The sequence below is a fragment of the Ostrea edulis genome, chromosome 1 (genome assembly GCF_947568905.1).
Source record: "Ostrea edulis chromosome 1, xbOstEdul1.1, whole genome shotgun sequence".
Classification (NCBI taxonomy): domain Eukaryota; kingdom Metazoa; phylum Mollusca; class Bivalvia; order Ostreida; family Ostreidae; genus Ostrea; species Ostrea edulis.
The window spans coordinates 6,020,572-6,145,571 of NC_079164.1; the positions used below are offsets into that span (position 1 = coordinate 6,020,572).

The window sequence follows — 125,000 nt, forward strand, 5'->3', positions numbered from 1 at the left end:
ACCTGAAATTTTAATGGGTAGTGTAAAAGTAGATCACAACCACAAAATTGATGAGAGATGGATGGATTTGATAAATTTTATTCAGTAAGCTCTGGTTTTAGGTTCAGGTGAGCATTAGGTTTGAGGCACCCTGAGATGATATATGTCACCATTGTCTCTGAGTGTTCTAATGTAATGCTGCTGTTAGTGATAAACTGCTTTGGTCATTTGCAATGGTAACAACATTATTCAACTTTTGAGACCTGCTGTTATGATAATCGTTTAAATATTAAAAGATACTATATACTTTAAATTTTCAATATTTTTTTTAGTCACAGGTTGATTAAAACCCATAGGTTTTACAATGGAAGATGAAGCACCGGATTTCATTGAAATCCACGAGATTGTCATCCAGAAGTTAGGTCATGTTCCCATCATCAAGGGAGATTTTCATGTCCTCCCAAAGAAAGTCCAGAAATATTTGGCCAAATGGGTAAGAATCTGTTGGGAAGGTAACAAACATTTGAAATAATGATGCAGTTTGTAAACTATTTGGCTGCTTCTTCGTTGTATTCCAGTGTAGTGTGGAGAGATGCTAGCTGTTTAAGGAGCAGCTTCTGCCTCAGCATTGGTGAGGTTGTGCGTGGTAGCAGCAGGCTATGATAAACCTGTATTTTATGTTTCCCCATCCACGGTGTTAAATTCAATTACTGTGACATTGCACAGTGATCTTGAAATACCAATTCATTGTGTTAAATGAGGATAAAAATATGCTTATCCCCTCGCCATTCATTGCGGGAGGAGATGTAGTAACAGGGCTGTTTGTGGGCGAGTGAGAGTGTGTGTGTAACACTGAGCATATAAACGCTCTAAAAGCCACATTTTTTGCTTGATTGATTTGCTACTTCTTATGTGACTTTCTTATTAAAAGAGGAAAACCCTTACTGATTTGGGGTCAAAGGTCAAGGTCAGTAGGTCACTATGGAACTTTTAGAAAATTCTTGTAGACACTCATTGCGAGGGGATATATCCCGCCTTGTGCAGCTCATGTCTAAGTGATGGTGTATTGTTTCTATTTAGGTTTATAAATGTAAACCACGAGCCCTGTATATCTGTGATGGGACGCATGCGGAGGCCGAGGAGATTACGCATAAACTGATAGAGAGAGGCGTCCTGACTCCACTTCCTAAATATGACAACTGGTATGTCACTAAGGATTAGAAATAAGGATGTTCTGTACCCATTCTGTAAGTGCGAAAACTGGTACGTCCCTAAGGATTAGAGATGAGATATGAAAATTGCTACGTCACTAAGGATTAGAGATAGAATGTTCTAACCCATTCTGTAAGTGTAGAAAATACTCAAGCTATATAGTTGAATTCCATCAAAATAGAACCTAACATATTCAGAGGCCTTGTCATGTTACATTTAGTAGTTTTAGAAACTATGTTTCTTCAGGAGCTGTCATGTAGGGATAGACATTAACTTTTGATCTCACTTGCCATTTGGGTAAGTAAACTCAAACTTCCACATGTCCAAATGAAAAATTTTCTCGTCCAAAATTTGTAGAATTTTGATATACCTATAAACCAGTAATTTTAATTGTCCCCTTGTGCGGGGTCAGCCAAAGGTAAATTGGTGAATAGTCTAGTTTTCCTTCTTTACCCTGCCAAATGTAAGAGGTTACTACTATGAATCATAGCTAATTAAATTGCCTAAACATGGGGCATTATTGTGATTGTAAAGAAAAACAAACGTCAAAGTTATAGATAAGAATACTACAGAGGCCAACGTAGGGAAATAGATCTTCTCACCACACAATTGCAAATGAGGGATGTAACACAAATAAGTTTTTATTCAATAACTCAATAAAAGATGTGCATGAGTGCTATCAATTCTGTAAATTTATTACTGATAAGAAAATACAAAGTGTTGGCGATAGTGCTGAGTTTCTGACACAAGGCACCAACCATACTGCTGTTGGTGTCAATTAAACTGTAAATTAGGATTGTCACGTCACCTGAAACTCACGGGTTTATTTATTTTTTTATTCTCTATGTTGCCTTTTCTTTTATTGTCTTCTTGCTTTAAGCATTTTCCTCACTAAAATACTTCGTCGGACACTTGTGATAATGAAATTGTGTTGGTAAATTTCTTGCCATTTATGAATGACCAATGGGATTTTATTTTCCAGCTATTTATGAATGACCCATGGGATTTATTTTCCAGCTATTTATGAATGACCCATGGGATTTATTTTCCAGCTATTTGTGCCGTACCGACCCCGCAGATGTGGCACGAGTGGAATCCAAAACGTGGATTGCAACGGAGGAGAAGTATGAAACTGTTCCTCATGTTCGTCAGGGAGTGAGAGGCATTCTGGGACAGTGGAAACATATTAAAGACCTGGAAAAGGAAGTCAGCGAAGACCTTGAGGGATGTATGGCGGGTCAGTTGTTACTTCCATTGTTTCATTCTCTGAAAATGTTCGACTGACTCTGAAACATTGCCCCGGTCAAATAAAGTCAATTTTTTTTTCAAGTGACATTTTTTTAAGTATGAAATTTCCTTGGGTTAGTTGACACAAATTTAAATGTATTATTATATTGTCATCTATTGTTTGTGAGACTTATGCACAGGGTTCCAACTTCGACTAAATACCTTTGGGGCCAAGTGGGTCCCTAAATAAGAAATCATTTTAGCCCACATAAAATTTTAGTAGCCCACACATGAAATCTGATAGCATGGGTTGTTGTTTTTTAAAAGAAAAGAAACATTAGGTCACACTGCAATTTAATTAAAAATTAAAATATCAATATTCAAATTGTTTCCATTTCTATAATTGTTTCAAACACCTCTCTCTCTCTCTCTCTCTCTCTCTCTCTCTCTCTCTCTCTCTCTCTCTCTCACATTTCCATTCTCATTTCGTCAACCTAGCAAAAATATCACAGTTCATGGACTTCATGATCTTCGTGGCATTTGACTTCAAAACATGCTTCTTCAGATTTTTTATGTGATTTCTAAAGATCTAAGCTTTACAATGATGTCAAGTTTATAACTCAGGACCTTTCGTGTCATGTTTTGTACACACAGTACATGCCATCCCCTTTTTACTGTCATCGAGCCATATTCTCCTTTTTTTTTCCATTTTGAAAAAACAAAACAGACGCTTTCTTTTTGTTTGAAGTACCCCAGGAATGTCTCGCAAAGTGGCAAAATCTCAACTGGAAATTGAACTTCGTTTATATTAGGACTTGGATCGGTCGGGGGGAAAAATGTTGATCGGACAATTACAGTCGACAAGTGGGCAATGAGAACAGAAATTTGGGGTGCCCACAAGCAAAGTATGGTGCCAATGCGAGTGGGCGAGCGGTAATTTGGAACCCTGATGCGTGATTTTTAATTTCAGTGATTATGTCGGGTTTTGATTACTCCTCAAGTGGATTTCATAACTGTTTAAAATCATGTATCCACCCCAAAATTATGTGTAATGCCACCTTGAGTAGTTTTAAGACATTCTTTTTATTTTGAATTCCTTTGTGTTACTGGCAGCCTACCTGGAGAAGCTACCCATTCTTGAAATGTCATTGAAAGTTAAAAGTTATATGTTTTAAATGTAAGTTTTCTGGAAGCAACAGTGCTTGTTGTGTACTGTGGAAATCGCGATAGCGAGGTGACATGAACTAACGGTGATATTTACAGGAAGAACAATGTACGTGATTCCCTTCAGCATGGGTCCCATTGGGGGTACCATGAGTAAGATCGGCATCCAGCTGACGGACTCCAACTACGTGTTGCTGTGTATGAGAATCATGACGAGAGTCTCCTCCACCATCTGGGAAATGCTCGGAGACAACGACTTCGTCAGATGTGTGCACTCGATGGGGTGTCCCCGACCGGTGCAGAGTAAGCAGGTTTTATTGTTAGGAGTGTTGTAGATGAATATTATAGGTACACACTAGATGGGGTGTCCCCGACTGGTGCAGAGTAAGTGGGTTTTATTGTTAGGAGTGTTGTAAATGAATACATTATGTACTGAAGCATGTGTCTTGGCTAAAAAAAACCAAACCCAAAAATGGCATGTCTTTTCTATAAAGCTGGCACAAAATCTTGAATGTATTATTTATATTGTACAGTTAAACCTGTCTAAAATCCAGTGTGATTTAAAAGATGAGATTTATTGGGTTAGACAGTGTGAAAAAGTGAAGAGTTGGGGGCAGAAAATAGGGTCGTAGTGCATAGTGGGATGGAATACACAAGTGTCATTGTCGAGTGTAAGGAGAAGGAGGGATGGTCTTAATCAGACTAGGGAAAGATAAAAATGAAAGAATTGGGTCATTTACTAATTATATTGTGAGTAATTTGGTATGTAAAAGAATCGAGAGTAACAATTTTTCTCCTGTTTATTTCAGGGAAGGTGGTGAACCACTGGCCATGCAATCCCGAGAAGATAATGATCGGACATTTCCCAGCTCGCCGGGAGATTGTGTCCTACGGTAGTGGTTATGGCGGTAATTCGTTGCTGGGGAAGAAGTGCTTTGCTCTGAGAATTGCTAGTGTCATCGCTAGGGACGAAGGCTGGCTGGCTGAACACATGTTGGTAAGGTTCCTTTCTCTCCTTTTACATACAAATCAACCTGCAGAGGGATTTGTTTTGGTTTATGATATCATACTTCATAGATTGTGTTGCATGTTACATACTTTTTTACAACATTATTTCATTTTCTTTCTTTTAAAAACATGCTCAGGTTTATGATTATGGAAAGTATAAAACTTTATTAGATGTATCTTTTTTGTGAAAATGATCTAGAAGTTCATTGAAGAATTACGTACAGTTTTGGTGAATTGTAAGAATTCGTTGATTTCATCAGTCCTGTTTGTGTTTATCTTGTTGTTCCTCTGCGGACAAAATTAACTCCTGCATGAATTTCGATCAAATGTTCACAAAGGATAGGATTCCCAACTGCCAGTCAATCAAATTGTGGGAACGCACTGTACATGAGACCTGCTGTATAATGAGAGAAAATTTAGGAGTCTCGGTAGGGGTTTCCTGTCTCGGGGGTATTAAATGCTGATGGATTTTTTATCTGTTAGATTATGGGACTGACCAATAAGAAGACTGGTGAGGAGAAGTTTGTCTGTGCCGCTTTTCCAAGTGCTTGTGGGAAGACCAATCTTGCTATGATCAGGCCCACCATTCCAGGATATGAAGTTCGAGTTGTAGGTAGGTAAAACAGGATAACAGTGCTCTTTTGGTGCTATTTATCCCCTCACAATTCATTGCAAGAGGGGACATAGTAGTGGGAATGTTAGAGTGGGTGTGTAACAGTGCTCTTTTGGTGCTATTTATCCCCTCACAATTCATTGCAAGAGGGGACATAGTAGTGGGAATGTTAGAGTGGGTGTGTAACTCTGAGCTTGTAGTCATTCTACTGGTGTGTGGGTGTGTGTAACACTGAACTTGTAGACACTCTACTGGTGTGTGTGTGTGGGTGTGTAACACTGAACTTGTAGACACTCTACTGGTGTGTGTGTGTGTGTGTGTGTGTGTGTGTGTGTAACACTGAGCTTGTAGACACTCTACTGGTGTGTGTGTGTGTGTAACACTGAGCTTGTAGACACTCTACAGGTGTGTGTGTGTGTATAACACTGAGCTTGTAGACACTCTACTGGTGTGTGTGTGTGTGTGTGTGTGTAACACTGAGCTTGTAGTCACTCTACAGGTGTGTGTGTGTGTGTGTGTGTGTGTAACACTGAGCTTGTAGACACTCTACTGGTGTGTGTGTGTGTGTAACACTGAGCTTGTAGACACTCTACTGGTGTGTGTGTGTGTGTAACACTGAGCTTGTAGACACTCTACTGGTGTGTGTGTGTGTGTGTGTGTGTGTGTGTGTGTAACACTGAGCTTGTAGACACTCTACTGGTGTGTGTGTGTGTGTAACACTGAGCTTGTAGACACTCTACTGGTGTGTGTGTGTGTGTGTAACACTGAGCTTGTAGACACTCTACTGGTGTGTGTGTGTGTGTGTGTGTGTGTAACACTGAGCTTGTAGACACTCTACTGGTGTGTGTGTGTGTATAACACTGAGCTTGTAGACACTCTACTGGTGTGTGTGTGTATAACACTGAGCTTGTAGACACTCTACTGGTGTGTGTGTGTGTATAACACTGAGCTTGTAGACACTCTACTGGTGTGTGTGTGTGTGTGTGTGTGTGTGTGTGTAACACTGAGCTTGTAGACACTCTACTGGTGTGTGTGTGTGTATAACACTGAGCTTGTAGACACTCTACTGGTGTGTGTGTGTATAACACTGAGCTTGTAGACACTCTACTGGTGTGTGTGTGTGTAACACTGAGCTTGTAGACACTCTACAGGTGTGTGTGTGTGTAACACTGAGCTTGTAGTCACTCTACAGGTGTGTGTGTGTGTGTAACACTGAGCTTGTAGACACTCTACTGGTGTGTGGTATGTGTAACACTGAGCTTGTAGACACTCTACAGGTGTGTGTGTGTGTGTAACACTGAGCTTGTAGACACTACAGGTGTGTGTGTGTGTGTAACACTGAGCTTGTAGACACTCTACTGGCCACATTTGTTTCTCAATATTGGTTTGATACTTAAGATGTGGCTTTGTTATCAATCGAGGGAAAAAAGCCTATTGATTCTGGGGTCAAATGGTCAAGTTAATAGAAACTTTTTAATGTAGAACATTTCCTTTGTGTATTGAGAGGATTTCTTGATTTGCCTAAACACAACCCCCCACCCCCAGTACTTGTAAGAAGATTTCAAAATGTGTTCGTTGTGTAAGTTATGCTCCTTTGATCAACTTGAGACAACTGACAGCTGACTGTTTGTAGGTATATATCTTCCATTAATCGACCTTTGTATCTTTTCTAAGGCAAGTTGATAGCATGTTAAAAGATTGTTGGTTTTTTTTGTTATGGTATGATATCAGTTTAGAGTCCTAACAAACGTTTTAAGTTGAGATATCTCGGATCTTTGAATCTTTGCAGGTGATGAATCGTGAATTGTTCGTAGGTTCAGATCTTCCATTAATAGACCTTCATTTCTTTTCCAAGGCAAGTTGATAACATATAAAAAGATCAAATAAAGTAAGTCGAGATGTTTCAAATCTTTGAATTTTCACAGGTGATGATATTGCTTGGCTGAGATTTGATAAAAAGGGGGTACTGCGAGCCATTAATCCAGAGAGCGGCTTCTTTGGGGTGGCCCCAGGCACCAACATGAAAACCAATCCCAATGCCATGCTGACCTTCCAGAAGAACTCGATCTTCACTAACGTGGCTGAGACTGCAGATGGTGGATTCTATTGGGAGGGCATGGAAGATGAAATTGACAAGGTACAAAACAACAACAGAGTACACATTGTCGGGTTTCTATCAAACTGAATTTTAGAGTTGATCTGAAGAACAAGAGACAAAATGTTCCAATTTTAACTCATATACACACACGATTTATTTGATTTTAGTGCTTTTATGTCTGAAATTTAACCATTGGTTATAAGTATGCACATTACAGTAAAACCCGCTTATAGTGAAGTCCTGGGGACGAACAATTATGATTACAATTTTGATTTCTTATGAATGTATTTCATTATATCCAATAAGTTCATAAGCTAAAAAAAACAACAGGGAATGAAAATCACTTCACTGTAAGCATGAATTCATTATAAGTGAGTTTGCTATAACCGTGTTTTACTGTACTGTATTTGTGTAGTTTGTGATACCACAAATTACATTACTCCACATTAGATTTTCTCAATTTGATACAGGATGCATATTCGGTGAGGTTTTATTTTATTTTTCTTGTTTTCTGCATGACAAGAAGAAATTTTCTTGCTTTGATATGATTTTTTTTATATATATATATATATACATCTGTTACGTTTTTTAGCCACATATGACCACATCTAAATCTGAAGGAAAAATGTCCCTCTTATTTGCTAGATTGTCTTTATTTTGAGTATCGCAGAAAACTGTGAAGTTTGGTTCCACTGTAACAGTGTGTAAACGCTGTGATTCTGGATTACTCATGGGTTTACAAATTACAGTTGACCACGATTTCACAGAAAAAGAGAAAATGCATACCCAAATTGTCAGTTCTATTTCAGATGCTGCTTAACATGTTGATTTTATAAATGGTAATCAGCTACTCGTGTAAATTGGGAATATATTTGTACAGTCACTCCCATTAATTTGGAAGAAGACACACTACATGATTGACATAAATATGAAGAGCAGTGATCATTCTCATAACTCTTATAAAGAATACAAAATTGTTAATATGATGAGCAGTGATCAATCTCGTAACTCTTATAAAGAATACAAAATTGTTAATATGATGAGCAATGATCAATCTCATAAAGAATACAAAATTAAGTGTTAATATGATGAGCAGTGATCAATCTCATAACTCCTATAAAGAATACAAAATTAAGTGTTTATAGGCAAACATGGACCCCTGGACACATCAGAGGTGGGATCTAGTGCCACGGGGGAGTAAGCATCCCCTGTTGACCAGTCACACCTGTTGTGAGCCCGATATGTTTTAATGCAACATTATTGAGGTTTCTCATTGGTGAAATTAGCCTGAAAAATGTGTAACTTATGATTATCCAAGCTTTGTTCATATACTGTGCTTATGACATCACATTTCTTGTGTTAAGAGTGATGAGATGAAATGCATATAGAGATTCATAAAGCTAGCAAATGCAGACATGTTCAATTTTCAATGGCCCTCTCCTAGTGATTGGATGTCTGAAATTTTTCAGAATGGATAATCAGAAATAGTGCAGACTATATTATAAAACAGCAATATAAAATACTATAATATAAAAAATCACTAAAAAAATTATTTTTAGTTTCTCAAGCCAAAATTGTTAGGATTGAAAATAATCAAATTACTATGATTTAGATAATATAAAAAAAATCAATGATAGGCCTATAGTTTATTGGGTATTTTTAACATTGATTGAGGCGGGGAAGATTTTATGCATAATGAAAAGGGGAATAACTCAGTTTTTTCTTTCAAACCTTTAATACAAATCAAAAGTTCACTTTTGGTAGAATAATTATTTCATGCGTGATCTTTTAGGAGCAAACTTGATCAATGTGTTGACTTTCAGTCTAATGCAGCAGTACCCCATAAACAAAAGAATCATTTTTATGTCTAGAATTTTCAGTTAAAAAAATCAATAATTCTCTTGTTTTAAATGCATTCTTCATATAAAAATGAATAATTCTCTTGTTTTAAATGCATTCTTCATATAAAAATGAATAATTCTCTTGTTTTAAATGCATTCTTCATATAAAAATCAATAATTCTCTTGTTTTAAATGCATTCTTCATATAAAAATCAATGATTCTCTTGTTTTAAATGCATTCTTCATATAAAAATCAATGATTCTCTTGTTTTAAATGCATTCTTCATATGAAAATGAATAATTCTCTTGTTTTAAATGCATTCTTCATGCTTTGAAATATCAGTATGTAGTTGTGTGTTGTATGTTGACAACCAGCTTTATCATTATATCATCTACCTCCAAAATGTCTGCATTGCTCTTTATCCGACCCCATTTTTGGTTTTTAGATACTGTAATTAAGATTTGAGTTTTATTTAGTGAATTTGTGCATATTTGTAATGTTGTGTTTACCTGTATGCAGGAAAATAGTTAGTCTGTCTGCATAGATCATAATGTGTGTGTAACTGTGGCAATCACAATTATCTCCCTTTACTCCTGTTTCTCCTTCACTGGCAAATGAAGTGGTTTAAAAGCTTTAGCAAAATTTGTTCAAGTTTCTTGAAAATCGTCACGCATTACAGAAAATGCATGTCAAACAAAGACTTCTCATTTTTGAGTAGATGGCAGAGGATTCTAGTTTCACTTTCATTTTCAGAAAATGGCTATGACTAATTGGTTGAACCAGCCCTGGAAGATTGGAATGCCCGGTAATGCAGCTCACCCAAATTCCCGATTCACTTGCCCCGCTGCACAGTGCCCCATCATTCACCCCAAGTGGGAGGACCCAGAGGGAGTTCCTGTCAGTGCCCTCATCTTCGGTGGACGCCGCCCCACAGGTGGGTCCGACTTCAATGAAAAATCCAAATTAAACTGGAGGGGACTGGGGTTGTTACTTGTACTTTCTATGGTTTTTTTTTTTTTTTAGATAATGTGTGGGTGTGATTTTCTTTGTTTTTATGAACATATCCCCAAATTCAGATTCTCCTTGAGTAGGAAAAAATAAACTACTATGAAATAAAGAATGACAACTCAATAAAACAGGTTTGGATTGATTTAAAAGTAATGAGATAGGAGTCTAGCTCACCTGAGCTATAAGCCCCAGTGAGTCTGTCAGGCAGCAAACACCTGCAGCAGTTCCATCAATTTTTCATGGTTTGTTTTTCAGGTGTACCACTAGTGTTTGAATCAAACAGCTGGCAGCATGGTGTTATGGTTGGTGCTTGTGTCAAGTCAGAGTCCACTGCTGCAGCTGAACATACAGGTGAGTTCAATCTGGATCAGGGCCCAACATACAGGTGAGTTCAATCTGGATCAGAGGCCAACATACAGGCAAGTTAAAACTGGATCAGGGCCCAACATACAGGCAAGTTAAAACTGGATCAGGGCCCAACATACAGGCAAGTTAAATCTGGATTAGGGCCCAACATACAAGTGAGTTAAATCTGGATCAGGGCCCAACATACAGGTGAGTTAAATCTGGATCAGAGCCCAACATACAGGCAAGAGGAATTTGAATTTTTTAGTACTTAATTTACAGACAGATTAAATCAATAGGACCCAATGTATAGGTAAGCTAATAAGCTTATTATTGACATGATGTAAGCTAATAAGCTCACTTATTATTGACATGAGGTAAGCTAATAAGCTCACTTATTATTGACATGATGTAAGGTAATAAGCTCACTTATTATTGACATGATGTAAGGTAATAAGCTCACTTATTATTGACATGAGGTAAGCTAATAAGCTCATTATTATTGACATGAGGTAAGATAATAAGCTCACTTATTATTGACATGATGTAAGGTAATAAGCTCACTTATTATTGACATGAGGTAAGCTAATAAGCTCATTATTATTGACATGAGGTAAGCTAATAAGCTCATTATTGACATGAGATAAGCTAATAAGCTCATTATTATTGACATGAGGTAAGCTAATAAACTCATTATTAACATGAAGATACCACAAGGTGCAATGGACTTGTTTCTTAATAAGGTGAAAGCTTTTCCAACATTCGTGATTTTAAAATCTTAAGACAGTATGTGTAAATATATTTCAGGAAAGAAGATCATGCATGACCCAATGGCAATGAGACCATTCATGGGATACAACTTTGGAAAATACCTGCAGCACTGGCTGGAAATGGAAACACCTGACAGACAGGTGAGATAAATATATACAGTATAATCTGTCTAAACCGGCTGTGTGTGGTTCCAAAGAAATTGACCGGTTTACACAGAGTCCGGAGTGTAGAATGTTGACAATAATGAGAGTTGCTTCCCTTGTATTCACTATCTATGCATACGTGTGTAATGATTGCTAACGTTTTAATATATCACAAAAGAATTCAAAATGTAACAATATAAATGTCAGTGTTTTATTGTCATGCTCATTTGAAAAAGTTTCAAATTTTATTAAACAGTTTAAAATATGGGAATTATTCGCGCAATTTTCTGTTGGTAAATTGTCGATTTCGTCTACATCATCGCCGTTATCAAGTGCTACATTATGTACGTTCGTCAAGTTTGTGTTGTGTTCGTTTAAAATTTGTCTTTCCCAGCTTTCATTGTAAATGTATCGCTTTCAACTGTCTCAATTTGTGAAACGGAAACTAATGCAATGCCGAGTGATCGACCGGACATGGCGAGTTGTGCTAACAAACTGCATATCATCACTGTCTGACTCGCCGTAGAGCTCCGAGAAATCTATGAGGGGAAACCCTGCTTTTGAAAACATAACGGGATTGTTGCCGATTTTGTTTCATTCCAAGAATGTATCAAATTCATCGATTAATTGAACTTTGTCTTTTAATGTCAGTTCTCGTCTTTGTCGTTAGGGGGATCGCCATTACCTCATGCGTGGTGCTATCATAATTGAAAAGTGCACCCCCTAAAAATCAGGTTTTATTTTAAACTGATCGCGACTCCTCGCCAGTTGCACTCTTTTACTTACCTATGGTTTCCCTTGAGACACCCTTTGTGTACACCGCGTGTGATCGACCGAATACCGACAGGTTGGTCATCGTGGGGTGGCTGGTTTAAATGCGATAATTAGAGCTAATTACGAGAGTTGGGACCTTGTGTTCACCGAATACAATTGACCGCAACAATTATAGGGTGATGTATCATCGAGGGGCCGGTTTACACAGGATAATTAAAGTTAATTGATAGCAGTTGGGACTGTGTAAGCCAGCCGATATACAGAATATGCAGTATCCAGAGTACAGGGAATTATTAATAAAGGATTTGTTAAAGAAATGTTAGGGACTATATTTTGTGGCCGGAATTGACAGAGCGCCGGAGAACTCAGAGGCCGGTTTGGACAAATTATACTGTATTCCATACCCTCTTCAAAGGGGTGATAATCACAAAAAATAGGGTGGGGTCATTTAAAAATCTCAAGAACTACTGGGCCAGGAAAGTACACATTTACATGAAAGCTTCCTGATATAGTGCAGATTCAAGTTTATTAAAATCATTGCCCCTGGAGCTAGGATGGGGCCACAATAGGGGATCAACGTTTTACATACAAATATGTAGGGGAAATCTTTACATAAAAGCTTCCTGACATAGTGTAGATTCAAGTGTGTAAAAAAAGGTAGGTTGTGGCCACAATAGGGATCAAATGTTTAGGGAAAATTTTTTAATTTGGGCCAAGGTTACTCAGGTGAATGATGTGGCCCATGGGCCTCATGTTTAGACACAGACTGCAAATACTACTGACTGAATGGGGGCCTGCATGTTACTCAAAGCATAATGTTTTACAAACACACATTGTTTTAGATGCCGAAGATTTTCCATGTGAACTGGTTCCGGGTGGATGAACATGGCAAATTCCTGTGGCCTGGTTTTGGGGACAACATTCGTGTACTTGACTGGATCTTGAGGAGATGTGCTGGTGATGAATCCATTGCTGTGAAATCTCCAATAGGGAGTCTTCCCAAGAAAGGTAAGTTATGAAGTGGTAGTAGATCAAGATTTCTGTCTCCTCGAAATTATGTTTAAAAATAGTGTGAATATTTTTGTGATATCTCACAAATATGGATTGGAATTTGGTTTTAAAAATTTCTTCTTGCAATAAATATAGAATGCGAGGTTGATGTTGGTGTTTTATTTCGTGCCAACAGGATGCATGAACTTGGACGGGATTGATAATTTTGACTGGGATGAGCTCTTCAGTCTTCCTAAACACTACTGGATGGATGACATGCGCGAGAGCAAGAGGTTTCTCGAGGACCAAGTGGGCATCGACGTCCCGCAGGTCATCTGGGATGAACTGAACGCCCAGGAGAAGCGCATCGAGGAGTCCTTATAAGGCCCGATCAGCAATAGAACTTCATGAAATATCGTACTAGAGACAGAACTTCATGAAATATCGTACTAGAGACAATCTACAAAAAATCATCTTGCTACTAAGCTTGTTAATCTTTGCTGCTTTAAAAAAAACGTTGATTGGATATAACGTTTTTATTTCACTATTTGTTTATCATTGTTGTTTTCCAATAATGGAAGTAAAAGGCATGTATAGAAATCGAAGATTTAAGATATATTTTGTGTAGTTACTGATATAAAAAGCGTTATTATATATGACTGGAAACCTGTGGTGAAAATTGGTATGCAGCTCATTTTGCAAATGTTGTGACCTCTTGACCCTTGTTGCAGTTTGATTGGTCACTGGTCTTTTATATGAAATGTCGTGATCCCACGGATCAGAGGAGGAGACCAGACAGTGTCTATAATCAATTGTTATTTGTGGCAGACTCGAATATTGGTGCATTTTATTTTCGTTGAATGTTCATGTGCCATTTGTAGTGCTCTTTAGTTTAGTTTAAAGTAATAATCATTTGGTTTCAATTAAAGTGTAGAATATGAACTGAGTTGATTATTTTTCTTAATTGACAATTGTTAATTTTATTAATGATCCCTGTGTAACTAGATAATCAGAACTGAAGATGATGTTATATGTCGATCAAAACATCACACTGGTTTCTTGTTTCAAATAGCTTTATGAAGAAGATGTTCATCATTACGTTCCACCATTTTGTATTGAAATTTGGGGTGAAGATATATCAAAGAGATTCAAAACACTTGGTAGAGTTATGGCCCTTGGGCAGACATTCTTATTCCTCACAGACCGTCACACCTCTAGTTTTTATGTCTTGCACTTGACTGTGAGCTGGGATTTTTGTAAGATGATAGGAAAAGCTAAATGAATCATAAATTTATTATATAATACATATAAATACTTTGTGTATAAATAAGAAAAACTCTGGCAATCAGAATTGGTGTTTATACACAGATTTTGAGTATGAGTTTAAATTCATGACACGCTTTCCATGATGTTCCTCGGACGGTTCAGATTTTGTTGTATGGATTGAATGGGTAAGTCAGCGTCACTGTTCTGGACATTGGACCTTTCTTGGCAAAGGTTTGCTTTCTGTATTCATCGACCGGAAGTTCCCTGAAAAGAAACATTTGTTTACACAAATGAAAATGTTGAAAATCATTTTTTACTAAATGTTTGTCCGATCTCGGAACCCCTTGTGAAGTGCAATGAGGGCATTAAACCAAAACTGCGTGGACAATGTACAGGTATGGGGGTTCTCCATCAAGTTCCTAGATAACCAATAGTCCTGGTATTCTTGTTTTGGTATGATTCTTTTTTCAGTTTGATACTTTGAATGAATATACGACATTTGTTTTGATGCACATGATAGAGGAACGCCAAGCTGTGTAGACGTGTAAAATAACAGTAACGATTCAGTGAAATTGTTCATACGATACCTGTGTATCCAAATTGACGTAAATAATTGAAGATTTAAGTATTTGAAGATATCATTAATTCAGATACTGTGCGCAATAATTCAGTCGACAGGATCATCGAATCAATTATCAGTTTCATCAATTGAATGGACGTGAGCATCAACGTGGTGGATTTATTTTGAGCTCAGCATAAATGATCTCTTTACTTCAATTGAACTTATCTTTAATTATTTACAATGGTACTGTAAATGGAGTGAATGTTTTGTTGCTCGCTTTAAAGGAATTGATGCGCACATTAATTCGTTTACAAAGTCGTTGTAAATTATTAAAGATATCTTTAGTGAAATTAAAGAGATAATCGATTTAAATCATCTATACCGAGCTCTAAATTAATTTTTGCGAGCAATATTTCCACCACGTTGATGCGCGCATCACTTGAATTGATGAGAGCAATGATCAGTGATTTGATGCGCGCAATAGCTGAGTTGATGAAATCTTTAATTGATAACTTCAGTATTATTTGAGTTGATGCGCGCATTAATATAATTATATCTTCAATTGAATTTGATTTCATTTATTCATTTGAAGAGAATAACCATTCCATTATTCCGCGCATCAATTCCGTCGAATAATTAATGCTATTAACAACTAAATTAATGCGAGCAATATATTTGAAATTGAAGATATTTAAGATTGTTTAAAACTTCAAAGATACAGTGTTGGGCAACACCGAAAGCCGACTCCAAAAAGTGCATACATCATGTTGCGTATCACCATAATTAAGCTGCATATCATCACAGTTAAGTGGCATATTATTATGATTTAAAAGTTGCATGTCAACGTAATTAACAACAACGAACCCTAACTCGATGGCGCGTCTCCATTAACATCGTAGCTCGCACAAAGTAAAACTGTAAATACATTCTGTTCCAAGCAAAAATGCAAAATCTCGAGATACATGTAATTATCCAACCAGTGAAACTAGAGGGAGCTGTAGGTTTCCTGTGTGCCGGTTTGTCCGTCCGTCTCTCCGCCGCACTTCCTGTCAAGCACCCACTTCCTTTCCCGTATAAGACGTGACCATACTCTCAGACTTGTGAGTTAATACCGTCGAAGTCCGGAGGGGGGGGGGGGGTTGGGTTAAATTTACAATACAACAATAATTAATACTGACCGGTAGTTAGCTTTCATGGTGCTGACCATATGGGTGGGTTCTGAGCGCTTCTGGAGATCGCCTGCTGTTGGCTTCCTGGGCACGAAACCGGCATACCCCGGGCACTGTCGTACACTGAAACATACAACTAGTAAATAACCCGGGCACTGTCGTACACTGAAAGACACTTCTAGTTAATAGATATTGATTTTAAAGAGGTGTCTTGTTAGAAAATCGAGAGTATCTATTTTAAGTTAAGTACATCTGTTCTGAGTTAAAATACATCTTTCTAAGTTAAAGAGATACATGTTCCTATTTATTTGATAAATGATAAAACAGCATGCCGTAAGTAATTTGCAACTAACACTTTTGATAACTTAAAATAAACGAAGAAGTTTTAGAACATTACAAGAAATGGAAGACATAGCTTGAACAGGTGCTTGCTTACATAAATTAGGTAGTTCTGAAGCAAATTTTGAGGATTAGTTTACAAGAATTACAAGACTGATAAAGAATTTCACCCAGAAAGCAATATTTACCCAGGCGTGTCGTCCTCCATACCACAGTACATCTCACTACACGGTGCACATTTAATAATTCATAAATCTTATTCAGTTAATACAAGATATATAGGACCTTTAAATGCTGGGCGATTTTTTTTATTGAAGCCAATTTGAAAGACGGACAATGGGTTTATATGTATAATGACATGGTTATCAAAATGCCATCATAATTCCTGTCCGTGCAAATTCTAATCAAATCCATCAGATTGTATTCATTAAGCCTGCACCATGTCTTATTTATGTAAGGTGTGTGGAGAAGCACACTTCATCTCGTACTTACAAAGTGTTAGAAAGCCCATCTTCTCTCACAAGTTGTCGAATTAATGGTGTATTGGTCCGAGGATAGTCTCCCATTGTTTTGGATTGTCTGCAAATTTCAAATCTGCCATTCCATCATAAAACTTGTGTTAAAGTAACTCCTTAGATTAATTATTGATACTGTATTCATTAATGATATTAAAAGACCAACATAACACAGACGTCTTGCCCATGGTGCCATCCATTAAAGACATATTCATCAACCATCGGAAACGCCCTGCCACACGAATTACATCAACTTTATACAGTTTTTGATAAACCAAAGGTCAATGTCAAGGTCGGGTCATCCAAGGTGACATTGTCCTTGAGCACAGTACACTCAGTAGTAGTAACAAATATTAAAACCCTCTCACTCAGAGTTCAAAGGTCATAGGTACTGTTAACGTTTTTGCCACAGACAAACGGACGGACGAACTGGTGAAAAAATACAAGCATTCGGATGTTCGATCTCAGGGCAAATCTATGGGCACACGACACGCGCCATAAATGAATTTCTACCTGCATATTGAGGTTAATTCGGGGGTGGATAGTACGGTCCACATCTCCTCCCTACCTCCCCACCCCTTCTCTTGATCCGCCTCTCTTCCCCCCTCCCCCCCACCCCTTCCGCCATCAGCCTATCTATCCATAGTCAATCAGATCCCAGCAGGTGATACGATGTTAATTTCTTAATCTCTCCGTAAAGAATTAATTCTATATATAAGGTCCTTATCCGTCAAACAAGAAGCCAATGAGTTCATGAATAACAATTAAACATATGTGATTATTGTCATTACGTTACATATCTGTCATAGTTCTAACTTACGCCATCAGATAGAGAAATGTATAGGCTTTCTCGTGATATATGTTACGCCATCAGATAGAGAAATATATAGGCTTTCTCATAGATCTATCTGACGTCATCAGATAGAGAAGTGTATAAGCTTTCTCGTGATATGTGTGTTACGTCATCAGATAGAGAAATGTATCGGTTTTCTCGTGATAAGTGTGTTACGTCATCAGATAGATAAATGTATCGGTTTTCTCGTGATATGTGTGTTACGTCATCAGATAGAGAAATGTGTTGACTTTCTCGTGGTATGTGTTACGTCATCAGATAGAGAAATGTATCGGCTTTCTCGTGATATGTGTGTTACGTCATCAGATAGAGAAATGTATAGGCTTTCTCGTGATATGTGTGTTACGCCATCAGACAGAGAAATGTATCGGCATTCTCATAACTCTATCTGACGTCATCAGATAGAGAAATGTATAGGTTTTCTCGTGATATGTGTTACGTCATCAGATAGAGAAATGTATCGGCTTTCTCATAACTCTGACGTCACCAGATAGAGAAATATATAGGCTTTCTCATAGATCTATCTGACGTCACCAGGTAGAGAAATGTATTGGCTTTCTCATAATTCTATTTTATGTCACCAGATGAGATAGAGAAATGTATAGGTTCTCTCATAATTTTATCTGACGTCATCAAGTAGAGAAATGTATTGGCTTTCTTGAGAAATCAAAAACACCTGCCAGCCCATTGTCTTAATAAAGTATGGACACAACTCTCATCGCTACACTCCACGATCTAAGAATTTCAGGCGCTGATATCTCAAGTTCCAATTGAAGGTGTGACCTTCAGCAGTGTCTATAAATCAGCTACACATCTCAAACGAATTCCACACAATTATAATTCTCAAACTATAATCCCACATAGCTATATATCTCAAACAAATCCCACATAGTTATGTATCTCAAACTAATCCCACACAGCTGTATACCTCAAACTAACCCCACACAGCTATAGATCTCAAACAAATCCCACACAGTTATATATCTCAAACAAACCCCACACAGTTATATATCTCAAACTAACCCCACACAGTTATATATCTCAAACTAACCCCAATAGCTGTATATCTCAAACTAATCCCACACAGCTATATATATCTCAAACAAATCCCACACAGCTATATATCTCAAACAAATCCCACACAGTTATATATCTCAAACAAATTCCACACAGTTATATATGTCAAACAAATCCCACACAGCTATAGATCTCAAACAAATCCCACACAGTTATAGATCTCAAACAAATTCCACACAGTTATAGATCTCAAACTAATCCCATATAGCTATATATCTCAAACTAACCCACACAGTTATATATCTCAAACAAATTCCACACAGTTATATATCTCAAACAAATCCCACACAGTTATATATCTCAAACAAATCCCACACAGCTATAGATCTCAAACAAATCCCACATAGTTATATATCTCAAACAAATTCCACACATTTATATATGTCAAACAAATCCCACACAGTTATATATGTCAAACAAATTCCACACAGTTATATATCTCAAACAAATCCCACACAGTTATATATCTCAAACAAATCCCACACAGTTATATATCTCAAATAAATCCCACACAGTTATATATCTCAAACAAATCCCACATAGCTATAGATCTCAAACTAACCCACACAGTTATATATCTCAAACAAATCCCACACAGTTATATATCTCAAACAAATCCCACACAGTTATAGATCTCAAACAAATTCCACACAGTTATAGATCTCAAACTAATCCCATATAGCTATATATCTCAAACTAACCCACACAGTTATATATCTCAAACAAATTCCACACAGTTATATATCTCAAACAAATCCCACACAGTTATATATCTCAAACAAATCCCACACAGCTATAGATCTCAAACAAATCCCACATAGTTATATATCTCAAACAAATTCCACACATTTATATATGTCAAACAAATCCCACACAGTTATATATGTCAAACAAATTCCACACAGTTATATATCTCAAACAAATCCCACACAGTTATATATCTCAAACAAATCCCACACAGTTATATATCTCAAATAAATCCCACACAGTTATATATCTCAAACAAATCCCACATAGCTATAGATCTCAAACTAACCCACACAGTTATATATCTCAAACAAATCCCACACAGTTATATATCTCAAACAAATCCCACACAGTTATATATCTCAAACAAATCCCACACAGTTATATATCTCAAACAAATCCCATATAGCTATAGATCTCAAACAAATCCCACACAGTTATAGATCTCAAACAAATCCCACACAGTTATAGATCTCAAACAAATCCCACACAGTTATAGATCTCAAAGAAACCCCACACAGCTATAGATCTCAAACTAATCCCACTCAACTATATGTCTCAAACGAATCCCATACAGGTATAGATCTCAAACTAATCCCACACAGCTATAGATCTCCATTTTACACATAAATCCTACACAATCTTTGAACATTCCGCTCTTCTGGAATTTCATACTTGAGTTTATAGTGCACGAATATTCAGCAGCTCACTCAGTTCTTTTTATGATACAAGTCTCTACAATGCACCCCCCCCCCACCCCCACCCCTCCACACTAACGGAGTCGATCAAAAAGATTGTCATTAAATAACACGAAATAAATTTGTTTGGTATACATGGATATTTGTAACACGGGTAACGGGTAAAATTACTATAAAACATTACCTGTCGGCTTCACCCCGTCAGAATTAGTTTTTGTGATAATAGGCTTGATATGCAAATTCTTCTGCATTGAAAGGGGATTTGATCAAGCCGACACTTCATTTACCCACACCGATTACTCTGTGGACATTTGATCAAACTGTTAGCACACGTTCTCCAGATTTCATGTCTTTGTCAAATTTGTCACTTCCACTGCTGGGGCACTCAGAGGAGAAAATAGAGAGGGGGGATATATGCCGGAATCTTAATTTATCTTTTTAATATCACTGATCACTCATCAATAAGACCACGACTATATATATATATATATATATATATATATATATATATATATATATATATACACTCTAAAAACAATGTTTAGGTTTGGAACACTTTTTAAACGTGTTTAGGTCTAAACGTGTTTAGGATTGTGCTTATATCCTAAACGCGAAGTGTAATAAACATGTTCTACCCTAAACATGTTCAGACTGAGAACATGTTTAGCTATGCAAAAATACAGTATCTAAACACAAAATAACATGCTAAACACTTGCTAAACACATTCCTAAACGTCTAAACACAATCCTAAACGTCTATGCGTTTAGGTTTTGAACATGATAAGCTTAGTAACATTGTTGACATTAGTTTTACAGTCTTCATGTAGAATATTCCTGTCTTCTGTAAATGAAATTCGAATTGCAGAAAAAATTGCATGTCAGAATTGCCATACTTCAAACTGCTATAGTGTACCAGGTCCCGATAGTGACCATAGTGTACATCATACGCCGTATTGCAAGTATACACTGTCGAGGTCGATATCCAAAATTGATGGAACCATTAGAAGAGCCGTCTATGGGCTTCAACCCTTTCCTGTTGGAAATGAGCAGAGTTTAGGAGTATCCAGAAAATTTTATCTGGAATTCCATTTCAACTTGAACAGGTCTGGACACATACATATTGAATTTTAAAAAATAGTGTAATTCATTGTCTCTGGTATTAGACGTGCCTTTAGTGTTAATTTAAACCAATGCATCACTCTTACTTTGCATTGGAACAAAATTCATTTAAATCTTGTGAAAGAGAACATCAGTTGCAATTGATGCCCCCCCCCCTTTTTTTTAATTCAACATGTGACAGTGCCTGTTATGCGAAAACTAGCATATCAAAGACAAAAAAATTGTTGAAGTTGTACTTGCCGGGTGATATTTAACCATGTATAGTTTACTTCTTATATGTGCATGAGTGATTTTTAATGGTTTTGTCTTTAACATGTATCGCGGAAATGTCAACCGTGTTGTTTCGGCAATTAGAATATAGAAATAGACTTGCAATGTAATTTGAGAAGAACCGCCCAAACCCGTGTAGTGATTTTTTTTGGGGGGGGGGGGGGGGGGGGGGGGGGGGATTTTTAGTATTTCTGGTCGGGCTCGGAGTCCTCTGAGCCTGCACGTGATTTTCTCTCTCTCTTACCCGCGAACTCTAGGCAATCGGACGTGTTTTAGAAAGTGCAGCAGTGTAGTTATTGTATTTGTTAACCCCTTGCAAGTTGTTCTGTGTATTTGTGAATATATCTGTTTATAAGTGTTTTCCGGTGTTCTTTGTGTGTAGGAAATCACTTTACCCGCATTGTTCGATTTGAAACATCATGGATCCCATAGACACAGTTTGTAATGCAAGGGATATTCTTGCTAGATTTTGCAATGTTATTCTCCTATAATAGAAGAGAAAGCTACTATTTAAGACTCTTTAATGCTGTGGATTGAGTTTTAAATAGAAGGTTAGCAAATCATTTTGTAATTGAGACAAAGTCAAAACCTAAATACAAGAAGAACTAAACATGTTCAAAACCTAAACACAAAAGAGGTAAACGTGTTCAAAACCTAAACACAATAAGGGTAAACATGTTCAAAACCTAAACATAATAAGGGTTAAACATGTTCTACACCTAAACATTAAAAGAATTAAACATGTTCAAAACCTAAACACATTGGATTAAACATGTTTAAAACCTAAACACAGAAAGTGTTAAACATGTTTAGATTTAGAACGCGTTCAAAACTGTACACAAGAAATGTGTTTAACTTTGTGTTTAGGATCTAAACACCATTTTTAGAGTGTACATCTAGCACTATATATATATATATATATATATATATACACAAAGCACTAAATTGACCAACGACACGAACAATGAGATTGTCAAATTTTCGGGACAAACGAAAAGAATTACATAATGTGGTCAATATCAACAGAGCATAATAACAAAAACTACATATAAATACATCTAGCACTACAACTACACTAATTTACAAACGTATTTACAACGCAGACTACATGTTTTTGGTCTTTAGGCTTGCCAATCAATGTTAAAAGTGGAGCGAATTAGGACATGCCTTATTCGTCCAAAGAGCTGATCCAAAATGTCCGAAAAGAAAAATAAACTTAATTAATCTCAAGTGGAACGAGTTAACCCAATTACGTTGACAAATAGTAAAGCTAACTCGTACCCAGAGAGATTCTATTTTAACCATGCATAATTTATAAAAGATAATAATAAGTAACAAATACAAAAAAATAAATAAATAAATGAAAATAAGCTATGTAAACGAAGTAAGAAATGAACAAAGTTTGAGAGAAAGATAATGTAAACAACAAGTTTGAATAAGTTAACAAAATGGACCAACTCCAAACAAAAACAAAGAATAGACAGCCCAATTCTGAGGTTTTTCTTTATACTGGAGGAGGGACTGTCGGTCCTGTAGTGTCATCTCATCAATCGCGGATTGTACCTTGCAAGGATCATATCCTCTGTTAGTGAGATGAGTTTTGAGGATTGTTCCTTGTTCTTGGAAAATAGTAGGAGTGGAGCAGATGCGGCGGATTCGCGTAGCCAAACCCTTAGGTACACCTTTGAAAGTGTGGGGTGGATGACAATTAGATGGCATAAGGTATAAATGAGAGTCAGTGGGTTTGGTGTGGAGATTAAACTCAATTTCCCCGTTTCTAAATGTGCCTGTGGTATCCAGAAACGTGTTATTTGAGATGGAAATTTCCACAGTAAACATGATGGAATTATGGAAAGAGTTTGCCATCTCGATAAAATCGTCCAGGCTTTCACGACCGTTAACCCACTTCATCTCAATGTCATCAATAAAACGTAGCCAACTGAGGAGTTTAACTGGTGAATAATGTAGAAGTCTACGTTCCAGTCTCCCCATAAAGATGTTGGCATACGATGGTGCCATTTTTGTTCCCATAGCTGTGCCACTTATTTGCAGGTAGTGTTCACCATTGAACATGAAGTTATTGAACTTGAGGACATGTTCAAGAAGCTGAATGAGTGATTCAGTTGAAGGGCATTTAATTACCCTATTGTTCCAAACCTCTCTACACGCCTCGATACCCTCGTCATGTGGAATGTTAGTGTAAAGTGAAGTAACATCCATGGTCACAAGGAGGGTATGGTCTGGCAGGCCCGATGAGGGTGTTTTATTGATGACATTGAGATAAGTGGGTTAACGGTCGTGAAAGCCTGGACGATTTTATCGAGATGGCAAACTCTTTCCATAATTCCATCAAGTTTACTGTGGAAATTTCCATTTCAAATAACACGTTTCTGGATACCACAGGCACATTTAGAAACGGGGAAATTGAGTTTAATCTCCACACCAAACCCACTGACTCTCATTTATACCTTATGCCATCTAGTTGTCATCCACCCCACACTTTCAAAGGTGTACCTAAGGGTTTGGCTACGCGAATCCGCCGCATCTGCTCCACTCCTACTATTTTCCAAGAACAAGGAACAATCCTCAAAACTCATCTCACTAACAGGGGATATGATCCTTGCAAGGTACAATCCGCGATTGATGAGATGTCACTACAGGACCGACAGTCCCTCCTCCAGTATAAAGAAAAACCTCAGAATGACAGGGTTCCATTGGTCACTACGTATCACCCCGCCCTCAAGAACATCAACGGTATTCTGAAGAAACACCTACCCATTCTGCATGCCAACAAACGAATGGCTGGTGTTTTTAAGGAACCACCGATGGCATCCTTCAGACGTCCCAGAAACCTGAAGGACATGATAGTAAGGACCAAACTGGATAACCCTTTACCCAATGGAGGTTTCAAAATATGCTCAGACCTCAGATGTCAATTATGCAAATATAGCTCAGACACTGAGGGTTTTAGCAGTCCTGTCACGGGTCGCAGTTATAAAATATTGGGAAACTTTTCCTGCAAAACCAATAACTGCATCTATCTCATCAGTTGCGATGTCTGCCAGAAGCAGTACATAGGAGAAACAACAGACCTTCGCAGACGGGTCAACAACCACCGGTCCTCCATCAGAACCAAAAAAGATTTGCCAGTAGCAACACATTTCAATGGCAATAACCACCGATGGGAGGACATGACAGTACTGGTTATTGATCATGACCCTAGTTGGTCAGATACCGAAAGAAAGCAGAAGGAAAAATTCTGGATGCACAGTACATGCAACATTATTGTACTACAGTAAACCACGCTTATAACGAACACACATATAACGAATTTACACTTATTGCAGTGATATTCATTTCCCTACAAAAGAAAAATAACGAAAATATTGGATATAACAAAGTTTAGTTATTATGAACAGTTTTTAGCTGGCCCCGGAAGTTCGCTATAATCATGATTTGCTGTATAAGGTATTTGTATATAATGAACAGTTTTTCACTGGCCCTGGGGGTTCATTAAAACTGGGTTTTACTGTATATACCACTGGAAAAATTAAACCTGCTACAAATATTGCGTTTTAGGGGTCATTAAGATGCTCTAGCTATAAAATGAGGTTAAATCTGACAGTCTCTGGTTTTGTATTTTACAATCCTGTAAATTTAGTAGCAGTTCTTGGATCTGTTTTACAATCCAGTAAATCTGAGTCTGTATAATCCTGTAAATTTGGTACTTTGTTCTTAGGTTCTACATTTTCCATCCTATAAATCTGTCAGTCCTTGGTTTTGTATTTGACAATCCTGTAAATCTGTCTTCAAAATCCTGTAAATTTAGTAGTTTGTTCTTAGTTCTACATTTTCCATCCTATAAATCTGTCAGTTTTGTATTTTACAATCCTGTAAAAATCTTGTAAATCTGACAGTCCTTGGTTTTATATTTTACAATCCTGTAAATCTGATAGTCCTTGGTTTTTGTATTTTACAATCCTGTAAATCTGACAGTCCTTAGTTCCTGTAAATCTAGTTGTTCTTTGGTTTGGTATTTTACAACAAAACTTGTAATTATGTACATACATCAATGTGAAAAATAAAATGACAAAATTAACAAAAGTATTAATGTCTTGAGTTTTATTGCAATCTAACAAATTTAAACAATGGTGCAGTTTACAGTCAAATAAATCGATACACTTAATTACAGTTGACTTAATACTCGAAGAAATTGAAAATAAAAAAGTATGAGTATACTTACTTAAAAAATGAAAGTAATATGCAACAGGTGTGGTTTGTAATTCAGACAATAAACAAGAAAAGACAAAGGGCAGATACATAAATACAAACATAAAATACACCCCTGTGTGCACTTTGTACACCTTGTTGATTTTCGTACATTCATTTTAATACCTACATTTGTAAGATACATCAATACAAAAGAGGACAAAAATTGACAAAGATCCAACTAAAAATATCATGTTTCTTTTGCATAAATGCTTTAATTTTAAAAGTTGCATATTCAAAAAATAAATTTCATTTTTGAAAATACACGAGGGTATAATCTATGACGCTTTATGCCAGCAGACTTAATGAGGAGGCATTAGCGCTTAAGAATCAAAGTACTGAAAGTATGCTGACGGGAAGTGTGGCTGTATGATGCTTTATGCCAGCAGACTTCATGGGGAGGCATTAGTGTTTCAGAAAAAGTATGCTGGCGTGAAGTGTGGCTGTTCATACCCTCATTTATTTTCAAAATGAAATCCATTTTTTATATTTTATTTTCACTTCTGTCGGAATATTCCCTGCCATTAGAATAGTCGTGCTTTATTTAACAAGATTCATATGCACATTGTTTACATTCATGAGAAAATGGCTTTTATTTTAATTGGTACAGATTTTTAAGATAAAATCATTGAAAATGTACATGTAAATATAATATTATGCCAATGCCACATCCAAACACAATCGACTTGCTTTTTAATAACATTATAAGCCCTGTTCTATTAAAGACAATGAAACAAGAATTAACCAGAGACAATGAAAACTTGTAAATTACCCTGTTACTTCCCATTTCTTGTTGGCGTAATTGATTTTTTAAATCAAAATCCGTCAACACGTGCGTGTCTTTGTGAACAGAATATAACAAAATTTTATGCATACACTATAAGTACTTTATAAACGTATGATTGTTCAGACGGTATCGTTGGAAGTCAGAGACTTTAACAAAAGTCGCAATATTATCCCTGCATTGTACATGATTACAGCTCTATAAATAAATCATTTTCTACAACAATAGGACTAAACAGGTATAAATATCAAAATACAATACAAAGTACATGCACATTGGGTATAACTATTTATACATTGACTACACAGGGTGGGTATAACTATTTATACATTGACTACACAGGGGACATACACAAAACTACAGTAAAACACATTTATAACAAACACAACACGTATAACAAATTCTTGTTTATTGTGAAGTGGTATATATTTCGCTATATGAGGAAAATAATGAAAAATCTTATTGGATAAAACAAAGTGATAACAAACTGTTTTTCATTGACCCTGGAGGTTTGCTATAATCATGTTTTACAGTATAACGAAGTTTGGCTAAACGAACTGTTTTTCACTGCCCGGGAGGTTCACTATAACTGTGTTTTACTGTATTGGTGTAGTCGAGCCTGTTAAATTCCCTGCCAGCTGGGGTTTTCTTACTTGATCCACCATGCCTCTGAAATCATAGACAAAACAACTTTAGTCACGGGAACATATTGGAATTAACTGTACATGTTGTTCTAATTCCCTTTTGAACTCTTTTATGATCTGTTCCATATGTATTTCAAGTCAAAGAAGGGTAATACATGAATATATGTAGGTATTTTGGAGAACAATAGATTATTAGTTATATGGAATCTTGGCAGGGTATATGGACTCACATTCCCTGTCAAAGTTTCTATTCTCATGAGCTGTTAGGCAAGGGAGAATATAAACTTTGACAGGGAATGTGAGTCCATATATCTTGCCAAGAATCCATATATTGAACATGTTCTACTGCAGAGCGATCATTGTAGTAGAAATCGGATTGACACCAAAAAAAAAGGGGGGGGGGGGGGGGGGGGGGGGGGGGGGGGGAGGAGGAGTAGCTTTCAGGGTAAAAAACCTTGTATATGAAATAGCTAAAATTGTACATAGTTCTTTCTATCTCCTCATTTGACAATCAATTTAATTCTGCCAGGAAATAAATCATCTCCTTATTTCATGAAGGCTTTGTGAATTTTATCCTATGTAACGTATTAGCTGCAGATCTGGAGCTCTCTGGTCTGTCCCGATATTTTCCCAGAGAGCTACAGGTTTGCAGCTAGTAACATGGGTAATTATATGAAAATAGTTTTTTCCCCCAAAAATTTAAGTAAATCAGTAGATCACACTTTTTTTAACGAAGCTAGCAAAATGTGGAAATATACTAGTCTGCCTGCAACCATCCATCTTGGCGATTCTGGGATAATCTATTTAGAACTGTATCTACCTTAAACAAGAGGCCCATGGGCCACATCGCTCACCTGAGTCACCTTGGTCCATATCAGAAGATTTTCCATATCTATTTGCATGTAAAACCGTAGTCCCTATTATGGCCCCAAACCTACCCCTGGAGGCCATGGTTTTTGCAAACTTGAATCTACACTATGTCAGAAAGCTTTCATGTAAATGTGAACTTCTTTGGCCTAATGGTTCTTGAGAAGAAGATTTTTAAAGATTTTCCCTATATATTTGTATGTAAAACTTTGATCCCCTATTGTGTCCCCATCCTACTCCAGGGGGGCATGATTTTAACAAACCTGAATCTGCACTATATCAGAAAGCTTTCATATAAATCTCAGCTTTTCTGGCTTAGTGGTTCTAGGAAGTAGATTTTTAAAGATTTTTCCTATATATTTGTATGTAAAACTTTGACCCCCTATTGTGGCCCCATCTGACCCCCGGGGGCCATGATTTTAACAATTTATAATCTGCACTATATCAGGAAGCTTTCATATAAATCTCAGCTTTTCTGGCTCAGTGGTTCTTGAGAAGAAGATTTTTACAGATTTTCCCTATATATTTGTATGTAAAATTTTGATCCCCTATTGTGGCCCCATCCGATCCCCGGGGGCCATGATTTTAACAATTTAGAATCTGCACTATATAAGGAAGCTTTCGTATAAATGTCATCTTTTCTGGCCCAGTGGTTCTTGAGAAGAGGATTTTTAAAGATTTTCCCTATATATTTGTATGTAAAACTTTGATCCCCTATTGTGGCCCCATCCGACCCCCGGGGGCCATGGTTTTAACAATTTAGAATCTGCACTACCTAATAAAGCTTATCTATAAATTTCATCTTTTCTGGCCCAGTGGTTCTTGAGAAGAAGATTTTTTAATGACCCTACCCTATTTTTACCTTTTCTTGATTATCTCCCCTTGGAAGTTGGCCTGGCCCTTTATTTTAACAATTTAGAATTCCCTTTACCTAAGGATGTTTTGTGCCAACTTTGGTTGAAATTGGCCCAGTGGTTGTTGAGAAGAAGTTGAAAATGTGAATAGTTTACAGACGGACGGACGGACGCCGGAATACGGGTGATCAGAAAAGCTCACTTGAGCTTTCAGCTCAGGTGAGCTAAAAAGTTATAAACTTAGTCACTAATCTGGAAATTATAAATAGAAATCTAACTAAAAATGGCAGCATTTTACACCTTATTGTAAATCTTCAGATTAAACACGACCATTCTAGTACAAAGTTAGAATCCTAAAGCCTTAACTGTAGAAGGTGTGCCAAAGACATGCATTCAAATAAATTCCATCCTTTTTTATCGTTGTACAGACTTCTGGATTTAAATTGAAATTCCAAAAAATCTAACTGCACGTCTACAAGATATGTCTAATCATATGCATAAAGAAGTTTTTTTTGCGCTACCTGTTAAAATGTAAGAAGAGTTTAAAAGACAAAAAAGTGTGACAGACTGATGAACAAAGATATTAACAACAGTTTACCTGAACTCTCTTTGGAAAGTAAAGGTATAACAAATATTGTAATTAATTCTGTAATATGCAACACCAAAACAGCTGTAAAATTCAATATCAATACAGTAACATATGCTTATAGCGAACACGTTTATATCAAATTCACGCTTCTTGTGAAGTGATATTTATTCCCCTAAGAGAGGAAAATAATGAAAGTTTGGTTTGCTATAGCCATGTTTTACTGTAGTTGATGCTTACTTGGAAAAGAGATTGAAGACAAAGTAGTTCCTGATGTAAGATTAGTAAACACCGAGTCAAACGCCTTTGTTTCCCGGTACCTACAAACATAAAATTAATAATTATAAGCGGTTACTGCTAAATACATCATGTCTCCTCAATTTTTTAAAATCCACCTCTCTTGTGTGAAATTTTTTTTTGTTTGGAATGAAAATCAATTCAAAATGCTGTTTACTTGTACATTCATATTAGGCTAGACAAAAACAAAATCTTTTGATCTCAGGCATCATGATGTATTAAAATGGGAGATAACTTGAGAATTTCAATTTTAGTATAAAATAATAACAGCTAAAAAATTAAAAGATACTGCAATGGATTTCAGGAGTAAATTATTCATCTGTATAGAGAAAAAAAAATATCATAAGAATTCAGTAAACATACAAAATGAAATCGTGAAACATGCTGCAGCTGAGAAAAAGTGAATAAAAACAAAACCTGCCAGCCTCAAAGAATTTTGAAAATTTTGGTCTGAGAAACAAAAGATTATTTTGTCAAGCCTTAGGAATTATTCAAGAAAAAAAGTTCTGAAATACAACATACTGTTTTTCTTTGTCGTCTGCTTCCCAAACCTCATACAGAGTATAGAGTCCTGAGTCTTTAAAGTACCTCACGCTAATGCTGAAAGAATGAAATTAAAAAAAAATAATTTTTTTATAATAAATTAAAAAGATTGTTCATATCATGTACATAGATATGAGCCCTCCACTAGAGTTTTCTACACAGGATGCTCTTTAGGGATGCACTGGCTAGCAGTAATGCACATATAATGTCTACGAACTTTGCTAACAAGTTTTAATCTATTTTTCAATACTGCTACATTTAATTAATTTCCCTAAATTTCTCATTTTCCATTAACCTAGTTTTCATGTGCGAAAGTGGAATTTGTGCAAAGGAACTAATTTTAGCATTATAGAGAGGATGAGGAGATTTAATTATAGCATTATAGACAGGATTAGAAGATCTAATTATAGCATTATAGACAGGATTAGAGAATCTAATTATAGCATTATAGACAGGATTAGAGGATCTAATTATAGCATTATAGACAGGATTAGAGGATCTAATTATAGAAAGGATTAGAGAATCTAATTATAGCATTATAGACAGGGTTAGAGAATCTAATTATAGAATTATAGAGAGGATTAAAGGATTTAATTATAGCATTATAGACAGGATTAGAGGATCTAATTATAGAATTATAGACAGGATTAGAGAATCTAATTATAGCATTATAGACAGGGTTAGAGAATCTAATTATAGCATTATAGAGAGGATTAAAGGATTTAATTATAGCATTATAGACAGGATTAGAAGATCTCTAAAATGAATCCTGCTAACATTTCGTATAGCTAAATCATTCCTTTGGATACATTTCATAATTGCTAAAATAAGACCTAGCTAAGATTTAACAACTGAATTATCTCTTCACTTTCTGTCTTGCTCTAGTTGTACGGTATATTAGAAACGTTGATCGTACTTGAGTGCCCCTGGTGCGTTGTTGGTGTCCTCAATGTACTGACGTAATGTCGCGCGGAAGTCATCCTCCTTCTCCTTAACTACCTCCATGCTTCTCTGCTGCAGGATGTACTACAAAAGATGATAATTCTCATGTACTACAAAATACGGTAAACTCTCATTAGAAAAATGTGAAATTTCTGTTAATAAGTCAGTACTTAAATATGGCTTGCTGTAAGAAATGAGATCAAATGAATAGTGTTTCAGCTGAACAGGAAGGAATGTAATTGTTAAATTACATGCATGCTGAATCTAGTGTTACAAAAACAAATGTGTATCCCTGTGATATAATATCAGACAAACCTTTCAAAAACTTCGTTATCTTTATTTAAAGCTTTGGCTAAATTAAACATCACAAAAAATTAATCTTGAAATCCGTAAACATGCCACATAATCATTCCCAATCATATATCGACACTTGTACCATAGTTTGGCGTGCTTTCTTTTGTTAAAAGTGTGGGTTATCTGTACATAACCCACACTTTTCTTCAAACCCCGCCCACATTCTCGAGAGAAAAAATCACTGTCCACTGTATGAAGTTCCTCCAGATCAAAATTGCACATATCAAACACGGATAACTGACTCGGACTAAGTTCTCCAAATACATTATAGATATTCGCACTGAATCTCACTTAAACCTTGATACAAGATAATATCATCAATGGTCTCGTCCCAAAGACTTTCTATTTCCATATTCTCCTCAAGTCGAGAACATGTGTACGAAGAAATACGGGTATCATTTATAAAGAGTTTTATAAAAGACCCAGTCACGTGATAAGAACGCGTTTGAGAGATAAACTTGTTTAGCGGACAAAGTGAATCAGACTTGTGTTTCTTTTATGGTTTCGCGTCTTACAATTCTTAATTATTTTTTTTCTCTTATGTTTCACCATTTTTTAAAAAATCTATTGTATATACATGTAAATGTTTTTTTCCTGCCAATTTAGTCAAAATATGTATTAGAATGAAGGATATCAAATAGGATTTTCAAAAGAGTAACCACCATCATCGCTTGAATATATTGCTAAATTTTTAAACAGAAAAATATCGAATATCGAATATCGGTTCTTGGAATTTTATTTGAATTTTATTTTATTTTATTTGAATTTTTAAATTTCAATTCTTTAAAGCCAATACCGGTACTAAAAGTCGGAGAATGTGTAAATGTTAAATAAAAATATCAAAACCAACAGTCCAAACATTTATATGCACTTTAAAAACGGCTTTTTAAAAACAATTATTGAACATACATTTTTCGGTGATAGAAAGTCACTATGATAGAAATATATGGTGTTCAAAGTGTAATGTAAAGACATAACAATTGGCATCATATTGTAAACAGGCGACCGCGCTTCCGAAAGCTATAATAAAATATAACGAATAATAGTAAACTATGGTACAAGTCACTTACCCCATATAATATTGTTTATTATGTTCAGATACCCGATGGGCGTGGTCATAATGACACTCGGGTATCTGCACATAACCAACAATATTATATGGTGTAACTACTACATGTATTGAAATATTTGTGGGTATTCAGTAGGTAGGTAGGCATTTTATTAGGGCAGATAAGATCAAATAGTGACATTTCTATTTACCAAGTCTTTGTATAGAGTAACATATTAATGATCTCATTTATTCATGTCAAATAACTGAAATAATATAATATAATAGCCCGCTCATTTCTAAAAATGCATGTTTTATATCAGAGTTATCTTTCTTTCCCCTTACTTAATTCCCTGTAAACCATTTAGTTAGTCTTGCATGCAAAGAGCAATTTTTTTCATCTTCAGATGTAATTTTTTTTTAAACATAGGCCTTAGATAGGTCGATTTGATATATTAGGCAAGGCTAGTGAGCTAGCAAAAAAATAAAATAAAAAATGTCCTAACCAAAAATTACAGTACATAGAATATTTTTACCTGATCTTCTTCTGTGGCATTCATGTCCTCATCAACAAATCCTTTAAAATTGACCTGAAAAAGGTTCATTCTCTTTACTCTGAACTAAAACTATACCATTATTATGTCACAAATTTAAGCACCATTAACACTGTGTAAGTCTCTGCATGTAGTGTGTACATTTCACATGTAGTATGTACATTTCACATGTAGTATGTACGTTTCATGTGTTGTTTGTACATTTTAGGTGTAGTATGTACGTTTCACGAGTAGTATGTACGTTTCACGTGTAGTATGTGCATTTCACGTGTAGCATGTGCATTTCACGTGTAGCATGTACATTTCACGTGTAGAATGTACATTTCACGTGTAGTATGTACATTTCACGTGTAGCATGTACATTTAATGTGTAGCATGTACATTTCACATGTAGTATGTACATTTAATGTGTAGTATGTACATTTCACGTGTAGAATGTACATTTCATGTGTAGTATGTACATTTAATGTGTAGTTTGTACATTTCACGTGTAGAATGTACATTTAATGTGTAGTTTGTACATTTCACGTGTAGTATGTACATTTCACGTGTAGTATGTACATTTCACGTGTAGTATGTACATTTCACGTGTAGTATGTACATTTAATGTGTAGCATGTACATTTCATGTGTAGTATGTACATTTCACGTGTAGAATGTACATTTAATGTGTAGTATGTACATTTCACGTGTAGTATGTACATTTAATGTGTAGTATGTACATTTCACGTGTAGAATGTACATTTCATGTGTAGTATGTACATTTAACGTGTAGTTTGTACATTTCACGTGTAGAATGTACATTTAATGTGTAGTTTGTACATTTCACGTGTAGTATGTACATTTCACGTGTAGTATGTACATTTAATGTGTAGTATGTACATTTCATGTGTAGTTTGTACATTTAATGTGTAGTTTGTACATTTCACGTGTAGAATGTACATTTAATGTGTAGTTTGTACATTTCACGTGTAGAATGTACATTTAATGTGTAGTATGTACATTTCACGTGTAGAATGTACATTTAATGTGTAGTTTGTACATTTCACGTGTAGAATGTACATTTAATGTGTAGTTTGTACATTTCACGTGTAGAATGTACATTTAATGTGTAGTATGTACATTTCACGTGTAGAATGTACATTTAATGTGTAGTTTGTACATTTCACGTGTAGAATGTACATTTAATGTGTAGTTTGTACATTTCACGTGTAGAATGTACATTTAATGTGTAGTTTGTACATTTCATGTGTAGAATGTACATTTCACGTGTAGTTTGTACATTTCACGTGTAGAATGTACATTTAATGTGTAGTTTGTACATTTCACGTGTAGTATGTACATTTAATGTGTAGTATGTACATTTCACGTGTAGAATGTACATTTAATGTGTAGTATGTACATTTCATGTGTAGTATGTACATTTAATGTGTAGTATGTACATTTCATGTGTAGTATGTACATTTAATGTGTAGTATGTACATTTAAGGTGTAGAATGTACATTTCACGTGTAGTATGTACATTTCACGTGTAGTATGTACATTTAATGTGTAGTATGTACATTTCACGTGTAGTATGTACATTTAATGTGTAGTTTGTACATTTCACGTTGATTTTCTACTCCTCTTACCCCATGTTCCAATCGATCCAGCAACTCCGACAAACGGTCAACTTGAGCAGCCAGTGCCACAGGATTCACAGATCCTAAAATAATCACATAATATCACAGAGCGCTTATTCAGTTATTATGTTGTTACAATGTCAAGACGGATAACTCATTCTGATTGATATAAAATAGAATCGAAAATCTAAGAGAAATACTGGTTCCACATTGAGAAATTCATACCCTCTGTTTGGAGCGAGGTCTGACTACTGATCTGGCGCTTCGTACGTCGTCCAACTCGACCCGGTATCAGATCTGGTTTAGGCAGGACATCGCGAAGTTCGATAGGCTTGACTTCAGAGCTGAAGATCAATTCAAATATTGATGGGATACATTTTACACAGTGCAGCACGACTTAGAATTTACTATTTCTGATTGTAATTAAGTGCCAGTTAAGAAATTCTCATAGAAATTTAGTGTAATTACTAACTTTAATCATTTCATGCTGCAGACAAAAATATAGACATCAGGTGTAAAGGAAAGAAACATATTAATTAATTTCAATCTGTATCTCAATTCTAAGTTGGTTATTTTAACATGCAAAGTTTGACCTAAAGGTTATCCCCGTTTTTATAAAGTAATATTAAATTATATTGGAATTATAAAATTTAAGGAACCTAAGAATTGAATTTCATCAAAAATATGCAAACAGTTTTCTCCCAAACAAAATTTCAATTAAACAGTTAAATCCATTCTTTCCCAAAAGCAATACCACAAGAATTTTTTTAAATTTTAAAATACTGCGAATCTTCACACAAAATAGCTATATACTTTTCCAGCCTAGCTTCGTCATCCATGTGGTCCGATGCTGATTCTAGAGGGCGCTGTAGGGCAGTCAGCTGACCAATACACTCCCGCAGTAGGAAACGATTGATGAACTTGTCATTTCTGCTCTTTTCAGGGTAAGACTGCACAATAAAACTTTGGTCTTAAAGTTAGTTTAAAACTGATTTACAAGAAAACAATTGCACGTTATATGAAGAATGTGAAGTGTTCGAGTTTATTGGGGTGGGGAGAGGGGGGCTGTATAAAAAGGTTCACGGTCATTCTTGTTTTTGTTTTTGGAGTGGACACATTTACTATGGAAACATGATGTAGGTTTCTTTAACCAGTAATGGAATAAATACAGACAATTTTATTTGCTTTGATACACCGGTCGCGGTAGCTCAGTGGTAGAGCGTTCATTTCGTAACCGGGAGGTCGTGAGTTCGAGCCTCGTTCGTGCCAGGACCATGACAAACCTAATACATAAACAGAGGTAGTGATTTCTCCTTCACCAAATGCTCAGCATTTAGAAGTAAGAATCACAGGTCTTTCACAGATATGACCTTAAAAATGTAGGTCCCACGTCGCAGCAGACATTGGCACGATAAAGAACCCTCACTGCTACGACCCTGAGCACTAAGCATAGGTCTAAATTTGTGGTACTTCACCTACAGCTGGTGACATCTCATTACAGGTGAACAATTCTTGACAGGATATACAGGATTGATAATTAACATTACAGAGACAGGATATACAGGATTGATAATTAACATTACAGAGACAGGATATACAGGATTGATAATTAACATTACAGAGACAGGATATACAGGATTGATAATTAACATTACAGAGACAGGATATACAGGATTGATAATTAACATTACAGAGACAGGATATACAGGACTGATAATTAACATTACAGAGACAGGATATACAGGATTGATAATTAACATTACAGAGACAGGATATACAGGACTGATAATTAACATTACAGAGACAGGATATACAGGACTGATAATTAACATTACAGAGACAGGATATACAGGATTGATAATTAACATTACAGAGACAGGATATACAGGATTGATAATTAACATTACAGAGACAGGATATACAGGACTGATAATTAACATTACAGAGACAGGATATACAGGATTGATAATTAACATTACAGAGACAGGATATACAGGATTGATAATTAACATTACAGAGACAGGATATACAGGATTGATAATTAACATTACAGAGACAGGATATACAGGACTGATAATTAACATTACAGAGACAGGATATACAGGACTGATAATTAACATTACAGAGACAGGATATACAGGATTGATAATTAACATTACAGAGACAGGATATACAGGATTGATAATTAACATTACAGAGACAGGATATACAGGACTGATAATTAACATTACAGAGACAGGATATACAGGACTGGTAATTAACATTACAGAGACAGGATATACAGGACTGATAATTAACATTACAGAGACTGATAATTAACATTACAGACAATCAGTACACATACATGGAACATGGAGTATCTGACTTTATATTTTGGACAACAAAAATGTTTAAAAAAGCCAAGCTAAAGAGTACATTTCATTGGATGAGAGTGATATTTACACCTAATCTACCAGTACATTTCATTGGATGAGAGTGATATTTACACCTATTCTACAGTACATTTCATTGGATGAGAGTGATATTTACACCTAATCTACCAGTACATTTCATTGGGTGAGAGTGATATTTACACCTATTCTACCAGTACATTTCATTGGATGAGAGTGATATTTACACCTACTCTACCAGTCTTTTTTGCCATCCTTATGATGAGAGTGATATTTACACCTATTCTACCAGTCTTTTTTGCCATCCTTATCCTTGGGCTGCAATAACTGTCTGCCTTTAATGGCATTTGCGATGTTTCTCAATAATATGTACTTTTTTGTGACATTTTACCTATAATCCACTTGTATTCTTGGATATTACCATGTTTGTTTTAGAGTTATCATATTTTGATATTTCATTATTTTTGCAAGTAAAAACATAAGGTTCAATATTACATGTATCAAGTTATTTCAGCAAAGAAGGGAGAAGATTCCTTTAGAACAATTGAGTATCGAACCTGGGACACTTGCATTACTAGTTCAGTGATCTAACCAATGAGTTACCCAGGTTGATATACAAAATATGGCATAATATTACTACAATATAAAATTTAAACCTATTTCTGAAATCATACAAGAACTCTTCATATCATGAAGATAAAAAAAGAAAAGAAAGAATTTTAAAGAAAATTTCCAAAATGTTGCGCATGTCCGTAAACTTGGCTATTTTTGCTTGCCTTACCTGGACTGGTTGATTCCTTCGCCTTCCTTAAGCTATTTTTGCCCGCATTACTTTACTACTATTTTTAGCCTCCCATACCAAGCTGCCATTTTCCCCGTCATACCCAGACTGCAATATTTTCTGGTCTTACCTTGGCTGTAGACTGCAGGACACTGGTCACTTTGTGATTGAGATCCTCCACCAGAGAATAGATCTTCTTCATCTCCCCCAGGTGATTACTGAAGTACTCACACAGTTCTCCCGTATCTATGTTACTAAAAATACACAGGGACACTGTTACTAAAAATACACAGGAACATGTTACTAAAAATACACAGGGACATTGTTACTAAAAATACACAGGAACATTGTTTCTATAGAAATACATAGAAACATTGTCTCAATTTCAGCCAGTAAAACACCTCAGTTACAGCCAACCTTTAATATGAAATATGACACTGTACATCACTTATACTTTGCAAGATTTATTTCCTGCAACTTGCCTTTGTCTGATTTTTATGTGAAAAAATTATGACATATGTTCAACTTGTGAAAATCTTAATTTTCATATCAAGATAACCTTGTGAAATTACACGAAACTTCAGTTGACCTGAAAATTTATTTACAGTATAGAATATTTAAAATACAACTATGAACTAAAATGTAGTTTAATACTTAAACATTTTATTGATAATCACAAACATTTGTATTTATAAAGTGTTTACTTGGTGTTGTGTGTGTCGATTTCATTGAACAACTTCTCCATTTCTTCTTTTCCCATGACACCGTCCGCAAAAAATTGAACAAACTCCTCCCAGGAAATGGCCCCATCATCTGAAAATTGTGTTAAAGCATCACCAAGAGGTTTTTTTTTAGTGAAGTAGTGATCAGACACCCTAGGCTAGCTAAGATCCATGTGAGACTGTTGACAAGCCATTCCATAGAGCCATATCTATACTTCAGATTGTGATCTGAAATGAGCAGTCTTATAGGTCTTAGATTTTTCTCTCCATCTGTCATAGTGAATAAATATCTTATAGATCTTGTCTTAGATTTCTCTCTCCATCTGTCATAGTGAATAAATATCTTATAGGTCTTGTCTTAGATTTCTCTCTCCATCTGTCATAGTGAATAGATATCTATAGGTCTTGTCTTAGATTTTCTCTCCATCTGTCATAGTGAATAAATATCTTATAGATCTTGTCTTAGATTTCTCTCTCCATCTGTCATAGTGAATAAATATCTTCTAGATCTTGTCTTAGATTTCTCTCTCCATCTGTCATAGTGAATGAATATTGTATAGGTCTTGTATTAGATTTTTCTCTCCATCTGTCATAGTGAATAAATATCTTATAGATCTTGTCTTAGATTTTTCTCTCCATCTGTCATAGTGAATAAATATCTTATAGATCTTGTCTTAGATTTCTCTCTCCATCTGTCATAGTGAATAAATATCTTATAGATCTTGTCTTAGATTTTTCTCTCCATCTGTCATAGTGAATAAATATCTTATAGATCTTGTCTTAAATTTTTCTCTCCATCTGTCATAGCTCAGTTTACTTGTTTACCCTTTGTTTCATTCACCATGTCATCTTTGATGGCTGTCTACAAACTTTTGAAATAACCTTTCTGTTTTCTGCTTTAAAACACACCATTTCATTTGTAATCATTAGTTACAATGTATCACATCAACTCGTTATTAGATAATAAAACAAATTTGACACAAGTACTGTATTGATTGAATGATTGTATATAGTTTAATGTCCCTCTCGAGTCGAGAATCTTTCACTCATATGGAGACGACACCATTGCCGGTGAAGTGCTGCTAAATTTGGGCCTATGCTCGGCGCTTACGGCCTTTGAGCAGGGAGGGATCTTTATTGTGCCACACCTGCTGTTACACGGGACCTCGTTTTTTGTGGTCTCATTCGAAGGACCACCCCATTTAGTTGCCTCTTACGACAAGCAAGAGGTACTGAGGACCTATTCTAACTCGGATTTCCCCAGGATACTGTATTGACTGATGTACACGTACTATACATCATCGGAAATATCCGTGATGGACAGAGGACAAAGCGTAATCAAACGTAGGTTTCCGACGATGACATGCTGTACTGTATCGAGTACTACACAGATACTATACATTTTACTATCATTACACTACCGTCACATACTCACCATTCTTATCTGCTCGCCTGAATATCTGGAAAAAAAATTACATGAAATTAAAATTTCCTTTAAAAATCATTAGTATCCCTGTCCTTCTTCCAAAAGATGCTTTGTGTCAGCTTTGGTTAAAATTTGTTAATGTGAACATTTAACAGTGACAAATACAGAGAAACAAATTTATGTCAAATTTTGATCAGAAATGCTCATTAAAGCCTTTGGCTCAGGTGAGTTAAAACTGAACAATTATGGTGCTGTGTTGTATTGTTTCAGCCTTATTATCTGATCATCATATTCTTACATTGAAAAGAAATTCAGAGTCCAGACTATCATTTCCCCATCAAGTTTGACCCTTGGGCTAGACCTTTGGTAAATAATAAAGCTATTATTTAAAATTATCATTTTAAGGGAAGTCTGTCCGTGAAGTTTCATACTCCCTGATAATAATGTGGAAAGGCCATCAGTTAAATTAATTCAAGTTGGGAAACTACTGGCATACAGAAAATGCATTAAAATAATCCCAGAACAACTTTGTTGCAAGGGGACAACTGTCCACTTCTCTGCAAAAATTGTAGTTCTAAGGGAAAATAAACTGGACATACCATCATAATGATAGAACTACAGATTAAATCTCCAACGGACTGGCAACCTAACATGGCTAAATACATAAGCCAGTACTTACTGAAGCTGTGAATTTAGTTCAGATGAAGCTTTAATAAATGCTTAAAGGTGTTTTATCTAGACACAGGGTATTGGAAAAATATGTTAAGTACAGGATTCTGCAATATAAAATCAGTACATAGAATTACCGAAATACCCGTGCTTTACGGAAATACCCACACTGAAATACCCCCTTAATTCTCGTTAACTATCATAAAGGTCGATAAAATATCACCACATATACTATGACATATGATGCTTGAATAAATCATTTTAACTTATTTAGTCATTCTTCAACGATATTACAATGAGGTTCATTCGTGATTTCCACAATGTAATACTTCAGCATGAGGATGGGGTGAAGAGCTTAAAACTAATTTACTTAATAATCAATATAATTTAAATTCGAAAGATTAATAGCAAAATTTATTGAAATATTAATAATGGTCTTTGTCATTATCTGCTCATTAGTTATATTTTATGATATATGGGAGCTATTTCCGGTGTAAAATATACAAGAAAAATTCCATAAATTATTAAATTCTTAGTTTTATAAAAAAATTATTAGACAAGTATTTAAATTACGATTATATGAGAGGGAAAATTGGTTATTTCAGTAGGTTAGGGGGGTATTTCGGTAATTCTATAGTTACCAATATAAAATATATGATAAAAAACACTTGAATCGTGTGCAGGAAAAGTTGCATCGAAAACACAAGCTTTTAATTAATTAAAAAATGGATGGATATGTAGCTTTCTGGTCTATTCCAACACACACCACATCAGGATTCGAAATCACCTCATGTCCATAAGTCCGAGACTAGTAAAAAACGTGTCGGACTAGTAAACTCTCTATAGTACTAATCCGTACGGACTAGTGAAAATCCAGAAATCAATCTTGAATTGGTTAAGAGTTTAGCAAGATTTGTTTGAGTCACTTAAATGTTTAAACTTATGGTCGATTAACTGCATGGTTAAGTGTTTGCGTGACAATGACTCCTGATCTTTCAAACACATGGAGTGCGTTCGAGACCGCCGTTCTTCGCATGAGCAAAACTTCCTGCCGTTTCTGAATGCTGAGTACACATCACGAGAACGGGTTCGAGGTGCAAGAAATGCAAGTAGTGTGGTCGAAGAACATGCACGTTTGTGTGCACATGATCTTGTCATTCGTGACTCTGACACAGGAGTTTTTAACACTATAGCTCGTTTGGTCAATCGAGTGAATTTTGTTGACTTTATTGATAAAATTTTGAACTCCTGACTCTAAGAACTGAGCACGAAAACAACGGGTATGTCAATCTCGAATGCACTTATGGACGTTCATAAAAAGATTAACTCAAGAGGTTACTGTATGTTTCTGAAGATCTTGGATGCAAAATAAAGTATGGTGGTCTTTTTTCTTCTGTAGGTGTCATAAACTGAATTGTTGGAACTGTGATGTGTCAATTGAGTGAATTTTGTTGACTTTATTGATAAAATTTTGAACTCCTGACTCTAAGAACTGAGCACGAAAACAACGGGTATGTCAATCTCGAATGCACTTATGGACGTTCATAAAAAGATTAACTCAAGAGGTTACTGTATGTTTCTGAAGATCTTGGATGCAAAATAAAGTATGGTGGTCTTTTTTCTTCTGTAGGTGTCATAAACTGAATTGTTGGAACTGTGATGTGTTTGGTTTGATTAAATACTGAAGATCATTTAATATGATATACTGGACGCACTAGTGAAATGCTTTGCGGACTAGTAAACATCAATAGTCACTAGTCCGTACGGACTAGTGCTTGAAAAAGTTAATTTCGAACCCTGCACATTCAATTCAACTTGCACCACATTCAATCCAACACACATCACATTCATTCCAAATGTAACCAATAGGGAGAAAATGAAACAGACCAAACTGGGATTCGAACCTGGGCCCCCTGAATCTCTAGGCAGGTGCTCTACCATCTGAGCTATCTGGCCACCAGCGATCAAACCCAGCTGATTGCTACATTCCTTCCCCTTTCATGTCTTCACACCTGAAGACATCAACCCAAGATCTTCATCCCCTGGCAAACATTTTCACCTGTCATTTCCAGGGGCTGGTCTACAGCACCAAATGTAACAGGAAGGGAGAAAATGCAATGGATGGAATTCCTCTAGTCAGGTGCTCTATCTACTGAGCGATCTTGCCAACGGCGATTGAACCTGGGTGGGTATTTTTACCGCCGGACACCGCCAGACACAGCCGAACACCGCCGACCACCAAAAATATTATGTATATATTAAAATAAATCCCCAAAACAGACCTTATGTGAATAATTCAACGTATTTCATTCATATAATGGACTTATATGTATTAATAATGTGACAGAATACTGTAAAAGTTATGTACAACCACCGCCGAACATCTGTATACTACCGCCGAACACCTAAGATGTGCTTTATAGTATGAAAGGTGGGTATCATGACTCTTGTAACAAATATCACAAATAATTTATGATGTTTTTAGCATTTTATAAAACCTAAAAATAGGAAAATGCAACAAATTTCATGTGTAGCCAGGCCTTTTTTTGGAAATATATCAGACTACAGTTTAGCGTTTGACTCCGATCCCGATCCCGATCAAATTTAAGCACATTGCTGATCACCAAATATAAACGAGTACAATGAAAAAAATGAATAAATAAATAAAATAATTCAATAAATAAAATAAATAAATGTCTATTTCAATAATTCAATGTATCGTTTGTGTTTGTATCAATAACTGTAAAGTTTATGTATATGTAACTACCGCGGAACACTTGCTGCCCACCGCCGAACATCTGAATACTACCACCGAACACTTAAGAATGTTAATAAAATGTTATTTACAGTCTGAGAAGTGTGTATCATGATTCTTGCAATAAATTTCACGAATTATTCACGATGATTTTGTAGCAATTTTGGACTTCGAATAGAAATGAAAACACGGTGTATCCCGGTCTATATCTTTTGAATCAGTGTTTGGTGGTGGTATAATGTGAATCTATTATATAATGTTATCATTTAAAGATTGAAGCAAATAAAGGAATACTTTACACGCTGATAAGAAAATAAGATAATGTTTGCAACATCTCATGTCTATCCGTGAATTGATATCAAAATTGAACTCTTTATGTATCTCAGAAGTAGGCCTAACCTGTTCATAAAACAGTCACTCCACATGTTCCAGGAAAAAATGCACCGAATATGTGAATAATTCAACGTATTTAATTCACATCATGAACTTACATGCATTAATAATGTGATAAGATACTGTAAAGTTATATGTACATGTACAACCACCGCCGAACATCTGTATACTACCGCCGAACACCTAAGATGTGCTTTATAGTATGAAATGTGGGTATCATAATTCTTGTAAGAAATATCACAAATAATTTATGATGTTTTTAGCATTTTTGTTTTCCTAAAAATAGGAAAATGAAACAAAGAAGGTGTTGCGCGTCTCATGTTAATTTCCCTTAAGGTGTTGCATGAAAGATCGACAAATTTAAGTTATTCAATACACTTTATATGATAAAAGAAATTGGAACATATGTCTTGATTCAATAATTTTTGAAAATAAGTTTGAAAGACATGTATTGACAAAATTAGCCAAAATATTTCGAGTTTAAATCAAGCTATAAGCGATTCATATAATGTTTAGCGTTAAAATGGTGGGATATCCCCGAATTTCAGAAAAACTGCATCCGTGAAACAAAATAAATTTAGCATGAACATGTTCTTCGAGTTTTCCTCTAAAAAACTGTCGCTTTGAAATTTGTTTCACGGGGGCATTTTTTGTTGTTGTAAATTTTAAAAAAAATCGAAACGACTTCACTGGTATTATTTTAGAATTAGCCCCTACGTTTTATTAAAACAAATAGAACATAGGGCTAATTTTAATTGGACTGTACAATACACATACAATATACATGTACAAGAAGTATACAAAGTCTCTAAGGCCAGACGTTTGTATATATGTAAAAAGATCAAAGGAAAGATGAGGAACTAATATCAAAAACAAAATAAAAATAAATGAAGAAATTATCCATACAAGTATTGTATTATTTACTACCAAAAGCAGTACTGCTGATAGGTTACAAAGAACATATATTACAATAATAACATCAACATAGGCTCTACCTGTTGCCCAATCCTGTTGAGTTTCTCAATAAAATATGTTTAAATTAAAAATAAGTTATGATAAAAAAAAATTAAGCACGAAATAGAGTATGCGTTTCAAATAATATAAAGAATCTTTTGTCAATCTACCAAGACGAGACAATGACGAAGTTGGACAAAAACTATTGACAAATAACAACTATAATGTCGCACATTATTATTATTATAACTTAAATAAAAGTATAAATCATGTTGTTGAAGTAGCTGTGGATCTACTCCAGACTTGATAAAAAAAAATACATGACTGCGTGACCACCTAGAGGGAGATAGACGGCTAAGAACGTACATTGTAACTTCGTTTTAGAGGAGGGGTCTCTCTCTCTCTCTCTCTCTCATGATGTTGTTTCATTATTTAATGCATCTAAATTAAAAAATGATTTCATATAGAAATGAAAAATTTTGATAATCGATAGCGTATATGATTAGAAGCAACGGCTATTGGTACTTTGCGGAACGGAACGGAACCGATTGTGGGGTACCCTAAGGGGGAATCCACTGTAAAACAAATTTGGTTGTAAAAATAAAATACTGGACTTTAATCTTCTAGTTATATACATAATTGTGTCCATTGATGTTGGCCTAAGAGAAGTAGAGAGTTGTAAAACAGAACACCAGGATTTAAAGTTGTATTTTTTAAATATACAATTGTGTTCAATCATCTGACCTTTACTTCTGCGTTGATATCTGTAGTTAATGTATAAACTATGCTTAATTTTAGATTTGCATTTATTACTGATATAAAATGGATATTTTCTGCGCTGGTTCCGTTCCGTTTCGCTAAATACCAATAGCCGTGTGGATATTAGTATTTAAGGGAACGAAACATCGAAATTCAAGAGTTATTCTACATCTACAATTAGACACTTGCTATTCAATTATGCTCATTCTTTTTAATCGTACAGAATCTTAAGACAACGAATTATCTTTTTTTCCGATGGGGGTGGGGGTGGAAATAACTGCTTTCGCACACATGCATGTGTTCTTCAACATGTTTGAAATTTTTGATTGCAATTTGTTTCGGTTTTGAAGGCGCATTTTCACACGTGTTCAATCGCATCTTAAGACACTGAATTCTCTCTTTTCTTTTTCTTGTTGTGGTTTTTTTGGGGGGGGATGGGATTGTAAATTAATGCCACGTTATTTTCTCCTGTTTTTGTTGAAGCTTTCATTTTCATCGGTTTATTTGATCACTCTGAAAGTCAGAGGAATTGTTAATTTCAAAAATCAATATACATATAGATATATATAGGATTCCGTTCCGTTCCGCTAAATACCAATAGCCGTGTGGATATTAGTACTTAACGGAACGGAACGAAACATCGAAATGGAAGTGTTATTCTACACCTACAATTAGTCTTTTGTTATTCAAATATGCTCATTCTTTTTAATCGTACAGAATCTTAAGACAACGAATTATCTTTTTCCCTATGGGGGTGGGGGTGGAAATAACTGTTTTCACACACATGCATGTGTTTTTGAACATGTCTGAAATTTTTGATTGCAATTTACTTTGGTTTTGAAGATGCATTTAACACGTGTTCAACACTCCCGATGAACATTTTTTTAAAATGAAAATCTCTATCAAAGTACATTGAACATAAGTCTCGGTCAAATGTAATTAACTCGGGATTTTAAAAATAAATCATTCGATGGTTTGTATTTTTACTTCTATTATTTATGTAATAAATCAACTCCAATTTGTTAATCATCGACAATGCTCCAATATACTGGATCAAGTTATATTTGTCAAGATACATATTAACACAATATGATCACAGGTGCTTGGGTTTCATATAACCAAAAGAAAAAACAAAAAAAAAACCCACCAAATATATCATGGTTTTCTCTCTTCTTGGTGATCAGCAATTCTATTAACATTCTTACGTGTTCGGCGGTAGTCTACAGATGTTTGACGGTGGCTGTACAGTTTTCGATACAAATAAATAAGATGCATTGGATTATTTAAATAATATTTTTTTTTGGTACTCAGTTTATATATATATATATATATATATATATATATATATATATATATATATATATATATATATATAACATTATTTGGTGATCAGCAATTTTATTAACAGTCTACAAGTGTTCGACAGTGGATGCATAAGGGTGATTTAAAAAAAAATGACTGCTGTTGGCCGGGTTATTCATTTATTTATTTTTTTCAACTTCGCTGAATCATTATAATTAATAAATGACCATATTGTACCTAGATCTAAGTTTGATTATTCAAAGTTGTATTAATGTAAAACTTATACGGTACCAATTTTGATGCACCAGATGCGCATTTCGACAAATAATGTCTCTTCAGTGATGCTCATCCGAAATGTTTGAAATCCGAAATAACAATGAAGTTTTAGAGCTATTATAGGGAAAAACAGTGTGCCAAAAAGTGGAGTCAAATTCAAATTAAGATAAACGAAGACATATAAAATTTTGAAATATTCTAATAACAGCTAGTATGTCAACCAAAAAATAAAAAAGACAAATAACTATAGTTAATGATATTGATGAAAAAGAAAATATTTTTTCTCTCCAAATTGTTACAAGTGTATCGTGTAAGAGTAGAAGAGACAGTGCATTTTGTAGTTTGCATAAAATGTCACAAAAAAGGGTTACACTCCGCGGGACACTTTTTTTTACATGTTCTTTTATGACATAACTTTTAAACCAGTAAATATATCCTACTGAAATTTATGGGATTACTAAACACATTATAAGAAAGTAAATGGGTAGTCTACTTGTATCAACAGGGCAGTTTAGATAAAGAAAAAGTGTTCGGAGGTGGAGAGCAAGTGTTCGGCGGTAGCTACATATACATAAACTTTACAGTTATTGATACAAACACAAACGATACATTGAATTATTGAAATAGACATTTATTTATTTAATTATTTTATTTATTCATTTTTTTTCATTGTACTCGTTTATATTTGGTGATCAGCAATGTGCTTAAATTTGATCGGGATCGGGATCGGAGTCAAACGCTAAACTGTAGTCTGATATATTTCCAAAAAAAGGCCTGGCTACACATGAAATTTGTTGCATTTTCCTATTTTTAGGTTTTATAAAATGCTAAAAACATCATAAATTATTTGTGATATTTGTTACAAGAGTCATGATACCCACCTTTCATACTATAAAGCATATCTTAGGTGTTCGGCGGTAGTATACAGATGTTCGGCGGTGGTTGTACATAACTTTTACAGTATTCTGTCACATTATTAATACATATAAGTCCATTATATGAATGAAATACGTTGAATTATTCACATAAGGTCTGTTTTGGGGATTTATTTTAATATATACATAATATTTTTGGTGGTCGGCGGTGTTCGGCTGTGTCTGGCGGTGTCCGGCGGTAAAAATACCCACCGATTGAACCTGGCTGACTGTCACACAACACATACCACCTTCATTCCAACACACACGTACAATTCAGCAGCAGTTACAGTACTTAATATAGAGACTCATTCACTATTCAACTACTAGCTGAGGAAATTCTATTTTGTTATAATATTGCTCCAGGAAACATCTCATGCGAACATTGTAGGTGGATACGGAAACTGAGTAAATTCGAACTGTACATGTAGATACCACACCTTCATTAACAAATTTCTGTCCTCTTGCAGGATTTGTTATGCATTCAGACAAAAATAGAGCAAACTGTCGTCGTACATACATCAAATATGTTCTTTTTCATTGCAACTTACATCAAGAAAAATCGTCTTTCCCTTTTCCATCCTTAGTAAAACTCGACCTTTCTCGGTGGGTGCGAGATGAAAAATGCTTCGGATTATCTCTTGATTTATCTATTCAAATTAAACAAAAGTCAAAAGGTATCACGAGAATCGTCGTCAGCATAAACATCATGGAGTTGAAGTTAGTTAGGAGTAATACTTACGCGGGAGAAAAGTTCAGAGATAAACGTAATGGTAAGTCACTGTTATATAGTACTAACAGAGTACCATTCAAAAAAGTATCACCGTGGTTATCTTCAGTGTGAGTATATCTACAGATTCTGTATTTACAGTCAGACACATTTTGGAAATTTACTATGTAGGCCTACAGCTCTGCCGTGCCGGTAGATCTATACAATAATGTTGTAGAGTTAGAATTTGGTACATGGCAGTAAATGTGATATAGAAATTTAAATTCGAGTTTACTTCATGAAGAGGAAGATGATGAGATGAGTGCCGAGATGGCTGGGATTTTTCTGGCATGTTTCTGAATATCGCGGTGTGCAATGAGTTCCCGATGTTCCCACTACAGACTGTGTGACTTAATATTCTTACTCTTACTATCAATGTTATAACTAAAAAGAAGTCTCCTTGGTTATCTGTAATTAATCCCCTGCACGAGACATTGGGCCATATAAAAGGCTAATTCATATATGCTGACTTTAATGTCCTTTATGAGGAAAAACTCACATTGGCATGGAATTTAGATAGCTTTGACTCCCACAATAGTGAGCGTAGGGGCAGATAATCTTGACAAAATTTGCCTTAGCTGTTATATGACACTTACATAGCCATCAGTCAACTTATCACAGCCAAGCTGAACCTCCTCGAGAATAAGGGGTACATGCATTAATCTGATACTTGAGCTGGGGAGATTTACCTCGTATACACGTCAATGTACAAAAGTGAGGGTATGAGTCAGAAAAGCCACAGGTTACAGACGCGTATGATCTATAAAATATGCAATGATATACCCTATTTGTGTATATACCATGGATAAGTTGAACTTCAACATCTCAAACATCGATAACACCATGGATATGTTGAATTGAGCTGAAAGTCCCCACCTACATTTTCTTTATGTATTATAAGTTTAACCTCAATATCTTGAACCCTGTGATATCTTGAAGTTTTTTTTTTGGGACGACCAAGTTCGAGATAACAAGTTTTGACTGTATTAAAGTGTGCGATAGGTTATAAATGGTATATAATAAGCCTGTAGCCTTTGCGGTAATGAGTATATGTGTATACATGTGTCTTTGAGGAAAGAATGTTGCCTTTATGGAGACCAGTAAATATAGACTGATATATAATAATTAGGTCACATATTAAAGATAAATGAAGACTTTACTCCATTTAATAAGATTAGACTCTGAGATGGATGCATTCATGACATTTTCATTGGTTCCTTGATTTTATGTGCATGGTCTCATATTTTTATTGCCGATCATTAATTATTTGGATGTTCTCGGTCAGCTCTCCTAGGTTTAGGACTTCCATCATCTTTGTTTTAATAAGTTGAATCATTTTGAAGTCTTAATTATACTGACAAGTTATAGAGCACATCTGGAACCTATTATAAGGTAAACTATAATACAGTACATTTACTTGTGTAGTATAGGAGAGGAGAAATTTTTTGGGCAGGACCGGGAGTTACTGGACTTAGGACCCCTGCATCACTAATCAGGTGCTCTAACCACTTAGCTACCCAGGCCTAAATCCACAGTCCATATAGCCCTAACTACCACACAACAATAACAGTACATTTTGTACAATACTGATTAATAAACAGTTTCTTAAAATAGTACAGTATACAGTTTAGTATATTAAATAGGCAGTGTATTTTTAATACAATAGACTGTACATTTAGTACAAACTACAAAGCTACTTTTATTTTCGTTTGATGAATATAAACGCCTTCTGAACAGTACGTTGATTGTATCGATTGTTTCCTTTATAATCTTACAAAAAGAGTGTTTTGAACTTCCATTGATTAAAAACAGAGTTTGATTTCAAATTTTAAAGAGGATTTTGAATTACATAATCTATTGATTAATCATTTATCTTTAGAAATCATCATGGAAATAGTCATATAAATGCACAACTATGTGTTCCATGTAACATGCTCAAATTAATCACATGAAAAATGTACAAACTCCAATAATTAATATTGCCTGTGTATAGGTGTGTGCTATTAGATTATATATAATTATATGTCATCACTAAAAAGTTTCTTTGTTCCTTTAATGCAGTTTTCAAAGTAAAATGTTTAAATGCCATCTGTTTATATAGTTTCTGTATTTCAATCTAGCAGATTTGAATGAATGGAAGGTTTTATCTTTAACTCTATTCGCAGTTGATGAACTGTGTCATTATTTCCACACACCAGGTGAATTGTTTTGTCAATCATCACAATGACTCGATAAATTTATACATGGAATGGTTTTAGATCCGAATATTACACGTAAAACAACGAAAATTAATTCTAATTACATGCAACATTTTATTTCGTACGGTATAAATCATGGACCAGAAGACAATTAACAACCAGACGGTCACACATGGCTTTTGAAATTTGAGTTGGTTCTAAGAAGTTATTTTATATAGCATTTAATATAATAACTCGGATAGTCTAGTTGAATTGTCATAGAAGCATTCACAACAACATTGAAGGAAAAGACAACATTGTATAAAATAGATTTTATTTAATTCTAAATACAATTGAAATTAGATATTAGATCTATACACTAACATCTGCCAGAATTATTCACATAGAGTTTATAGTTTTATTTCTTGGGAGGTTTTATTAACAAATGAAAAAGATTTTTTTTTTTTTTTTTTTTTTTTTTTTTTTTTAACATTTTTCAACATGCGAGTCAACATGTCCATATGTTTCCATTCTGTGTTTGGTTTTAATCTGTTAGTTGAATGAATTTCTTATTGTAAGCTTTACTGTGAATGAGTCCACCTGAATAACAGAGCAGTCTGTACAATATTCATTATAAATATGCAAAATAAACAAACATCAATGCTTTTAATTTACTGATATTGTGTATACTGCTGTTTACTCTGATAGCAGTCCAAAAGATCATAATAGGAATGGGCTTGGTTTTTCCCCCTGAATTTAATTAAACAACAACATTTTTATCTCAGTAGATGAATAAGACTGCATGGCTGCGACAGCAGTCAAAATGGTCTGTAACAAGCCTTCCCTTGACAATTGTATGTTGATTACGTAAACATGGGGAAAATAAGAAAAAATTATAGGAAAAATGGGCTTGAACAAAACACAGCATAATGTGGTCAAATAGAAAATCTTTAAATTGCTGCATTTGCATGTTTATAAATAAATTTCTATCATCTTAATTGTGAACATGCTTAAAATACATCTGCATGTGTTCTTTCAATTTGTTTTACAGTGACAAAATAATTACTGTGCAGTACGTCAAATGCTAAATAAAACATAGTGATATTGTCCGATATATTCAATGAATATTGTCTGATATATTTGTCCACATTTGAGCAGCCCAGTTAGAGAGTTGATATTTATGATATTGACCTCAGAGGAATGGTCAATACAGACATGTAATTTCATAGAAAATAAAGAAATAATAGACTATTCAAATGATGAGTACTAAATAAAGAAATAATAGACTATTCAAATGATAAGTACTAAATAAAGAAATAATAGACTATTCAAATGATGAGTACTAAATAAAGAAATAATAGACTATTCAAATGATGAGTATACTAAATAAAGAAATAATAGACTATTCAAATGATGAGTACTAAATAATCATTCAAGAAAGACTCAGTTTGTTTTACTTACGTCAAAGTACCGCCCCCAGAGGTTGAGGAGGAAAAAGGCGCCACATGCATCGTGAAAGTAGGTCAATCACAACCATCAACAATCAATTTAAATCCGTGCCTTATCAAGTAACATTTATTTTACAGTCACTTTTAATTAACTTTAAATTTCATTAAATTCATATATATCATTTTATACCTTATTTGAATCCCTGTCAAACTGGGCTAAATCTAGCTGGTATTATTTACAGAATGGAACAGCACATATATTTATCACTTCTCTAGCACATGTTCATGAAGGCAGGAGTAAAAGTCTACAAATTATTTATTTTTAATCCACTGATTATGGATAATGTTTTATTAGCAGTATCAAGGTTTAATATTCCAGCACAATGTACACATATAGCAATATCTATAATCCATCTGTATTACTCAGTGTCTCCATAGAATAATCAGTGTATTATATGATTTATGAAAATTTTTTAATTTATCCTGGTAATCTGTAGAGAGATTTATGGGTGACGTTATTGATGTTAGAACTGCAATTGATATGTTGTGTGAATCATACAAAGACATGGTATATATTTTATATACAGACAGACATAAATTCACTGATAAAAATCTAACACTGTTAGTAAATTTACATCTCTTTAAATATGACTTACGGTATTGATTTTTGAATTTGCTTTAACGTCAGACTATTTTATGATTTCTTAAATCTTGCCAATGAATGACATTTTTAAAGTGCATAGAGATAGAAGATGTGTCACTGAAATATTTTATTTTTTTTCCTCCTTCAAATTTATATGAACTAGAAAAGTTTAATTTTAAAATTGATTAACCAATTTAGAGCCTGAGGTCAAATCTGTGATTACCGGAGCCGTGGCAGGGGCGAGTAATCTGGGATGATTATAATCATGTACTTTCTTCAGAAGATTAATTCCATGACTTTAAAATATGCAAGTGGTTGAAGAAAAGGCCCATGCAAATAGCACAGAGAATTCTGAAGTGTATTTCAATGTAATATAGTTGTCAGGTTCCAGACTGCGATTTAAACAAGTGTGTGTGTCTAGTGGTGGCGCTTGAATGCTATCATAGTTCAATGAAGAGAGAGGAGTGAAAATCACTGAAAATGAATATGAAAGTTATGTGATATGTGAAGTTTAAACTTTTTTTTTGTTTCTGCTGTATTACGCTTGGGATATATAACCATTGTGGTTTATTAATTCATTCGGAAAACATTGTGTTTTTAAAAGGAGAGTTTCCCCCTCCTGAATAAATATTTTTCAGTAGTTAAATGTCAGAATAGAACAGGACTGACACAGATTTCATCAGTGTCTCTTTCACCACCACAATGCCAACAATTACTGCAACTAGGTATACAGATTATAAAAAGAAATTCAATCGTCAAATAAAAAACCAAAAGGGATCAACTTCATCAACAGACAGTTCTAGCGACCATGGGAAGGTCTTCCTAGCGTTTGATAAAACTGAAAGTTTGGAAAATTTCAAGTTACCCCACCTTAAACCTTCTAGCACTTTTCCAGTAAAGCCACGCCAACAAATTTCCGAGCGCAAGGAATATTGTGTGAATCCATTTCCCAAGCGAGGTTCTGGTGAGTATAGAGAGATCTTGTGCGATGTGTTTTTTTAACACAATTAATAGAACTGAATGATGAGGAATATGGGGGAAGTTCAAGGTGTGCTTTACAACCTAATACACAATTGATAAAATACTGTTAACTTACACTAATGATTAATTAGTACAATGACTGGTTATTAATTGATGAAAATTGTATTTTTCAAAGTTAAATATAAAGAAATTCAAAAATACTACAAGGATATATAATTCTAAGCATGTTGGATTTTAATACAAAATTAGACATTAAACAAAATAATTATAATATTAGGTCTGAGTGGTGTGAAACTAATGTTTTAGGTTTGAAATACTTGAGATTTCACAAACTGATGCGACATTCAGGTATATTTTACCTTTAACGATGTAGAATACTTGAGATTATACAAACTTGGCTCCTCATGTTATTTATAATATGAGAACAAGTAAAATTGTCTTTCTGAGTGCACATTGAAAGCCATTAAAAGACTGTCTACTTGATCACAACCTTTGTCGGAGAGATCATAGATGTCTTTTAATTGAGAGAGACGAGACACTTCAGATGTTTGTGAATCTAAGCTGGAAATGTACATAATTATTGAAATTGCATAAAAAAAATTCCTGAGATTTAAAAATCCCATTAATGATATCAAACAGATTATTTGAACTTTTATAAAGACTGTGCTCTCTCTGTTTGTCTTGACAGAATTTGTCATTGTTCTGAACAATATACTCTCATCTTTTGCGTAAGATTTTAACTGCTCCCTATGAATTCATTCATTTTATCTTTTACGATAAAGAATAGAACATACATGCATGTATTTAAAGTTTGTCGGAATTAAAGTGGATCAGAGCGGTCGCTGTTATTGATAATTGTAAGAGAAATCTCATAACTATTGTTATTTTATTTACTGTATAAATAATTTTTATTGGTGATATTAATGAGGTAAATAAATGGATAGTAGTAAGAAAATATTTGAGGATAAGCGTAATTTGTATGCATGTGTATTTATTTTTGAAATGCTGTAAAAGGTTTACTGTGTGGAGAATTTGTTGTTTGCTAATTATACAAGTTGGAGACTATAGTCTACCATCGAAGTTTAGTTTGATATTTTATCTGATAACTGATACTCACTAGATTTGTGCAGTTGATAATAATTTTTGGAAATCAATCAATTATTGATTTACAACTTTGATTAAGTATGCCATTAGCTGAAGCTTTGTAGGGGAAAATTAAGCTACAGCAGAGATTTAGAGATCCTCTTGTTATGATATACCTTGATTTACAGCGAACTTTTTTTCTGTACACACAATGAGGCCAAATGTACTGCAGCTGTATTCTTACATTAATTGCCACATTGAAATGTCTCTGGTCTATCCCTGTATTTTCTCAGACATCTATTGTTCTCTAGGTAGTCTGCCATACACTAAACTGACGATGCTTGTTTATCATGTTCAAAATTTAGTGCATTTTATTTGTATCATCTGTTTAGATACCTTTACTATATCAAGCACCTGCTTAGTACTTAGGAGAATGTCGCGATGTTATTTAGATAATTACTATATCAAGCACCTGTTTAGTACTTAGGAGAATGTCGCGATGTTATTTAGATAATTACTATATCAAGCACCTGCTTAGTTACTTAAGAGAATGTCGCAATGTTATTTAGATAATTACTATATCAAGCACCTGTTTAGTACTTAGGAGAATGTCGCGATGTTATTTAGATAATTACTATATCAAGCACCTGCTTAGTTACGTAAGAGAATGTCGCAATGTTATTTAGATAATTACTATATCAAGCACCTGCTTATAGTTACTTAGGAGAATGTCGCAATGTTATTTAGATAATTACTATATCAAGCACCTGCTCAGTTCTTAGGAGAATGTCGCAATGTTATTTAGATAATTACTATATCAAGCACCTGCTTAGTACTTAGGAGAATGTCGCGATGTTATTTAGATAATTATTATATCAAGCACCTGCTTAGTACTTAGGAGAATGTCGCGATGTTATTTAGATAACTACTATATCAAGCACCTGCTTAGTACTTAGGAGAATGCCGCGATGTTATTTAGATATCTCTTTTATTTCAAGCACCTGCTCAATATTCAGAAGTCATGTTATTGACATGCTAAATATATCAAATCAAATATTAGTAAGGGTCTAAACCATAGCACTCTCCAATAAGGGATAATGATAATTTTATAAGGAGGTTATATGACCCCCGACTTATAATTATTACTACAAAATTACTGGTGCCTGTGGGCCGAGATGCTAGATGCAGACGACATGCTCCACAGAGTTCATTTACCTAAAAAAAATTATAGTGATTTAGTCTTTTTAGTTGTTTAGATGCAGGGGAGTATAGCTGTTTTTATATTCCTCTTCGTTATCTTGTAAAGGTGCAGTTGTCATTTTTGATTTTCTGCTGTATTGTGTCTATTTCCCTGATATCCACAATCTTATAATAATAATTTACATATATTCATAAATTAGCAATTTAAAAAAAAAAAAATGTTAGCATTAAATTTTTATCATTTGAAGCAGTTTTCATGCATTTGTATTTTGCTGTTTACAAAAATGTGTGATTCTTTTGTATGTTGATGTATAATCTGTTTATGTATGTCTGACATCTTTAAAAAAGTGGCAACATGCACATTTTCTTTGGTTAATGATTTTTAAAATCAAACTATATTAAAGATTTATACAGTTTTTCTAGTTTGATAAGTTTATTGTAAGCCATAAGGCAATAACACATGAGAGTGGAGCTAACCTTGATAAAAATAAATGTACCAATGCCATTAAAGCAGATTTGATTTGTTTTGTAGGCCATGGTATATATCAGTTTGAAAATAGATATTTCCGCTACGAAGGGGAGTGGAGAAACGGAGTAAAACACGGTAAGTCGTGGTCGCGAACACTAAACGAGATTTTATACAAGGGGCCATTACTCTTGTTAAAGTTGATCAAACATGACGAAAGTTGGACTTGATCTGTATGTGCAGCTTACTTGAGCTTTGAATGCGTTCAAAACATACATTGCATTGCGAGGTTGGTTTTGATTTTAACTTTATTGTAATTCATATACTATCACATGACTTTGTTGATTACGTGATGGTCATTTATAATTGTTTGAAGCGTTTTACATAAATCACTTCAGCGCAGCTGATTAAACAATTAATTTTAACATTTTGTTTAATAAATAAATTAACTCACCAAATCCTTGTTTACCCGAAATGTGCTTGGGAAAAGTAGTAGTACATGTATTACTTGGGTACAAAATACATGTATTTCATGAGGAGTTCAATTTACCGACACACTTACTGACACATTTGAGGGTATTCCCCACTCAATATCGTAATCTGTATTCAAACAATGCCATCACACATTTTTACCAAGCAAGATTCAGTTAGATTCGATTCTTTATTTTTCTTAAGCTATACAGCTCATCGGTTATAAATACAAAATATTTACAAATATATACAAATAAGACAGTAGAGGGTGAGTAGACATACAGATACAATTTTGAGGATATAAAATCAATGCATTTCAACATACATATAACAACACACGTGAATAATATGTCGAAGCATGTACAGAATTCATAAGTTACATGAAGATCGAAACTTTGCAGTCTGTTGTAGAAGCTTTCCTAAATTATTGAGTTCTTTTGTATTATTTACACTAAGAAGCTTTACTAATTTGAAGAACAAATTCCTCTTATACGATTTCATTAATTGCCTACGCTAGACTCTTTTATAATCACAATAAATTCTACTTCTAACCACTGGTATAAAACAGAGTACATTTCAAAAGTATATTTTTCAAAAGCAGTTTGAACACACTGTTTTGTCCAGTTAACAAAATGCCTCAAACCAAAGTTCAAAATGTAATCCATTTATTGATCAGCCAAGGGTCTGGGACAGACATCATTGTGAGACATTCTGTGAAAGGTATCAAAAATACAGAGAAATATGTAATTCATGTAACTTTTCAATAAACGAATACAGATTTACATATAAACATTGTGTCAAATTAGTCAACACATTCAAAAATATAATTTAGAGTCCTAACATTGTATATTATACATAGTATCAATTACTGAACAGTAGATAATCAGTTTTGTCTTGTTCATAATGCACAAATAATTTACTAAATTCAAAATTATCTCATTCAAGACAGTCTAAAGATTCATAACATTGCAAAATTAAAAATAGTATTCACTCGAAAATGAAATGAACAGCATTTACACAATTACTTATAGAGGGCGAAGCCCTCTCACGGCCCGAAGGGCCGTGAGAGCGGAGCTCTCCCTATAGGTAACACGTATATACATGTTTAAAAGGAAAATATAGGAAAATAATGAAAAATTAAACCATACCTATGGAACTTGAAAAGTTTGGTACCAATGGCGTCGATTCGAATATTAGCGCGTGGACATGTATTCCTCCATTTTGAATCTCGTCTACCCTAGTTCACGTCGTTCTGAGATGTTATACATAAAATCCGTAAAAGCATGTAAATCTTATTTTCTTAATCATATATAATCACTCCACCATTAACGCCATGTTTTTTGTTGTGGTTCAAACGCTTTGTTTGTAATTTGCTAAATAACGACGCTGCATATGACGTCACAATATACTGTTTACATCAATTGCGTTATATTTCCCGCGTTTAATATATAGGTGGATCAAATGTCCAAAAATTAGGATGCTTTGATACAGCTCCGTCCGCGTGCTAACTTCGGGTTGTTTTTGTCCTGTTTTGGATATAGATACTAATGTCAAAACTTTTTTGCTTCGCCCTCAAACACGGTCACGCCGTAAAACATATTAATTTCCACAATTCAACCTTTGCATAGTGAAATAAACATTACAATATATCATTCTGACAATTTTCAAGAATAAAACTTACATGGTTGCCGCTGTCTATGAAAATAGAATTCTGTTACAATCTCGTGCAAATGATACCGGAAATGAAAATAGATACATAGAAAACAAACCGTACATAACCAGGTATGAAAATTCCGGATTGACATGGCGTAATTACACTACACACACTGAATTTCAATCAAGGGCAATTAATTGAACTATTTTAAAATATTCAGACATATAAGATTTTAAAATACAATTCATACAAGTGAATTTTGTAATAGCATTTTGACATATTTTACCTGCAGTTTGAAATAAGGTCTAAAGTTTATGACACTCTCCCCATCATAGCAGCTCATGTTTGCAGTGACTTGACGTCATTTTCCTTTATGACATCATATATTGATAGTCCGGAGAAGTAAAGGCACAAAGACATTTAAGTGACTGTGATATTCCATGGGAAGCCTTAACCTACCTGACGTGTGTAGTTACACACCATCACAACAATAAAATTATAACTAGTCTATAAGAGATTGTTTTTATGAAAGACAAATGTCTCCCCACCTCCCCAAATTGGAAGTTTTCCAAATGAAACCAGGCTACTCCCCTTAATGTACTGCATGGTATGGAGGAGAAAGCATGAACAGGAACATAGACATTATGGACTCACATAAGCCACATAGGAGAAGTGTTCACAAATAATTTTACACCCTCTACCCCTCAGATCCACTATAACTTTAAGGAAAACAATTGGATCCTCCTGTCCCTACAATATGCACATTTGCAAATGTGTCACATTGAAGCATTGTACAAAATTTCAAGTCTATCAGATAAGACATATAGGAGAAGTGTTCACAAACTATTTTACATCCTCCGCCCTCTTAGATCCACTATAACTTTTAGGAAAATAATTGGATCCTCCTGTCCCTACAATATGCACATTTACAAATGGCAATGAAGCATTGTTACAGTACAAAGTTTCAAGTCTATCCGATAATCCATATAGGAGGCCAAGCGGTCACAAGATTTTGTGACAGACAGATGGACGGAAAGTACAAAACAATATGTCCCCCCTGAAAGAGGGGAAACTTAATTAAGGAAGTTACATACCATGACAAAAGTAAAATTATCATAATAAGGATACACCATGACAATGTGGATTAGCAGCAAAATAATGTCAAACAGAAATCACATCATGAAAGTCAAGGGGTCTGATGTTTACATGCAATGCATCATATTGTAGCTGTTTGTATTTTTTAAAAGTGTTTTTTTTAAAATATTTTTTTATATTTGTAAATTGCTTCTCAACAGATGATGGGGTATTACCCTTTGGCTTTTTGTCAGCCATGCTTAACTTAGAAATTCTTAGATATTCGATGATTTAAAGGTGAACACTCTGGATGTGTGTGTATTAATGGATTTTGATATTTATATCTTGGAGTGCAATAAACCGATCATTAACAGAACTGCATTTACAGGCATCAATCTAGTTCAATATCTCATTCTTATCCAAGATTTATGCTCTTTGCCTGATCAGAGAGTAGTCCTTAAACATCTCATTCTTATCCAAGATTTATACAGACTGCCTGATCAGAGAGTAGTCCTTAAATATCTCATTCTTATCCAAGATTTATACTGACTGCCTGATCAGAGAGTAGTCCTTAAATATCTCATTCTTATCCAAGATTTATACTGACTGCCTGATCAGACAGTGCCTTAAATATCTCATTCTTATCCAAGATTTATACTGACTGCCTGATCAGACAGTGCCTTAAATATCTCATTCTTATCCAAGATTTATACTGACTGCCTGATCAGAGAGTAGTCCTTAAACATCTCATTCTTATCCAAGATTTATACTGACTGCCTGATCAGACAGCAATACTTTAAATATCTCATTCTTATCCAAGATTTATACTGACTGCCTGATCAGAGAGCAAGTACCTTAAATATCTCATTCTTATCCAAGATTTACACTCACTGCCTGATCAGACAGTGCCTTAAATATCTCATTCTTATCCCAGATTTATACTGACTGCCTGATCAGAGAGCAAGTACCTTAAATATCTCATTCTTATCCAAGATTTACACTCACTGCCTGATCAGACAGTACCTTAAATATCTCATTCTTATCCAAGATTTACACTCACTGCATGCCTGATCAAACATTCAGGTGAATCTGCATTAACTAAGAAGTTTTTAGAATTTATACATGACATCATTTAATCTTTTGATATCTTTCTCCAAACTAACAATCAAGTTCTGTACGTTGTCTATGTTTAGAAAATGCTTGATGTTTTTGAAAACTTGTTTTACAAGAATTACAGTATTGAACCAGTTACAGTAGATAGCAGATAATTATCATGTTTCTTTTATTAATTATTACAATAAAGGCCATGGCAAGCTTCAGATGGCAGATGGCAGTTTCTATGAGGGGACGTTTACTAATGGTGAAATCGATGGCAGCGGGACGCGGTTTTTCTCACAGACCGGTAATAAATATATGGGTCAGTTCTCTATGGGGGAGCTCCACGGGCGGGGAATCATGACATATATAGACGGATCCGTGTACGAAGGAGAGTGGTACAAGAACAGGAAGCATGGTAAGTGTCGGCTGTCACAGGAATACAAATACCTGTAATCTGTCACAGAAATACAAATACCTGTAATCTGTCACAGGAATACAAATACCTGTAATCTGTCACAGAAATACAAATACCTGTAATCTGTCACAGGAATACAAATACCTGTAATCTGTCACAGGAATACAAATACCTGTAATCTGTCACAGAAATACAAATACCTGTAATCTGTCACAGAAATACAAATACCTGTAATCTGTCACAGAAATACAAATACTTGTAATCTGTCACAGAAATACAAATACCTGTAATCTGTCACAGAAATACAAATACCTGTAATCTGTCACAGAAATACAAATACCTGTAATCTGTCACAGAAATACAAATACATGTACCTATAATCTGTCACAGAAATACAAATACTTGTAATCTGTCACAGAAATACAAATACCTGTAATCTGTCACAGAAATACAAATACCTGTAATCTGTCACAGAAATACAAATACCTGTAATCTGTCACAGAAATACAAATACTTGTAATCTGTCACACAAATACAAATACCTGTAATCTGTCACAGAAATACAAATACCTATAATCTGGTTTTACAGGCTGTATACAAAGTCCTGCAGGCACAAGTTTTAATTTACTTAACTTCTTATCTTACCAATAAATTCTGACTTAAGAATTTTGTAAATTCTAGCTAACTTAAGATGCAATGATTCAGTTTTACTAAATTAAATGAGTTCATAAGTCGTTAAAAATTTGATGATGACGAGGAGGTTTGTCTTCATTTTCTCTCAAAATGTCCTAACAGCATGGTCGAGTGCAGCCATTTTTATTTAGTAAGATTAAAGAAGAAACTTCAGAAAAATATTTTAACCTAGGATAGCCCCTAGGCTGTTGTGATTGATGATTTTTTAATATGACATAAGTAAAGTATCTTGATAAGATGGATATTCATTGTAAGTTAAGTTTATGATGAAATCTTGAACTTAAGAAGTTTAGTAAATGTTAGGCCAATTCAATTTAATTAGTAGATTATCATCCGGGGTCAGAAAAAAATATGGGGCTGGTGGGGGGATTTTATTTTTTAATTTTTATTTCCCTGAGAAAAAAAATTAATGACAAAAGGCATCACTCAAAGTGTTGATGAAGTTAACATTCAAAGAATCCTTGGTAGAAGATATGAAACCAACATTCTGTGACTTTAATCATTCCCTCATGTCACTGGGAAGCAAGTTTGTTTGAAATCGTAATTCTTGCAAAAATAAAATATCGGGGTGGGCCCTGTTTTGAGGGGCGGGCGGGAATGATAATCTATCAATTAATTTTAATTGACCTTATATTATTACTGGTTATTTCTGCGAGATTACAAGAACTTCAAATTTTGATTCTCTTCTACAGTAACTCGCTATAGAGATAGTGAACATGAATACAGTAAAACACACTTCTAATGAAGTGCTGGGGAAGAACAATTCTGATTCATTATAAACGTACTTCGTTTTATCCATTGAGTTCATGATATGTTTTAAAACTAAAGGGACTGAAAATCTCTTCACTGTAAATGTGGATTCATTATGAGCATATTCATTGTAACTGTGTTTTACTGCAAGTGTGAATTCATTATAAGTGTGTTCTCTGTAACTGTATTCTACTGTAAGCATGAATTCTTTCTAAGTTTGTTCACTGTAACTGTGTTTTACTGTAAGTGTGAATTCATTATAAGAGTGTTCACTGTAACTGTATTCTACTGTAAGCATGAATTCTTTCTAAGTGTGTTCACTGTAACAGTGTTTTACTGTAAGTGTGAATTCATTATAAGTGTGTTCACTATAACCATGTTTTACTGTAAGTGTGAATTCATTATAAGTGTGTTCACTGTAACCGTGTTTTACTGTAGTTAATTAAGGTAAAGAGAACAAAGTTCATGAATTTACAATAGATGCTCATCACAAAATTATTGTAAGAGGAATTTTGTGTGATTCATGAATGATAAAATGCTGTGCTCCGTGGATTTTGGATACAAGCATGAATATTTAATAGTACTGTTGAAATCCCAGTTAGTACAAACTGTTGTCTTTGTCATGTGTTGTGTGACAGGAGGAGCGGTGACTGAAAGAGAGTCCTTTATACAGCACAAATGTAACAACCCTCTAAACACTTTCAAACTTTATGTAGGTTATGGTGTAATGAGGACGAACAAAACGGAAGCTGATGAAATTTATGAGGGCGGTTATGATGGCAACATGAAACATGGAGTTGGTGTCATGAAGTATGCGTAAGTATCACCCCCAAAATTAGATCATTTCACAGCAGTACGTGTAAACCAGTTCCCACCAAATTATCACTATACACACGCAGGCCAAAAAGCTGTCACGTTACATTCGTATAGCTAACACGGAATTATCACCGCACACGCAGGCCAAAAAGCTGCCACGTCGCATTCATATAGTACGTGTAGACTATAGCTAACGCCAAATTATCACTATACACACGCAGGCCAAAAAGCTGTCACGTCGCATTCGTATAGTACATGTAGACTATAGCTAATGCCAAATTATCACTATACACACGCAGGCCAAAAAGCTGTCACGTCGCATTCGTATAGTACGTGTAGACTATAGCTAACACCAAATTATCACTATACACACGCAGGCCAAAAAGCTGCCACATCGCATTCATATAGTACATGTAAACTATAGCTAACACGGAATTATCACTTCGTATACGTACAGTACATGTAGACTAGCTAACACCGAATTATCACTTCGTATACATCAGTAGAATTTGTACCTAAGGCTCCTCTATACACTGCACACAAGAGAGTTCAAATTTCATCTTACTTTTCTACAATTAGAGTGATCTGCCCCTTGGTGTATAATACATTGCTGAAATTTACAGTGTTATACACATTTTGTATTCAATTGAAGGAGTTTAATCATTGTATTAAGCCAAAATAATGCTTTATTTGAAAAACAGCGCCATTTTAAATCAGTAATATTGATTTCTGTTCATTAGTACTTCGTAGTCTTTAAGGATTTTTCCTGGAGCAAAATGACACATACCCCATGCTGAAAATGTCACGATACATACAGCTTTATGTGATGTAATTTTCTCTATGTGCAAGAAACATTTGTGTATAGTGTATAGAGGGTCCTTAATCAACAAGGTTTTTTTGCTGTTCCAACGTAAGATACGAGATACAAAGATGTGGAACAGTTGACTGTGACAGCACAACCAATCAGATTAAGGTGCACAACCAATCGGATTAAGGTGCACAACCAATCGGATTAAGGTGCACAACCAATCGGATTAAGGTGCACAACCAGTTGGATTAAGGTGCATAACGAATTGGATTAAGGTGTACAACCAATCGGATTAAGGTGCACAACCAATTGGATTAAGGTGTACAACCAATCGGATTAAAGTTTAAAGTTTCGATTTGCTAATTATGTCAAATGCTGTAGAAAAGAGTGTTAATGGATCTGAACATGAAATTTTGATTAGTTTTACAGATGACATGCATTACAAGGACTGGTATATATATACTGTCAATATTTATTCTCATGGAGGGGTATGCGTACAACGTGTATATTTCATGTGTCATCAACACAGCATTCCCAAACAGAAATATCAAAATTATATACAGGAAAACATGCTTATAGTGAAGTGCTGGGGACCAACAGTGTGCATTATAAACAAAAATTGTTATATCTAAAAAGTTCATAATATATTTCAAAACTACAGGGGATGAAAATCACTGCTGTATGTGTGAATTCATTATTTATGAGTGTGTTCTCTGTAACCATGTTTTACTTTAAGTGTGAATTCATTATAAGTGTGTTCACTGTAACCGTGTTTTACTGTAGATGTGAAATCATTATATGTGTGTTCACTATAACCGTGTTTTATTGTAAGTGTGAATTCATTATAAGCGTGTTCACTGTAACAGTGTTTTACTGTAAGTGTGAATTCATTATAAGTGTGTTCACTGTAACCGTGTTTTACTGTAAGTGTGAATTCATTATAAGTGTGTTCACTGTAACTGTGTTTTACTGTAAGTGTGAATTCATTATAAGTGTGTTCACTGTAACTGTGTTCTACTGTAAGTGTGAATTCATTATAAGTGTGTTCACTGTAACCGTGTTTTATTGTAAGTGTGAATTCATTATAACTGTGTTTTACTGTAAGTGTGAATTCATTATAACTGTGTTTCACAGTAAGTGTGTTTCACTGTAAGCATGAATTCATTATAAGTAAGTTTTCTATAACCATGTTTTCCTGTACATGGTATCTGTTCAAATATAAAACATTTTTAATTTGTGATAGTTCAACGCTCAAATCCTACCAACAGTAACATTTTCAAGCTAGCGGCCAAAGATAGCAAAATTCTTGTCAACAACATTTATTTGATGAATTCAAAATTTAAAAAACAAGAAGATTAGGGCCAAAGAATGAACTGGGTGACATGATCAGGTCATGGTAAATCTTTAAATCATTCAGTGTGCATGATTGAGTTTTTGTATTCCTTGGCAGCAAGTCACTGACTGGTCAATACAGACACCACTCAGATGTAATATGTGTATGTGATAAAGTTTTCCATTGATTTCATCCAGACCTAAAATAACAAATCTTAAACTACAGCAGCAGTTTTAAATGTCCTCGGTAGATTTCTAATCCTGAGGCGATTCACATCTTTAAAACAGCTGTTTTTTATGGTTGAATTTCATCCTCCCAGTATTTGTTAGCTTTAATATGTCTTACATCGTGTATTTGACTAGCATTATGTGTGTGTAATGTTTGTGCCTTCCTTTCTCTTTCTCTACGGGTGTGATATGGAACCCTCCTGACAATGTATTTCAGAAAGAAGATCCGCTCTGATGGGTGCAGGTATATTTCTACGTTTGATTTGGAATATTGTGTTTGCTTTTTCCTTATATGCTGCTTTATGCATGGATAGTGTACTCATTTTATTCTCCATTTAACTTATCAGAACATTAAAAAATCATCCCTTTCAGCACATTCTTGTGCAACTGAACATTCTATCATCTAAAATTAACAGATATTGAAATTATACGAAGTTTACAGTAATTGAAATTATACGAAGTTTACAGTAATTGAAATTATACAAAGTTTACAGTAATTGAAATTATACAAAGTTTACAGTAATTGAAATTATATACAAAGTTTACAGATACTGTATTGAAATTATACAAAGTTTAAAGTATTGTAATTATACAAAGTTTACAGTATTGAAATTATACAAAGTTTAAAGTATTGTAATTATGCAAAGTTTACAGTAATTATACAAAGTTTACAGGGGGCTACATTGTATCTAGGTTCTCTCTTCCACCAAAAAAAATTGGGTGCCACCATATAACTGAAAAATTGCAGAGTGTGGCGAAAAACTGCAAAGCAACAACAAAGTTTACAGTATTGAAATAATACAAATTTAAGTTTACAGTGCAGTGCTTAATCAATGAACACAATTCATTGATTTTCAGATTTGTCTGTACATAGCAATTTAAGCTTACATTAATAAATCTATACAGTTAATTAGATAGTGCATAAATCTATACAGTTAATTAGATAGTGCAATTATTACTAAAACATAATTCTACAGGTATTTAATCGCAATATAACTACTAAATAATTCACAGATAAGGGTTATAGGTTTTGATATTGAAGACAATGGAAGTCATAGTTTTGTCTACTTTCAAATTATCTAGTTTGATATCTGTTATGTTGCTAAGCAATATCTAGTCTGATATCTGTCATGTTGCTGAGTAATATCTAGTCTGATATCTGTCATGTTGCTAAGTAATATCTAGTCTGATATATGTCATATTGCTAAGTAATATCTAGTCTGATATCTGTCATGTTGCTAAGTAATATCTAGTCTGATATCTGTCATGTTGCTAAGTAATATCTAGTCTGATATCTGTCATGTTGCTAAGTAATATTTAGTCTGATATCTGTCATGTTGCTAAGTAATATCTTGTCTGATATCTGTCATGTTGCTAAGTAACATTTAGTCTGATATATGTCATGTTGCTTATTAATGTCGGCTAGCTGCTTTACAACTAAGAAATCAGTGTTGACCGAGGAGTTGCTAGGCGTTAACTTTCTGTGTATTGTTGCTAATTAACAATGGTGTATGCTGACTTACTAGTCCTGGATTTAAGGTAGCGGTCAGACATGTCGATCTAAGATGAAGTTTAGCAATAACAAAAAAATGAATGTTCTGTGTATGATATTGTTCACGTGTATAAAACTATTTACTAAGATATGTATCCCTTCTACTCATTAATTTCTACTCATTAATCTAATATTAAAGGGACTGGTTCACGATTTTTGAAAACATTATTTTTCATTTTTGATGTTAAATATTTAAAACATAATTCATTTAATGTTGACAGCCAAAATTTTGACCTTCTGAATGCAAGGATAAAAGCAATATTTTTGCCTCAACTCTGTGTTATGTAAACAAAGACTCGAGTCTTTTTATGCTTACAAACAAACCAGTGACATACTGATTTTGTGATATTTATAGCATCTTAGTTTTCAAAGTCACAAATTAAACTTTTAGATGACACAGTTTACCTAAAGAATACTTGAAATGTGATAGATTAGATAAACTTATATCCATTTCTTTTGAAAACTTTGTAAACAATAACATACCACAATCTTTGTTTACAAAACAAATAATAAACTCTCTGAAATGAGCTTTTGTGATAATGTATCACTTAAATTGTTTTTGTGAAACATTTTAAACACATTAGACAGTAGATTTTGATCGTGAAAAACAAAATTTTGTGAAAAACAATGAATCAGTCCCTTTAAGGGTTGAAGAAAAACATCCTGAACTTCTTATCCTATAGAGCATTGGTAGCTGTTATTGTAACACTGCATGACAATTTTACATATACTGACCTACAGTTTTACATAACACTTATTTCTACTAATACCTACAATTCCTCCCTATAGAGGCTCCTGAGTATAAAATTCATGACAAACTTGACAAAGTATATATTTTGGCATTAAATTTTACCTTCTCTAAAAATTTAAGACACAAGTACCTAGACTTTTGACAGATATTGACTTTAAGAAATGTACATGTTAACTGAATCTTTCTTCCTAGATCAAGTATTGTACACCCTCATACTTCTACAACACCTAGTCCCTACGTCCTGTTGTATATCATTAGTTTTAGAGGTTAATATTTTGTCTTGGATGTACAAAGAAATCATTAATATAAAGCACCACAAAGAAATCATTAACACAAAACACCACAAAGAAATCATTAATATAAAGCACCACAAAGAAATCATTAAAATAAAGCACCACAAATAAATTATTTATATAAAGCACCACAAAGAAATCATTAATATAAAGCACCACAAATAAATCATTAACATAAAGCACCACAAAGAAATCATTAATATAAAGAACCACAAAGAAATCATTAACATAAAGCACCACAAAGAAATCATTAATATAAAGAACCACAAAGAAATCATTAATATAAAGCACCACAAATATATCATTAACATAAAGCACCACAAAGAAATCATTTATATAAAGCACCACAAAGAAATCATTTATATAAAGCACCACAAAGAAATCATTAATATAAAGAACCACAAAGAAATAATTAATATAAAGCACCACAAATATATCATTAATATAAAACACCACAAAGAAATCATTTATATAAAGCACCACAAAGAAATCATTTATATAAAGCACCACAAAGAAATCATTAATATAAAGCACCACAAATATATCATTAGCATAAAGGACCACAAATATATCATTAGCATAAAGCACCACAAAGAAATCATTAATATAAAGCACCACAAAGAAATCATTAACATAAAGCACCACAAAGAAATCATTAACATAAAGCACCACAAAGAAATCATTTATATAAAGCACCACAAATATATCATTAACATAAAGCACCACAAATATATCATTAACATAAAGCACCACAAAGAAATCATTTATATAAAGCACCACAAAGAATTCATTCATATAAAGCACCACAAAGAAATCATTAACATAAAGCACCACAAATATATCATTTATATAAAGCACCACAAAGAAATCATTGATATATAGCACCACAAATAAATCATTAATATAAAGCACCACAAAGAAATCATTAACATAAAGCACCACAAATATATCATTAATATAAAGCACCTTGAAAAAGAGAATTCTACAACTGATTTTGATATCTATTTTCTAAAAAAAGTCTTGGCTACAAAAAAAAATAGTCCCTTCGAAAAATCTATGTAGTATGTACATTTAGATATTTTGATTTGAAATTATATAGTGGTAAGGAATTTTATCTGTGATGTTGAAAAGAACTTCTAATATATATTTGCGGTAAAATTAAAAATTCTTTTTTCTTTTTTAGACCTACACACGTTGTTACGCAAATCTCAGGAATGAATTCTTTTATTGCTAACATGATACTCTAAATTAGCTTTTATGTTCATTGTACTGAATGAGGATTTGCCACCAGAATTTTGAGTTCTATCAATATTTTATGTTGAGTGCAAAAAAAAAAAGCTGCTTAGCTTGAATCAGGTTTAGTTACTTTAATGATCAGGGTGGTTGAATCACAATACTATTTAAGCCAACTTTTATTTGTGCGCAAGAAATATTCATAAGATTCTCAAGCACCCCCCTCTCTCACATAAATACTTCCCATCTTCAACTCTTCGTTTTGTTTATACATGATGTGAATATGTTGACACATTTGCAGATATTACTTGCAGTGAAAATCATTAGGGGATAAGAGTTGTCACAAATCATGGTTGGTTTACAGTATTTGACATGAGAGTGTGTTTACTGACTTAAAATAATAGCAAAGATACTGAGAATTCAGAGTCAGAAGAGAATGAGTCGTTTATAAAGTCCTTGGTTTTTAATACAAGTATTGAAGGTCATCACTAAAAGTGAGTCCAAATAGCTCTGTTACACATACCTGCATAATAAACATTTTCTAATTTTAGAAATGGTGACCGTTATGAAGGAATGTGGGTCAACGATGTCCGAGATGGTCGGGGGATACTGTACTGTAATGATGGGTCAGTGTATGAGGTAAATATGACCCAGGATATCACTCGGAGGGGTTGTAATATCTGTGTGTGTGTGTGTGTTGTTATATCAGTGTGTGTGTGTGTTATATCAGTGTGAATGGCTCTAAGACATCTCTGATAGACTGAGTGATGATGGAACTAGGAACTGACTTTAACAATGAAATGACTGATTGATCTGGCCGAGTACGTTCTGTGGAATAAAACTTCTTAAAGCCACATTTAAGAAAACGATACTTCTTCCTTTAAAAAAAAAGATGTTGTTAAATCTCTTCCTTTATCCTGTTCTATGTAATATTTAGCATTATTACGTACACCTTTATATCGATTTCATGTTTTATGTAATATTTAGCATTATTATGTACACCTTTATATCGATTTCATGTTTTATGTAATATTTAGCATTATTACGTAAACCTTTATATCGATTTCATGTTTTATGTAATATTTAGCATTATTACGTACACCTGTATATCGATTTCATGTTTTATGTAATATTTAGCATTATTACGTACACCTTTAGATCGATTTCATGGGGGTTTTTTTCAGGGTGATTTTAAATCGGACTATTTCAATGGAAGAGGCAGAATGCATCACATTTCCGGCCTTATTTATGATGGTCTTTGGATCAACGGCTATCCAGAAATCATGGCATCGAAACTAAAAATCACATTCAACAATAATTATGAAAAAGACAAAAAAAAGAAACCACCAAAAGACAGTAACAAGGTGACGATATATCAGGGCATAGGATTCGACGTGAGCGTGGAATGTTATAACGAGAGCGACCGACTTATACAAGGTACTCAGTCAGTTGTAGTAACAGACTTATACAAGGTACTCAGTGAGTTATATTGACAGACTTATACAAGGTACTCAGTGAGTTATATTGACAGACTTATACAAGGTACTCAGTGAGTTATATTGACAGACTTATACAAGGTACTCAGTGAGTTATATTGACAGACTTATACAAGGTACTCAGTGAGTTATATTGACAGACTTATACAAGGTACTCAGTCAGTTGTAGTGACAGACTTATACAAGGTACTCAGTGAGTTATATTGACAGACTTATACAAGGTACTCAGTGAGTTATATTGACAGACTTATACAAGGTACTCAGTGAGTTATATTGACAGACTTATACAAGGTACTCAGTGAGTTATAGTAACAGACTTATACAAGGTACTCAGTCAGTTATATTAACAGACTTATACAAGGTACTCAGTGAGTTATATTGACAGACTTATACAAGGTACTCAGTGAGTTATATTGACAGACATTTACAAGGTACTCAGTGAGTTATAGTGACAGGCTTGTACAAGGTACTCAGTGAGTTATATTGACAGACTTATACAAGGTACTCAGTGAGTTATAGTAACAGACTTATACAAGGTACTCAGTGAGTTATATTGACAGACTTATACAAGTTACTCAGTGAGTTATATTGACAGACTTATACAAGGTACTCAGTGAGTTATAGTAACATACTTATACAAGGTACTCAGTGAGTTATATTGACAGACTTATACAAAGTACTCAGTGAGTTATAGTAGCAGACTTATACAAGGTACTCAGTGAGTTATATTAAAGACTTATACAAGGTACTCAGTGAGTTATATTGACAGACTTATACAAGGTACTCAGTGAGTTATATTGACAGACTTATACAAGGTACTCAGTGAGTTATATTGACAGACTTATACAAGTTACTCAGTGAGTTATATTGACAGACTTATACAAGGTACTCAGTGAGTTATATTGACAGACTTATACAAGGTACTCAGTGAGTTATAGTAACAGACTTATACAAGGTACTCAGTGAGTTATATTGACAGACTTATACAAGGTACTCAGTGAGTTATAGTCACAGACTTATACAAGGTACTCAGTGAGTTATATTGACAGACTTATACAAGGTACTCAGTGAGTTATAGTAGCAGACTTATACAAGGTACTCAGTGAGTTATATTAAAGACTTATACAAGGTACTCAGTGAGTTATATTGACAGACTTATACAAGGTACTCAGTGAGATATATTAAAGACTTATACAAGGTACTCAGTGAGTTATATTAACAGACTTATACAAGGTACTCAGTGAGTTATATTGACAGACTTATACAAGTTACTCAGTGAGTTATATTGACAGACTTATACAAGGTACTCAGTGAGTTATATTGACAGACTTGTACAAGGTACTCAGTGAGTTATATTGACAGACTTCTACAAGGTACTCAGTGAGTTATATTGACAGACTTATACAAGGTACTCAGTGAGTTATATTGACAGACTTATACAAGGTACTCAGTGAGTTATAGTAGCAGACTTATACAAAGTACTCAGTGAGGTATATTAAAGACTTATACAAGGTACTCAGTGAGTTATATTGACAGACTTCTACAAGGTACTCAGTGAGTTATATTGACAGACTTATACAAGGTACTTAGTGAGTTATATTGACAGACTTATACAAGGTACTCAGTGAGTTATAGTAACAGACTTATGCAAGGTACTCAGTGAGTTATATTGACAGACATTTACAAGGTACTCAGTGAGTTATATTGACAGAATGTATTATGATAAGAATTTGATCTGAAGAAAGTTTTCTTTCAATTTTATGTTGTTTTGTTTGAAAATATATTTTGAAAGCAACATTGAATGGCTATTAGAAGAGCTGAAGTTTGTTTAAACGTAACAGGACAAGTATATCAATCGACAATTTATCAAGTTCATACTCCTGACTGCATTGTCCGTGTGACAGCAGTTCTTAATGCTCCGTGGGATAATCCTGACTGCATTGTCCGGATTTCTGGGTATTTCTGGTTTGATTTATGTATAATGGTATCTAATTTTAGACCAAGGTCGAGAAGTGCGCCTGCTGGCCGGATTTAAATACTACCCCCCTGTATCCAGGGGTGACCAAGAAGATGCCTTGTTCGATATGATTGAAGATGATGCTGAAGAACAACCGATACAGACTCCATTGTAAGTGTGTGGATTTCAGTAATAAGACACATGGTCTATAGAATTCAATCACATAAGATCTTTGTTAAAATATATTAATCCTCTGTTTGACTTGATATCAATAGCATAACAATGAATAGCATGCAAGCATTGTGTTTACTGAAGTGTGTGTGCATTTCATGGATGGTTGAACATCATACAAAGATATTGACAGGTTTCAGAATATTAAGCTTTTCATTAGAAAAATAATTTTGAATTATCTCAGTGAAGTCATAAAACCTTGAATATCATTCTTGGGAGTTTTCACCTGCACGATATTTTAGATTTTTTTGGTTCGGCTACCGGTACATTATTGATGATGTCTCGTTGATTCATTGTTGTAAGGAGAGGGTTTAAATAGGCTATTTCTGCTGCCCGATCCCATTCACTTACTTGTGAATAAAATATTGTTTAAATTAAACTGATTCATTGTATGTGAAGACTTCCTGATGTTAGAGAGTGAGGAAGTATATAAAATTCTTTTTCCCTCCGGAGACCATCATTGTGCTGTCAGTTAATGATACAGTACTGCTTAGGGAAAAAAGAAAGGTCTTCTGAAGTAATGTGGCTGTACCATATTTCTAATGTAAAATAAAACAATTTGTTATTAAATGTACAGTAAAACATGGTTATAGCAGACACATTTATAATGAATTCAGGCTTACAGTGAAACATTATTATAATAGACACATTTGTAATGAATTCAGGCTTACAGTGAAACATGATTATAACAGACACATTTATAATGAATTCAGGCTTATGGTGAAACATTATTATAACAGACACATTTATAATGAATTCAGGCTTACAGTGAAACATTATTATAATAGACACATTTATAATGAATTCATGCTTACAGTGAAACATGATTGTAACAGACGCATTTATAATGAATTCATGCTTACAGATAGACTTATAATGAAGCTAGGCTTACAGCAAAGTGAATTTCATTTCCTGCTGTATTGAAGCAAATTACATTTATAACGAATCAAAATTGTTGTTCCCCAGCAGTGCACTTTGTTATAATTGTGTTTTACTGTAATATCACAAACAGCAGAATTGTAAACCGTTAATGTTATAAGTGTGATATAAGATAATATATCACAAACAGCAGAATTGTAAACCGTTAATGTTATAAGTGTGATATAAGATGATATATCACAAACAGCAGAATTGTAAACCGTTAATGTTATAAGTGTGATATAAGATGATAGATCACAAACAGCAGAATTGTAAACCGTTAATGTTATAAGTGTGATATAAGATAATATCACAAACAGCAGAATTGTAAACCGTTAATGTTATAAGTGTGATATAAGATAATATCACAAACAGCAGAATTGTAAACTGTTAATGTTATAAGTGTGATATAAGATGATATATCACAAACAGCAGAATTGTAAACCGTTAATGTTATAAGTGTGATATAAGATAATATCACAAACAGCAGAATTGTAAACCGTTAATGTTATAAGTGTGATATAAGATAATATCACAAACAGCAGAATTGTAAACCGTTAATGTTATAAGTGTGATATAAGATGATATATCACAAACAGCAGAATTGTAAACCGTTAATGTTATAAGTGTGATATAAGATAATATCACAAACAGCAGAATTGTAAACCGTTAATGTTATAAGTGTGATATAAGATAATATCACAAACAGCAGAATTGTAAACCGTAAATGTTATAAGTGTGATATAAGATAATATCACAAACAGCAGAATTGTAAACCGTTAATGTTATAAGTGTGATATAAGATAATATCACAAACAGCAGAATTGTAAACCGTTAATGTTATAAGTGTGATATAAGATGATAGATCACAAACAGCAGAATTGTAAACCGTTAATGTTATAAGTGTGATATAAGATAATATCACAAACAGCAGAATTGTAAACCGTTAATGTTATAAGTGTGATATAAGATAATATCACAAACAGCAGAATTGTAAACTGTTAATGTTATAAGTGTGATATAAGATGATAGATCACAAACAGCAGAATTGTAAACCGTTAATGTTATAAGTGTGATATAAGATAATATCACAAACAGCAGAATTGTAAACCGTTAATGTTATAAGTGTGATATAAGATAATATCACAAACAGCAGAATTGTAAACCGTTAATGTTATAAGTGTAATATAAGATAATATCACAAACAGCAGAATTGTAAACCGTTAATGTTATAAGTGTGATATAAGATGATAGATCACAAACAGCAGAATTGTAAACCGTTAATGTTATAAGTGTGATATAAGATGATAGATCACAAACAGCAGAATTGTAAACCGTTAATGTTATAAGTGTGATATAAGATGATATATCACAAACAGCAGAATTGTAAACCGTTAATGTTATAAGTGTGATATAAGATGATAGATCACAAACAGCAGAATTGTAAACCGTTAATGTTATAAGTGTGATATAAGATGATAGATCACAAACAGCAGAATTGTAAACCGTTAATGTTATAAGTGTGATATAAGATGATATATCACAAACAGCAGAATTGTAAACCGTTAATGTTATAAGTGTGATATAAGATAATATCACAAACAGCAGAATTGTAAACCGTTAATGTTATAAGTGTGATATAAGATAATATCACAAACAGCAGAATTGTAAACCGTTAATGTTATAAGTGTGATATAAGATAATATATCACAAACAGCAGAATTGTAAACCGTTAATGTTATAAGTGTGATATAAGATAATATCACAAACAGCAGAATTGTAAACCGTTAATGTTATAAGTGTGATATAAGATGATAGATCACAAACAGCAGAATTGTAAACCGTTAATGTTATAAGTGTGATATAAGATGATAGATCACAAACAGCAGAATTGTAAACCGTTAATGTTATAAGTGTGATATAAGATGATATATCACAAACAGCAGAATTGTAAACCGTTAATGTTATAAGTGTGATATAAGATGATATATCACAAACAGCAGAATTGTAAACCGTTAATGTTATAAGTGTGATATAAGATGATATATCACAAACAGCAGAATTGTAAACCGTTAATGTTATAAGTGTGATATAAGATGATATATCACAAACAGCAGAATTGTAAACCATTAATGTTATAAGTGTGATATAAGATGATATATCACAAACAGCAGAATTGTAAACTGTTAATGTTATAAGTGTGATATAAGATAATATCACAAACAGCAGAATTGTAAACCGTTAATGTTATAAGTGTGATATAAGATAATATATCACAAACAGCAGAATTGTAAACCGTTAATGTTATAAGTGTGATATAAGATGATATATCACAAACAGCAGAACTGTAAACCGTTAATGTTATAAGTGTGATATAAGATAATATATCACAAACAGCAGAACTGTAAACCATTAATGTTATAAGTGTGATATAAGATAATATATCACAAACAGCAGAATTGTAAACTGTTAATGTTATAAGTGTGATATAAGATAATATATCACAAACAGCAGAATTGTAAACCGTTAATGTTATAATTTATATAATTAATGCTCTATCTGCATCATTTATTGAATACAAAAAAGATGCATGGGGATTGAAAATCTGTGTGTGTCATGCATAAATACATTTAGACATTCATGTATATGTATTAAGTAGATAGTAATGAGGTTTTTTAAGTTTTCAGAACTTGTACAATCCCTTTGTATATTTATACCATGAAATATGTTCAATTCAAAATTCTAATCAGAAATGAGGTTTTTCTTGATAGTAGACTGCTAGGAAGCTGATATGATGTAGTTTGAACTGCTTCATTAAACTAGATATAGAATGGAAATAATCCTGAATCTCCAGAGTAGACAAACATTTATGTAGGTGAAGTCAGGAGGGGGATGGATGGCTATTTGTGTGCAACGAAAATACTGTAAAGTCAGGAATTTTGGTTAGGGTTTAAATTTCAATGAATTTTTGTTGATTTTTGTGGTTTGTACATACCCAGGAATTCAAATTCTCCTCAAACAAGGGGAAACTGAACCACAATGAACATGCTCATTTTCCACAATGCCATAAAATTGTAATGGGTGCAATGATTAAAATCAAGGGCAGTTATTGCAGCATATATGTAATCTTGATAAAAATCAGGTTTACTTATTATACCCCCCGCAACAAGTTGTGGGGGGGTATACTGGAATCGGGTTGTCCGTCTGTCTGTCTGTCCATCCGTCCGTCTGTAGACGCAATGGTTTCCGGGCTCTAAAGCATTATCCTTTCCACCTACCGTCACCATATCATATATATGGACTACTCATGGGATGAAGATGTTCCCTATCGATTTTGGGGTCAAAAGGTCAAAGGTCAAGCGCACTGGACATTGAAGTAGCAATATGGTTTCCGGGCTCTAAAGCGTTATCCTTTCCACCTACAGTCACCATATCATACATATGGACTACCCATGAGATGAAGATGTTCCCTATCGATTTTGGGGTCAAAAGGTCAAAGGTCACGTGCACTGGACATCGAAGTAGCAATATGGTTTCCATTTAAATTCATTAATGGCTTTTTTCATCGCATGGAGATGCTGTGTTCCTAGATACCTTTTGGATCATAATACTGAAGTTTTACCTATTACCAACACCCTTTGGGAGATTGGGGTAAGCGGGGGGTATTCTTAGTGAGCATTGCTCACAGTACCTCTTGTTCTTTCAGAGCTTTATGTGTTTTGTGAAAGGAAAATTTGCATTGCTTACAAACTGGATTTGAGGTGTTTGCATTCAATATTTTATACATTTGTTTCCCCCTAAGATTTCCTCTATCTGAGAGGTCTGGAATGAAGAGATTTTATTTTAGTCGGTCATGCATGCCGTGAGAGGTCTGGAATGAAGAGATTTTATTTTCGTCGGTCATGCATGCCGTGAGAGGTCTGGAATGAAGAGATTTTATTTTCGTCGGTCATGCATGCCATGAGAGGTCTGGAATGAAGAGATTTTATTATACCCCCCGAATGAAGTTCTGGGGGGTATATAGGAATCACTCTGTCTGTCTGTCTGTCCATCTGTCCGTCCGTCTGTCTGTCTGTGCAGATTCGTGTCCGGGCCATAACTTCTTTGTTCTTTGACTTAGGCATACCATATTTGGCACACAGGTAGATCACCATGAGATGATGTGTCAAGTACCTTTATGACCTCTATATGACCTTGACCCTTGACCTCAAGGTCAAAATTAAAAGTTTTTTTTACAATGGATTCGTGTCCGGGCCATAACTTCTTTGTTCTTTGACATAGGCATACCATATTTGACACATGAGTGTATCACCATGAGACGATGTGTCATGTACCTTCATGACCTCCATATGACCTTGACCCTTGACCTCAAGGTCAAAATTAAAGGTTTTTTACAATGGATTCGTGTCCGGGTCATAACTTCTTTGTTCTTTGACATAGGCATCCCATATTTGACACATGAGTGTATCACCAGGAGACGATGTGTCATGTACCTTCATGACCTCCATATGACCTTGAACTCAAGGTCAAAATTAAAGGTTTTTACAATGGATTCATGTCCGGGCCATGACTTCTTTGTTCTTTGACATAGGCATATCATATTTGACACATGAGTGTATCACCATGAGACGATGTGTCGAGTACCTTCATGACCTGTATATGACCTTGAACTTTGACCTCAAGGTCAAAATTGATTATAGGGTTTTGACATAGTCATACCATAAGACATGGGTGTATCACCATGAGACTGTGTGTCATGTACATTCATGACCTCTCTATGACCTTGACCTTTGATCTCAAGGTCAAAATTATAGGTTTATGCCATGGATTTGTGTTCGGACTATATCTTCCATTTTCTTCTACAAATGCATACCATATTTTTACACTCAGGAAAGAGGTAATTTACACCTATTAACAACACCCTTCGGGAGATTGGGGTAAGCAGGGGGTATTCTTAGTGAGCATTGCTCACAGTACATCTTGTTTTCGTCGGTCATGCATGCCGTGTTTTTTTCTGCAGCGGGTACTCTGTTGTTCCTTACCCAATCACAGACCAGATCAACGTTAACATTGACGACATTCCAGATGATGATGAACAGGACGACCCTGACAAATCACCTGCTGAAAACAGCCAAGGTAAAATCACCTTTAAATTCTAATTGTGAGGTATATGTGTGTAGTTGAACTTTAATTGTGACATGTACATGTGTAGTTGAATTTAATTGTGAGATGTATATATGTGTTTGAATTTAATTGTGAGATGTACATGTGTAGTTGAATTTAATTGTGAGATGTATGTGTGTAGTTGAATTTAATTGTGAGATGTATATATGTAGTTGAATTTAATTGTGAGATGTATGTATGTAGTTGAATTTAATTGTGAGATGTATGTGTGTAGTTGAATTTCATTGTGAGATGTATGTGTAGTTGAATTTCATTGTGAGATGTATATATGTAGTTGAATTTAATTGTGAGGTGTACATGTGTAGTTGAATTTAATTGTGAGATGCACATGTGTAGTTGAATTTCATTGAGATGTATGTATGTAGTTGAATTTTAATTGTGAGATGTACATGTGTAGTTGAATTTAATTGTGAGGTGTATGTGTGTAGTTGAATTTAATTGTGAGATGTATGTGTGTAGTTGAATTTAATTGTGAGATGTATGTGTAGTTGAATTTCATTGAGATGTATGTATGTAGTTGAATTTAATTGTGAGATGCACATGTGTAGTTGAATTTCATTGAGATGTATGTGTGTAGTTGAATTTAATTGTGAGATGTATGTATGTAGTTGAATTTAATTGTGAGATGTATGTGTGTAGTTGAATTTCATTGTGAGATGTATGTGTAGTTGAATTTCATTGTGAGTTGTATGTGTAGTTGAATTTAATTGTGAGATGTATGTGTAGTTGAATTTCGTTGTGAGATGTATGTGTAGTTGAATTTCATTGTGAGTTGTATGTGTAGTTGAATTTAATTGTGAGATGTATGTGTAGTTGAATTTCATTGTGAGATGTATGTGTAGTTGAATTTCATTGTGAGATGTATGTGTAGCTCCAGGAGCAGAATCAGGAGACGAGGATGTGGAGAAGCAGGAAAATGAAAACAAGGAAAATGAAAAGGAGGTGACGACTGAGGAAAATCCCGAGGAGAAAGACGAGGAGGACAAGGGCAATGAGAGTGATAATGGTGAGTTATCTCAATCCTAGATAATTTGTGTTATAATGGTGAGTTATCTCAATCCTAGATAATATATGTTATAATGGTGAGTTATCTCAATCCTAGATAATTTGTGTAATAATGGTGAGTTATCTCAATCCTAGATAATTTGTGTTATAATGGCGAGTTATCTCAATCCTAGATAATTTGTGTTATAATGGTGAGTTATCTCAATCCTAGATAATTTGTGTTATAATGGTGAGTTATCTCAATCCTAGATAATTTGTGTTATAATGGTGAGTTATCTCAATCCTAGGTAATTTGTGTTATAATGGTGAGTTATCTCAATCCTAGGTAATTTGTGTTATAATGGTGAGTTATCTGACTCCTGGATAAGTTGTGAGATAATGGTGAGTTATCTGACTCCTGGATAAGTTGTGAGATAATGGTGAGTTATCTGACTCCTGGATAAGTTGTGAGATAATGGTGAGTTATCTGACTCCTGGATAAGTTGTGAGATAATGGTGAGTTATCTGACTCCTGGATAAGTTGTGAGATAATGGTGAGTTATCTGACTCCTGGATAAGTTGTGAGATAATGGTGAGTTATCTGACTCCTGGATAAGTTGTGAGATAATGGTGAGTTATCTGACTCCTGGATAAGTTGTGAGATAATGGTGAGTTATCTGATTCCTGGATAAGTTGTGAGATAATGGTGAGTTATCTGACTCCTGGATAATTTTCGAGATGATGGAGAGTAAAACCCATGGTCTGGTTCTGAGAGCCTAAAAGAGCACTAAAAAAACAAAATGCATATCCATTGAGTAAATCAAGTACATATTAAGCAAACAAAAAGAATGGTTTTCTGTAAAGAAAATCTTGATATTGTTTGCATCAATGAGGATTACTTTAGCTGTACAGTTTAAGGGACATACCTCTTTTAAATAATTTTAAAATGCTATTTTTTTTTTCCATAGATGAGACTCCTGACCTAGAGAGCACAGTTCCCCAGTTTCCTCCCCTTACCTCTTTAAGAACAAAGGACGGCTTGTGTCAATGGGATGACCTCCATTTGACCCCAGCCCCTCCTAAATACAGACCGTTTGAACGAATGGAAGCAGAGGAGAGATCCAAACTACAGTCAAAGAGTAGATCGAGATCAAAAGGTACACAAAAATGAAAAAAAAAATTGAAATATAGCATACATTTTGAAATAGGTATAGAGTCTTATGAATAGTTCAAAAATGAATTTCTTTGGAAGTTATTAAAAGTATTTAAAGATGTGATTTTCAAATACAGCTGAATACAAGAACACTATGTGATAAATTAGTATGATCAGATTTAGAATAAAGGCAAATTACTTTATCTGGTGGTGTTTTAATGATATTAAATGAATTTTTTTTCTAAAGATAGTAAAATTTTATTCAATGATCTCATAAAAAATTGCTTAACATTTATTTTAATAATTCCAGCATGTAGGTAAATACTGGATATTTTAAAAAATTAAAACAATATAATACAATTTATACAGATTTTTATTGGTGCTATACTAAACTGTTTGAAGCTATGAGATTAAAAATTCATGTGTTAATGGTGTTTATGTTAATAAAGCTTAATTATTAATTTGCTGTAAGTATTATATTTCTTAGCTAATTAATGCACTGCATGTTCAATGGAGACAGATATCTAGTAATTTACACAGTAATGAATGATTCTAGTATAAATGTTTGTAAGACAGCAATTGTTGTGTACATTGTAGTATTTACACTGTTGCTAGGTAATTACACTGTTGCTAGGTAATTACACTGTTGCTAGGTAATTACACTGTTGCTTGGTAATTACATTGTTGCTAGGTAATTACTAGGTAATCAGACTGTTGCTAGGTAATTAGACTGTTGCTATGGCATGAGGACTTGTTTGATTTTATTTCAGAGCTTTTTACACCATCAATGTCTAGGCAGCCCAGCATCTGTAGGTTAACTTTGACAGTGTGTTTCACCTAACTTATGTACCCTATCATAATATCATCTGTACACATTTTAATTGGTTTGTTACATTTATAAACAGAACCTGTTTGTCACGATCGTGGAGTGTGCGTGTTGATGATTTACATTGGCAGCTTTGGTGCATGTATTCAGTCACAATTTATGTCATTGGATGACTTAAGGAAATATACACTACGCCGGTATAATGGCTGACTTCCTTTTAAAACATGATCGAATGAAATATAGATATCAGCAATATTTTTGCATTCCTTTTAAATTTGATTTGTTTGGTAGGTCAGTCGGTTCATAAGTCGACTGCTGATTTGTAGATTGCGTGTTCGAGTCCAGCAGAAGTTTTAAATTTTGTTCAGATTATTTTCAACTTAAACTGCATTTTTTTTGACTAGATAAAGTAAATTTGAAAGCTTCCAATCTCAAAATGTTATTGTACTTCTCCACTTTTCATCCCTATCAAATTCTCTTGGTGTGTTATTCCTTCCTAAAGAGATTTATGATATTACTGATTACCAGGGGTTTAACCTTAACTACCACAAGATTCAAAGTAAATCCTAATCAGCTTAACCTCAGAACTACTGTAAATCTATATTTAGAGAAAATGATTACCGGTATAACTGATTATTAATGTTTAATTTTTATGACCTACTTTATAAACATGACCTAGCGGTGCCTGGTCCTTATAATAACAGGAATTCATATACATGTACTGGCTTGAGATTGTACATACATGTATTTTTTTTGTGGTTATTAATTTTTTTGACGGACAGCTTGCATGAAACATCACTGGATATGCTGCATGTCAGGAACAACACTGTTTTTATAAAGGCACACAGAACTTAGTGTGGTACCAATCGATCAGCACATCATTTTAAACTTTATAAAGGCACACAGAACTTAGTGTGGCACCAATCGATCAGCACATCATTTTAAACTTGGTGTAGTAGAGTATGTTTAATAGTACATGTATCATTTTGAGCTCATTGTTGCATAATATGTTTAATTAACAATGTACCAGTTAGCATATCAATATTTTGCACTTTTTAATTGTATAATTTTTATGAATTTGGAAGATAATTACTTACATGTATCTATCATTGATATACAGTAAAATGTGGTTATAGCAAACATGATTAAAATGAATCCATGCTTACAGCGAAGTGATAAACTTTTATTCCCAGGGCCTGTGGTTTTAAACATTAACTTATCAGCTATAAGAAATTCAAATCATAATGATAAAAAATTGTCCACTGCACTTCACTACAGGCTCTTTTATTTTTTACTGTGGACCAAATCATGTTATAGACCAAATTATGTTATAGACCAAATTATGATATAGATCAAATTATGATATAGACCAAATCATGTTATAGACCAAATCATGTTATAGACCAAATCATGTTATAGACCAAATTATCAAATTATGATATAGATCAAATTTTGATATAGATCAAATTAAGATATAGATCAAATTATGATATAAACCAAATTATGATATAGATCAAATTATGATATAGATCAAATTAAGATATAGATCAAATTATGATATAGACCAAATTATGATATAGATCAAATTATGATATAGACCAAATTATGATATAGATCATATTATGATATAGATCAAATTATTATATAAACCAAATTATGATATAGATCAAATTATGATGTAGATCAAATTATGATATAGACCAAATTATGATAAAGACCAAATTATGATATAGATCAAATTAAGATATAGACCAAATTATGATATAGATCAAATTATGATATAGATCAAATTAAGATATAGACCAAATTATGATATAGACCAAATTATGAATTTCGATACCATGTTGACAACTGGGAATTGAAATGACAAAGCTTTGTTCTTGACCCTGCAGCGGAGTTCCGAGATCAACCTACCAGGAGACGACCTTCAATCAAGGAGACCCCTAGCAACACGACAATATGTAAGGCGTGTTCGACCACTCGACACACCCACTATCTGGTCACGATCTAACCACTGACAACTTAATCGTCTGCCTTATACTGATCTTACAATTCCTCCGAATTAAACAATATTTTACCATTGTCTTCATTTTAGAAGCTGACATTTTGACCCTAACTGAAGAAATTTAATCACTTTTACATGAATGGATGTTCTGAAAATAATTAATTTCTCTAATGGCTCCCTCTCTATCCACATTTGTTGTCTAACACACTAAGGAGGCTTGCACACGCCAGGATAACAATGGACAGCGATTACTTAGAGTTACCACACTGTTCGCTACAGCGATGATTTAGAATTACCGCACTGTTCGCTACAGCGATGATTTAGAATTACCGCACTGTTCACTAGAGTGGACAGCGATAACTTAGCATTACCGAACTGCTCATTAGAATGGTCAGCGATGATTTAGAATTACCGTTCTGTTTGCTAGAGTTGGACAGCGATGATTTAGAATTACTGTTCTGTTCGCTAGAGTTGGATTGGACTGTTTTAAGATCATCTGTTCATTCATATTGCTGTATACATATAGCTGGTACTAATATGTAAATGAAATTATTTCTATTTTTGTAAAATTGACCCGATATTTTTCAGTTGATAAATTCCGAGCGAAAAAACAGAAAGCATTGGAGGAGAAGTTTGCCAAACTTGGTATGTTTTTCTTGTACATGTTGTGGTGCAATGTCTTGAAATTAGTCTGTCATTCGTGTACGTGAACTCCTCGCTGCTTAATACATAGAGAGCAAGAGATAGTGAAAACACTGGACACGATTTGAGCTGAAAATTGTCAAATTCTATTTTTCCATCTCTAATGTTTACAATGCTTAAATGGTCAGCAAAAATCTGAATATCAGTTATTGAGTTACAAGTGAGATACTTTAACACTCACAGATCTTTGTTTTGTAAACAAGGCTAAACCCATGTTTTTGTTTACATATATACAGTAAAACTCGAATATAGCGAACACGGATATAGCGAAATTACGGCTATAGCGAAGTGAAATAGATTTCCCCAGCAAATTCTTTATATATTCTATATAAAAATCTGCGTCTATAACGAACACGGATATAGCGAATTTACGGATATAACAAAGTAAATTCCTATTCCCCTTGAATTAAAAATGAACGTAAAAATCACCTTTTGTAACGAATTTATTTTTTTCATTTTAAACTCTTTGTGATTTTTAACAATTGTTTTCCATTGACTAAAGGATTCACATTTATTACAAATTTCTGTATGTAATTTTTCAAGAAAGGTTCAATACTTACACATACGTGTAGGAAATATATTGTCGATATTGTTTACTATTCTCGTTAATTAAATTTGAAGTTTGATTGCATTTATTTTATCGTACACTCCTTTATTTGTGTACATCAACAAGTAAATGACAATTGCAATAGACTGTACACGTATGGTGCAAAATTGTGTTGACATTTCTCTCTCGACATGTTTTGCATGACTTAATAATCCATCAAGATAAATTATCATATATAAATCAATGTGCATATATCAAGTATAAAAATATTTCTTCTCGAAAATATATTATAAGGCTTCATTTCTCTTAAAGACAATACAAACGCAAGTATATCGATTGCTGTTTTCTTATAGAACTGATATACATATAGAACAAATCAGTTTTATAACGAATTCGTTATATTTGAATTATGAATTTGCTATAAACTTATAGCGAATTACGCTTATAGCGAATTTTTATAGAGGGTCCCGAGAAATTCGCTATATCAGAGTTTTACTGTAGATTGCTTCATAGAAAATATCATGTTTAAAACAAAACTTTTACTAGTATATTTAACCTATGTAAATAAAAACATGACACGGGCCTTGTTTACATAACAAAGAATTGCAGGCTCTATATCTCTCTTGTAACTCAACAACTGACATTCAAATTCAAAAGAAATACCTTAGTTACACATTGTAAACATTTAAGATGGAAAAATAAAATTTGAAAATTTTCCGCTCAAATTGTGTCCATGCCCCTTTAAACTGATGATCAGTGGTGCACTAGTTAAATGTACTCAGGGATACTGCACACAGGGAAATATTCACCCATGTTTTATTTTCGCCTTTTTTGCCCTCGTCAGACTGGGCAAAACTGTTTTCTCTCTTATCTCTCTTTTAACACAACTGCTTCTGGGCAAATTTAAAACAGAGCAAAACTGTCTTCAAGTGTAGAAAAGCGAAAATAACACTGGGCGAAAATAGCCCTGTATTTACATGTAGTGTATATTTATAATAACATCAGTAAAGGAATGCTGGGATTATTTCAGGTGAATATGTATTAATAGTCGAGGACGTCACCAATCCTCCGTTTATGGGGCGACGGTTAGAACCAGATTTTCTACTGATGAAACTGAAACAACCTCCTAAAGAATTCAAGAGAGAGAGCAAAAAGTAGGTTCAGATCAACTTGAGCACTTTCTTACTGACTTCATGAAATTATTTCATGTGAAATCTGTTTTGTGTTCTATAACAGGCTGTGTTTGGTCTTTCCTGTAATTTCACAAATTCTGTATTGAAGTTTCGCAATCAAAAAGAACATATATGCTCATAAGTTTTGTGTTTGAAAAGTACCGTATTTTGCCGAATATAATACGCACTTTTTTTAGAGAATATTTTTGTGCCAGAAAGGGGTGCGTATTATATACCACAATAGGTTTTTGACCTTTTTTTTCCAGATGAAACTCGGCGATTAAGTAGTGTAATATTTCACTCAAAGACCAAGGCTTCGGATACTGTACGCCTTTTCACGTTCACCTATTTATTAACTAGAAAATTCGACCTCAAGAAAATTACTACAGAAACGTAAAATTGCAGAAAATGTGATATATATACTTACAATATCTAAATAATTCAATTATCATGAAACAAACAGCCAATCAAATTGCATTGGATCTGACTATTCATAACATCGCATGCCGCCATTATTGAAAGCATGTGTACACAATAATGCCTTGACACGTGCTAAAATTGTTGGAAAATAATTTTGTCACTTGCTAAAAGTTTGTTTACTGTAAGTTTTATGAATAGGCCTAATTTTTAATGAAATACTTATTTGAATCTTTGAAATAACTATTCTTGCGTAAAAGCGTGTGTTTTACGAAGCCATTGTTGTGTACACTGCTTTTGTTAGATACCCCCTCCGGGTAAAGAAATACCTAACAAAATTTTTTTTCACACATTTTAATAGTCATCGTAGTTAACGAGGAGTTGATAATTTGCATCTTTGTACCTACCATGGTGTGTTGATTACAGTACAATAAGCGATAGTTTAATTGTTTAATTTTATTTTTATAACATCGGCTATTAGATTGATTTTAAGTTTCAACAAAGGAAATATCGAGTCAGTTAAGACTTTAATGCTACAAAATCTCGAGCTTTGCTGAAATGAACAGGCTTGTCCGGGTTGATATTTCCCTGAAGATTCTCATTGAAGATTACCGCGATGTAGACCTCATCTCAAAAAGTTTGCAAATTATTGTGCGTTGTTTAGAATTCATTTCTGTAAAAATATTAAGTGAAAATTAACACCAAGTATAAAATAAAGATTACCGCTTGGTCAAAATTTTTGCTGCGTATTATACACCCGAAGTGCGTTTTTTCACCAACTTTTAGGCTCAAAGTGGGGGGTGCGTATTAAACACCAATGCGTATTATATTCGGCAAAATACGGTATGCACAATAATCTTGTACTACAAAGTACGCTTGCTTTTGCTAATGTTCATCAGAATCCATACGTAAATGCTCCAGTTCACAGTGTATGCTAATGTTCATCAGAATCCATACGTAAATGTTCTCGTTCACAGTGTATGCTAATGTTCATCAGAATCCATACGTAAATGCTCCAGTTCACAGTGTATGCTAATGTTCATCAGAATCCATACGTAAATGTTCTCGTTCACAGTGTATGCTAATGTTCATCAGAATCCATACGTAAATGTTCTCGTTCACAGTGTATGCTAATGTTCATCAGAATCCATACGTAAATGTTCTCGTTCTCAGTGTATGCTAATGTTCATCAGAATCCATACGTAAATGTTCTCGTTCACAGTGTATGCTAATGTTCATCAGAATCCATACGTAAATGTTCTCGTTCACAGTGTATGCTAATGTTCATCAGAATCCATACGTAAATGTTCTCGTTCTCAGTGTATGCTAATGTTCATCAGAATCCATACGTAAATGCTCTCGTTCACAGTGTATGCTAATGTTCATCAGAATCCGTACGTAAATGTTCTCGTTCACAGTGTATGGAGGTTATTCAATATTTTTTTTCGTTAAAATAATTTAAATTTTATTTTTTACATATAATTTATTAAGTGTGCAATTTGAAAGATCTTATCTGCCATATTTATTCATTGTCAGTAGTATTTTAGCAACCAATTCGATACTTTACGAATTTGTAAAAGTTATTTACTCATGCATATATAAATGCAAACTCAGAAATTCAACTCAGGAATGTACAGTATTTAACATCACAGTGTGTTTTATTACATAAGTTTTATGATGTGTTTTTTTTTTTCTAAAGGCTTCCAGGGTAACTATCATCCATATTTATCCCTGCTTATATGTATCATCAAAAATATTTGGCTAGATAGACAAATAGTACAGTAAAACTCATTTAGTATGAATGTGGATATAGTGAAATCACAGAGATAGTGAAGTTTCCGATTCCTTGGCATCTTTAGGAAAAATTTGATGGTTGTAACAAATTTGGATATACATAATGAATTTATGGATATAGTGAATTGATTTTTGTTTTCTGTGGAGGTAAAGATTGACAAAGTTTACTACTTTTACAGAGATTTATTCTTAACCAAGTTCATATTCATGTTGCTAATGATGCTATATTCCTTGCACAATCTGACCTGGAATTTTCTCAAAATAAACTTCTCAAAATTAGGACTGAAGTCTAAGATTGTACTCAAATAAAAGAAAACTCAAACTTAAGTTTTCTGATGTAAGGTTTGTAATTACCACTGAGCATATCAGATAGTCCCAACATGAGGGAAAATGAAAAGGATGTTACTGCAATTTTCTGTAAATGTTTTTACAGATCTATTAGACGGATACAATGAATTACGGATATAGCGAAGTAAAGGTTCCTCAGGACTTCACTATAACTGAGTTTTACTGTATTTGCATTATATTTGAAATAGTTGTTTAAGCTTTTGTGTCAGGCAAAAAGAAAAGTTAATCAATAGTTTCTCAGGCACTGCTGCATCCGTTGAGAAGGAGGTACTGTACCACATGAATTTTTTCCTCTTCAATTTTTATGTTTATTTATGAATATGACGTAACTCTTGTGTTATAGATTAATAAAATTACAAGTAAATTTTTGTTTAAGAATAATATCAAACTTTAATGTGAAACTATTTTATATATAAATAAAAATTCCATTACTTAAGTAATTATTCTATATAAACATGTACCTGCATGAGATAGAAAGATAACTCATGCTGCATTGAACATAAAAAGAAAGATAACTCATGCTGCATTCAACATAAAAAGAAAGATAACTCATGCCTGCAGTCAAACATAAAAAGGAAAGATAACTCATGCTACAGCCAAATAAAAAACAAAAATGCCTGTCTGCCTCATCAAAATTTTAAATTTTGGCCTGAGAAACTATCTATTGATTTTTTTGACCTAAGTGTTGTTCACTATGCTTATGTTTGTATACACACATTTTTTTAATGTGCTGAGGGGTAATACATTGACGGAGTGTGTGTTTGTATTGGTGTAGGAAAACTTTTGAAAGTAAAAATGTAGCAATAAAGACAGACCTCTCCCTTGTTCTCCATTTCATGAAATTGTTAACTATGCTTCTGAGAATCACAGACAGGTATCTGTTGGTGATACATATGAATACACTCACTGCAGAACTGTAGTTCTGGGGGGGGGGGGGGGGGGGGGGGTCAGAAAGGCCCAGAGAGCTACAGTTCTGCAGCTACATATAAAATCTGGAACTTTACAGGGCTCTGGGACCGGGGCAATGAAACTTAGACAAACTCATTTTTATACCCCCCGAACGAAGTTCTGGGGGGTATATAGGAAACACTTTGTCCGTCTGTCTGTCCATCCGTCCGTCTGTCTGTCTGTGCAGATTCGTGTCCGGGCCATAACTTCTTTGTTCTTTGACTTAGGCATACCATATTTGGCACACAAGTAGATCACCATGAGACAATGTGTCGAGTACCTTCATGGCCTCTATATGACCTTGACCATTGACCTCAAGGTCAAAATTAAAGGTTTTTACAATGGATTCGTGTCCGGGCCATAACTTCACAGGAGTGTATCACCATGAGACAATGTGTCATGTACCTTCATGACCTCCATATGACCTTGACCTCAAGGTCAAAATTAAAGGTTTTTTCAATGGATTCGTTTCAGGGCCATGACTTCTTTGTTCTTTGACATAGGCATATCATATTTGACACATGAGTGTATCACCATGAGACGATGTGTCGAGTACCTTCATGACCTCTATATGACCTTGAACTTTTACCTCAAGGTCAAAATTGATTATAGGATTTTGACATAGTCATACCATAAGACATGGGTGTATCACCATGAGACTATGTGTCATGTACATTCATGACCTCTTTATGACCTTGACCTTTGATCTCAAGGTCAAAATTATAGTTTTATGCCATGGATTTGTGTTTGGACTATATCTTCCATTTTCTTCTACAAAGGCATACCATATTTTTACACTCGGGAAAGAGGTAATTTATACCTATTAACAACACCCTTTGGGAGATTGGGGTAAGCGGGGGGTATTCTTAGTGAGCATTGCTCACAGTACATCTTGTTTTTATTCCAGTCTCACATTTTCACCATCTGTTCCATTTATAAAATTAGACTTAGGTCAAAAGTGAAAATATTTTAACATATTTTAAAAGTTTTTATGGCCCCAGGGCCAGGTCTATGATTTTGAAGTCTCTGTTTATTTAAATTGTAATACATATATTATGCAAGGATGAAATATAGTACACTTGCTGCAGAACTGTAGAACCCTGGAAAAAAATTCAGAAAGACCCAGAGAGCTACAGTTCTGCAGTTACGTGTAAAATCTGGAATTTTACAGGACCAAGTCTATATAACTTGTAGTCTCTGTTCAGTTAGATTGTTCTTCACAGTATTTCACAATCATGCCAGGATGTTAATGTATCTATGATTTTTAACAATGTAGCGATTTCCATTCTAACAGGTCCCGAAAATAGATTGGGTAATTCAGCGATAGAAGACAATATTGTCTGCTTACAGCAGCATACACAGCAAAGCGCTTCTAGATGAAAATCATTCCTTCCAATAAAATTACATTCAAATTTTAATCTAATTTTATAAGCTGTGTTCTTTTAAATTTACAGTTCAATAAAACACAGAAAGATATAGTGCACAGTATCATAATTTGATAGTTTTTATTTTACTCACGTTTTATTTATGAATACAAATTTCAATCCTGTTACAAAATATCTATTGTTTGAAATGTGTCACAAATCCTAGTACTTGCATTCAACATAATTCAGCAAGCTATTAAAGAAAGCATAGTGCAAGCTGACGTAGCTTAGATTTAGAGTGATGTACAGTACAATCTTAAAATTTAGCTTCTTCTACAGTACAGTCTTAAAATTTAGCTTAATATACAGTACAATCTTAAAATTTAGCTTCTTATACAGTACAGTCTTAAAATTTAGCTTAAGATACAGTTCAGTCTTAAAATTTAGCTCAATATACAGTACAATCTTAAAATTTAGCTCATTATACTGTACAATCTTAAAATTTAGCTTCTTATACAGTACAATCTTAAACTTTAGCTATATACAGTCTGTATTTAACATACAGCCATAGTTACAGTATGAATATTTGAATAGTACATTATACAGTACATACACACCGTACAGACAGTACATACACACCGTACAGACAGTACATACAGACAGTACATACACACCGTACAGACAGCACGTACACACCGTACAGACAGTACGTACACACCTTACACACCGTGCAGACAGTACATACACACCGTGCAGACAGTACGTACACACCGTACAGACAGTACATACACACCGTACAGACAGTACATACACACCGTACAGACAGTACATACACACCGTACAGACAGTATGTACACACCGTACAGACAGTACATACACACCTTACACACCGTGCAGACAGTACATACACACCGTGCAAACAGTACGTACACACCGTACAGACAGTACATACACACCGTACAGACAGTACATACACACCGTACAGACAGTACGTACACACCGTACAGACAGTACATACACACCGTACAGACAGTACGTACACACTGTACAGACAGTACATACACACCGTACACACTGTACAGACAGTACATACACACCGTACACACTGTACAGACAGTACATACACACCGTGCAAACAGTACGTACACACCGTACAGACAGTACATACACACCGTACAGATAGTACGTACACACCGTACAGACAGTACGTACACACCGTACAGACAGTACATACACACCGTACAGACAGTACGTACACACTGTACAGACAGTACATACACACCGTACACACTGTACAGACAGTACATACACACCGTACAGACAGTACGTACACACCGTACAGACAGTACATACACACCGTACAGACAGTACGTACACACTGTACAGACAGTACATACACACCGTACACACCATACAGACAGTACATACACACCGTACAGACAGTACGTACACACCGTACAGACAGTACGTACACACCGTACAGACAGTACATACACACCGTACAGACAGTACATACACACCGTACACACTGTACAGACAGTACGTACACACCATACAGACAGTACATACACACCGTACAGACAGTACGTACACACCGTACAGACAGTACGTACACACCGTACAGACAGTACATACACACCGTACACACTGTACAGACAGCACATACACACCGTACACACTGTACAGACAGCACATACACACCGTACAGACAGTACGTACACACCGTACAGACAGTACGTACACACCGTACAGACAGTACGTACACACCGTACAGACAGTACGTACACACCGTACAGACAGTACATACACACTGTACAAACAGCACATACACACCATACAGACAGTATGAACATTTGTTTTAGCTTGCCGGTCTCAGTTTACCTATAGTAACCGGTTATACGTCACATCACTGTATATTTTGTACATAGAGCAATATTGATATTGTTTTACTTTTGTCCTTCTTTTTTATATAGAATATATGATAATTAATGCCATTTGATAATGCTTACACCAATGTTTTTGATATCTTTACATATTATTGTAATGACAGTCATTTCCACATGAATGCGTTGCACTGTTGTGAACAGTGTGCGTATGAATCTTGATAAATATAGCATGTCTATTTTAACATCAGGGAATTCTGACAGAAATGAAAGTAGAATGTGAATATAACATTTTGAAAGTACATGATTGTATGTTAGGGGATGAATGTTTCACATCGGCATACTTTTCATGGAGTACTAACGCGCTTCATAAAGTCTGCTGTTGTGAAACGTCACAGGTCATCTCCTCATGCATTTTCAAAAATGAGATTTATTTCTTTATTTTAGATACTTTATATCAGCACATTTGCAATGCATCATATTTTCAAGATCAACTATATCAGTTTAGAAGAACTTATCTGACTAACATGTGTATAAATACAATAAGAACAGTACTAAATTTATGATTTTGTAGTCTCATGAAAGATAACTGCTCAGTACTGTCCTATAAATATACGAAGTGTCTCGTTAAAATGATTTGAAATGACTGACTGGTATTTCAGGTGGGACACGTCTGCACATATCAAGGGCTCCATGAGGGCGAAGGAGGACGAACTGCTGGTCAAGAAACACTTTAAAGTTTAACAATGCTTCCCCAGTAGACATCATCTGCCTTAATGACACCTCCCCAGGGACTTGTGATGACTGCCTTAATGACACCTCCCCTGTGGCTTGTGATTACTGCCTTGCCATCTTAAGCATTGTCTCATGAAAGAAATCTTTATTTTTCTAGATTTACTTTTCTGTATTGTGTACTGAACATGCGACGTTTCTGATGAGCCTGCTGAAAATATTTTACATTTGGTTGCATAATTCATGTACTCAACATGACGTGTGATGTCATTTTGAGAGGCTTATATTTATGAGTATTTTTTGGTTGTTGAATATTTTACATTTTTATATGAATGTCTTTCATTTCCGAGATTACACTAGTTCATCTAGTGTAGTAGGTTACTATGTTGAAACAATTACCCGTAAAAATACCTTTATACAGTGAAACATGCTTACAATGAATATGCTATAACGAATTTACGCTTGTTGCGAAATGATATTTATTCCCCTATAAGAGAAAATAGCAAATATCGTATTGGATATAATAAAGTTTGTTTAAAACAAACTGCGTTTTGCTGGACCGGAGGGTTCGCTATAATCATGTTTTACTATATGGTGAAGTTTGGTTATAATGAACTGGTTTTGCTGGCCCTGAAGGTTCGCTGTAACTGTTTTATTGTACAATGAAGTTGGGTTATAATGAAATGCTCTTAGCTGGCCCTGGAGGTTCACTATAACCATTTTATACTGTACAATGAAGTTTGGTAATAATGACCTGTGTTTGCTGGCCCTGGAGGTTTGCTATAACCATGTTTTACTGTATAACATAGTTTGGTAGTTTGGTTATGATGAACCTAGCTGGCCCTGGAGGTTCACTGTAACCATGTTATACTGTATAATGAAGTTTGGTTATAATGAAGTGTTTATCGTTGGCCCTAGAGGTTTGCTGTAACTGGGTTTTACTGTATAACATTTTTGCTGGACCTGGGGGTTTGCTATAATCATGTTTTACTGTATAATGAAGTTTGTTCATAGCGAACCGTTTTTCACTGGCCCTGAAGGTTTGCTATAACCATATCATACTGTAACCTATTTTATCATTTTTAAATGCTCCATTTCACAAATAATGTGTATGTAATTAAAGCAGTTATTTTTCAGATTTGTATGTACATGTATAATTGCAATATCGACTGGGTAAGCTGATTTATTGGTGATTTTCAATGTATCCTATTTTGAAAAACTGAATTTTAATTTGTACCTCACCTAAGTCAAAGATTCTGAAAGGATTTATACCATGATTTTTTATGTAATAAAATCAGAAGGAGTAACCTTAATAAAGCACGTTTCTGCTGTTATATTGTTTCATTACTCCCAATAATTGATACAAACATGCATTTTATCTGCACGTATTCAAATCCTCCACTTCAGAAATCATCACGTATGAGCTATCTAGTCACTTGATACATTATGACGTCATCAGTTGCGGATTTAGGGGTAATTAATAAATTTAAGGTAAATCGTTGTCTCCTGTTCAGATAAATGTAAACGATTAAAGAAGCAATAATTTCTTCCACTCTCAGAGAAATAGATGACATAATCTTTTGATTTATTGAATTATTTTTATTGGAAGAACATACGTTTATTCCAAAACCTTTAAAATTTGCATCATTTTATTAAATTTACCTTATTAAAAATGACAGAAAATAATAAACATGACTACATAGGAGACATAATTCAAGCCCTATAGAATCAGTCAAATCCAGGAGCTGCCGGGGGCTGGGCCCCCACCAGAGCTTCGCCCTGGACCCACTGGGGGCCTCAAGACGGCTCCTAGACCCCGTGCCTCATAAAGTTGCCCCCCCCCCCCTGCAATTTCTGGATCCGCGCCTGGCCATACGTGTCAATTACTGTTGTGTGGACATATTCTATTGAAAGTCATAACTTATACAGAATGGATAGTCAGTGTTTCGTTTTTACTACTTGTTTCTCATTGTTCTAGTCATTTTTATCCCTATACTCAGATCAGATTTTAAATCTGAAAAAAAGAAACTGATTAGCAGAGTTTCGAGTTACTGCCGGAACACCGTTTTATATTTACATGTTATATGATGTATAAGAAAGTTGAGCATATTATATATCATATCTTTAAGGTAACTCCATACTAGCAGTTTTATCTGATACAAGTTTAAAAAGTGTATTTATTTCCATTTATTAGAGCTAAAACTAATGAATTAGCAAATAAAATTGATAGGTCATCACATTTTTTAAGATGCAAGACATACATAAACAGAATCATATATCAACATCAGAAAATTGTAATTTTCCTTAAACAGCATTATCAAAATCATAAAAACTGATTATGACGATATAATAGCATTCATAACAATTGCATGAAACTGTTCCTTCACAAAAATGTTAAAAAAAAATAATAATGGAAATCTATGGCATAATAGTCTTGATAAAGATATTAAGAAAAATAGAGTTATTGCCCTTGGATTCAATATTTTTAAACATATAGATTATTCATCTATAACTTAGACTTTTCAGATAGTTTACTTTTAACAAGATTTTTTACAATACCTATCAGAATAGACTCCAACAAAATCTATGTTTCTATCATGCATAAATATATATAAATTATCGATTTTGCACAATCTGATGACATCATAGGAGGGTGGAATTACTTTAATCGAAGTTTAAGTATTGAAAAACATTAATCTTATCTGCTATTGCTTCTACAAAGTGATGAATGAAAAGATGCATGTCAAGATATTCTTATTTTCTGTTAAGAATTAAAAGTTGCCAGTCTAATGTAGTTCAAATGGTGTACAGCTTACAGAAACAAATGCTATGTCAGGGGTCTGCGGTAAATGGTACAAAATCCTGCATTCTGAGCATTTCCTGGCACTTCTTTTTCACTTTTAAATTGTCTGCTTCTTAAAAAAAACTTTTATGTCATATATACCTCTAAAGAATTTTAAGTGATACATGTACTTGTATCTGACGAAAATATCGTAAATATATATCAGTGTTTCGTTTTATTCACCGTGGAATTAAGGTAGCTCACTGTCACTACACTAAAGCTTATACTCTTTAGGACACTACGTCACAAGATGGCGATTTAAATGTTTTGTGAAATTATTTGTATCGATTGATTTGTTTGTCTATCGTCGTAGCTCAGTGGTTAAAGAATAGGGCTTGTGAACCGCAGATCTCGAGTTCAAAAGTCTTTTGTTCATATGTGTTGAAATAATTTGTTTGAAAATCATGTTTTTATCTAAAATTACATATTTTCTGCCTGTTTGGCATATATACGTATTATATATCATCATATCTTTTATGATTAAACCAATTCGTACTGATTCTAGAAACTATTTCTGGGTGTAGTGAGCCACCTTAAATGATATACTGGTGTTGATAAATTTGAATGATGCTATTACGTTCAAGTATCCACCTTTCGTATCATTTCGATGGAAAGTCTCGTTAAGATTGAATAACTTAATTTTTTGGGGGGTCCGCAAAAGGGGGGGGGGGGTCCAGACACCCCTCTGGATCCGCCCTTGCACCTTTTCATCACATGTTACGCCTCTTATCTCAACAGATGTTTCTCGTTTTTGAAATCAGAAGTATTTTTTGGAAAAAGAGTATAATGGCCAATAAAAAATTAATGCATGATATTTTGGGAGGGAGGGAGGGGCTGCAAAAAATTAAACCAAGGTATATGTAAACAATTCTCAAGAAACGCATACTAGTATATCTATTGAAAAAAATATAATCAACTCGGAATCTCTATACAGTTATTCGTTTATGTGTGTACAATATTAGAGCAAGATATATAATGCTTATTTCTCCTACTTATGTAAAATACGGAGTTATGGACTTTATGTATTTTGACATTCACCTTTTAAAATCAATTATTATAGATATGATTTGATTTTCCCTCTTTTTATAGTACACACTGATTTGTAACCTAAACTTTGAAAATTTCGGGGGGGGGGGGGGGGTCACCCCCTCTAAATCCACCAGTGAACCATTACACTGGAGAAGCTAACTTCTTACTTTTAGTAACTGGCTACTAGTAGCTAACTTTTCCTGGTTTAAGTAGCTGGCTACTAGTAGCCAACTTGTCTTTTCTTTTTAAGTAGCCAGTTACTAGTAGCCAACTTTACTGATCTTAGAGAAGATCGAGTTGATTTAGACTTACATTGATGAGTTATCCTACATGTCGAAGAAAACAGCCGATTTACCAATATTGATTTAATTTAAGATTGCAATTGTATTACGCTGGCACACATCCTTTTTTAAAGAGAGCTATCGGAATTTAAAAATTTTTGATAACGATCTGAAAATCTATCAACTTCTAAATCGTGTGTTTGAGAAGGCGAAAGGGAGAGTACTGGTCATTTAATGCATGAGGTTAATAGTTATAACTTCTAGCTTATAATCGACCTACTCACTACTATAAAAAAAAAATGGGCGGGGGGGGGGGTCACTCCTTATGTAGTTACATTTTTTTACTACGTTGGCCATCGTCGGAAGATGTACGTTGGCACGCAGCATAATTTTTTTTTAAAAAAAGGGGGTGGGCGACCGCTGTATTTTAAAATTTTTGACAACTTGTAACTAGGATTTTTTTTTTTTACTTGTTTTCTTCTTCAAAAATCCTAAGGGGGGGGGGGGGGGGAGAGAGTAGTCATTTAATACATATGTCAATATTCAGAACTTCAAGCATGGGACTGGGTGGGAGCAGCAATTTACTGATATAGTTGCATATGAAACTAAAGGTGCGTTATAAATATAAGAAAGTGTATGCTACACAGAAATTTCTGTGATTGACCAGGCCCGCGGGGACTTTGATTGCCTCATAACAATACCTGGTGTAAGAGATCTTGAAATCAGTCTCTATGATTATGTCCAATCTGAAGGACAATGAGCCTCTACAATCTGATGTAGTAAAGAAATATCAATTGACATTCGTCGATAAAACGCATTTTTTTGTCAAATTAACATGCAACACATAAATTGTAAGCAAAAATGTCGACATAATGAATTAAATGGTACTAGAATGCAGTGTGACCGCTCGCCATTGAAGGTGGTTTTCCGTTGGTTTGATGTAGAAGTATACAAATTAAAAATTTCTCCGACTTGCCTCGTTGGGAAAAGTAAGATCCCCCCCCCCCTTTTTTCTGCGTTGATTATTACAGTTACATACTGTACAACACCATATAATGGGACTTGTAACCGTTGAATCTCTTCATTTTGTATCAATAGCCTGCTGTATGTGCTGTTCACAACTTGTTATACGCCCGTCATTAGGTTGTGGCGCTGTCCGCCCGAGGTCATGTTTTTCGGACTTTTTTCCATAATATGCATGTACGACTTTGAAATGGTCACAATTTCTCCCTCAACAAGTGTAAGAGTGAGTTTGCATTTCAACTGGATTGGTCTGTCCTTGGTCTACTTTAGGTCAAACAGTTTTCCGGGTATTTTTTTTTCCATTACAAATATTGCCCTGAAATTTACACGTGCAAGCTTCTTCTCAGAGGAATACAAGTTCAGTTCCATTTCAGATGGATTGACCCGTCCGTCCGTGACCTACATTAGGACTAAATATAGGTCAAACAGTTTTCCTGACTTTTTTTTCCATTACGGATACAGATATTGCCTCGATATCTAGTCACAAGCTTCCTCTTGGAGGATTACAAATTCAGTTTTCATTTCAGCTGGATTGGTCCATCCTTGACCTACTTTTAAACTAAAATAGGTCGAACAGTTTTCCGGTCTTTTTTCCATTACGGATACAGATATTGCCTTGATATATTGTCAAAGGCTTCCTCTCGGCGGAATACAAGTTCAGTTTGCATTTCAGCTGGATTGGTCCATCCTTGACCTACTTTTAGGCTAAAATAGGTCAAACAGTTTTCCGGGCTGTTTTCCATTACGGATAAAGATATTGCCTTGATATACATATTGTCAAAGACTTCCTCTCGGAGAAATACAAGTTCAGATAGCATTTTAGCTGGATTGGTTCATCCTTGATCTACTTTTTGGCTAAAAATAAATCAAGTTTTTCGAGCTTTTTTTTTTTTTATTATTATTACGAATACAGATATTTCCCTGATATTTAGTCAAAGGACTTCTCTCGGAGGAATACAAGTGCAGTAAGCATTTCACCTGGATTGGTGCACTGTGACCTACTTTAGGGGTAGAAGTAGGTCAAACAGTTTTTAAAAAAAAATTGTTTGGTCACAGGTATTGCTCTGAAAAGTTTCAGAATGGCGTCAGTATGAGGGATACAAAGTTATCGCATGCTCTGTAGTTGGAAGATATCTTGAAGTTTATCAAGATTTTTACACATAGAGAAAGCTGCATGAAAAAACCGAATACAGTACAATATTTCAACATGATAATAGAAGTCCATGACAATAAATAGCGTCTCCGTTTAAGTAGTTTTCCAGCCACATGAAATATACACCCCGAGTCTTGGTCTCTGCTAATGTTTTCAATATTCTGACAACATCCTTTCGTTTCAGAAATACGTGTTGAAAGGGAAACCAATGCATTTGTCAACTTATAAAAATTTACTCTGATAATCAAACTTTGCATATTATGTCCAGGAGATTCGTAACTTTTTGTCACGTGCTTATGATTTTGATATGAGATGTTACTTAGGCAGATACTTGAATTAAATAATCATCTTCTGTTCTTTACCAGTTTTCTAATGATGAACGAAGTAGTGAAAGTTGGGTGTTGCTAAAACGCGGAACGGAAAATGAAACGGAAGACGGAACGGAACGGAAAATATTGTATTACATACAATAGTATTATGAGGAGGTCAGCATTTTGCAAAGTAAAAGGTTTATCATGAACAAGGGAAGCAGAAATTACAGAGAGAGCGGGTAGTCATCCACAGAATCCACCATTTGATACACTTCATACTAGTGCATATGTATTTTAAAATCATTAACTTGCTATGAAAATTATTAATAAAAAATCATACTGAAAAAAGACTTGAATTTTCAAATTTCATTTCCAATGAAGCAAAGCCCCCCCCCCCCGAAAACAACATTGTAAAAGTTAAAAACAATTTTTCAACAATTTTTCCCAACACACAGCCTTCTTAAATCTAACGTGCTTTCGTAGTTTAGATATACACCTGGTGCATAATACATGTACAACTTTTAAAGTGAACGAGCCCGGTGTGTAAAAAGGAAATGGGATGAGTTTATCTGAAAGTTAGTACATTTACTGACATCCTGCGGATTAGTGTTGAACCCGAAGAGATACAGCGGGAAAGAAAGATTGAAACAGAACCAATGGAAACTAGAGTGAAGTTTACAACCCATAGGATGAGAAATTAACAGGTATGAAATAGGTAAAAGGCTAACAGACAATTTATGCTTGAATGGAATTAAAAAGTCATCTCATCATTAATCTAAATGTTAAGATACAAGTATTTAGTTTAAAAATAAACTGCTAGAAGTCCTCCCTGTTTAGGATTGGAGTGCTGCGGTCACAGAGTCTCTATTGCTTAAAACTGATGTATCAAACACAAGATGTTTAACTTGCTGACTTAATAAGATCATGAATTGTCGTTGTTAGATACATACCACACTCCCCTGTTGTAGGTACACACACAATCCAATTAAAATTAGATGTTAGATCCGCTCGTGTACTCGCACGTTATGTATGCGAGTACGCGAGCGGATCTAACATCTAATTTTAATTAGATTGGTACACACATACACTGTATTGTATGTACATGTAAATGTTCGTTAATGACGTTGTGCCACCGGGGAGGGGGGGGGGGGTGTTAAAGTATGTGTGTTCTTTCCTTTCTCTACCCTGGTTCCATAGGTGTCGCTGCTCCCCAACACATCTGTCAATGCCGACATTTCAAAGTTCTTGTAAAACGTTTTGTAAATTCTTATACAGACGTTTAACTTCGCTAAATCAATTTATGATGAAGAATTTTAAGATAAAATTGTTTTACCGCTTGTAAACAAATCCCCACAATTTAGATTTTAATCATGATAAAGTATTAAATTTTCTTCCGAATTTTGGTGTTATCTTAGCTATATTATCATTCTAATTCTTAAATTCTATTCTGTTTTCCTTTCCGTTCCGTTTTCCGTTCAGCGTTTTAGCAATACCCGTGAAAGTTTTTAAAAACTCAGAGGCGGATACAGAAAATTTTCAAAGTGGGGGGTGGGTGGGTGTTGTATCTCAAGTCTGTATCTCTTCCACCTAAACGGGGTGTGACTGCTGAAGACGCTTAAATGGTAACGGTTGAATGTGCAATAATATTTTAAAATATTGATTTCTTTTAAAATTCTTTAATTGAATTATGTACACGTGTTTCTTGCGCATGCTAGTTTACAAGTGTCAGACCTAACATCAGAATGTCCTCAGCAACACTCCCTGCTGGGTCCAATCGCTCAATGGTCTGGTACCCCACAAACATGATAGAGAGGACGGGGCTTGAAGTTTTAATGTTCTCCTAGAGACAGCTATTACTTGCATACAGATGTTGTAGGTATAACGTTTGGAAAATTTTACATTTGACTTTGTCAATAACGGGAAAGAGGGTAAGGTTTCATGCAGATATTAAAAGCTGCTTCATATAGAGACTAAAATCTATTATAATCACTTGTGCATAAAAGATATAATAGAAATGCGAAAATTAGCTCCCCCCCCAACACACTTGTACGTGCCCCCTCACCAGACATGAAATTCGAGAACAGGGATTCCCTGGAATAGATGCGCTTTAAATTGACCGCATCGTTTACTTTGATAAGACTGACTTGATTTTCTTGGAGGAGATACTGTTGGATTAATCCTAATCTTTTATAAGACTGACTTGGTTTTCTTGGTGTAGATACTGTTAGATTAATCCTGGGATTTCTTGTAGTCAGCATGGTAAGTTCTTTTTGCTTCAGTTCAAATTATCTTTTTAAAAATATCTTTTCTGTATATAATTCAAACTTTTTTGTTTTTGGTTTTGCGGTGTTTTCAAGCATTGCGAAATTGTATAAAATTAGTTTTAGTTCCTTACTCATAACATGTTACTCTATGAATTTATGAAAAGTATACCAGTAAGTTATACCTAACGCCACGTCTGGTTAAAAAAACAAACCAAATACATGTATAACAGAAACAGTCATCTACATGTACCTCATAAAACTCTTAAAGAATACAAAATTAGGAGTAGGGCAAACACCAACCTCATGACACCCACATATGTAATGCCACGTTCGTTTTAAACCGAGGCCCCGTGTAACAGCAGGTGTGGCACGATAAAGATCCCTCCCTGCTCAATGGCCATAAGCGCCGAGGATAGGCCTAAATTTTGTTGCCCTTCACTGGGAATGGTGACGTCTCCATATGTGTGAAAAATTCCCGAGAGGGACGTTAATCAATATAAAATCAAACCGCAACCCAACAGTTCATATATGTCAACTTCCCATATTTATGTAGCAATATTCATTGCATAAGGTGTTTATATATATCTCAACTGATTTGATATGCAAGAACATGTTCTGCATATGATCAATTTCAAATCGGGGCAGGTTGCAGTGTTCTGACAGAATAAGTTAATGCGGTTTGCACAGACTTGCTTAACGTCAGTATTTCACAAAATCTATGATTGATGTAATGCTCTAATTTGTCAGTATTCCACAAATTCTATGATTGATGTAATGCTCTAATTTGCAAATAAAACCCGTCATGAGGTCCTCTGCTGTCTGGCGTGTTTCAGGCTGTTCTTTACATGCTGATGACTTCGTTTACGTGATCAAGATATAGGGCACGTGGAGGATGTGACCGGTCAACAGGGGATGCTTGCTCCCCTAGACACCTGATCCCACCTCTGGTATATCCAGGGGTTCGTGTTTGTCTGATCCCACCTCTGGTATATCCAGGGGTTCGTGTTTGTCTGATCCCACCTCTGGTATATCCAGGGGTTCGTGTTTGTCTGATCCCACCTCTGGTATATCCAGGGGTTCGTGTTTGTCTGATCCCACCTCTGGTATATCCAGGGGTTCGTGTTTGTCTGATCCCACCTCTGGTATATCCAGGGGTTCGTGTTTGTCTGATCCCACCTCTGGTATATCCAGGGGTTCGTGTTTGTCTGATCCCACCTCTGGTATATCCAGGGGTTCGTGTTTGTCTGATCCCACCTCTGGTATATCCAGGGGCTCGTGTTTGTCTGATCCGACCTCTGGTATATCCAGGGGTTCGTGTTTGTCTGATCCGACCTCTGGTATATCCAGGGGCTCGTGTTTGTCTGATCCGACCTCTGGTATATCCAGGGGCTCGTGTTTGTCTGATCCCACCTCTGGTATATCCTGGGGTCCGTGTTTGTCTGATCCGACCTCTGGTATATCCAGGGGTTCGTGTTTGCCCTACTCTCCATTCTTTATTTTTATAGAATTTATGAAATTGATCACTGTTCATTGTCTTCGCCTTTTCATTCTGACTTTGGAATATTTGCCAATTACTAATATCAATGATTAAAACATTCCTTCGCGTTCTCATCATAATTTGTTATTTTCAGAGGCCCTTTGCACTTATGATTTTGGTTCTGTTGGCAGCAATGGGTGAGAACGAGGCTGGATTTGAGGGCATAGCCTGCTACAGTTGTGATTACATGATGAACTTCTGTCGTTTTCGCTGTCGTCACCAGTCGAGCTACAGTCGCAATTTCGTGTGCTCAGACAGTTGTGAACGGAGAAACGAGCGATGTTACTTAGAGTGTATAGAAGATCGCTCTGACCGTAGCAAGAAGTAGAAATGGCCGTAGCTGAAATGCAGCGGGCACCTGCTCTCCATTCTGTTCACATGTCTGGTATTCGAGTAATAAATGCGCTTCAGTATGGGGTGGTTTCTTTTTTGTCATGAACTATTGGGAAAAGTAACTTTGGTATTCATGAACAATGGTAGAAAACTGTAGTTCTCTGGAGAAAAGTGTGTTGTTTTACTGCCTTCTCGCACATGCGCATCAAATAATTATTTAATCCATGCAGTAAAGCTGTGTTTGATAGAAGTGTAGAATACCATCAGAATATGTAGATACAATCGACATAGAATCCATGAATTTTCAGGACATATTTCTTGGTTTTGTTCTGCACATCAAAAAAAGAGGGTGGTGGATCAAAGAGAGTATAGGTCCAAAACGCCAGGTGCCCGTGGACGTAACGCATGGGAGTCCGGACAGAGGACAGTCTTTGACAGAATTTGTTTTGCTGGAAATGTCTCCATATAACAAATTATACCCACACTTCCTTTGATCCAAAGAAACACGGTACACCCATCGATTCATAACCCTGAACATTTTGAGAAATGAACCCTAGTGCCAGTGAGAAGCGTCACAATTGATATTCTTATGGAAGAGAAAAAGGGACGGGGAATGCAACTACTCAAGGTGATGTTTTGACCCTTGACCCCCATGTAATGTTTTGGGAAATATGAATAATTTTCCATTTAAGACAATAAGCGAGTCCATATCCATAAAAGGTGAAGATAACGAACAGTGATCAATCTCACAACTCCAAAAAGCAATACAAATTAAAATAGAGGGTTAGGCAAACACAGACCCCTGGGCACACCATATATGCTCTTGACGTGTGTAAACAATGTTGTCAAAGTACAACAAATTCATTTCGAATAGACTGTGACGTGATATTATACATTTATTGCATGATAGTGAGGGAGATATGAAGATTTCTTCACCCAAGAAAAATCATATTTCCCGAGGACAACGCCCGAGGCCAATAAGGATTTTCCCTAATATTTATCGCTTAGAAAATGTACGTATAACGAACCCGACAAAAAAGTACTCTCAATATACGGCGCCTAGCGCCTAAACTAGGACATGTGTCACTCAGGTGACCACAGGGCATTTTAGGGCATTGACCCCTCTAATACATTCTGACCCCAAAAGGGTAAGTATAGGCACCGATTTAGACCCCTACCACATATAGTTAGATAGTAAAAATAGGGTATATTTGGCGCCGCCGTTCCCCAAATCGGTGCCTATACTTACCCTTTTGGGGTCAGAATGTATTAGAGGGGTCAATGCCCTAAAATGCCCTGTGGTCACCTAAGTGGCACAAGTCCTAGTTTAGGCGCTAGGCGCCGTACCTAGACCCCTACCACATATAGTTAGATAGGGTATGTTTGGCGCCGCCGTTCCCCAAATCGGTGCCTATACTTACCCTTTTGGGGTCAGAATGTATTAGAGGGGTCAATGCCCTAAAATGCCCTGTGGTCACCTAAGTGGCACAAGTCCTAGTTTAGGCGCTAGGCGCCGTACCTAGACCCCTACCACATATAGTTAGATAGGGTATGTTTGGCGCCGCCGTTCCCCAAATCGGTGCCTATACTTACCCTTTTGGGGTCAGAATGTATTAGAGGGGTCAATGCCCTAAAATGCCCTGTGGTCACCTAAGTGGCACAAGTCCTAGTTTAGGCGCTAGGCGCCGTACCTAGACCCCTACCACATATAGTTAGATAGTAAAAATAGGGTATATTTGGCGCCGCCGTGCCCCAAATCGGTGCCTATACTTACCCTTTTGGGGTCAGAATGTATTAGAGGGGTCAATGCCCTAAAATGCCCTGTGGTCACCTAAGTGGCACAAGTCCTAGTTTAGGCGCTAGGCGCCGTACCTAGACCCCTACCACATATAGTTAGATAGTAAAAATAGGGTATATTTGGCGCCGCCGTGCCCCAAATCGGTGCCTATACTTACCCTTTTGGGGTCAGAATGTATTAGAGGGGTCAATGCCCTAAAATGCCCTGTGGTCACCTAAGTGGCACAAGTCCTAGTTTAGGCGCTAGGCGCCGTACCTAGACCCCTACCACATATAGTTAGATAGTAAAAATAGGGTATATTTGGCGCCGCCGTGCCCCAAATCGGTGCCTATACTTACCCTTTTGGGGTCAGAATGTATTAGAGGGGTCAATGCCCTAAAATGCCCTGTGGTCACCTAAGTGGCACAAGTCCTAGTTTAGGCGCTAGGCGCCGTACCTAGACCCCTACCACATATAGTTAGATAGTAAAAATAGGGTATATTTGGCGCCGCCGTGCCCCAAATCGGTGCCTATACTTACCCTTTTGGGGTCAGAATGTATTAGAGGGGTCAATGCCCTAAAATGCCCTGTGGTCACCTAAGTGGCACAAGTCCTAGTTTAGGCGCTAGGCGCCGTACCTAGACCCCTACCACATATAGTTAGATAGGGTATGTTTGGCGCCGCCGTTCCCCAAATCGGTGCCTATACTTACCCTTTTGGGGTCAGAATGTATTAGAGGGGTCAATGCCCTAAAATGCCCTGTGGTCACCTAAGTGGCACAAGTCCTAGTTTAGGCGCTAGGCGCCGTACCTAGACCCCTACCACATATAGTTAGATAGTAAAAATAGGGTATATTTGGCGCCGCCGTTCCCCAAATCGGTGCCTATACTTACCCTTTTGGGGTCAGAATGTATTAGAGGGGTCAATGCCCTAAAATGCCCTGTGGTCACCTAAGTGGCACAAGTCCTAGTTTAGGCGCTAGGCGCCGTACCTAGACCCCTACCACATATAGTTAGATAGTAAAAATAGGGTATATTTGGCGCCGCCGTTCCCCAAATCGGTGCCTATACTTACCCTTTTGGGGTCAGAATGTATTAGAGGGGTCAATGCCCTAAAATGCCCTGTGGTCACCTAAGTGGCACAAGTCCTAGTTTAGGCGCTAGGCGCCGTTCCGAGACCCCTACCGCATATAGTTAGATAGTAAAAATAGGGTATAATTGGCGCCGCCGTTCCCCAAATCGTTCCCCTTTTGGGGTCAGAATGTATTAGAGGGGTCAATGCCCTAAAATGTCCTGTGGTCACCTGAGTGACACATGCCCTAGTTTAGGCGCTAGGCGCCGTATATTGAGAGTACTTTTTTGTCGGGTTCGTTATACGTACATTTTCTAAGCGATAAATATTAGGAAAAATCCTTATTGGCCGCTAGCTTATTGTCCGCTAGCTTGACTTTAGTAATCTAGTCGTCTCATTCATCATTTCACAAATTGCAGAATGAACTAAAGTTCGCAAGACTTTAAAAGTAGGTACATATTGCATTTCAAAATTCATGCATATGTGTACTTATTTTCTTCTTAAAATATTTTGGTTCATTGTTAGGTTAATTAGAAAGTCTAACGTGACTCTCGGTCTTTTTTGTAAATAAGTAGTATGGATGCAATTTCTGTGGAAACGAGAGAGTTATTTATATATGGTCTTTCATACCCCTCAAACAAGGGAGATAGGAAAGACCAAATATAAATAACCCTCTCATTTCCCCAGAAATTAGTATGGATGCGCTAGATTTATTTAGTGTATTTCCCTTCAACCACAGGACATCGAATACATATTGATATAATATGTATACAGTGTGACCGTTTAACCGAGCGAAGCATGTAATGGTCATTGGAGTGTCCCAAGTGGTAATCATAATTCCGTTAAGTACGGTAGATTATGATTCATTTAATAAAATATATTTTTAATGAAATTTTCCTTGTGCTAAAAACCCAGTAACATCTCAATATTAAAGGGGTTTATATGGGGACAACAGTTTTACAGGATCTGCCTATTCATTGAATGCGGGAAATAAAATGCAAGGCGTCGTAAACTGTGCATTGTGACGTCACATTTAGCATCGACTTTTTTCTCTTTTACAAAGCAAACAATTGTAAACAACAATAATACATTCCGTCTGCAATGAAAAAGGCCGTTATATAACTAAACAAAATTAACCAATAAATTCAAAATGGTAAAAAGGTAACCGTAATTTTATCGTATATACTTATTCAAAGAAACTCATGCACTCGTTCATCTATTTAGTCGTATTACGGTTTTATATGTATTTATTTGCTAAAACCTGTTACAATGATAATTATACTATTCACTTTGAACAAACTGAGTGTTTAAATTACGAATTGCACGTCGGAGTCTTCTATTATTGGCATTCAAAATAAAACACGAATAACTGTTGAAGCAGGTAATGAAAAAATAAATGGCGGCGCCCATATGGATCACGAAAATTTCAGTGAACGTATATAGAGATTATCTCTTTTTCTTTTGCTGATTTTGACTTTTTTCTTTTACATACGTGTTACCTTTAGAGCCTTGCTTCGCGGACGGGCCTTTGGCCCGTCCGAGCTTCGCTCGGTATAACAGTTGATTACAGTAACTTATGATGGATCGATCCTCGTGTGACTTATCAATATTAATGATTGAAAGTGGAAAAACTGTATTAATTTCCACTCAGTATAATTTAATTTATTTAATAACCAAAGAAAATGTGTATATTGCCACTTTTTTAAAGATGTCGGACATGCAAACACAAAAGTATATATCGTTTACTGACCAGTTTTGGTGACCTTAGTGATAAACTGCGATTTTCTCATTAATCACTTGGATTAAATAAATAATACTCCTACCATTAAAGTAATTAAATTCCTTTACTTTCATCCAAAAATTCCAACTCCATTGGTTTGTTTATTGAATATATTTTCGTAACAAAAAGCATGTCACTTTGTGATCCTAAAACGGTGACGTCACCTATTTCGGTGACCACAGTTGATATAAGTTTGCCAAAAGTTTGTAATTGTTAAAACGTATATATACAAGAGGAATGTGCAACTAAACGTCAGTGAATAAAATAACATAGTGTAGAATTCTAGACTTTTGGTATACTTTATATCAATTTGAAGGTTTGCTTGAAAAAGTAGTAAGTAAATGGGCTTATTTTTGGGGTGCTCGTGTTGATTGTTTGCATACTCTCCTTCCAGTGGTTCATTTTCGGAGAGAAAAATGAAGACGTACTCTATATATGTTGGCAAACACTACGGCGAAATTGATGGCGAAATCTACACCCTGAAACGACAACATGAACACGTAAACAAAAGGTCACCAATTCTGGTCAGTCACCGAAATAGGGCAGTCGACGATATCAATATTAAAAAAAAAATCACATTTTCGTTAAACAGAATGATAAAAATGTTGAAATAACAAATTTTAAATGTCAACAGTTTACAAAAACTAATTCATGAATGTGTATAAATTAATTGTGGATATTAGGGAAATAATTGTATATTAGACATGCAATACAGGAAATCCCAGCATAGGAGTTATTGCCCTTGAAAACATTTTGAAATTATAAATAATTGATTATCTATGGTAAATAAAAACTTTTTAGTACCAATAGTTTACCAGTATTTTTTATTTTACCCAGTGAATAAAATTCCTCTGAAATATATATTTCTATCATGCGCAAAGTTTAATAAATAAAGATTTTGCAAAAACCTATGACATCATAAGAGGATCGATTCACCTTAAAAACATATGCATCTTACCTTGTTTTTATGATAAGATATAGCATAATTTTAGTCACGGTAAGTTTCTTATGCTAAACAAAGAGAGCAGCATTTTGAAAAATGACAGCTCCTTTGTTCATTAATTAAAGGCATTCTAAGTAGTAGAAAATCAAACTCCATGTCTTTGGATGTCTCTTAACATTTTTCAGTTTTAGGAACAGTTCAGTAATCTATGTGTATTGAGGCATACAAAAGCATGGCTACTTCTTCAATATTGGAAGAATTTTGATAATAATCAAATTATTTTGTGGGCCATAATTTGCCTCCATTGTAACTCATCTGAGAAGTAACTGTTGGCATGGTAGGGAAACATCAAAAGTTTACAGGCACATAGCCAGAATGAAAATGAAGTGTATGCAAAGTAAGACAAAGGGTCTGGGGGCCACCTTGAGGCCCCCAGTGGGTCTAGCGCAAAGCCTTGGTGGGGTTTAATGAGGGGGGGGGGGGGGGGGGGGGAGCTCCTGTGTTTTACCAATGAAATTATCTAATTTTGTGCATAGAAACTGGGGGTGGGGTGTGGATACTTGGACTGACTTTACACTTGTTTAACAAATTGTTTCGTCCTCAAATTTTAGTTGTTTTCAACTGGTATAAATGGTAAATGTTACTGATAACACAGAATACAGTAGAGTTTCGACAATCCGGACGCCATTAATCTGGACGCTTCACCTTCCGGACGATTTTTCTAGGGAACGAAATTTTCATTATGCATCATTAATCCGGAAATTCGCGTTCCGTATCCAGACGGTCATTTCTTACTACAAAACGTTAAAATGCATTGAAAATTGTACCGTTAATCCGGACGGTAATTTTTTGGGGGGAAGGTCTGTGTCGGACAATTTTAGCAAGTCGTAAATTGTAAAGAAAACAAGCCAAACTGTCTAATTGAAGCGATTGTCTGTACCCTGTCAGCACTTCCCTTAAATTAGGTGGTGTGTGATGATATGTCAGTTAACTGACATGATAAACACGAAATTCTTAAATCAACTTTGGATGATGAAGATTGTTTTAACAGACCGCCGAACCCGTAAATCGTGACATATGGAAATGACTGGCCTCTTTAAGAATTAAAAGTGTTATGAAATGTTTGAAGTGTAAATGATTTTGTTAGTTACTAATAATTTATTTATTTGTAGTTGCATATAGTGCTTCATTATTTGTTTTAGTGCATACGGTACACAGTTTTGTAGATTTGTAGTGCTAATATACATGTACAATGTAAGCATAGGCAAATACACTGCACACGTATATTTCAATTTTAGTGCTTTGAAATGCATGTAAAATGTTAACATTATTATATTATTATATTTTTTTTTTATTAATGTAAATGGTTAATCCAGTGATAGAATGTGTTTAATTCACTATGCTTCAATAAAGTAAGCATACTGTTTACTTAGGTAAAGATAGAAAATATGCGGTTCAATTATCCGGACGCTTCATTTATCCGGACGATTTTGCTGGGAACCAAAGTGTCCGGATTAACGAGGCTCCACTGTACCCTAAATCTGTCTGCTTCATACAAGTACATGATGTACATTAAAGTGATAATTTCAACATGATGTTGATATTTTGGATAAGGACTTTTGAGTTTGATTGAATGGACATGCTGATTATAATTATAAACCGGGATTATATAATGCAGTTATTTTTAGGCACAGATATTTAACAGCAGATCTCTCTTTTTCTCTCCAGCTAATGATGTGTATTGTTGCAGGGGTGGTGGTTTTAAGATAGAAATAACCAACTCCTGGCTTAGGGTTCACAATGCAGTCATTTATTGCATGGTAAAACGAATAAGGATGATGACGATGATTACATAATGTTGATTACAAAATGTCCATTATTAAAAAAATGGCCCTAAAAGACAAAATAGTAATGAATATCACAGCGATTTACAATCAATAAAGAGTACATTTCAACCTTAAGAGTTATCTCCCTTAATTCAAATATAGTAAAATATACTTTACTCAAATATTTACAGTTGCATTACAAATAATGTAACACTATGAAATTACATGTTTTAAATATAATAAAAGGTAATATCTTTTAATTACCTATCTATGGGACAAGGCCCAATGCATGCAAACATCAAAATGCTGCCTGGATGCGTCTAATCTATTTATAACAAATATATCATTACAGTACTATATACACTATAATAACTATAGATATAATATAAGCATATACTGAGATGAAATAACTTTAAATTGATATTTACTGTTCTTAAAAAATATTTAAACTTTCACTCTTCTCTCAAACAGTGATATTAGTTATATATACATATTATGAAGATAAATGTTAATAAAATTAGTACTTACTGTCAGGTCTGGATTTGAAGGTCTAATAATGTCTTTGTCAAAACCAAAATGTCAAATCAGCACAAAGATACCAAAACTGCTTAAAAGCAAGCCACGACCAACCTGACCAAAAACTCTATAGATTCTAACTGAATAAAACTCAGTTCTACAGCCAATGAAATAGCAAGACCTGTGAACCTTAACCTATTACACAAGTAAATAAAGGGGTGGATCTGGGAATTTGACTTAAATCATAAAATGTGCTTTTAATTCCATATGCACTATTCATGTTTATTAAAATACGGTATCATATAATATATACAAGTTAAAACACACTGCTACATTATGTAGTTGCGTACTTACGTATAGGCAGCTATGTGCCAGGTTTAACTTTGACTGCTCTATAAAATACACACCTTACTCTTGTTCTTTTTTAGGGACAGTGCATTGTAGTGGTAGGCAACAATCTAGTCATGCAACTTAAAGTAAATTTTTCATGTTGAAATAAAATGTACATTGATTCTATATTGAAATAAGTGCACTTTTTTCATAACTTAATTAATACTTACATTGCATAATCTCTTTACAGAGTCATAATGAGACCAGAAATCAGTGTCTCTGTGCCAGATATGGCAACCAAACTGACCAATGTTCTGTTCTATTACCAACAAAACCAGATTCTGTGCGACTGCCGTATACAGTGTTGTGATGGTGAAGTGTATGCCCATAAAATCGTCCTGGCCATGTGGGGTCTGTACAGTTTCTACATAGATTCCATCAATGCAATTCAGGCTTTGGAATTTTCTTCTGTGCATGTCAACAAATTTATCAAATTGATTTATTGTGGAAAAATTTTATTGACATTGGAAGAGGCCTTAGACATGTCTAGCTTTGGAAATCATATTGGAATAAAACTTAAAGGTTGCGTTTCAAGTGACAGTTGCAGTACAGCAAATACATCCATTGAAGATTCATTAGAATCAGTTATTGCAGATTTCATGTCATCTAAAAATCCTATGGTGAAAAGTAATAGTCTGCACATCAGATTTGAGCCTAGCTATAATTGGAATATTTTAACCTTGGCAAAGTTGAGATGTGAGGAACCTTGTGTAGAGGCAGTCATTTTTTCTAGCAGTGATTCAATAGCAGGGGCACAGAACTTTCCAGATAGTGCTGTTACCATGGTAACTGATGTCAAGATAAAAGACGAGGAGGAGGATCTCGATGTTTGTGATGTAAATTACTCTGTGGAGCGAAATGAAGGTTCTTCAGGTGAAAGCCTTATTGCCTCTAGCAATGATGGCACACAACATGACAAAAAACATGAAAGAGATCAAATGTTAATGAATTTTAATGCAGAAATGCTGGAGAGTTCTAAAGGAGTGGACTTTAATGAGGAAAATGTAAATTCAAGTTATGACTGCAAAGAAAGTACTTGTCACGGAGATGAGCTGAAAACATTTTCCAACAGTAAAGGTCACAGTGATTCTGCCAACAGTAAACGTCACAGTGATTCTGCCAACAGTAAAAGTCAGAGTGATTCTGCCAAAGTAATTTGTGGAAAAGTCAAAACGAAGGAGTCTCGGAGTAATTTCAGGAAATGTAAACATTGCCTAAAAATGAAAGTAGAAAATCCGTTTGTGTATCGTTATGATACAACAGAGGGAAAAGACCAGATCAAACTGCACAGTCTGCAGTCACATGATCTGGCCATAGTGAGAAATGTATCATGTGACATCTGTGGGATTGTTTACAAACGGTGTTACTCGGAGACATACGTGGATCACAAATTCCGTAAACACGGATGTGCGGAGTACGATCCTGTTATCTTTACAAAGAAAGTGTGTGATTCTGAGGTAATACTCACACGTTTAAACACACACTGTCCTGTTCATGTATGATTCTGAGGTAATACTCACACATTTAAACACACACTGTCCTGTTCATGTATGATTCTGAGGTAATACTCACACGTTTAAACACACACTGTCCTGTTCATGTATGATTCTGAGGTAATACTCACACATTTAAACACACACTGTCCTGTTCATGTATGATTCTGAGGTTCTACTCCCACGTTTAAACACACACTGTCCTGTTCATGTGTGATTCTGAGGTTCTACTCCCACGTTTAAACACACACTGTTCTGTTCATGTGTGATCCTGAGGTAATACTGCCACATTTAAACACACACTGTCCTGTTCATGTGTGATCCTGAGGTAATACTCACACATTTAAACACACACTGTCCTGTTCATGTGTGATTCTGAGGTAATACTCACACATTTAAACACACACTGTCCTGTTCATGTGTGATTCTGAGGTAATACTCACACATTTAAACACACACTGTCCTGTTCATGTGTGATTCTGAGGTAATACTCACACATTTAAACACACAGTGAACTTAGATCTCTCTGTGAGATGAGCACTTAATCATTTTAATCATAAAGCCTCTAGCTTAAAAGAATTTTCAAATCTTATCATGTTGCATAAAATTTTATGTGCTTTAATACATTATCCATATACAAGATTTTGTTTTCTTTAGCATGTTTGAAATGAAATCAACATTTATATTCATTTGGTTCATAGTTATTTTATTAATCAATTCTAAGCTATATACATGTACCGATAAATTCATCTTGACATTTTCAGCTATGTTTGTAGGTATTATTTTGTAGAATTGCAAATTTTGGGCACTCTGTAGGATTAAACTGAAAGTACACAAAGCAAAAGTCCACGCCACAGAGTCCGTCGTTTGTAATATTTGCGGAGCAGTAATGAAACATGTAGACACACTCAGGTCTCACTTACAAATGAAGCATCGCTCCCAGCACATACATCAGTGTGAGTTCTGTGGGAAGACCCTCTCTACTGCCAACTCTCTGAAGGTAATGTTGATTTCACGTAATAGTACAGTCCAGTTGTCATTAGTGTAGCAGGTCTAGCATTTGTGTGGTCTGTACTTCGTGTTGTGTTTGTTTTATTTGATTTGATAGTGGCGACTTCGAAACAACCCAACTACACTAGGATTAGAAACTTGAAAATGAATTCAATAGAAATGAAAATAAGATAAATTATAACACTTTACAAATTTATGACCACTGGGAGTATGAATATGACAAATACATACTCCTAAAGCCTAGAACTTAACCTATAAACTATCAAGAAATTCTCCCAACCCAAAGGTAATATAATAATTTAGTAAGTAAAAATGAACAAAGTAGACAAACAAAATTCCAAAATAGGAATAATGGAAGGAGAAGTGTAGCTAGCAAGGCCAGCTGTCTCGCTTCAAAGAATTGTTCGCTACATGGCTTTATATAGCAAATTAAACAAAAGAAACTGTCATTAAAGTTATTGGCTGAAAGATAAAGTGGGCGTGGTCAAATACAACGGGTGAATGATTTACATCGGGATCGAAATCCAGAAATAAAAGTAAAAGTAAAACCCAAACTTAACCACAATAGTTAGGGTCATATGTCAATGGTCAAAGCCATGCGTCCGTTCATGAAATTAACAACACTTTTTAAAAATTAATTTTTTAATTTTTTGTGCACATACCCGTTGAACGGTACATTAGATACACATTAATATTATATCCAAAAAATGAAGGAAAAATAAAGCCAAGCAAAAGCTGAGGGTATGTGGGATTTGAGAGAGAAAGAGAGAGAGTTTTAAGAAAACAGCTGGAAAACAAAAACACTTGCTATAAACAAACTTTCTTTAAAAAGGGAGAAAATGAAAACTAATTTATGTTTTTTAAAGTAAATATGATGCAGTTTACTGTATGGAATGTAATTTATTCCCATGATTTCTCAACTATGTCCAAAATAGTGGGAAAAACTTATATATTGGGTAGACTGAGTTAAATAAAAATGTATTTCAACTTTTGAACATCGTCATGATCATAGAAATTTACAAATCCTTTATTTTTTAGGAATTTTATATTTGTACTTATTACAAGCAAACTACCGGTAAGCCAAAAATATACATGAAACCTTGTATTTAACGCACTTCATGATGTATGCTAGCGTGAAGTGTCACAGTTCATACCATCATGTATTTTCAAAATTGAAATTTATTTCTTTATTGATTCCATGGTGAAGAGTCTGAGTTTTTATTGTGGTTCACTGTTTTTTCCGGAACTAGTGGATGTGTTCATTCCTTAATGACAATGAAAATTACATCCCCACAAAAATTTATGATTTAACAGTACTCACTAGAGGAGGGATTCTGAGCATTAGACATTCATTTCTGTTCACAGTCAGTGACCCTAGGAGTATATTGCATACACAGCTACATGTTCTAATTTTTCAATCATGTTATGGTATGATGTAGTATTAGAGCTACCTTTTATATGCCTATGGTTTTACTAAAAGTTTTGCGTTCTTCTTCCAGAACCATATTGAATTAGTGCATGAGAAAAAGGCACGTAAACCAGGGGGTTTCTGCAGCTACTGTACTCAAAGCTTCAAGACCAGGTACATGTATCTAGTTCACATGCACCGAGAACACAAAGAGATTCCTCCAGGCACCAAAGTGTAAGTCACTCTAGCTCAATGGCAATTTAATGAGGATGCACTAGTAGTAACAAAACATTATACATGTACATCAATAATAATATACATATTAATGTACATAAATAATAAACATATTAATGTACGTAAATAATATACATATTAATGTACATAAATAATATATATATATTAATATGTATATATTTATGTACATTAATATGTATATATTTATTTATGTACATTAATATGTATATATTTATTTATGTACTTTAATATGTATATATTTATTTATGTACATTAATATGTATATATTTATTTATGTACTTTAATATGTATATATTTATTTATGTACATTAATATGTATATATTTATTTATGTACTTTAATATGTATATATTTATTTATGTACATTAATATGTATATACATGTATTTATGTACATTAATATGTATATATTTATTTATGTACTTTAATATGTATATATTTATGTACATTAATATGTATATATTTATTTATGTACATTAATAAGTATGATATTCAAATAATAATGTAATTTCATTGACTGTATTCAGTAATCTTCATTTGGATAAATGTTTATATCTCATGCAAGCACTCTGAAGGCTTTATTTATCGTGAGCGCAGCGAGCTCTAACGACTAGGGCAGAGAAAATGCAAGCAGCTCTACATACATGTGTATGAATATCTAAAGAATTGTCGACGTCAAGAAAAAAACTCCCGTAATCCTAACAACTGCCATTTTTTTTCTCTCACAAAGTCACTTCTCACTGACCTGTCAGATTATGAACTTATGTGTTTTACCTCATTTTCTTCTTAGTCTCAGGATCCCCTGCCAAATGTAGAGACTCTGAGTGCAGTTTTGATTGGAAATGAGTAGGCCAAATATTTAATATATTTGTGAGCTTTTGACACAAATATGATGGGTGTAAATCTTTGGATTAATCTTTGCTAAAGGTGATTTTTTTTTAATTTCGCATCAACACTGCTACTTTACAACAGTACATATTTTATTTGCTTGGTAGTGGGAAACACAACTGAATAGATGCTGGTGTTCATTTCTAGTTTTAATTTTTTTTTCCTTTTTCACCCCCTCTCATGTAAGTTCTTTGCAGCTGCAGAACTGTAGCTTTCTGGGGAAATATTGTAACAGACCAGGACTGTAGCTTTCTGGGGAAATATTGAAACAGACCAGGACTGTAGCTTTCTGGGGAAATATTGTAACAGACCAGGACTGGAGCTTTCTGGGGAAATATTGAAACAGACCAGAACTGTAGCTTTCTGGGGAAATATTGAAACAGACCATAACTATAGCTTTCTGGGGAAATATTGAAAAGACCAGGACTCTAGCTTACTTGGGAATTATTGAAACAGACCAGGACTATAGCATACTGGGGAAATATTGAAACAGACCAGAACTATAGCATACTGGGGAAATATTGAAACAGACCAGAACTGTAGCTTTCTGGGGAAATATTGCAACATACCATAGTCTCTACAGTCTGTTGTAGCTTTAGAAAGCTTTACTTGCTATAAAACAGCATAGATTTTGATTGGCCCTACATTAGTACTGTACAGAATTGAAAGTTGTGCAGAATGAACCTCAGGGATACAAATGTATATGTTTTCTCTAGATGTTACATACTTAAAAATACGTATGTAACTACATGTATTAAATAATAAAGCAATATTCATCATTGTATTTCTGTTCTCTTCTAGACATCGCTGTCATGAATGTGATTATTTGGCGTTTGATAAGAAGTTATTGAAAGGGCATGAGCTGAGGCATAAGGCATTAAAAGGTGAGTAGCTGAGACATCTCAAACAAATTCATATAACGAGTTAAAACTCAAACAAATTCACATAATGAGTTAAAACTCAAACAAATTCACATAACGAGTTAAAACTCAAACAAATTCACATAACGATTTAAAACTCAAACAAATTCAGTAGCTGAGACTGAACAGAGATATCTCAGACAAGTAATACACATAATGAGTTAAATGATGAATGACTGAGATATCTTGGACAAGTAATACACATAATGAGTTAAATGATGAATGACTGAGATATCTCGGACAAGTAATACACATAATGAGTTAAATGATGAATGACTTGAGATATCTCGGACAAGTAATACACATAATGAGTTAAATGATGAATGACTGAGATATCTCGGACAAGTAATACTCATGTAATTCTACAGATGAGCTATTCCTTTAAGTGGTAATTATTAAAATATTTACTAATTAGTTTGACAATTTGTTTACATAGTCTGCTAAAGTCTTGATATGTGCATTAAGAATATATATTTCTGGCAATGTAGCAGTAATGCATTCCTCCCAGAGGTCATGTTCTAGGTCATGCTAAATTTGATCATGCATCAAGTAAATTATAAAATATAAACTATTGTGGCTTCTTTGCCAGTTACACAAGTACAAGTGAGGGTATATTTAAAGGCAGACACTTGCGTGCAGGTATTACTGTCTTATCACAGCATCTACATGTATATAAGTTTACTTTTTTTTCAGGGCATGTAATTGAAAAGGACAAACAGTGTGATATATGTGAGAAAAGATTTGTGACGAGACGAAATCTCACCGACCATGTGAGGCGTACCCATGGTAATATTATCACCCTTAATTGTGTTGAACATCTGCTGTGAAATCAGCATTGTTCGTGTGGGGGTCAATGTTTGAGGGTAACCAAAGTTTACAGATTTGTGGGGACTAAAATTCGTGGGTAACTGCAAACCAAAACCTATCCACACAGTCAAGCGTTTTAATTTTTTCATATTACTTTCTACTAAAACTGCATTTTTTAATTAGATAAGGTAAATTTTAAACTTTCCTATTTCCAAATATTTATGTACATGTCCTCCACTTTTCATCCAATGTATCAATTCTTTGGTGTTTTTTTTTCATATTCAGGAAAAGTGGATGGGCTATTCACAAACTTTAAATACATACATTTAATTTTCATATTAAGGAAAAGTGGATGGGTTGTTCACAAACTTTAAATACATACATTTAATTTTCATATCAGGAAAAGTGGATGGGCTATTCACAAACTTTAAATACATACATTTAATTTTCATATTCAGGAAAAGTGGATGGGTTGTTCACAAACTTTAAATACATGTATTTAATTTTCATATCAGGAAAACGGGATGGGCTTTTCACAAACTTTAAATACATACATTTGATTTTCATATTATGGAAAAGTGGATGGGCTATTCACATTAAGAATTCACTATTTCATTGCAGGCATAAAGATACATTGTCCGTATGAAGGCTGCAGCAAAACCTTCCCAGGAAATACTAACCTTAAAATCCATATTACCTGTTTCCATGAGGTAAGATTCAAAATCTTCAGTCTCTGTTGTGTTGCCCACAAGAAATATTTTTTTTTTTAAGAAGAAATGTAAATGAAATAATTCTGTATCAAGATTCAAGTATAGCTTTTGAATGATGAGTTGTATACAGTGATGAAAGAGGAACTTTGCTTTTCTCCACCTCTAAAGACTGTTGCTGTGTAAAGGATTTGTGAATATGATGTTGAAGTTCAAACTACCACAGTAAAACACAGTTATAACGAACCTCCAGGTCCAGTAAAAACATCTCATTATAACCAAACTACAGTAAAACATGGTTATAACGAACCTCTAGGCCCTGTGAAGAACATCTCGTTTTAACCAAACTACAGTAAAACATGGTTATAGCGAATCTCCTGGCCCAGTAAAAAACATCTCGTTATAACCAAACTACAGTAAAACATGGTTATAGACCTCCAGGCCCAGTAAAAAACATCTCATTATAACCAAACTACAGTAAAACACGGTTATAGCGAATCTCCTGGCCCAGTGAAAAACATCTCGTTATAACCAAACTACAGTAAAACATGGTTATAGCGAACCTACAGGCCCAGTGAAAAACATCTCGTTATAACCAAACTACAGTAAAACACGGTTATAGACCTCCAGGCCCAGTGAAAAACATCTCGTTATAACCAAACTACAGTAAAACATGGTTATAGACCTCCAGGCCCAGTGAAAATCATCTCGTTATAACCAAACTACAGTAAAACACGTTTATAGCGAACCTACAGGCCCAGTGAAAAACATCTCGGTATAACCATACTTCATTATATCCAATAAGATATTAACTTTTTTCCTCTCATAGGGGAATAAATATCACTTCACAATAAGCGTGAATTCATTATAAGCATGTATTACTGTATTTGATGAATTCATTATAATTGTGTTTTACTGTATTTGGTGAATTCATTATAATTGTGTTTTACTGTATTTGATGAATTCATTATAATTGTGTTTTACTGTATTTGGTGAATTCATTATAATTGTGTTTTATTGTATTTGATGAATTCATTATAATTGTGTTTTACTGTATTTGATGAATTCATTATAATTTTGTTTTATTGTATTTGATGAATTCATTATAATTGTGTTTTACTGTATTTGAAATAGAGATTATATGCTGGATAGGTAGGCACGTGATAATGAAACGTGCGGTGTCAAGTTCAATCATTTGCATATTTTCCTCATTGCTTATTATTGTTTATAATCATTATAACTTGTATACATGTATTCATTACAGAAAAGTATGATTAATCATATCAAATTACTGTGTATCTATAAAAAAAAAAGTAAATTGTATCAAGAACTTATGTAAACATATTTTCAGAGAGAAAAGAAGTTTGGTTGTCACGCTTGTCCTTATAAATGTACCAGTCATGGGAATTTAGTCAAGCATATCCGAGGAGTTCACAAAGAAGAGGTCTCCACGCTGCACACCCGACGGATACAGGCCATGTTGTCAGGTAGAGGATACCTGGAAGCCACTAACACGAGGCTCACTACTGGTGACGGACACAGAGGGGAGGGCGGGGCTCCCACTACTGGTGATGGACACAGAGGGGAGGGCGGGGCTCCCACTACTGGTGATGGACACAGAGGGGAGGGCGGGGCTCCCACTACTGGTGATGGACACAGAGGGGAGGGCGGGACTCCCACTACTGGTGACGGACATGGGGGAGGGCGGAGCTCCCACTACTGGTGATGGATGCAGGGGGGAGGGATGGGCTTCCACTACTGGTGAATGACACGGGGGAGGGAGGGGCTGTGGCTATTCCGGACAGAAGTTTTGAAGTGATAGAAAATAACCAAGACAGGGTTAATAGGCCTGTGAAATAAGATACAGTGGTATTTCTGATTTAGAATGCAAATAGAATTACATACAGTAAAACATGCTTATAGTGAAGTGCTGGGGACAGACAATTACAGTAAAACATGCTTATAGTGAATTGCTGGGGACAAACAATTACAGTAAAACATGCTTATAGTGAAGGGATAAACAATTACAGTAAAACAAACTTATAGTGAAGTGCTGGGGACAAACAATTACAGTAAAACATGCTTATAGTGAGGTGCTGGGGGACAAACAATTACAATAAAACACACTTATAGTGAAGTGCTGGGGATAAACAATTACAGTAAAATACACTTATAGTGAAGTGTTGGGGACAAACAATTATAGTAAAACGTGAAGTGCTGCAGACAAACAATTACAGTAAAACACACTTATAGTGAATTGCTGGGGACAGACAATTACAGTAAAACACGCTTATAGTGAAGTGCTGGGGACAGACAATTTTGAATCGTTATAAATGTAATTCATTACATCCAATAATTTCAAACTGGCAATGTTTTAAAACTACAGGGAATGAAAATCACTTCGAAAAAAATTGGAGAGGATTACATCACTTCAGCTACCAGTACATAATACTCTATTACAAATCAATCTGCTCCATCAAAGGAAAGACTAAACTACATGCTCTCACCCAATCTCGGTTCGCTGTAAGCATGAATTCATTATAAACCGTGTTTTACAGTATGTAGACCATGAAAAAAGTTGCAATGACATACCATAACTTGTATAGGTTTGTGTAGTTTAACCATGTGATTTTTGGATGTACATATATACTGAGCAATGATTTTTACAATCCATGTGTAAATGTTAGTTGTCCATGAAAACGGTGTTCAGTGTAGGATGTTTATAAATAACAATCATGATATTTAAAGGTTCATGTAAACACAGTAAAACATGGTTATAGCAAACCTCCAGGGCCAGTTGCACGAACGTTAGTTAAATTAACTTCGAGTTAAGTCCGTAACTATTAAATTTTAAACTGTTAGTTAGCAAATAGATAGTTAAAGTTGGGTTCCACGAAAAGTTGTAAACTCCAAATTAACTATTTATTATTTAACAGAGAAAACTCTGTTAAACTTTCGTTAAATCCATCTGCACGTGCATTTACCTTCCCTGCTGAAAAAAAGATGGCCACTATTAAAAAGAGCAGAAGTTGTAACTGGAGCCTAGCAGAGATAAGCGCGCTGACAGATTTTGTTGAAAAAAAAACGAACATATTTTAAAGGCCAAGCATTCCAATTTATTAACAAACGCAAAGAAAAACGCAAAATGGCAGGAGCAGACAGAAAACATCAACGCAATGGGTGTGCAGAGGAGGACAGTAGAGCAGGTTAGGTGGGGGAATTTGCAGCAGGGGCAAAGAAGAGCGGTTGACGTAAGTTGGTTCGTCTAGAGCTTGTATCCTTATGTGAGTACCATCGACACATCCAATTACCCCTGGAAATCCTCCACGCATAAAAAGGCTCTCTTCG

General features: G+C 34.7%; 5 protein-coding genes and 1 long non-coding RNA gene across 18 annotated transcripts in view; 4 read left to right on the forward strand and 2 right to left on the reverse strand.

Annotated features, from left to right (window-relative positions):
• Positions 1-14,116, forward strand: part of LOC125664307 (phosphoenolpyruvate carboxykinase [GTP]-like) — a 15,823-nt gene extending 1,707 nt beyond the window's left edge. For 2 of the 4 annotated variants that reach the window (XM_056152191.1, XM_056152193.1), the window contains exons 2-14: positions 312-472; positions 1,060-1,181; positions 2,244-2,428; positions 3,682-3,885; positions 4,392-4,579; positions 5,074-5,203; positions 7,129-7,340; positions 7,772-7,783; positions 9,897-10,077; positions 10,407-10,502; positions 11,304-11,407; positions 13,027-13,192; positions 13,371-14,116. In XM_056152191.1, coding sequence (XP_056008166.1) covers positions 344-472; positions 1,060-1,181; positions 2,244-2,428; positions 3,682-3,885; positions 4,392-4,579; positions 5,074-5,203; positions 7,129-7,340; positions 7,772-7,783; positions 9,897-10,077; positions 10,407-10,502; positions 11,304-11,407; positions 13,027-13,192; positions 13,371-13,558 — 1,917 coding nt within the window. In that variant the 5' untranslated portion in view covers positions 312-343 and the 3' untranslated portion in view covers positions 13,559-14,116. The remainder of the gene's footprint in view (positions 1-311; positions 473-1,059; positions 1,182-2,243; positions 2,429-3,681; positions 3,886-4,391; positions 4,580-5,073; positions 5,204-7,128; positions 7,341-7,771; positions 7,784-9,896; positions 10,078-10,406; positions 10,503-11,303; positions 11,408-13,026; positions 13,193-13,370) is intronic. The other 2 variants (XM_048897026.2, XM_056152208.1) reach the window with 1 other exon arrangement.
• A 346-nt stretch (positions 14,117-14,462) lies between these two features.
• Positions 14,463-16,775, reverse strand: LOC125664331 (spermatogenesis-associated protein 48-like). The gene is made up of 3 exons (XM_048897058.2): positions 16,699-16,775; positions 16,181-16,294; positions 14,463-14,704 (listed from the first exon to the last, which is right to left on the reverse strand). Exons 1-3 carry the CDS (start codon positions 16,728-16,730, stop codon positions 14,599-14,601), a joined length of 252 nt encoding a protein of 83 aa, XP_048753015.1. The 5' UTR covers positions 16,731-16,775; the 3' UTR covers positions 14,463-14,598.
• A 9,121-nt stretch (positions 16,776-25,896) lies between these two features.
• LOC125664325 (N-terminal EF-hand calcium-binding protein 1-like) lies at positions 25,897-49,130 on the reverse strand. The gene is made up of 12 exons (XM_048897048.2): positions 49,045-49,130; positions 40,481-40,505; positions 39,028-39,136; positions 38,454-38,577; positions 35,966-36,102; positions 35,378-35,496; positions 35,162-35,235; positions 33,514-33,567; positions 31,550-31,659; positions 30,613-30,690; positions 30,034-30,113; positions 25,897-27,511 (listed from the first exon to the last, which is right to left on the reverse strand). The coding sequence occupies exons 1-12, from the start codon at positions 49,072-49,074 to the stop codon at positions 27,492-27,494; spliced, it is 960 nt and encodes a 319-aa protein (XP_048753005.2). The 5' UTR covers positions 49,075-49,130; the 3' UTR covers positions 25,897-27,491.
• Positions 49,131-49,163: 33 nt separating this feature from the next.
• Positions 49,164-96,423, forward strand: LOC125664308 (MORN repeat-containing protein 1-like). 10 transcript variants are annotated; one of them, XM_056152252.1, is made up of 16 exons: positions 49,187-49,266; positions 54,426-54,494; positions 57,327-57,398; positions 61,763-61,972; positions 64,132-64,231; positions 66,817-66,843; positions 70,980-71,067; positions 71,613-71,865; positions 73,923-74,052; positions 80,051-80,166; positions 81,086-81,220; positions 82,167-82,355; positions 83,122-83,160; positions 85,771-85,827; positions 87,462-87,585; positions 95,020-96,423. In XM_056152252.1, exons 1-16 carry the CDS (start codon positions 49,203-49,205, stop codon positions 95,099-95,101), a joined length of 1,755 nt encoding a protein of 584 aa, XP_056008227.1. In that variant the 5' UTR covers positions 49,187-49,202; the 3' UTR covers positions 95,102-96,423. The 10 variants fall into 10 exon arrangements, 9 of the variants coding, with proteins under 9 accessions (XP_056008231.1, XP_056008233.1, XP_056008235.1 ...); XM_056152250.1 differs by lacking the exon at positions 49,187-49,266 and adding an exon at positions 92,405-92,422 and having other exon boundaries at positions 53,909-54,494; XM_056152256.1 differs by lacking the exon at positions 54,426-54,494 and having other exon boundaries at positions 49,164-49,266.
• Positions 96,424-103,811: 7,388 nt separating this feature from the next.
• LOC125664338 (uncharacterized) lies at positions 103,812-105,942 on the forward strand. The gene is made up of 2 exons (XR_007365831.1): positions 103,812-103,987; positions 105,624-105,942. It is a non-coding gene; the product is annotated as an uncharacterized LOC125664338 (long non-coding RNA).
• A 3,145-nt stretch (positions 105,943-109,087) lies between these two features.
• On the forward strand, positions 109,088-123,378 carry LOC125664750 (zinc finger X-chromosomal protein-like). Its single transcript, XM_048897564.2, has 9 exons — positions 109,088-109,158; positions 110,885-111,014; positions 114,356-115,622; positions 116,449-116,658; positions 118,169-118,311; positions 120,020-120,102; positions 120,832-120,924; positions 121,567-121,655; positions 123,004-123,378. The coding sequence occupies exons 3-9, from the start codon at positions 114,363-114,365 to the stop codon at positions 123,376-123,378; spliced, it is 2,253 nt and encodes a 750-aa protein (XP_048753521.1). The 5' UTR covers positions 109,088-109,158; positions 110,885-111,014; positions 114,356-114,362.
• Positions 123,379-125,000: the final 1,622 nt, after the last annotated feature.

Coding starts and splice junctions, on each gene's coding strand:
- LOC125664331 (XM_048897058.2), bottom strand. CDS start 16,730: ATGTACTGTGGTATGGAGGACGACACGCCTGG. Junction 16,295..16,698: donor ATGGAGGACGACACGCCTGG/GTAAATATTGCT, acceptor TGTATGTTTCAG/TGTACGACAGTGCCCGGGGT. Junction 14,705..16,180: donor ACCATGAAAGCTAACTACCG/GTCAGTATTAAT, acceptor GTTTCTTTTCAG/GGAACTTCCGGTCGATGAAT.
- LOC125664325 (XM_048897048.2), bottom strand. CDS start 49,074: ATGGAAAAGGGAAAGACGATTTTTCTTGAT. Junction 35,497..35,965: donor GACGAAGCTAGGCTGGAAAA/GTATATAGCTAT, acceptor ATTGATCTTCAG/CTCTGAAGTCAAGCCTATCG. Junction 27,512..30,033: donor GTCTTCAATCTCTTTTCCAA/GTAAGCATCAAC, acceptor CTATGATTTCAG/AGGCATGGTGGATCAAGTAA.
- LOC125664308 (XM_048897027.2), top strand. CDS start 54,233: ATGCCAACAATTACTGCAACTAGGTATACAGATTATAAAAAGAAATTC. Junction 54,495..57,326: donor ATTTCCCAAGCGAGGTTCTG/GTGAGTATAGAG, acceptor TTTGTTTTGTAG/GCCATGGTATATATCAGTTT. Junction 82,356..83,121: donor GAGTAGATCGAGATCAAAAG/GTACACAAAAAT, acceptor ATTTTATTTCAG/AGCTTTTTACACCATCAATG.
- LOC125664750 (XM_048897564.2), top strand. CDS start 114,363: ATGAGACCAGAAATCAGTGTCTCTGTGCCAGATATGGCAACCAAACTG. Junction 115,623..116,448: donor AGAAAGTGTGTGATTCTGAG/GTAATACTCACA, acceptor ATTATTTTGTAG/AATTGCAAATTTTGGGCACT. Junction 120,103..120,831: donor GAGGCATAAGGCATTAAAAG/GTGAGTAGCTGA, acceptor CTTTTTTTTCAG/GGCATGTAATTGAAAAGGAC.